The sequence below is a fragment of the Ciconia boyciana genome, chromosome 3, assembly GCF_034638445.1.
Source record: "Ciconia boyciana chromosome 3, ASM3463844v1, whole genome shotgun sequence".
Lineage (NCBI taxonomy): Eukaryota > Metazoa > Chordata > Aves > Ciconiiformes > Ciconiidae > Ciconia > Ciconia boyciana.
The window spans coordinates 81,852,173-81,992,864 of record NC_132936.1 but is presented as its reverse complement, the minus strand read 5'-3'; the positions used below and the strand labels follow the sequence as shown (position 1 = coordinate 81,992,864).

The window sequence follows — 140,692 nt, the reverse complement described above, 5'->3', positions numbered from 1 at the left end:
CAAATGGAGCTCTAGCTGGTTTCTCACTTCCCGGCTAAGTATCTTCTACTATAATTTTCTTTTCTGTATCAACGTATGTAGGCGTCTGACAAGGCTAGGTATGTCTAGCACAATACAGCATGCTACTTGAAGGCAGCAAAACTAAAGCAGAAGTGAGATAGGGACATACATTGTAGCCTGAAAATCTTCAGAATGTTTTCACGTGCTACTCAAGCATAGGCTTGAATTATAATTAAGCACCTAATATTTTGGTCCCCAAACTTCTAAAATAGTAGTTCCAGAGATAATTAAAGATTTGGAGCAACATTAAAAAAAAGTTACCTTGTAGCTTGCATCTTTATATCAGGTACAAAACCGGTACGTTGTACCACAAAGCAAAATAAAGCTAGTCATTTAACTCAAAGCAATTTCCCTCTCTAGCAACAAAATGGAGAGTTCATTTGATATTGTCACCTATCCAAGACAGAACAAATTAAATCTAGCTTTTGTCTTGCAGTAAATTAAAACCACTATCCAATTTAGCATTTTCAAGAAGCAGCCATTTCTGCCTTAATTTTCAAATAAGTGTTAAGCTGACAGGCTGCTCCTAGTGAGCCTCAGTTTCATCAAATAAGTTTTTGCTACAACTCATGTTCAGAGGAAAAAAAAATTTTTTTTGGCTTTACTACAGCCTTTACTACAGCCTGAACGCCAGGCTACATTTTACCCAGAATGAGAACTCTTACCTCAAAAATCTCTCCTTACATGCCTAAATTCTAAGGACAGATACACTCGGCACACAAGAAAACCACAAGAGGCTAGCATGAAGATCTTCCTTTGGATTGCTGAACTATCCTACCAGATCCTTTTTCTAAAGATGGAAGGAGGAAGGGGGGGGGGGGGGCGGGGGGGGAGGCATCACACACCACAATGCCATTCCAACTCAGAAAACTAGGATACAGTGTCTTTCAGGACCAACACAAATTACTTGGTGAGGTCACGAAGCCAAGCCATGATGTCCCGTACAGACCGAACATGAGGACTTTAGGACAAGACATGGAACAAGACACAGAATGCTGCTCTAGCAGCCGGGAGGTTACAGACAAGCCTTTCCACCACCTCGGGTCTGTGCTGCTTTTCTTACCCATCTATATTTTCCTCTACAAGGAACACGACAACTTCCTCTCCCCTTGTTGTTTAAGCATGCACTCCGCAAGAAACATATGCTACTCTGCCTTGCGCTCTACTCTGTAAGAGGAAACCAGCATTTGTGCAAATCTCCTTCTGCAAAAATTTGTAAACCAAAAACTCAAAACCCAACCAACCAAGCAAGACTGCAGGAGGGAAAATAAAAGAGAGGTATTTGTACCATATCCAGCCCTTCATCTAGCCCTGCTGAAGTAATTTCTTCAGACCTGTTAAGCTAATGACTGTTTACTTGCCCAAGAATAAAGTCTGAACATCAACCTGTGGAGGTGGCAGTCGACAAAAGTTTGGCTTGCCCCACCTAAACAAACTGCTCGCCTCAGGTAAGAAAGGATGCTGTGAAGCTGGACTTAACGCTATGACATATGAACATGAGACCCACCAGGCAGACTTACATCAGAGCTAAATGTCTGAAGGACAAGACTGTGGTGAAGAACTGTTCAAAGAGCGATTAGGAGTGAGTTGAGCCAGAAAACTCAACCTGGTGACAGACGACCGGTTCTTCATCTCTGGGGAAAGTGGGAGCATTTTCCCCAGCAGGTCTCCCATTTCAGCTCTGTAAAGCCCTTCAGCGCTTTCTGTGAAGATCAGTTCTACGCCAAGCGCAATCTCCAAGATAGAAATTGCTCAGCAGAATAAACTTAGCAGGCCTTAACACCTAATAGTTACATTTAGATTCTTATTTTTCTGTAGCTGCCACTAGTGTCAAACAATCACACAAGAACAGTAAGTCTATTGAGAAAAATGCAGCCTCTAGCTCTTCACGACTTTCAAGTATGATCCCCGAGGTAGCAAAAGCCTGAAGAAACGTCCAAGCCTGCTAGCACAAGCATAAAGTTTTTAATCCCAGCCAACCTGCATTTGACTCCAGAGTTTTATCATAGCACCTACAAGACAACTTCTAATGCACAGTCCCATGCAATCGACTTTTCCTCAAAATCACAGTTCTGAAGCGACCTCTCCTTTCATCCCTCCCCCTCCAAAGCATCTAAATCCATCACTTTCTCATCTTTAAAAACTTCTATTCATAGCACCTTGCTTGATCATGCAGGAAAAGATGCTGCTACGCATTTCTTCCCCGTTCACTACTGAAAATTTAAAGCAAGCTTGTTACTCAATAGAAATGCTATCTTTGACTGCTGGAAGAGAGTATGTTCAATATAAAGTGCTATTACCTACTTGATGAAAGGCAGCCTATTCGTACGCGAGTCTCTCTAATTTGTACAGGCCACAAAAAAGTACACCTGGAGTTGAGAAGACTGTTGCTTGAAAGTCTTGAATGCGTTCAGAAGTGAAGTATTCTTTTCTTCAGAAGTGTTTCATCAAATTATCATGAAGGGTAACAGAGTATCAAAGGGGAAGTCTAGTTGTCAAATGACTTTAACAAGTATCTAATTTGATTTTCCATTAGGAAAAATAGATTAGAGTTTTGTAACAAGTTATCTTTGCTTTTTTGGAAAGAATTAAGACGACTAAGATCATATCCCTGTTTCCCCTTAGAGCACTAGACATAAAAGTCCCAGCGGTCGATAGCCACTTGCGCTTCCTGTGCTTCAATGCAAACTGGCAACTCTAACACACAGTTTTAAGAGTATCTCAAACTGTATTTGAACTACTTGTTGAAACACTGGTGGCAGACTAAGATTTCAGCACGCTACGTTGTCCTTCTAAGTCCACAGAAAGGTCTTTCAGCGGAGTTTCTTGTGCTCAAACACCTTTTTTACCCCGAGAAAAGCGGCCTTAAAACAGGCAGATTCTCAGCAATATCAGATTTTATATGTTTCAGAATACTAAGTGCACAACACTCAGGTTATTATTAGTCATTACAACTGCAGCTGGCACCAGCAAAGCACCAACACCCAAATTAGTGTTGAAGCAAAAGGTGCGCCGGGTCGCCCGGAGGAATTTCCCTAATAACGCCGCGCTACAGAATGAAAACAAAAGTCCTGAAGAAAAATATGTTTAATTGCACTTCACTTGAACTGAATGAATCAGTGCTGATGCTTTTTTTTTTTTTAACGACAGCCTTTGAAAATGGGTGTCAGGTTCAAATGGATGCCACCGACCGAGGCCCTCGTCAAACGGCTCTCAGCCCGCAGATGGGGGAGCCCCACCGCTACAGACGCAGGCTGGTGGACTCGGGGGTCCTGACTCCCCCTCGATGCCGTTACCGGTGGGTTTCACGGTACCCGCACCCCGCAGCAGCCAGGCGGGTTACGTGGGGCTGCACCAGCCCGGGCCCGGGCCCGAGCCCGGGCCCGCACCCACCCGGGCCGCCCGCTCCGCCGCCGCCGCCGCCGCCGCCGGGACCCTGGCGCCCTTCCGGCCCCGGGGAGGCCGTTGGGCGGCGGCGGCAGCGCCCCCCGCCGCCCCTCGCCACGTCCGCCGCCCCCGCTGAGGCCCGGCCCGCCCCGCCCCGCTCACCATCTCCTTGCGGAGCAGGGCCAGCGCCGCGTCCAGGTTGGGAGGCTTGGGCGGCCGCGGCGAGCCCCGGCCGCCGCCGCTCAGCTCGTCCTGGATGCGGGACTTCTGCGCGTAGAGCCGCTCCAGGTCCCGCCAGCGCCCGCCCTGGCCGCCGCCGCCGGAGGAGGAGGAGTTCAGCAGCCCGCTCAGGCTCTTGGGCAGCGGCGGCAGCCCCGCGCCGCCACCGGGCCCCAGCAGCCCCGGCCCGCTCATGCTGCGGCGGCGGCGGCGACCGACGGAAAGAGCCGCCTCGGCCCCGCTGCGGGAGGCGCCGCCCGGAGCCCGCCCCGCCTACGGGCCGGGGCGGGGGGGAGAGGCCCGGCGGGCGGGCGGGCGGGGCGGGGGCGGAGGAGCCCGCGCGGGGGCTGGCGGAGGGAGGCAGGGCGGGGGCCCTCGGCGGCGGGGAGGCCGGGCCGCAGGTGCTCGGGGGTGCGGGACGTGCCGGGGGCGGGCCCGGCCGCCACTCCGCTCCGCTCCGCGCCGCGCCGCACCACGCCACGCCACGGCGGCTTTGTCTGAGGCGAGGCGAGGCGAGGTGCGGCGCGGTGGCCCGCGTCCCCTCGGGCGAGGTCCGGCTGCCTGCCGGCCTGCCTCCCGCCTCAGCCTGGGGGCTCGGGCCGGGGCCGGCAGGGCCGGCGGGCCTGGGCTCCGCAGAAACACCCCCGCCGCAGCCGCCTGCCCTGGGGCGGGGAGAGGCGGAAGGCCGCAGCGGGGACGGGGCTGAGCCTCCGGGCTCGGTCCGGGGGTGCCGGGACGAGGTTAGGGGGGATGAAATGCAGTGAAAGCCAGCGTGAAAGCGGATTAAATGCTATAGGCGTAGGGTAGCCGGTTCTTCTGTGGCGATGGTGTTATCTCAGTCACCTGATAACACGAAAGTGCTCTCCCCTTCCCATCGAGGTGTTGCCCTTCACATCCTCACAGCCAAGCTTTCTATCGGAAGTCTTTATCCCCAAGCATTGCAACTAAACAAACTTCGGTGTATCTGCTCTGTGAATCACATCTCTCAATCTGAGAGACAGCGTTTTTATTTTTATTACAAAAACCCCCCTGTTTTAATTCCAGGTTTATTCACAGAGCAGTTTATTGCTCTGGCTTACAGTAATACCCATGCGCTTTCGTGAGAGGCTGGTGGAAAGGGTGCCACGCTGCAGGACAGGGTGGTTTTGGGCAGGGGGATGCGGCACGGGAATCCCTGAAGCTGCCAGTGCAGCCACAGGAACACACACCTCATATGAGCATGTTCCTGCTCATATCACAGGAACGCAACCTCAGTGTGCCAACTCTTAAGTGCATTTCTGAGCCTTTTATTTGTTCCCCCTTTTTCCTTGACATGTTTGTGTCTCTGGAGTCTTTTGAATAAATTATGGCAATTTTTGATCATTCAAAATCCAAATCGAAGCAGGGTATAAAATTGGAGTTCTGGGAATGCGCTGCCATTGCAAAGCCAGGTTTGTTTAAAGGTGCAGTCCTATCGCCACAGCTCTGCTTTGCTTATGGGGTTTTCTCTTCAAGAAATAACCAGGTACAGTGATTTTGAGTTAAGCCTCTACGTTATTTTCAGTTTTGTTCCCAGACTCGCGTGGCTTTTTCATGGTTTAAATGTTATCAGACTCTGCGATAATTGTTTTAAAACCACTTACAGCAGAGGAAGCTTTTGCCAATCTTTATTCATGTTTACATGCCACTATAGGGATTGATTTTTCAGATGACCTGATGTGCTTTTTAGTGCTTTGTACATTGGAATCAAGAAGATATCTTTTTCCCCTGTTTGTCGTGATGCCACTTCTGCCCAGGTCGATTGTGAAAACTAAAATAGTGCTGATAGCTTTTATGAAACTAAAGGCATTTAAAACCATCCCTGTTGTAGATTAAAAGTGTCAACATGCCCCTTGTGCTTCCAGGCCAAGGGTGCCTGACAGCAAAAATACTGATTCGGTTTGCTAAGGATATAGGCACTGTATTAATCTTCCTGCTTATTAGTGAACACATTTATTTTTTCTCCTTCCATCCCATGCCCCTTTTTTTTTCCAGATGACAGCTATTTGGAAAAGCTTGTGAATATTCTTATTTTATCTAGACCAGCTTATCTTAATTATTTTTTTTCAGCTTGCCTGATCTCATTAGATTCTAAGTGCATTTTCTTCACACTTGGGTCCTTTAGGCACCTTGTTGCCATATCTTTACTATTGCAAAAATCTTTATGCTGGTTTACTGCTCAACTTTGTCATCTGAAAAATAAAAAAAATGATTTTTTGCGTTCTCAGTGAACCTTCTCTCAGTTGGCAACCTTATCTAGCCTTCATTCATATTAGATTCATAACTATCCTTTAAAATCTAAATCTACTGCTTTATTTAGTCTGACCTAGTTAAAACGTGGTGATACTGGAAGCTGGAGTCTTTTGCAGTTATGTCTTTTGGTTATGGAGTAAGCTTTTGTTAGCTGTATAAAACTCTCAGTCTTTCTTTGTTCCTAGAATTGAACTACAGAAACATGTTACTTGTCTAAACTGTCCTTTGCTGAGGTCGTTACCTAAAAAAACCCACAGTAAAAATACATGTTGTTTATGTCATAAAGAATTAGGAAGTGCCAGAAGAGAGGTGTCCCATACTATTTCCTTACACAAATGCATTATGGTATATTTTTAATTTACATATTCATATGGGATGTTTTTTCCTTTCCTCATTCATTAGGAGGATACACAATGCCTGTGTATAATTTGTACATCATTTACTAACATTCCTCTTTCCAAATGTGGTGATCTATATGCATTATAGTGTATCTCGAATTGACATATTAAGACTGTTTCCTACAGCCTTTTCTATGATGCTTTTCCCTCTAATAACTGACTTATCTACAAATGTTAATGATTCTTCTTTATGACAACTCTGTGATAGAAAGTGGTGTGTTATCCAAAACTGGAACCAGGACACAGGGAGCTAAAGGTAGGTCATGGTAAAAAACGTCTACTAATTTTGAGTGCCTGGTTTGTGATTCCTAGGGATGATTTTCCGCCCGACAGAACTGACAGAAGAACATGTGCCTCTGCTTCAAGCCACCCTGCGCAGAGCAGCACCTTCGCTTAAAGCTACCTTCATTAGAGATTTAAAGTAAGACGCCAGATTTTGCAGTGATGTGGCTAATGTCACATTTTGTTCACTGTGTAGCAGTGATACTTAAAACTTGCCAAACAAGATGCACCAGAGCTCATCTGTCAGTGCCATTGACCTTTTTAAAGTCCTTTTTGTGTTTGCAAGATGTCTCTCATTGGGTTAACTTGCAGTCAGGATTCCTTGTCAAGGATGGGTCAGGATCCAGATATCACAACTGGGCATATGCAAGACAAATTAATAATTAGTGACACATGCTTTACTCTTCCATTTGCTCCTGTAGTCAGAGTGCCTGAACATACTCTGTTTCTCATGGGGCCTATGGTTTTTATCACTGATGTGGAGGAACAGAGATCACACTGTTCCCTGGTTACCTTTTTTATAGATCTGCTACCACATAGATACCCAAGAAAGACACCTCAGCCTTTGTCTGTGGGGTTCAGAACTAACTGCTAGAAACACAGAAATATGGAGATTTGGGGATCCAGGCTCCAGTTTAAAGTTCTTGATGAAACGTATTCTTGTGGTTATAAACTCTTGTGTGTGCCACTTGCTCTCCCAGCCTGTTCCTCTTGCCCTTGTTGCTGGTTTTTCACCAGTTCCTGTCCTTGTCCTTGCACGGACCCTGTTCCAAAGCAATGACCCTTAGCTATGGTCTCTGACGCCTTAGTTCCTATCCCTGCCTTTTGCTTTTGTCCCTCTTGCTTCAGCTGCCATGCGTGCACTGTTGCTGCTGCCTTCCTCAGCTTCTCTTTGATACCTAAGGCTGCCCTGTAGCCCTCTGCAGTGAGTCAGACTGCTAATTCTTCCTTTTTCATGGAGAACCAGAAAAAGCAAAATTTTGATGACAGGGGAGAAAGAATGTGTCTAGGGCATGGGGGGTAGGTTCATACCTATCAGAAAGGTGATTAGGACTGGGCAGAGCAAGGGCAATAGATTCAGAAGGAAGCAGGAATTGGAGGTTACACAGATTGGTCTGTGGAGATCTGTGTGTGTGAGTAACAGTTTCACCACTGAAGGCATCTTCCAGCCAGCAATAATGTGCGTGTAGGGTTTTTTTTTTCCCCTTTTTGTTTGCAAGTGGCAGCTACTCCAAGCAGAGCTCTCTTTCCTCTCTCCTTTTCACAGTGAGGATGGTATGGATTTTTGAACTAATTTATGCCCAGCATAAAGCAGTGAGAAGCAGTATGGAAATCCGAAGAGCATGTGCATGTGGCAAATAGGCTGTTACATTTCTGCAATGACGAGAGGTCTAATTCCTCTCTCTCACTGTTTTTTTTACACTGCAATCAGTTACCAAGTGCTGAAGGGGAAAAAAAGAATCAAAGTCTGTATTTTCATATCAGAAATTCTGGTTCAGGGTTATAGGAAGGGTCATGCTCAGGACAAGTAAGGGCTTGATCTGATATAAAGTTGATGTGACTTAAGTTAAGGTAAACAACCATTTATTTTCCTGATGATGCCAAAATCTGTCTTGTTCACGTCTCTGTTTAACCTTAGATCAAACTATAAATCTTCTCCATAGTACATCACTCAGCGCGCCATTGGTTTTAAAATCTCCTCAGTCTGTACTCTCACTTTATTAAATTAGATGTAGCAGTATCAGTCTTTTTTTCCTACTGCTTCAGTCTCATAGATTCTTCTCCATTATGTGAACTCTAACAGAGAAAAGAATTGTTTTTTAGACCACACCGAATTAATATTCCTGCAATGTGTCCTTGTCTTTAGGATTTCTGTCGTAATTAAGAAAGCAAGCCATTTTAGTATTTCGTATCAGCTGGTAAAAGCAAGTCCTCCAAAATGAAACGAGAAACAATGGTAGGCTGTAGTAATTAATAATTTCAGTATTATGTGAAAATTCATAGCCATGGAAGAACCCAGCAGAGTTTTGTGAGATAATTAGGTAATAAACTAGTCTCATGCCGACAGCTCTTAATGGCTCTGAACATCTTCCCTTCATCTCCTTTTACTGTGTTAAAAATACAAAAGAAAAGGACTTCAAAGTGCCTTTTGATTTCCACCCCCCCCTTTCCTATGAGTTCAGTATGGTTCTGATAAGCATTTGCCTCTTCAAAAAGATGGCTTGAGGGGGCATTTATTACTGCTGCTCTGCCGTTAGTTCAGTTTGTTAGCCTCACAACACTGCGCTTCTTATTCTTAACAGCACCGACTTGACTTACAGTAACAGCTTTCCAGAATCTGATTACTGAAAGCAGATAGCCAGGGGATCAGAGCTACAGGCTTTAAGGGTATTTGTCTTATTATCCTAGTGACACTGAGCAGACCCTTTCCTTTAGTGAGATCTGCATCGGGGTCAAATCTGGAGGATGCTGTCTAAGCTGGGCCGAGGTCGTTTGAGGTAAAAATGATGGGAGTTCTAAATCTGCAGACAAAACTGCACAGCAGACAGAAAGCGCTGCTGAACAGGGATGGCTGCGGGTGTGCGGAAGAAGTAAGAAGCATTTGTGCTTGCAGAGTGCAGGATACTGCAGATCCTCCAGCAGGTTGATAGCTGCCTTGAAGCATTTTTGAGTGAGGAGTAGCAGTCAATCATTTTTTTAAAAGAATTGTTTATTTCTCTGCAAAATGGTCAGTTGTAAGCAAACATGGAAGTTTCTATATAGTATTATGTTCAGCTAATGTTAATAAAGAGATCATATTTCTTGCTTCTTTCTTCTGTGTTCTCCCTTAGTAAATGTATATACAAGATTTTTTTTCCAGGCTGAATACAAAAATCTGTTAGATAACATATCTCCATAAGATAGATGTAGATTACACTGCTCAGGAGATAAACACTTCTCTTCAGCTGTGAATGGCTATAATGTTTGCTGGGGAGGGGGGCATAATTTTATATTCAGATGTACCTGTGTTCTTGAAAAATGACCTTCCTCTCCCACAGTGCAAGTAGGCAGATTTGTGCCTGACCTGCGTTGCTGAATAATCAAATGCAAAACTGAGGCCATAAAAAACCCAATTCATACCCTTCGGTTCAGCTGGGCCAAATGCTGTTATCCCATGCTGCCGTCCGCCTGCGCTGGAGTACTACCTGGTGCTGCAAACAGGCTGTGCTCCTATGCAAGCTCTCAGAAGGGGAGAGTGATGAGCAGATTTCAGTAGGGCCTCTTCCTTCCAGCAGCTGGGGTTGCACAGGACGGATAAGGCTACGGCGATGCCCGAGAGCACAGCATCCGGAAGCCGAATTGAGGCTGGGCGACAGCTTGTGTGGAGCATCCGTGTATGGACCTGGCTCTCTTTGTCTTGTGCTGAAACTGAGCCACCCCTGAGGTGGGACAAGGGCAATCATTTAACAGTGCATAACATTATTTCTAAACAGTTTAGAGGAGAAAAGTACTCTCTGTAATTGAAAGTTCATTTAGGTAGAGAGAATGTAATTACCTGGCACAGTTAGAGGAGCAAAGCTATTGTGAGTCTCTGATGAAAGCTGTCATCAGTTATTTAATGGCCAACAAGTGATTAGAATTTTTGTTTCATATTTCATACAAGAACAGTACATTCAGCAGCCCAGTGACCCCTAAATTCAATGCAGGGGCACTCAGTAATTACGGACTCAGAGGCAGGTGTTCTACTAGCTGAACTATGATCATTGCTTCTTGCAGCGTTTTAGTATGTGGCACCCAAACAGCAACAAGATTGAGCCTTATTTAGGATGGGCAATCAACTTTTATAATGGTATAGGCAAAGGAATAACTTTAAAATACTGTCAGTATTTAAAAATAAAATATATTCCATGCAGCAAACATAATGCTTGAAAACAACTTCCTGGTGTCAGTACTTATGATATCAGATTTTTACCTGACGTGAACCTGTCAGAGAAATACTATCAAAGCAGTTCACATTTCAAATAATAGCGCAAAAACAATCCACCCCCCTTCTTTTCCCCGCTTTTCTATTAGAAACGCCCCTCTGAGGCCCTGCAAACTGCATGGTTGCTTCTCTGACTCCTACCCAAGAAGGCAGCTGTGCCTGCCAAGAGGGAGGATGCTCCCTCTCCTCACGTGCTGAGCTCTTGTGTGCTTCACAACACGATCACTCTTCTCGGTTTATTGCAGCCAGACATCACTGTCCCAGACAGACGCGTAGACTGAGAGAAACACATCCAGAGCACTGGGGGGTCCAAAGGTTCAGTTCCTCTTCCCTCCCTGAAGTCCCTCCAGCTTTTCAGAGTTGTCCTCCCTTGGCAGAGCCGTTGGGGAAGAGCTGGAATGCCAACAGCCATCGCTGCCGGGTGGGGATTGTGCTGGAGTGCAACGGTTCCTGCGCACACCTTAGCCACCTGTTGTATCGTCGGAGACAACTCACACACGTGGCAGGATCAAACCATACGATAATCCAGTCATTTCTTTGCTATTTTACAACTTGAGGCCGTCTGGAGCATGGCACAGGCAGAGCCTAAACCAAAAAGCAAGCTGCGATATCTGTTAAGGTTGCAAAAGGAAACAAAAAACTAAAATAAAACAAAACAAAAGACTAAAACTCCTGCAGGGGGAAATGCGACAACAAATATCCACAAAGAGGGGAAGCTGTGGAAACCAAACATCTGTGCTGGAAATGAGATCAGATCAAGCCGATCACTGCAGCCGTAATCAGTTGCTGACAGGAACAAACAGGTACACAGATGAGTTAGAAGGAAAGAACAGGGATTTCTGAAGTATTTTTGGCAAGTCTGGAAAAATAAGAGTCATTCTGCCTGGGCAAATGCAAACTAAAGGATTCTTTGTCTTTCTTTGCTGAATTGGCCAAGGAAGATGGACACCTACAGAGACTGCCTGAATAGGAGCCGTCAGAAATATGATTGCTAACAAGTCCAACACTTGCCGTGAAAACGAACTGTTGATAACATGACGTTGTAGAAGCTTATTGTTTCATAGACTCCTGTCTCTTTATTTCTTTATTTCTTATTATTATTTAGTGCATCAGCAACTAGCAACTTTGTACTGATATATAAATGCAGGTAATGGTAAAAAACACGTCCTAAAAGGCAGTTTTAAGGCCCATCAATAACTTGATTTCCACTTGCATACCTAAAGAGTGCTGATGAGACAAAAGCGGTGGAGCTCTTTTGCAGCTCTTGAGTTTACAGGTCTGCCAGGCAAAAGGAACTTGTTCCTTCTCACTCTCCTTACTCTCAGCTTCTTTTTTAGAAACTGTGACAGGGTAAACCAAATGTAATTTATACAAGGCCACAAACCCCTACAGTGTGAGAAATAAGATTTGGAGTGCAAGCTATACGTGCTTTGAGCTCAACTTACCATTTTTATATGGTCACTTTTTGGAGTGCAATTGCTTTTTAATTAATTAGCAGTTTGCAGAACTTTTTGGAATATCAGTGACCTGAAATAGCTTTAAGATACGTCACAATTCTTGTCAATTTTCAACTGTAAGCAAAAAATAACCAGAACCAGCTCTTTTATGTTTCAATGATTATGAAAATTTTTAGAACAGATTTGACATAATTCTGTCACTGCTCTAAGAACAGGTTACTTGCGTCCTGTGGCACTCGCTCTTTTGATGAAGCCATTTATATTTACCAACTTTATTCTTGTTGAGTCATTCTTTGGTCTGATAGTGCTTTGAGGCAGAGAGAGAGAGAGGTAAGATGATAATTTTATATCACTTTGGTGAACTGTCATAGATCAGAAGATAAACAAGTAATAACTTATAAATACCGTGATTTTTTAATCATTTCAGAACTTAAATACTTGGCTGTCTCTGCTCTAGATTTGATTCTGAAAATGAATTACTTTCAATTCTCATTCATTTAATGGAATATCAGCAAAGCCCTAGCTAGTTAAAACTGCAAGAAGCATTCAATTTAAGATAGTTTCCAAGATTTTCGTAGGAAGATGCTTCCAAATATGTTCTGGAGACCTCTGGCATTCCTAAGACAAGCCTCACGAAGCCTGATCCAAATCTCATGGAAGTCAATGATGGTCTGTCCACTGACTTCAGCTGTAGAGGGAACTGGGTTAGGTCCTAGGACTGAAATAAGCTCTGTATCAAAGGCCTGTGCATGTCCTGCTCATTGAGTAAGTGGTACTCAACCTCAAAGACGAGCTTATGTCAGTTTTTAGTGGAGGCAGCAGGCTGGTTGTCAAATGCATCCCAGGAGCAGCGATGACTCTTACAGCTGCTCATAATACATAAACGCAGCACAGCGTAGAGCCAAATCAATGCATATGGGGGATTTTTGAAGCCGGCACCAGATGCAACTGTATTGTCAAGGGAGTTATGGCCTCTTTAGCTTTTCATCCTGTATGTCCATACCTTCCTGAACTACAACCTGGACTGTTCTTGGGGAAAATGGGCTTTTTGGGACTAGTGCAAACCTGTGACATAGCAGCCTGAGATAGGTTCATATAGCCCTGCTGAATCAGTGCAGTGATGGTGTTTGGGGTTTCTTGTTCACCTCTGGAAGGAACAAGGGTAGATTGAGCTGGAAATGGTTGGTCACAGAGATCATTGTGACCAACCGCTTCTCCCTGCTCTTAAAAAGCAACTGGATGTCTGTGGTGTCTGAATGTTGAATGTTTCAGAGAAGAGCTGACTAACAAACTTGCCGTCACCCTTTTACCCAGGGGAGCTAGGTCCTTATAGCAATGCTGATTTACCAAATAGAGCTGGGACATGCCTAATAGTCACATAAACAAGGATCAAGAAAGACGGTGTCATTTGTAATACTAGCCTGCGTAAAAGACACCACCAGTTTTATAATGGAAAATGTAGGGAATCTGAAGAAGGACTTCATTAAACTAAATATTAATAGGAATGTTTTATCACGTTTCACAAATAGTCACTAAAATGTTTATTTTTTTTTAGCTGAGGGCAAGCACTTAACATGTGTGATTTACAAATCCTACTTCCCATACTGGCAGTGCTATGAGACGATCTGAAGGACTGCAGGTGACCGTGCCCTGCCTTGTTGGTGCACGACAACACCACTGTTGCGCTGCCAAACACCGAAGCTGTGCAGGTAATGTGTCCTTGGTCTTGTCCTGATTGGTTTTCATGCTATTACTCCTTCTTGCTGATATAATTGAGCATACTTCAGCCTTTCTCAGTTCTAATCGTCAGCTTTCCTCGGGTATTTTCTTTATTTTATTTTCTTCTTTTTCTCTCCCCCCGTTTTTTTTTTTGATAGCCATATAGCAATACCTTTACCATTGCAGACTGAAAAGCCTGGTTTGCTATAATCACTCCTTTTCCTCAAAACTTCTAGAAGTGCTAAGTGTGCTGCCACATCCATTTGAACGTCAACATAGCAGGACTACAGCAGAGCAGTTAGGTTGCATAATGCACTTCTCTAAATCAACTTGAGCAGATGGGAAGGAAAATAGCTTCAGCTAGCAAAGCGCAACTCCCCTTGGGCACTTCTCAGATGGCAGTGGAAGTGCAGCCTGGCAATGCTCTACTGTCTTAATTTTGTCCTCTCGGACGACAGAGGCAGCCTAGCCTGAACAAAGGATTATTCCCCTCTGGCTCTTCCTCTCCTCCCAGTTTACAGAACTGTTCAACTACATACCTTTAAACAATGCTTGTATGGTAATTTTTCCTCAATCATCACGCATTGCTTCATTTCTACTGGTATTTAGGCAAAAAATTAAATAATGCATAAATAAAAAAATAAACACTCAAGTGAAATATAAACAAGAACAACGTAGGTTAAAAGATGACTAAAAATAGTGGTATTAGTACGTCTTGTTTTATGCTTATCAGGTAGGGAGCCCACAGCTGTAAGAAGAAATTAGACCTTGTCAGTTTATTAAAAACCCATGATCACAACTGGTTAATTTATCAAAAACAGAAGGAAGGGAACACTACCAAGCGAGGCTAAACACATCACTTAATTCAACTCCACTGAAGTCATTAAAGTCATACTGGCATAAATTTGTGTTTAGCTGGCATCTGTTCTCTGGTGTAGAAGCAAATGGTTATATAAAAACAGTGGAAAAATCAAGTTAAAGCTGACTGTTGCAACGGACCTTTAGAGAAAACAAGCTACGTTTTGAGACAGTTGAAACAGACTCCATTGGTTTTGAGCAAAAGCTTCACCTGCAGATTTTGTTAATGCAAAATGAATTGCATACATGAATGTCAGTGGTGGTATCATGGGTTTAAAGTCCCGGGTCAGGTAGTCAGTGAAGGAGGGACACATCCATGATCTGGCTGGAGGTGCTGCTTGTTCGGGCTGCCTCGTGCTAAAAGGAGGAAGAGCTCAAGTCTGTTTAGCACCCTCGCCCCACAGCGAGCCATGGCTGTACCCAAGAACCTGCCCGAAGGGCTATGAGAGGATCACAGACTTTTCTTCTGTCCTTGCTCTGATAAGAGAGCAGCAGTGCCTGCCCTCTTTTTCTTCTCGTACTTCATCCAAAGATTCAGTTCATTTCCAACCCCCTTTCCTCATATAATTTATTGATGTCAGTGGTTGGGAAATTGCTAACTACTTTAAGCTTTTATGATTTTCAAAAAGATTACAGCCCTGTGTGCAAGGATATTCCCTTATGTGTGTCCTCTGCAACTTACATTGTGCTAGACCTAGTTTAGGATGATGGCAATATGGGCCAAAGAACTGATAAAGCTACAGAGGGTTTAGGGTGTCAAATACTTTATAGTCTAGGGACAAACATTGACTATTAGGGAGCCTGGGGCAGAAGATGCTGAGACAGATTTAAGCCTTTCTAAGCCAACTTGGTCCTGATTGCCTATATATGCAACAGTTGGGTTAATTTAACTTTGAATTTCCAGGCTCTAATTCCTCCCGATCTCCTTTTTTTCCTATGAAGTTTCACAAGTTTTATACCACTCTGCTCTGTGTATCTCCCTTGCATCTTAACCCAGTGCTGTGCATTTCCTTCACATTTCTGAAACTCCTTGAAATGAGTCATTCTGCAACATTTTGTTGCGCTTCCTTGTCTTGCAAAGGTTGAATATATTTATCCCTACCTTTTTGAAGCCTCAGTGTAATGCGAAGCACCAGGGGAGCCCTTCCAGCTTTTATTTTCTCTGCAGGAGTCCGTGCTTAGTTTATCGTCTTTGCAGGATACCATGTGAACAGCAGAGTTCATGATTGACATGGGAGGCTCAAAAGGGCTATCGCTGTCAGCGCAGGTAGAGCCGATGCATATTTCATCACTTTGGCAGGGGTTTCTATGGGTCTTGTGATCTTTGCAGGGATCCTTATGGGAAATTCAATGAGGAGAGTCTTGGGAGAGGTTGGAAGACGAGAAACATAGGGGCAGCTTTGAGGTGGTTGCGTTGGTGGTGGAAAAGAGATAATGACTTGAAAAAGCAGCAGTGAAATAAGAAAAAGGTAAAGAGAGAAGAAAAGCCTCTTCTGAGGTTAAGACCTTTGCAGGGAAGAAGGAGCTGATTTCAAAGATCATTGGGGCTTTGGCTGGAGCAAAGATAATGGGGAGGAATAAGCAAATTTGAAGTGCGTGTTCGGGGGATATTGCCCCAGCAGTAGGGTGAGGTGTGTAACCAGTGAGACAATAAATAAAGAAATAAAAAGAAAGATGTGGCAAAAGGAAAGAAAAGTTTGCTGGAAACAGCACTGAGAAAAATGGCACCCTTAAAACAGTTATTAAAATGGTCAGCAAGGCAGAAAGGAGAAGTCAAAAGGAGGGGGAAAAGAGAAAAACAAGAACAGCTACGCTGAAAGGCATGCAGGGAAGGGGGGCTCAGATTCCCCCATTTCTTCTCAAATTTCTATTAATGTATGTAGTGAAGAGCTCTTATTTTTCCCTTCACATCTCTCTGTTTGCACCTTTACATGTAGCTTTTCTTGTTTACCCATATCTGTGTGACTTACGGATGGGTTTACCCCATTTTGCATCACCCCTGAGAGTTTTCAGAGAAGTTACAGCCTTAGCAGAACACAGCTGTCAAAACCATCTGATGGTTTGCAGTGTGAGCAATCTGATGGGCAGTAACTGATGGACATTTCCAACGCCCTGATTCTCAACAGTTGGAGGGGTTTCTTGTTTACTGCTGAATATACCTCAGCATTTGATTTTTGACTGCTACAGAGTAAATCCTTTCATTAAGAGCCGTTGGGGGTTTACAAGCCATGTGCCTAGGTCTAATGTGCCACGGCTATGCAACATTCCCAGTGAAGACCTCCGCTGTGCCATGTCCTAGTCAGGCAAGGACTGTGAGTGGCTTTCAGGGAAAGGCTACAATTTCGTCTCTTTCCCCACATCTTTGTCTGCAGGAATATGGAAGGAATGGATAGATGGAGGATGTGTTTATTTCGGGAAATACTGTCTCCTGTCTCTGAGAGGGAATACATTTCGCAATGTGTTATTGTTAAACTATATACGTGCTCTCTGGAGAGTCTTGTACACAATGTGCCATATCTGTCTGTAAGAGGAATAAACAGGTACATGCTGGTACAAAGCCGGGATGTGTAACAAGAGCTCAGCTCTTCATTGACAAGGAAAGTGCAAGTGACATTTGCACAGGACTCTGCAGCAGGTTCTCACACAGTATTGCACAGACTGAGAAAAAACAGCCTCTGAAGAAACAGATGAAGACACATTCCTCAGGGATTACTGTGTGACGAGACTTCAGGAGCAGTGTGCAGCATCAGTAGCCAGCATCGCAAGAGCAGTAACAGTCCTCTTGCCCAAGGCGCTGCCATCACAAATGGGCAGCCTGCCTCTGGAAAACTGGGGGGAGAGAGAGAGTTAAAGGAAAGCCTTGACATTTGGAAATTAGTCAGCCACTCTGTCTCACTCCTGCTTGCCTGCCTGTTTGGCAGCGGAGCAGGGTGGTAAAATGTTCCTCTGATCACAGACGGTTTGGAAGCAAACTGGCAGATCTACAGCTGGAGCATGTGTCAGCATTACCTTCGATCAAAATGCTTCACTAAAGGATTCACGTTAGTAGCACAAAAAGTAAAGGCTTGGCTTAACGTTTTGCCCCTCTCGTCCTCGTCTCGCTCCTTCCCCCGGGGGAACCTCGCGCACACCCCAGTGGAGGGGAGGCCGTTTCAAACAAGCTTCTCACAAAAGAGCCACACACCCCTCCCAGGACTTGTACTTGCCTCCCCCCCAGGTCAGTCCCATCCCACAGTTCTCCACGGCACCCAACTGATGTTCAGGATAAACCAATTCCAATCCCAAAGTCTGCTTTATGTCCTTATATAGTCCAAACACGAACTCGAGGCTCTTTCTTCTCCAAGTTGTTGCCCATCTCTATGTCAAACGCTGCCTTTGCAGAAATTCTCATCCCAGTTAATCACCTTTCCCTTCTCCCTCCCTGTACCACTGCTTTCTCCCCGCAGTACCACGTGTGGCTCAGGCTCTAATTGTCGGCTCAGCCTCCTTCCCCGAGGAGGTCACAAGTCCTCAGGGTGGAGGAAGCTGCTGCTGAGAGATGAGGAGGAGCCAAGAAGCAGTGAACCCCTTGCAAATGTGAGCTGGAGAGGGCTCTTCTCAGCTCTCTGCTTGCTCTCAGATGTATTTCTTGTCAGTCTTGCAGATCTGGGGAGAAAGTGGCAGAAGGGCTTTTTTTGTCTCAATTTGGCAGGCAACCAGACAGTCAGGTAGGGCAGAGGGGTGCATAGCTACAGATTAAGAAATAAATAAATTTATTTAAGAAATAAATATCTGAAGTCACTGGAATAAAGTTGCACAAAGCCAGAGAGTGATTGTAAGAGATGGAGACTTCAGACAGCTTCGCTCTACGGTAACCTTCACCGTGTTGGAAAATAGGTTTTTGCCATTGTTGTAATAGAAGTGTTGGGCTTTGACAAACGTGTCTTTCAACTGCTTGTTTCTTCTTCCTCTGACAAAGCCCTCTTTCAATAATTCAAATAAATTCTCCTTGGGAGCTGCATTTCTGTACTGGAATAATTAAGATCTGAGATTATTCCCCTAAACTGTTAGACAGTGTGGCATCAATCATGTCTGTCAGCAAGACCTACCTCTGCCGTAGCAGCAAGAGTATTGGCTCAGCAGCGGTCTGCGAACGCAAGAGAAGCCACATAGGTAGGAGACACAACACTTTTTATTAGACCAAATGACAGACCTGAAGAAAGGCCTTTGTATCAGAAGTTGCCCATTTTCTCCAATAGCGTGTGCTGGTCTAACAAAAGAGAGGATTTCTTCCTACTGGCCTTGTGTTGCTTACATTACCTGTGCTTTGATCAGGGCCTGCAGTTCCCTTCAAACACTTCCCCAGGATGCTTGCTTGTTTTAATCACCGCTGGCTGTCTCTTTTGCTATCAAAGGAGCTCCTTTTGCTAGCTTTTGATATGGGGAATGCATCACCCTGTAATCAAAGTGATGTTTAACTCGTCCCTGGGCATCTGGAAAGAAACCTTGAACAGCAGTTACTGGCTAAATGCAAAATACATATTTATTAACAGCTGTGCAGGCTGGAGGGGGGGTGTTTGTGTATATATATATATATATATGTATCTAGTTTGTCATGCTGTATTTGTATTGCTGGAACGTGAAGGCAGCTGCTTTTGTATATTACAGATTCAAGGCATGCTATCTTTACTTTTTAAATAGAGATGTAAAATAAAAAAAATGCACAGGAAAAATAGTTGGAATTTCTTATTATATAATACCATTCAACTGAGTGTCTTAGAACATCACAAAAAACCACTTCAATGCTTACAGGGATCTTGTGATTATCATTGTAATTATTAGTAGTGGACTGACAAATGGCTCATTAAAAATATTTGAAATTTTAAATACGAAAGAGGAAGAAGCAAGTGGAAGGTAAGTGCCTCTCTAGTCTCACTGGGGTCACCTCAGCAGAATTCTTCCAGAATTTCTGCAGACCTCATTCACCCCCACCCCTCATTCATTCCCATCATTCACCCCTCATTCATTCCCATCCACCTTCTCTGGGTTGTGGTGGAGCTACAGAAAAGCAGGCTGAAATTACTCAGGGCTGATCAACAGGTATGTCTTATATATATACTCACATAGAACAGGTTTACATGCATGCAAAAAATTCTACTACTATTTTGAGATCTCTGTTGCCTCAAATAATGACTTTACTGATGATGTCACTATACGTGGGTAATAATATAGGCCAACCTGTGTATCACCCAAGTTTTAGCTTAGAATGTCCCGTCTTTTGCCTGAGTGGGAAATGTTTGTTGGTGGCAGTTGCACCTTAGATTGAAATATTGGTAATTATGGCTTCTGCTGAAGAAATGGTTGAACACATCGCCCTACCTAATAAGCCACGAAGTGAGCCAGCCGGGATTAGTAACAATTTCTGAGAAGACAAGGAAGACCAGGGGAATGTCCTTCAGCACACAAGAGGTAATAAAGGGGACCAGTGCCCTCAATGGGGCCGCGGCTGGACCATCTCTGTGGGCCGGAGGAAGGCTGCACAGCCATGCGGCTGCTTCTGGACGCGTGCCTGGGACAAGCACCACGGAGAACCTACAGTCTCATTGAACCCCCGGGCAAGACGATGACAGGAGAGATGAAGGGCTCTCCAGACAAGGATGTGTGGCCTATTTCAGTGTATTTATAGCGTAGCCTTTCTTTGTTCTGCTCTGTGTCCTTGAGGGATGAAGGTCAATTAAGTCTGAATGTCAGAGCTAGCATTGCTACCCACAGTCATCGTATGAACAGAAACGACTGTCAACAAGGCCAGAAATAACCTGATGCCCAGAAGCAGGCAGGACAGTGAGTAGAGTGGGGATCTGTCGTACAAACTGGTATTTTGCCAGAAGAATGATGCCCCCATCTCCTCCAACGTTCATGTCTGCAGTACCTCTCCAGCCCCTAGCCAGGGGTGCTGCTGTCACTTTAGCAGGCAAAGTCCCAGGAGACAGCATTTCCCTCATCCACCTTGACCCACCTGAAGGGTGGGTGTCAGGTCTAACCTCACCAGCTGCTTGGAGTGGCACAGGCGGGGCGGCGGGCAGCTGGTCCCCATGGCCAGAGGCACCTGTCCCGCAGTGGGATGAGCCATGCTCTCAGGGTGAAAGGAATCCCACCCTCCACCTTGGAGGACCTGCGCTGTGCGCAGATCACAAATGGAGACTCAGGTTTACCAAATCAGAAAAAAAACCCCAACCCAGGAGCGTTCAAATTGGAGACATTCCAATTATCAGCAGCAAATAGAAATCACCGCGCTCTCCTCGTGCAAAACATTTGCGGTGCTGCTAAATGAGCCGCTGCAAACGTAGTAATGCTCCACTGATTTCTGGTTACTCAGCAACTACTGTGGTGGTTCAGCAGCGAATAGGCTAAACTGCGTTTTCCTAGCAGAAAAATAATGAAAGAAAATGGGAAGATCGGAACGTAGAAAGGAACCGATGACGCCAGTGGCACAGCGGGAGGGAAATGAGGAGCAAATGGAAATTTGGCAGTCTGGAAAGGTTAGGGTGCAGGCAGAGCTCCTGGAAAGGGACCAGGGCGTCACCATCCTATTAGGAGATCAAGGGAAGGCAAGTTGTGAAGCCAAATGGAATAATTTAAAAGAAGGCTAGTGAGAGGGAGAGATGAGGACAGCACAGCATATTACCAGGGCAGAGATCTGCTTGGTTTGGGACAAAAGGGTTTGGTAGGACTGTTATAATCTTAATCTTCCCATTAACTGAACAATTACAGAAGATGCCAACACTTACTTTGAAGATACACGATTTCTGCTTGCAGTTAAAACTAGTTGACTCTTAGGGGCAGTATCTCAAGTTAGAAGAAAAAAACCTTAAAAATGAATGGCTGGCCAAATCCCCACTGCTCTGCCTCTGCAGGCAGGAGGGCTGATCTCCATTCGCGGCCGTCAGGTAAGGGAGCTCTCACGCACAGCCAAGAGCGCTGCTCCCTGGGAGCACCGCTTCTGCTTGGAGCGGCCTCTCTAGAAATCCATGTGCGCTCACCCATGGGAGTAAAGCCTCGCGTACACTGATAGGGTGCATATACAGCTGTCTACAAAACTAAGGGAATTATTTTAGTTCCTCCACCTGCCTTAACCTATTTTTCCTCTTCCTCAAATTCTCCTTAGCATTTTTTTCCCACCTGTTTTGTTGCACTCCTATTTTGTAGTCTTCCCTCAGTATCCATTACTGGCTGCTGTCAAAGACAAGGTGGACCAGGTTCATCGTTAGGCTGATGTGATATGGCCTTTTTCTATGTTCTTCCTTGGGTAACGGCTTGCTAAAAATTAAATCATTTAGTAAAAGAACAAATTAAATAATCAGCTGGGGTTCTTTTTTCCTCGGGTAACATAAGAGCATGTATGTTACATTTCGTTTGAATTAAGGCTATAATCATGTACGCATTGCTGAAACTGTTATGTTTCATAAAGTGGCCTTATTATTTTCTGCATATTTTTCTTTGTGTGTGGAGCTTTTCCTTTCTATTAAATTGCATATCCGTGGAGGATTTGGGGGCGCTCAGCCAGTCAATCCAATTTGGAGTTGGATGGTGCTTGTAGTGGGCTAAGTCCCTTATCTGTCCCCTTCAGCTGTTTTACTTCTCTGCTACTGACGGAAACATAAAATTAAAAGTAGAATCAACTCAGAGGCAAGAGCCCAGCAAGAGACTTAGGAGGGAAAAGTTGAGGGGGAGATTCTGACTAATCTCTCTGCAGCTGGGGTAATGTGCTGACTGATTTAGTTTTAAATATGCATGCAGTAGATTGGGTATTTCACAAATACTGCCATTTCATTTATCTTTGTGGGTATCAAAGCAAGTATAAGAAGAAAACTGAAATCAGATTGGTAATGGTTGGGGTTTTTGGACAAGTGGGATTTACGGAATTCTAGTTTCCCACATGGTGTGTACTGGGAAATGATGAAGCTCTAAGAATGAATTGGAGGCCTGGAAGTGGATTAGCCATTCCTACAGGACTATAGCAGAAGCATAAAGAGGAACTTGTCAGCGAATATACTTGATTCAGTGCATACTTCATGTTATGTACACACTACAGTGAAAAGCAGCTCATGTTACTGAAATCAGTGGTTATAACAGTGCAAAATTGATGTAAATAAGAATTTGAAGCTGATGGACCAGACTGTCTGGTGTGCATTGTAGGATTCATAGCTGTCTTTGTACCTTCTGACTCTGGACCAGAGAGGGCCTTGCATTTCTTCTAGGTTAGTACTTCCCAGTAGGCTAAATGGTGACAGCTTCCCCCGTCCCTCGATGACCTGATGGCTGGAGGTGCGCAGGAGTGCGGTGATGCTGCTTTCTTCATGCAAACCTCTCTGCTGTGCTTCTGTTCGGGGGCTGGCATTAGGCAATGCACACCGACGAGTAAAATCTCTTATGTGAGGGGTTCTCCCAGGGACGATCCTCTGCCTCTTGTACCACAGCGATGTGGAAAAGAAAACTTTGTGGTCAGCATTGTACCCCATCAGCTGGCTGGTCCTTCCCCTGCAGTGAGGGCAGGAAAGGGGCCATCTTTTAGTGCCTGAGGGACAGATAGGCAAATCTTCCTTCTCTTGAATGAGGGTTTCTTGCCACAGCCGGTACAGAGGACTGATGGGATAAACCCCACGTCTTTGTGTAGGAATCACGTTCTGCAGGTCACTTCCCTCTTGTCCATGGGGGAAACAAAGGTGCAGCTGGGGCTGGGCTCAGTGTGAGGTGGGAACAAGCAGAGTACTGGAAGGCGGAGGTGTCTGTCTATGAGACGAGCGGTGAGAGAAGGGCAGAAAGGCTGCGATAGGTGTCAGGAGGGGAGGGTGAAGGAGCAAGGGAGATTCTCTGCAGCAAGGAGAGAATGAAGTGAAGAGCAGCAAGGGAAAGCAGCATAAGGAAGAGGGAAGCAGAATCTCTGCACTTATTTAAGAATATTAAAAGATACTATCATAGATGAAAGGAAAACAGCAAAGGGGAAGAAAGGACAAAGGCAGAAACAAGTTGTTTTTCAAATCAGAAAATGTAATGCTAAATGAAGCAATAAAATACATTGCTGGTGTGAGTGCGATTGATTTGGCTGACTTCCATTTCCTCCCTCCTGGGCAGCTGCTGAAAGAGAGGGGCACATAAAACTTAGGTAAGTGAGGTGGTGTGTTGATGAAAAAAGGTATATAAAGCTTGGCATCTTGTGGACTTGCCTCCCCACTTGATTGATGCCAATGTCTCAGGCCACGGATATTGCTCTTGGGATCTGGTACGAATTCTCAGTGGTGCTGCAGGGGGCCACTCCTCCCCACTCCTGTCCTTGTGTGGGCACGGATGTCTCTGAATCAAGATGCTGATGCTGAAAAAGAACTGTTCTGGCCTGGATTAATCCTTGTGGCTGTGTGAAAGCTACCGTGAGCGCAGGAGAGGCGATGAGAATGGGCAGCTAGGTGTGGTGGCAGAAAGGACCTCCCTTTACAGCAGTGACACAGATTTATGCCGGATTACAGTGCTCACCTCATCACCAACTGGCAGGACACGAGTCCCCATGTGAGACCTTGATTCTCTGGTGCATAACAATGTAGGAGTTCTTGTTTACTTAACAGAAACCAAGCTGAAAAGAGAAGGGGAAGCCCAAGGCAGCCCCCGTTTCTGTAGCCCATCAATCTGGGCCTCACTCACAATTGTCATCTCCTATGTTTCTCTCCAGTGATCCTGCTTTCGCGGCTCCTACCCCTTGTTTCTCCATGCAGCTTCCAAGTCTCCTCCTGATTTTCAATGCTCCTGGATGACGTGGCAATAAATAGAGGCGGCTTTGATCAAACCCACTAGAACGCCATGTAAATTTTGTCCCAGTAGCTACAGCCAAGGCAGGTTTCACAGGTCTCCTGGTCTTTCAAATACACGTTCAGGGCACGGTTTCTGGAGACCTTGTGGGAGGTTCTGATCTTGAGCTACTTGCAGAATAGAAAAGCAAAGCCCATCTCTCAGGGTATTTATAGATCCTTTATGGCTTGGGGAAATTTCCTCACTAGTTGTCTTTTCCTAAGTAACAATAGCACTTTTTATCTTTCCTTATGTATAGTAAAGCTGTTCAAAAGCTACTTAGGCCTCCCTTCTAGATAAAAGACCTTTCTCAGTGAGTCAAAATGGATCAGCTCCCTAGCCCAGTTCACAGAATACTGCCTGCCCTTTCAGGGACAAAAATTCACTACCCCCCTTTATGTATGTATTTTCTTTACACGTGGAGAGATTGCCACATGGTGGCAATTTACCTCCCCTTTACAATTGTATATACAAACACCTAGCCCAGCCTAGCTTCTTTTCCAGCTGTCTGTTTTCTTTCAGCCCGTCCTGTGCTCTTAGGAAACGCTAGCACTTCAATGTTAAGATTACTCGCTCTTCCTTTGGTTTTGTTTGGGGTGTTTGTCCCTCTTCTCTCTTCCCTCCATCCCCTCAACACTTAGGATGACATTACTTTTCCCTACCTCCTTCCAGTCTTCCTGCCAAAAGAGAATACTGGGACAGGTTTGGATTTTATCTAATCCTTGGCTAGTTTCTTAAAAAGCAAAATAAGTTTCTTTCCCTTATAGGCATGAGTGGGATGACCATGAGGACAGCTGGGGAGAGCAGGAACCATGGCAGGATGGGTGCAGAGGGTTGAGACAGACTGCAAGTCCGTGCTCAGGACAGCTTCCTACAACCCTCTCCTCAAGTGGGCACGGGGAACAAAATGAGGAGCCATAACCCCATCTCTGCCAGAATACCACTGAAACCAAATCAGCTCTGTGAGAAATTTACACACTTACTTTAAAAAAAGGGCAGCAAACGCAACAAGAGCTCTATAAGAATCGTATTGCGAAGACGCTGACCATGATCCCATCGTCAATGGTGTTCTGAAACGGGTCCAAAGCAGGAAACAATTTCTGCTTTCCTTTACACGCAGCTGCTCAGGGTCCAGTGCTCCCGTCCTCTCGCCTCTCAAAAGAGCAAGCACCCTTCTGAGGATGCTGCCTGCAGGTTGAACTGTAGCAGGAAAGGAAAGGATCTCACTCCACTGCAGGAACAGCAACAAAGAGAGGGCTCCTCGCACAGCAGAAGAGCCAAGATGTCCCTGGAGTAATTCCAGAGGCTTGCAGGCCGAGATATTTTTACATCACAGAAACATGAGATCTTCTTTTTCAAGAGTCCTGATTGTAGGTTAGGGCCTTTTGTGCTTTCTTTGTGCTTTCTTTTCAATACAAATTTGTTAAGAAGTGTTGAAACAGACCTGTTACTGAAATTTGTCCGTGCCAACCTACCACTTTTTGTTGGCATGTATGCTTAAAGCAGTATTTTCCTCTGTATTGGATTTCATTCATAGATTGCTGAAATTGATTTAGAAGTGTGAGTATTTGTCAAGCAATGTTTAGGATCGAGCATCATTTTTTGCCATTTAACCATCAGAACAAGCATATACCTAGCAGACAGTCTGAATAAAATTCCATTGTGTAGAATTGTCCTCTGTTGTGAATTATATTTTTTATGGCAGATTTACTCCCCTGACAGAGAAAATTCAATATGTAGCTGCATTTCTATTACAGATACAGTCTTCTGCTAGCCAACAGATAAGCTTTTTATCAGCAGCCATGCTTCTGTGGCACTCTTCTGGGCTCCTGCCAAGCTCTGCCTTCATTCCTTTCATGAACAGATCAATGTGCAAACGTTTGAAAACCCTAAATAACATAATAGCTACTTGAATGCATGCTCAAAAAAACCCCCAGAACCAAACCGATTTCGAAACTGTTACACCTACATAATGTACCTAATGGAAATCTACAAAACCAAGGAAAGAAGGGAAAGGGGTACCACATAGCTACCATTTCCAAAGCTGGCCTGCCCCACAGACTGTATACATCAGCTTTTGCTCTAAGCCACGGTGGAAGCCTACGCTCCCATGTCTCTTTGCCACACCACCCCTCCAACAGAACATGTAACACGAGCATCAGCTGCAGCTAGTAATGTTGGGAAGAAGAGTCTGGATAAAGAACGTGATGAAGAACAAGCAGAGAGGGGAGATTACAGTGCGGCGTCTCGTTCATTACGTGTAAGAGCAATGCCAAGGTGTGATGTACGTGTGTGTATCAAAACACACAGCCAGGGGCTAGTACTCCAGCCTAAAAATCAGAGGTGACCAGCTGCTGCAGCTGCGTTGTCCGCAGCGGTTGCTGAGGGCATCCTCCGCTGATACTTGAGCACCATGCATTTATAAGGAGGCAGCGAGACTCTTCACCTTACGCTGCCACACAAGCTGCTGGCATTAGCCCAGGTGCATTTTGTCTTCTCTGCTCTTGTGAACTCTCTCTCTGTCCTTTTTGTAATGGAATAAGCTCTTGTGGAGATAAGATCCCTTTTTTCTCTGTTACCCTTCGAACCACAGGAAGTGTGCTTGGAGTGATGCCCATTAGCGGGAACAATGCTGGAATACTGGAATCAGAAAGTTCCCCATGGGGAAACAGGAGTGGTAAAAGAAGAAAACTGAAGAAAGTGAAGTGACCTTGGTGGACAGCTATTGAAGGAAAAAAAGGGAAAAAAAGAAGAGGGAAGACTAATTGGAAAGGGGTTAATGTGTGAGGGCAATATAAATTATAAAAAGTACAAGAAAAGAAATGGGAAAATGATAAAAAAAAGGAACAACAAACAGAAGGAGAAGGTGTAAGCAATAAAACGAGAGGCAAAAAGATGAATCAAATCTCTCTCCTTACTGAGGGGTTATACTGCAACCTCCCTTATCTTTTATTATATACATTTATAAATAAACTTCATTAGCTTTTTTCCTGTCAGGGGGATATAAAACATGCTAATAAGTTCTTACAGAGGGTAAATAGTTTAAGGGGATGATACTAGTGATACTGAAATATTAAAATAAAGATCAAAGCCGTGACTGCCAGAATAGGGTTTCTAGGTTATCCATGTACCATTACAGCTCTAACATTAAAGACTCATTTGAACATAAAAAGAGGAAAAATCATAGGGATCATCTCCATTATAAAGATGGCTTGATTACAAAACATAATAAAGGCCCGATTCTATCAGGCTCAGACTGAACAGTGCTTTATGAATAGCTCCATCAAAGTTAGTGGGATCGACTCAGTGTGACCTGTTCCTCAGCAAGAGTAAGGCTGTCCAAAGTCAGTCTACTCAAGCTCAGTGGCATTTTCCAATGCTTTGGCCAGTTTCTGTTCTGGCCTCTGGAGCGTAAGGATGACAGTGGTGTTTTGACTGTTCACCTCCATTAGCATCAGCGCACTTACAGTTATAGAGATAAATATTTGTCATAAGGAGGCAGATCTGTGCTCTGCAACCTAAACTCATCAGAGCATTTCATATCGTACTAGCAGGTGCTAGTTCCACCACCAGTCTCTGGTGCCATGGGGATGAAGGTTTCTGCATTCAAACTCTACAATTCCTTAGAAATAAGAGCTGTGCTGGGACCAGTAGGATAGGTAAATGGGGGCACCGGACCATGCACAGCTCTCCCTTCTCTCAAAGCCATAGCTGTCCTGGGCATAAACGTTTCAGACAAACTTCTAAAGTAGGTGGGAAAAGATCCTGAATGAAGTACAAGTCACACCGCAGTCCAGAGAAGACCAGATCACTTTTTCTTCATTTCAAATGTCATCTGTTATGGAAATATGCTCTGAGGCCAGATCAGGTTTGTGGAGAGGAGAAGTAAAGTTCAGTTTCAAAGAGAGTGGTTGTACTTCAGAGATGGTTTCTTTCTTGCCATTCCCTTCTGTAGTCAAGCACAAACAATGCTAGGATTTTACATAAACTCTAGAGTAATGGTCAAAATGGAAATGTAAAATTCAGCATATTAGAACTCTGGAACTTGTAAGCCCTGGCTAAAAAGCAGCTATAAAGGGGAGCTGGTCAGGTTTGGTGTTCCTACCTTTGCATTTCCACCACTTCCTGACCGATATGTCCCATTTTGCTTAGATGCCTCAGACCCGATGCTACTATTACATACGTTATGATCCCTGGCACCTTACACAAAAGACAGGTAAAGAAAGAAAGCAAAATTCCAGGAAAAAAAGCTACCGTGCCTTCCTAATTACCTTTAGGATGATGGCTTCCAACATAGACTTGAAATCTGTGACTTGGATTCACCTATAGGTCTGCAAGAAATCTTTAGCATACTTCCACTCCCGCTGCTGACAGATGGTAGAAGAGAGAACAGAGACTAGGAAGATAACAGCCTTTCACCCACAGCTTTTTCTTGCGATGTAGTAGCATAAGGTAGCTGTGAAATCAATGGTGTTTCATAACATTTCTTGCACTGCTGAGGTTTCTGGCTGGAGGTAGCCCAAACACACAGTCAGTCTATAAACTCTCAATCTTGGCACAGAAGTCACATAAAAGAAAAAGATACCTAGCCAGAAGACAGGCAGGTTTATGTGGGTCAGGGCTGTTTCTTTTATGTGCCAGAGGACAAACCTGCCCCTTTCCACCTTGAACTGAGGAACTACAAAGCTTTAAACCCCTCAGGACTTTTTTCCCTCTCAGCTTGTCATGAGAACAGCTAGGCAAGATACAAGAAGGAAAACTGCAGAGAGGAAAGATTGAAAAAAACCAGAAGCTTTAATATATTCCTACTCTCTGTCCCCATTCCTCCTTTTCTATACCTCAACAGCTTTAATAATCTGGCAAAAGCAAAACCTGAAACTCGAAAATCCTTTCCTACCCAATGTCACAAAATGCTCATCATGTACTAAGAAACATTATGATGAAAGCCGATGCATTTAATGTGCCTTCTCTTCTCTTTTTTTCATTTGACACCAGTTAGTTCTGCATTTTTTAAATAGCTGCTCTGAAACAGCCAGCTCGCATTTTAAAACAAAAAATTAGGATCTGCTTATGGAACTGAAGTTAATACAGAAGTGGCTTTTAAACAAGACAGAAAAAAAAAAAAAAGCAGTGAAATCACTCTTCTGTATAATCTCTTCATTATGAAAATAAACCACTGCTACATCCACGCTGAGAATATGTAGAGTAAACAAAACAGGCGGGGATTTCCCACTGCTGGTTTCTTTCTTCTAAGGATGGTTATTTTCAGTTCATAAACTCTCAGCTGTCATCCCTGATTTCTCTTGGCGGCACATGTCTCTTGGGGTGACACTGCTAGGGCTGGGGCGATGCGGCACGTCTCCCTGCTCGCCACACTCCTCCGCCCCTTCCAGCCACTGCGTTTGCACCCGGGGTTCGCGCTCCGCTTTTAACCCCTTTTTCATTCTTCCCTCTAACGGTGCCTGACATTTTGAGCATCTCGGTTGTGCTCCAGCACGGTGAGATCTGTATGAAGGAGAAGCGCGCTCTTAGTTTGTTGGAAAGCGTCCTCCTTCCTCCTTTGCTCGGGGAGGGGAGCCAGGGCTACTGGGGACACCCGAAACCCCGCCTGCGTTCAGCCCGCTGCCCAAACAATGGCTTTATTTAAACATATAAAGACATCGCTGTAGAGAGATCCTTTAAAAAATGTTTTCGCCGGCCCCAGCCGTAGAGAGCGCGATCACTTATTTGCTGGAAAGGGCTCCTCCCGCCCCTTCCTACTCCTGCCCTCCTCCTCCCCCCGCCTCCCTTCCCCATATATTATTACTCTATGCCACCAACGTTAAAACAGCCCCGCCGCGCTCCCTGCCCGAGCCACGGCCGTGAGTGAGCCCTTCCCTCGCCCCAAGCAGCCGCCAGCCGCCGGGCGGCTCCTCCGGCCCCGGCCCCGGCCCCGGCCCGGCCCCGGCTCCGGGCCCGGCCCCGGCCCCGGCCCCGGCCCCGGCCCGGCCCCGGCCCGACGCCGCCGCGCCGCGCGGAGCTGTCTGTCCCCGGCGGGTGCTGAAGCGCCCGGCGCGGGAGCGGCGGCCGGAGCCCTCCCGGCCTCGCCCCGGCGGCCGGAGGCCAGGTAGGCGGCGAAGGGCGCCGCGGGGGATGGGGGGAGCCGGCGGCGGCGGCGACCCCGCGCCGCCCGCCTGAGCCCGCCCGCGCCCCGCACACAAAGCGGCGCCGCGGCCATGGAAGAGGAGCTGAAGTGTCCGGTGTGCGGCTCGCTCTTCCGGGAGCCCATCATCCTGCCCTGCTCGCACAATGTCTGCCTGCCCTGCGCCCGCACCATCGCCGTGCAGACCCCGGAGAGCGAGCAGCACCTGCCGTCCCTGCTCCACCCGCGGGGCCCCGCGCCGCCCGCCGCCGCCGCCGCCGCCGCGCCAGGGCCGGCAGCGGCCGCGGGCTCCGCCGCCTACCTGGACTCGGAGTGCCCGGCGGGCGGCGGCGGGGACCACGCGGACAAGCTGAGCCTGCACAGCGAGACCGACAGCGGCTACGGCTCCTACACCCCCAGCCTGAAGTCCCCCAACGGCGTGCGGGTGCTGCCGCTGGTGCCGGCGCCCCCGGGAGCGGCGGCGGCGGCGGCTCCGCGGGGCGCGGGTGCCGCCAGCTCCGCCCTCACCTGCCCGCAGTGCCACCGGAGCGCCTCCCTGGACCAGCGCGGCCTCCGCGGCTTCCAGCGCAACCGGCTGCTGGAGGCCATCGTGCAGCGCTACCAGCAGGGCCGCGCCGCCGCCGCCGCCGCCGCCAAGTGCCAGCTCTGCGACCGCAGCCCGCCCGAGCCGGCCGCGGTGCAGTGCGAGCAGTGCGAGGTGCTGTACTGCGCCGCCTGCCAGCTCCGCTGCCACCCGGCCCGCGGGCCCTTCGCCAAGCACCGCCTGGCGCCGCCGCCCGCACATCCGGGCGCCCCCGGCGGCGGCGGCGGCGGCGACGGCGGCGGCGGCGGCGGGAAGGGGGCGGGCGGCGGCCGCAAGCTGCCGACGTGCGCCGAGCACGACCTGGAGAACTACAGCATGTACTGCGTGAGCTGCCGCAGCCCCGTCTGCTACCAGTGCCTGGAGGAGGGCAAGCACGGCAAGCACGACGTGAAGGCCCTGGGCGCCATGTGGAAGCAGCACAAGGTGAGTCCCGTCGGCCGGCCAGGAGGAGCTGGGGCGGTGCTCCGCCCTGGGATTTGTTCGTCCCGATGCCCTGACGTCGGGTTGGAGTTTGTGGGACATGAGGCTACTTCACGTCCGTCATCCTCCCAGACTTCTTTCCCCTTGGCACGTTGCTCTTAGGTCTCTGGTCCTTCCTGACTGCCCAGTGACCCCGCAGCGTCTGCTCAGGGTGAGAAAACCCACAGACTCCCTCCCATGTTGGCCTCACCTTGGCCAGCAAATCTCAGGCTCAACCAGGCCTCAGGCAGACACCTGGGATTAGTCCGGCTCACTAACTTGTTTGCCTTCCACAGGGTCCTTGGCCGTGCCGTCCTCTCGCGGGTGGCAGCAGCTGCCTGTGAGGAGATGGGATGGTCATTCCTTCCTTTCACCACCTCCCTTTCACCTGGGACTCAGTGCAAGCTGCCACAGCCATTTCCCACCACGTGTCAATGAGGGATGGCGGCCCAGAGCCACCCGCATGTTTTAGACAGGAAAGCGTGATAAGGAGGGTCATGGGACATCATGTTGTCTCCTAGGCCTCAAAGAGGTCTCCCCTCCCACTCGGTTCCCAAAGAGGCCAGGAGGAGCGGTGGAGGGACCTTCGTGACACAAAGATGAGTAAGGAATCATAGGATGGATGGGGTTTGCGGACAAGTAAAGCTTTTTCTGATTCACATAATGTCACGGTCTGATTCGTGCTTGCCTGCAAGCAGTGCTCCGTAGCCCTCCCTGGAGCCCCCTGGGGAGACATCAGAGCCAGCCGCTTTGCCGCACAGGGGGTTTGCCGAGGTCTGGTGGAGCTGCTGGGTCACTTGGCCACACTCTCCTTGTTAAAAATAAGACTTTGCAACCATTTGCATAAAGAGCAAGCCGTAACCTTAGAAGTTGAAGGAGTGTATGAAGTTAGCTCGCTCTTGCTAAGAACGGTGACCCTGGAAGAATGATTAGTTAATACATGTGAACGTACAGAGGGGACTTTAATACTGAGTGCTGAGAGCAGTCCTTTGGAGCTTCCCGCTGTACTGGGGGGAAAGGACTTCCCCCACAGCTGTGCAAAGAGCACATGGCCAGCTCTGCTGGCCGCAGGATTCCCTTCTTCACGCTCTCTCTGCAGTTAGCAGCAAAGGAAGCACAGAGAGATCCTTTCAGACACTGCAGGAGAGGACAAAATCAAGACTGGTCTCATCATCCCTCTGCCGCGGAGTGGTTGATCACAAGCTAGGCTAAGACGTTTGGCAAGGCAAAAAATTGACTTTCGATTTTAAGATTCAAAAAAGATGCCCCTTGGGGTGATCTGCATAGTTTGTCCATCTGAAAAAGACAAACTTCTTCAGTACGTGTTGCAGTTTGAATGCTCTGCCAGGGGCTCAGCCATCTCCTCCCTAACATGATGGGTATTTGTGCAGGGGAGAAGTTCTCTTGGCCCAGAAGGAGCAATTACAAATTCGCAGCTCTTGCTACTCGTGCTAATGGCAGGAACCCCTTCTGAGCAGAATTATTTTAATGAGCAGGGACTGAGTTCACTGTTCAAGTGTGATGTTTTGGAGGGTGTGAGAGACAGCTTGCGCTGTATTATGGTCTACCTTGAGTTAAAATAGTCTGATGCCTTTTTGAGCAGTGTGATAAACTCTGGTGTAATCAAAGTTCAGCATCAGTCATTTTCTCTCTTTCCTACTGTCAAATATTGTCAAAAGAATGAACAATACGCCGGGGGGTTGTATTTTTTCCTGCATTTTTCTGGGACTAAGGTATCACAGAATGTGATTTTTCTCTTGATTTACAGATTAAATCAATGCGAAAATTCTAGTGAAAGAAAAATACTCAAAATTAACTGATTTGGGGACTCTAAAATTGTGGTCTCGTGAATATTACTTTTCCCAGAACAATGCACTTGGCAGAAAATAAATATAATGGAACCATATAGCCAGACAGCCTAAATCATCAGCTCACATTCATTCAGATAAATTGTTTTGGAATTAGATCCTTCTGCTTAGAAATAGTTCTCAGATACAGCAATTTCTACAAGTTTATTACCTGTAGTTACTTTGGCCAAACCATAAATTACTTAACATTGAGTGGTATGCCAAATGTAATTCAAGTTTTGTGTGTTCTCTCCAGATGCTCCAGGCGTAGCTGGTAGAGGCAGCTGGAAGGGCTTGTCCGTAAGCGTTCTTAGCCCAGTAAATTTGACAGACTGACAGTTGTTCACCATCAGCTGATAAGCACCTCTTAGTTCCTTCTAAGGCCGGTGGCTGGTATTCTTCACCTAAGAAGGGCTGCCAGAGCTGTTTCCCCACCTCTCAGGACACAGTTTCATCCCACAACAGCAAACTTCAGACATTTTTTCTACTGACTGTAGAACTGCTTTTCCAGAGGCCCTGCCCACCTTCAGCTTCAGGATCCACTTCCATTCCACTTCTGTATTAGCCTTTTGTTCAAACTGTTTGACTTCTCCTTTGTCTGGGCCTTATATAGGGATCTAGTGGCAAATTACAGAGTGTATAACCTTATCCATACAGTGCTGCAGACCATGCACTGAAATGTGTGTTTACCGTCAGCTGTACTGCAGGCATGAAAGCTGTACTAGACTGGTTGGCCCCTGTTAATGGTGCAGGTTCCCCATTACGCTGCTGTATGTAACTTCTACAGAAAGATTAAAAACGGTGTGAAATAACAACAGGGCCCCAATAGCATAAATCTGTGAAAACCCGCTGACTTAGCTGGACTTTATTATATTCACTTGCATGAAAAGTGCATCTGGACCAGCAGTTTAAGGTGATTAAGTAAAACTGTGTAAGTCTTCTGCCAAAGTTAAGTCCTTTTATGTCTTCATAGCAAGAACAGTGACACTCGTCAGATTTAAGTTGGTAGGCCTTTTGACTTACCAATATGAGGAATGGTGGTGGACACATTTCAGCTCTGCCCATTCTAAATAGTTATATACATATATATATATATATATATACACCAAAATGCTGAAAAAAGCCACAGCTGTATAGGTCTGTGAAGGGCAGGCAGGCAGGCGGTTGAAGGCAAGTGCTGGAGTCCAAATGCCTGCTTGTATTTGCTGGCCTAAAGAGTTGTGTTCCCAAAAACGTGGGCTGTTTCAGAAATCAGTGCCAGGGCAAGCTTATCTAATCAATAGTTAATCTGCTGCTAAAGAGAGATGGAGGGAAAACAAGTTAAATGAGCATGAACTGTTCGGTTGAAAAAGGACGTGGGCATTATCTGGTTCATTTTCTAAAATCAAAGGAAGCATCCGTCTTCCATGCCCATCTGGGTTTAATTACTCACCTTCGTTATCTCTCTGTTCCTGTATTTGATAGAAGTAGAAACTTGGTATCTACCTCCAGCATCCACATTACTGGTTGCAGGACCAGGTATTAAAGTAAAGATAACGCCAGGTAGAATACCGTTTGTCAGGAGTTATTAATTGTTGCAGTCAATGGAGCTTGTAACATTTCAGTTTAGCTTCCAGTAAATATTTCTGCAGCACGAAAGATTGCTCTGAGTGTACAGGGCATTTTTTTATGGCTTGGTTGGTTTACTGAGGGCTTAGTCATGTAGCTCCATTTGATTTTAATGGGAAGCGCATGACTAAATTCCACTGCTTTGTAAGGTGTCTTTTACAAATGCTTGGAAAAACAAGGCTATTATCTCTAAGTACGTTTCACAAATGGAGGTCTGGTCTTCTCCTTGGTTTCATGCTGCAGTTGCGTTAATGCAACCACAGGTTTTAATGAACACAGCAATTCGCTTATGAGCCCTTTGAACAATGACATTGTTGAGTTTCTATTGCAGCTCTTTGCAATGGGAGCGTGCCAGGAGCCAGGAGTGACTGTGCTAATTGCCATCATACATATGCTGCTTAGAATTCGTCTGCAGTGATTCAGTTTTCTATGGCTGCTGTGATGCCCACATATAGCTTTTGGCTCTTTTTATCTGGTGAAATGCACTTTGAGATGATTTGAGAGCTAGGGCAGATGTTGGAAAACTGGAAGTTTTAATTTTGTTGGGACCAACCATTGGTTTTGATTTGAAAGAAAGGAGCCCTTGCCTCCCTGGGACAATTTGGTTGGGCCAGTCAATGGCAGAGCATACCATGCTTTTGCCACCTATTTCTTTCTCGCTTCCTCCCCAGCCGCTTGGTCATATGCTGCTTCCACCTTGTCCTGAGTCAGCTTGACAAACCAAAGGCTCAAATGTGCCTTGTGGGTGGAGCGCAAAGTGCAATCAAAAAGGGTGGGCTTCAAACTCTGGCAACCACGATCAGCCCGTGGAGAGCTGATCTGAAATCCTGATTGTCTGATCTGGCAGAAAATAGGGACCCTTTCAAGGACTTAGAGTTTGGTTCTGTGACCTCAAGTACCGTTCATATGAAACATCATCACTTTAAATTTTTGTGAAGTGACAGGAGTTTGTGTAAGAGGATATTAAATATTCAAATATTGAGAAACATACACAGTAATGTGTCCTCCCATTACATTTGCTACAAATGAGTTGTGGTAAAGCATATTTTATTTTCAAATTTAGCACTAATGTAATACCTACAACTGGGCTAAAAGGAAAAAGTTTGTGTGATTATGAGGGGAAAAAACTAGGATGGCTTCTTCCTCTATAATTGAGTCCCAGCTCCCAGTCAGGGTTTGTAGCCACTTCCCGCAGAGCCGTGTGGGGTGAGGCTGTGCCTCTGCCTGCACAAGGCTGCCTGCCCCAGAGCCGGACTGCGAAGTGCCCGGAAGGAGCTGCCAGGGTCTCCTCTTTCCTCTCCCACGCGAATGAGCGAGCACAAGGGGAGGGTGAGTAGGAGACATTTGGGCAGGAGGTAAGCTCAAAACTTTGGCAGCCTGAAGAAGTGAGTTGTGCCCTTTTCAGGGATGGAGTAATTTTCTTCCCTCCAGGAGCAAGAGGGAAGCAGAGAATGAGTGGTGACTTACTGAATTTTAATTAGCTCTCCTCTTAGAGGCTCATAACCCTTATACCTTCCTACATACAAGGCTCTGTCTCAAGGCACACTCTAGTCCTAAGGAATCAAGAAGAGGAATTAACCTTCTGAAAGCCTGACGTTAGCAAAGGTGCTTCATTTTCCATTTCCTGATGTCAGTTGTCATATCTGTTTGGCGAGGATAATTAACTGGGCATTGGCAACCTGGTAGTTGCCAAGTCCTCCTGAGGGGTAGACCCATGAAGAGAGTGTCTAACCTGCAGGACACTCCGATGGGACCTCTCTGGTCACTCTGCATTATGTCTGCACAGAGAAGGAGTGCTGGATCTGGGCTTGCCGTGGGCCGACAAGCAGAGCAATACCGTTTCTGTAATCCCAGCTGTGCTTCCAGAAAAGCTGCGCCGGGGCTGCTCCGCTCAGACCGTGGCAGTTCTGGGTCTGCCCGGGGCAGACCCGCCATTTCCTTCCCATCTTGGAAGTCCATCAAGAAGCTGCTTGCTCATGTTAGAGATCTTAGGTACCAGCTGAGCAAAGAGGATGTTGGGTCTTCAGTGTGGACTTAAAATAGATATAGTCCTTATCTCTCACCAGTCAAAAGTTAGAGGAAGGGTTTTTTTCCCAACTTTTCCAGAAATATTCACCCTTTTGTTGGGTTGGAGCATGGGAAACTGGAGCCCCAAAGGGACATTAAAGTCTGAAAATGCAGATTTGTCTTTGAAGTCCTAGTGTATCTCAGGTTTGGTAGAATCGACCACATTTATAAAAAATTCAGGCTTTGATGAAAAAAAGTGCCATTTTGGAAAGCACTTGGGGATTTTTCAGCACGACAGATGCTACTGTGTAAGTGTAAGACTATTATTTCCTTATATATGTGGGTAGCTGTCTTATAAAAAGGTATTTTGACTTACCAAGTCACTGCAATAAAGTGGAATGTGCAGACACAATGCTTGACTGCCCCCACATGCATATTTCACCTTTATTAAATCTTATTACAATTAAAATCTTAACTATTCTTTTCTAGCACAAACACTTTGTGCGTGTAAGAATACATGTGACAGCAAGTAAGCCTTTTACCACATTATTAATCATCAAAACCAAGGATTAGTAAGAAACACATTTGCATTTTATCTCTAATTTTTCCTTTTTTCCCTCCTTTTTTTTTTCTTGCAGGCACAGCTGTCTCAGGCTTTAAATGGTGTTTCAGATAAAGCAAAGGAAGCTAAAGAATTTCTGGTTCAGCTAAAAAATTTATTGCAGCAGATCCAGGTAACTGTAGAATATTAGCTGTTTTGATAATACAGTAATCAATAGAACTGAGTGAATAATTTATTTGATGACTTTGTCTCCTGTGCTGTTCTCATCTTTCCTGCAATCATCTAACCTTTCTTGAATGGATTTGCTAGGCAAAATTATTCATCAAATAATGCCTTCAAGCCCCTCTTAGCTTCTAGATTGTTTGCTGTTTATTGCAAGAAGCTGATACTCAATACTGGACATCTGAGCTGTGCTGATTAGTATTTGATTGAATCCATCGGTTGTGCTTCTGGGCTCCTTCCTGACTGCAGTTGCTTCAGTTGGGCATTTAGGATAAGTTCTCATTTTAACACATTCACAATTTACTACTTGTTTTTCATCTTACGTTTTCTAAAAATGTACTTGTTTCTGGACAAAATCCAATCAACCTGTTTGTTAGAGTATTTGCAGGAAGTAAAAAAAAAGAAGAAACAAACGCTGCTAAATCAATGTGGTCATTTATTGAAGCAGAAGATATTTTCATGCCTGTGATTACCCAGCTTTAATAGTCAGAAGAGGGCTCGTGGTGAGCGCAGTAATTGAGGGCACAAACCCAAAATGAAACAAGTCCCGTTTTCAACCAAATTTAGACTCCTCAGTGCTGGAGGTCAGATGATCCTCAAGGTCCTTCTCACCCTGCAGAGTGTGGCTGGAAATGTGCTGCCGTAGTTTGAGCTGCACAGCGCCCAGGAGGGGACACTTGTTACCTGCAGCGGCAGTGCTCTGTGGCGGCGGGTTTGCTGTGGGATATATCTGCTCTGCGACATGCCCGCTCTGCCGCTTGCTCATCTTTCATCGACATCAAGTCCTGTGCCTGTTACTAACAGAAAGCCAAAGCAGAAGTTCAAAAATCTGTATTTAGTTTAGAATTTAATCATTAAAATATTCCACTTAACACTCCAGATGATGAATTCATACCACAAATGCTGCCCAAGCTCTCAAGTTGCCAGAGGGCACTGTAGCTACCCATCCTCACAGTCTTCTGCAGCCACGTGGGGAAGGGAAGAAACCAAAACTGGGAAACTGGTAAAAAAAAGCACATCTGACTGAAAGAAACCAGTGCGAAGCCACCGACTGGCACCTGTCACATGCCATGTTTTGGTCACCGTGTGAGGTTTCTCTCAGCTGACTTCACCTATCTAAAAGTTAAGTAGCTCGTCTAACTTAGTCATTAGGGCTTCTTTCGTTGTCCAAGGAGAAGGACAGGCACCTCTAGAGAGCAGTTCTTCTTATAGGTATGAACAGCTATTTTAGGATGGGATAACTCATCTAAAACAGTAGTCTGACAACAATCTTTTCTTGATTCACCTAGCTCCATTAAAAATGTATTTTTCCGTCCTGAAACCTAAAGGTGGCCTATTACGACTATTTATGACTATGCTGTAAAATCCTTTAATGTGTTTCAATAAAATCACTGCCAAATTGCTCTGCATAAGGACCTGCTACAATTAGATCAAAAGACCAAGCCATTTCTTTGATGCTGCTCGTTGCTTAAAATGCTAGAGGGGAACTAAGAAGAGGAAATTGTATCCAGCAATCACCCTCTAACATTTAGGCATGTCTGGGCACAAAGCTGGATCTGAACCTCACGTGTTGAGCCAGTCTCCAGCCTGAGTCTGAGTGATGACTTCAAATCTCAGCACATCAAAACAGCAGGACTAATCAGCTGCATATGTATTTGTAAGTAAAACAAGGCTAGGGCATAACTCTGAGTGCTAAAGCATGATCACCCACAGAGTTTAACCCTTAATGAGCTCCTGGCATGGTTTTGTCCTGTGACAAATTGCTCTCTTCCCAGGTGATGCCTGAGTGGCATTTGATGATAGCACATGCCAGGGCATAGTCCTGGTAGGCAGGTTTGGTACAACCACGCTGGTTTAGGGGAAAGGGTTTAGATGTGTCGTGAGCTGATCTGTGCCTTTCGGCATCTGGACCAAAAAACCAGTTCTTGGACTGTTTTGCCAAATGGGGGGCAATAGATGTAGCCTTTGTGCGTAGATTTATACCCAGAACCATGTATCTCAAAGCAGGTTATTTCTAATAGAAGTCTGATGGTGATTGCCACACACACACACATACAGCCATTTACCCCTCAGCAAAAATGTCTTTAAAATGTATGTTTACGCAAAGGAGGGAGCAATATGTACATTTTATTATCCTGTCTCAATGCACAGCAGACCAGACAGCCATCTGCACTCCTTATCTCCTCTCTGAGTTTGCCAGAGCTACCAGGAGCTGTGCTTTTGTCTTGCCTGGGGCAGTTTGCAAATTCATAATCTACTTTTCTTTTCCCTGCTTTGCAGATCTCGTTTCCCCCTCTTTTTTCCTTCCTTTCTCCTTTCCGAGGTAATTTTTAAATCTCTTGGTCTCTTCTTTTCAGAAACTGCCTGTTCCTCATTGCCCCTGTTGCTTCCTTGCTCCTCCTTGTTGCTGTCATTATCCGATTTTCACATTTTCCTATATCTGCTGTAACAATTTCATCCTTTCTCACTTGAAAGAGGCATAGCGCCAAACACCCCATTTGATGTGTGAACAGAACATGAGGAGAGAAATGATGCACTACAGCCATCGGCTGATTCAGGCTCTGTACACAAACCAGCGCTTTGAGAGTAGCTGGATGGAAATGGGCTTAAGAGGGAGTCGGGTGTGATATAAGCCGCGGAGGGAGAGATGCAAACAGGAAGAGTCAAACCTGTGAACAGTAACGGAGACGTGTGGTGTCTTTCCCCGAACCCGTCTTGCTGGCAGGTCTAGGACTGTGGTGGGGGCCTCTCAGGGAGGAGAGGACCCTGCATCCTGCAGCTGGAGGATGGGATGCATGGATCGCAGTGCAGGAAGGGAATACAGCCCTGAAAATTTTGCTCTCAAAAGAATGAAGACAAAGCAATGAACAGAAAAGAAGAGAAAAAAACCAAGAGAGCTAAGAGATAGTAGTGAGTTAGGGGTGTGCGATGGCTTTCCATGGAGATGCTTCTCCTTCAGCACATGTTTAAAATCTTTTCACATTTAATGCTTCCTTTTTTTTTTTTTTTTTGTAACTTGGGGGATCGGGAGGAAAGCTGATAGGACAACTGAACATGTCCTGGAAAGAGGAGCTTGAAAGCTTTCTCTTTCTAGTCTGACGGGCAGGAGAAGCAAGGGAGAGCCTCCCTTTGGGTGCTACAGCATCAGTTCCATGGCCAGAGAAAGCATCCCCAGGAGGAGGGGGAGCTCAGGACCTTGTGGTACCATCTACTCAGATTTCTACAGCTGCAGTGGGATTCTGTGGTAGCAGGGTTTGTTCCCCATTGATAGGACAGGGGTTTATGTAAGGCTGCGATACACAAAATCTCAGGGATTTGTACCTGATTAATTTCCTTGTCATAAGCCTGTAGACCAGATTCTGGTCCATAATTCTCTTCTAATTGCCACAGTGTAGAGCCAGTGATTTAAAAGTTGCTACAGTGGGATAATGAAAACAGAATGGGGCAGAACCCTCTTATGTATATGTATGCACTGTGTATGTTAGGTTTAGATTTTACGTTATGTTGTACTACGTCTGTTGTCCGGAAAGTGCCAGTAAATCAGGGTTCTAAATAAGCCCATTTTGTGGCATAGCATCTTACTGTTTTGTTTTATAGCATGCAGCTATTACTGGTACAGCTATAATGAAATCAGAAAGGCAACAGAAATGCTGAAGGCTTGAAAGGAAATCTTTTCTGAATGGAAAACCAGGTAAGAATGAACAACAGCTTAAGGTGTAAACTGTGCTTTCTTTGATGAGTATGACTCTCGCCTTCTTCTAGGAGAACGGGTTGGATTATGAAGCCTGTCTTGTTGCTCAGTGTGATGCCTTGGTTGATGCGTTGACGCGACAGAAGGCAAAGCTGCTCACAAAGGTGACCAAAGAACGTGAGCACAAGCTGAAGGTGAGCACAACTCTCGTCAGCTGAGCACGGCTGTTGATACCTGGCATTACTGTGCATTTTGTTAAGGCCCCAGCCCTTTACACCATGAAAACTCCTAACAGCCACATCTTAAAGTCCTGCAGCAGGTTCCAGTTCAGCAGTTTGGTGGAACTGTGCTTATACACTTAAAATGAGGCATATACTTCAGCAGTTTGTTGAATCAGGCCATCAGTCTTTATTTATCTGATGGTTTGGGGCTGTCTTTTGAGAGGTGCTTGTCAGTGAAACCTGTATGGTTTGGATTCTGGGACCTTCCAAATGCAAGAAAGCCCTTCTGCACAAGTAAAATGGTGGGATTTTGGTGTCTCTTCAAACCTTTGAAATTCAGGCAAGCCACCCCCAGAAATCCATGTGCTTACTCAAAAGATATTAAAGAAATGCCTTAAAGGGGGGGTGGGAGAAGAAAGTGATAAATGGTTGAACAAAGTGGCAGTCGAGAAATGTTTAAATAGACACATTTCTTGAAACGTCGAACTGCATATGTGATTCTGAGGTATTATAGTGCCAGTAACATTAATAGTATCTAAGACAGAAGGAAAAATTGAAGTGAAAAATCTAACATGATAAACAATGAATAAAATCTACTTCAGATCAGCTTTTTAAAAATCCCCATGCTTAACAAGAACCAACGCTTAGGACATACTGCTAACAGCACAGCTAATCCTGTAGTTTATTCCTGTTAGGCTGTTGTACCTCAGGAGTTGTGCTATTAGGCCTAGTCTGCAGCCATGTGGCAGCAGAATCAAGTGCGAAATCTGGAAAAAATGAGATGCAGCTTTTTTATTTCTTAATCCCAGCAATGTGTTCTTAAGCAGAGCAGGATCAATGGTGAATTGTGAAGAGAATGGTGGAGTATAATCTGCAGGAAACCACTCCTGCAGTTATTCTCCATAATATTTGCCTTTTAAGTGAAGGATTTTTAAAAGCTCAGATTTTAGTGAAAGTGTGATTGTAAATGTGAATACTGCAAATGCAGAAACATGTTCTGTGCTCTTTCTGCCCCGAGCAAGCCTGATCTTTGAGCAATTAATCTGCTCTGAAAATTGAGATTCCCTGTGCGCAACATTTTGCCAAGCTAATTATCAGTATTTACAATACAGAGCAAGTGAGTGTAGCTGATGGAGATATGGCAATGGCCATATGGCAGCTAAATTAAGCATAGCTTTAACACACTCTTCCATTCGTTGTCTCTTCTGAAATAATCTTACACAATTCACTGTAAGCTGAGGCAGTCCTCAGAACTGTGCTGATGCTTGTTTTCCAGGTTGTTTGGGACCAGATAAATCACTGTACACTGAAGCTACGCCAGTCAACAGGGCTTATGGAGTACTGCCTAGAAGTTATCAAAGAAAATGATCCCTCTGGGTTTTTACAGGTATTTTTCTTTCCGATGTTCTGGGGAAAAAAAAGAAGAGACGTTAACGTTAAATCTGAACATGGACGGCTTTGCTAATTAGCCTCTTCCACCTCCGAGGCAGGTTCACCTTAACTCCTGTTAGTACTGTCTAAAAGCTCAGATAGCCTGGTGACTGCATGAATGTCCCGGCAAAGGGATGGCTTTGAGCAGCCGCGCTCTGACCAAGGTGTGGAGTTAGTGGTCACACCACTTCCCTGACTGCCGACGTCTTTCCTCTTGCCAGCCCTTCCTTCTGGGCCGAAAGAGAGATGCTATGCAGTTAATGGTAACTTTCTGCAGAATATTATTTTATTCTCATCTGAGAAACTCAACGCAGGGCCTCACAGAGCTCGCTGATCAATTTGGGAAGGTCTATGACTCAGCAGAGCAGTACTTCTCCCCTTTTTGCTTCTCCCCTTTGCATTACTCTTTCCCATGTGAAAGAGTCCTTTCAACATCTCCCCTGTGAGGAAATCCAGCCTTAAGGGCTTGCGTGTAGCTTTGCTTCCCTGGGGTAGTTGCACCTTACAGGGCTACAAGACCTGTCTTGTAGCTGGAGGATCCAGGTACACCCTCTTTGCAAAATATGGCCTAGCCAACAATTGCTTTAATTTGCAGGATACTGTTTCTTAGGTGCAAGTAGTGAAAGTGTCTACTGATGAGCTAAAACATAAGAGTTTTGTTATCCAATTAATTATTTTGCCTAATTAATGCTATTATTTTTATTAATTATTTTATTTTGCCCTATTGGTTTTGTTGCCTTATTAATTGTCTAAGAAGAAAGGCACATCAAACAAAATGATCTGCACGTGGCTGTCAGCTGCAGAGGGCACGCTGCACACATGAATGCATGAGTGTCAGGGGGCTGTCACAGCAGCCCTAAAAAACAGGATGAGAATTAGCCAACTTAAACCTATTAGCACCAGATTGATTGTTACTGTCACGTCTGGTCGCAAGCAAGAGTGGGGAATGTGTGGTGTATATTAATCTCAAGACCACAGATTTTAGCAGGCTGTTGGTTGGATACCGCAGGATAAATGAGACCTTTAGGCCTTATCTACGTGCTAGCTAGATACATGCTTTTTTTTCATTTCAGCTTACTTTTCCTGTAGCCTTTGTGGCTTCATTCTTTGCAGTCACCTTTTATAAAAAAGTACTTCTGTTTTTACCTTTTCCTGGTTTATCTAATGATGCTTTCAAGGCAACCAGCAAACACTGAGACACCGCGTTACTTAGAGCAACTACCTCTGCAGCCAGGACATTGAAACACAGCCAAGGGCTCCAGCGTCCCAGTAAGTGACTCCAAGGTTGAAAGAAGGCTATAAGATGCTTCTCCACTTACTGCACAGACTGAGTAGGAGCTGTTGATGCAGGGGCTCAGACAGGAGTGTCTTCCAGTAACAGTAATGAGGAAAGGTATCTAAACCCCTGCAATAAAGAAAAACTCTGGCCTATCCAGAAGAAAATTCTGCTCCCTGGGATTCACAGGAAGCTCACTGGGAGGGACTCCAGATATCCAAATGGCAGCTTCACTGAACTCAAGGACAGCTGAGTTCATTGATTTCCGCAGAGCCAGGATTTCACTTCCAGACGAGTCCATTGCGATCACCTTAGCCTGACTTTTGGCCTAATTGTCTGTGGGCTGAGCTAAAGCAAAGTTTTATAAATGAAATTCAGTTTTGATGTAATGATAGAAAATCCACCATATTCTTCGGAAATCTATCTGACAACTTATCACCCTCACTGTGAGAAATATACACCTTCCTTCCCATTTGATTTTTTTATTCCTTTCAGCTCTCATCTGCTGAATCATCTCTGCTGAATGGAGAGACCCTCTAGCATTTAAGCCTGTCTTTGTGCAACTGCTTTTTAAACAGGAGAGCAAAACTAGGCTGTGCATATCAGAGAACAGAGTGCAGAAGTATATGTGGCATTCGGCGGCATGATACGTAACATAATCTTAACAGGCTTTATAAATGAGATTTTTACTTTCCTACCCTAATATGAGAATTGTTTTGAAAAGACAAGATGAAAGGAAGCGACATAAATGGAACTCACCCCAAAATGACCAGATCCCGTCTCAGCTGTCGTGCTGTCGTATTCCCGGTTTCATTGCGCTGTATCTATCTCACAGGCGTGCTGTCACTTTTAATGTGTGCATCTGACGTTTCATTATAAGCCTGATACTCTCTTTCAGATTTCGGATGCTTTAATCAAGCGTGTTCAGGTATCTCAGGAACAGTGGGTCAAAGGAGCCTTGGAGCCAAAAGTGTCTGCTGAGTTTGACTTGACTCTGGATAGCGAACCTTTACTGCAGTCGATTCACCAGCTGGATTTTATTCAGATGAAATGTAGGGGTGAGCTTTTATGTTTTCCTTTTTTCTGTTTTTCATGCATGTGTTGAAACAGTGCTGGGAAGAAGGGGGACATGGAGGGAGGAAAGAGGAATGACTTGAAATTGCTGGATAGTTTTAAAAGGTTTTCAAGCAAATTCACATTACTGGGTGTTTCCTAAAAAGGTGTACTTACCTCACATGAAGTGACCTGAACAAGCTAAGACGGAGACACCAGGTGCAGTTAAAGATTTGAAGACATAAATTCTTCAAAGTAGGGCTATCTATCAGCTTTGAAGATTAAAAAGATATTATCTGCATGAACCTTTATGCAATTTTACAGCATTTCTAGATTTAACATGTTTAATTCAAAATACTGATTACCCCTATCTTGTCAGGAACAGCTGACGTAGTAAATAAATATTCACACACACACACATACACACACATATGCTTGAATAGGGAAAAAAGAACCTTTGACTTATGTCTGGACCATGCTGCTAATGGTGCCCAGCTTAAAAAAAAATCGTGAGGCAGAGATTCACAAGGGGAAAGTAGCTCCATGGCTATACCCTTCCTTGATTCCAGGTATCTGAATGATCCCGAGGGACACAGTAAAGGGAAAGGAGGTTAAAAAACCTATTTAAAAGCAGAAGCTGATGAACAGTAGATGCCAAAAAAAATATTAACATCATGTGCCTGTAATGTGCTTGGTTTATATAGAGCGGGATGAGAACTGCATCAGAGTTAGATAGATCCATAGACTGGCTAGATTTGAAGGCCATTGTGGTCCCTGGGAATGATGCCATTAGCTTCCCTCAGCAGTGACTGAAGCCTTAACCATACACGTGGCTGCCAGACATCAATGAATGAGTTAAGGATAATTGTGCCGTGATGCCAGATGTGCTTTTTTTTTACTCCAAGCAAGCATAAAGATTTCTGTTCAGTTTATCTGTCCTCTCTGAGCCTAATTCTGAACCTAAGACACCCGAGATGAAGTAATTAGGGTGGATAATTTGGCAGATAAATATGTGGAGAAACAAGGATAAACAGTTAAAGGCCAAAGTCTGCTCACCAAGAATGGTTTGCATCTTGGCATAAAGGGGCTGCATTAAAGTTACTCAAAAAACACCTGTGAACTGCTCCTTTGAAATGTTAACAGCCATGAAAGCGGAGTCAAGGGAAAAAGAGTATCACTGATAAAACTTCTCTGAATACTGTCTGCACTTGTCTGTTTAAATCAGTTTATATTTAATGTTGGCCATACTTATGGTTAAATATATTTAATACTAATCTTCCGCCACTCTTCTTCCCAAACATACAAAGAATTCAGTTAAACTATCCACTTAGATTGCTAATTAACCACAGGTCACTTGAGGTGAGAGCAGTTTAGGTATTTGGCTTTTGGACATTCGTCTGGCTTTAAGCTTGAAGACTTAGAGACTTTAATTGAGCCAGATTCACTGGAGCTTTATAAAAGATAGTGCTGTATGCTGATGCTCTCATTTATCATACGGTCGCAGCGAAGCTCTGGTACTGAGCTAGACACAGTCTGAGGAGCAGAGAAGAGGACAGGACTGCTTCTGCCCAAACCTGCGCAGAGCTTATGAACACCCTTGGGCTTTGCTCCCCAGGTGCATCTTAACAGTTAGACCTCAGGAAGGGCTTTTCCTTGAGCTGTCTTGGCCTTGACCAGGGAGTACCTGCTGCATGTCCCATCAGGTTGGCCAGCACAACTGGCATGACCGTGTACATGCCGTGCAAAGAATGGTGGAAATGCCATTTATCCTGGCCACCATTCCCTCATAAGGGACTGCATTATTCCTCCTCACACCTCTGTGTGCCCAAGCAGTATAAGCCATCAACTGGTCCCAAGCTAACATTCAGAGGTATTGAGGATTGTTTAGTATATAGAGGTGTATTTATATTTTTCAGTTTATGACTGCAAATCTATTTGCATTTGAACTGCTTGGTCTGACACTTTGGCATTTTTTTCCTGAAATTTACCTTCATCACCTCCACCAGCTCTGCATTATCTTCTCATGCACAGTGGTCTTGCATCTAGAAATAGAGGTACCACAGAGTAAGCAACTCAGCATTTCAGCAGCGAGCACCCAGACTTACTGGGAACATCACTTTGCTGACTGTGAGGAGAAGCTGGTGTTGCAGGGTGATGTTTTGCTATTTATCACCATCAGGACTGTATATTTCTGAGCCTCCAATTTCACAAAGAAAAATCTATGTGTTTCTTCACATCTGCTCCTCTTTCTCCAATCCTAGCTACCCCAGTGCACCAACAAGTCATCAATCTTTGCCAAATGTTGGTGTTGAGGAGAGTGTTATTAAGTCACTATACTGGTTGACCTGACAACAGTAGATGCATTAAAGACATCAGAGACAATCTTTAAAGGGAGTTTTGGGGAAATCTAGGAGAACAGGGCCAGTGTGCCTTTTCCAATTGCAAGTTGTTTTGTTCCAAAAGCTTTGCAATGTAAGATCTGTGCTGTTGTTATCGATGCTTAGTGCATGACTGAATTTCTATATTTTTTTTCAAACTCTGGCCTCATTCAACCTCAGTGAGCTTGCAAGGGTCATTTAGAGTGAAAGCATGCTTGTAAGTAAACATTGATTCACTGTGTTAGACAAAGAAGAATGAAAACGAGAACAAATCACATTACATTTGCTTTGATGACTTGTTCATGTACCTTACTGGTGGACTCTGTATAAGCCCATATCTAAAGCTAATCTAAATAAATAAAGATCAGGGGGTGTTTTTTCTTTTTACAGAAAAAAAAAGCAATTTGGTAACAATTAAATGTGCAGAAATGTGATAGGTACAGAAGTAATGCTTAAGCAGTCATGTTGACCAAAGGGTCTCACTGATAGCCCTTTGGCAAGAGTCCCACGCTCCCCAGGCTAGCTGACCTGCTGAGACACACACAGAGCTCTAGTAATTGCTGGCGTTTTGAGCTTTCCCAGATCCCTTTCCTCTCTCTATGTTTTCTTCTCTCTATTGCTTTTTCTGAATGCCTCGGCACAAACTTCCTGTCCTCTTTGATGACTGGCTCAATGTGTACATCACATTTCCTCAGTTCAAGCTATGGGCACAGGCAAATATGTGTTCCAGGTTTGTTTTGTTCAAACAGCTGGAACTGTCATGCAATCTTGGTTTGTTGTAAAATGGAGACTAGGTACAAAATAGGAAAAAATATAGCTACTCTCTACTTTTCTGTACCACCTCTGAATACTCACTCATACGCCCCTTCTCCTTGTCAGGAGTGACTCCTTCCCTCTTCTGCAAACCAGTCCATGAAGATTCCCCAGACACACCTCCTGCCGCAACTCTTCTCTGCTGCCACAGCCCTGAGCTGCACAGCCCCGACAATGAAAGACTTTATCCCCACTTGTTTCATCGTAGGCTTTATCCCTGGTTCTGTCTGCTCTGCGTCACGGACCCAGGTCTTTGCCTGTGGTCTTTCCGTGTCTTGCGATGGCACTGTTTGTAGGGCACTTGCTACAGCAGTGATTCAAGCTATTTGAGTGACAGGGCTATACTGCAGTTCTGGAGGAGGTCAAAGTTTTCATGTTTCTGAGGGTCCCGTTCTTTCACTGCATTTAGTCCTTTAAAAATTAATCTGGGAAGGTGGAGAGCATCATTGCACAACTTGCTTGTTAAGAGGACAAATAACGGACAACGTCTTAGAGCAGCCCTACTCTACCCTGAGAGGACATCAGCTGTGAGATACATTGAGCAATGAGTTTTCGAAACTGATGAGTTGACATGAGACATCAGTATCACATTTTTTAGCTAAGTGTGACCTGCATGAAGCACTTTTAAAATAGCAGGACATCATTCAGGCTCATTAATAGGTCTTGCTGTGCCAATGCGGTATCATTTATCCCTTTATATTTTTAATCTTTTCCTTCAAAAACTCTCTAGAGGACTTTAAGTTGAACAGGAAGTGGGGCAGCACTGTAATTTAACATCTGAGTCTTCTTTTTTTTCTGACGCTTAGCCTATATTTTTCTTTTCTTAGTCCTGTCCCATTGCTCTTCGCTATGAAGTATAGCCCAGTGTCCCAATTATCCACCTTGCTTCGCACTTTCCTATGACTTTTACAACAAGTGTTCACCTTTTCTCCTCCCAGAGGGAATCTGAGATCAAGGCAGATCTCTGCCCATCCACATCCGGGGGAGGAGACAGGAGGGCAGGCGCAGCGAGCGTCATCCAGCAAAGCTGCACAGCTGCTTGGTGGGAGCTTCTCACCGCTCCTTCAGCTACTGTAGGTTGTGCGGTTCAGGCCACAGGCTGGCCCAAAGGGAGTAGGAGGCTGATAAGAATTACTCACAAAAACTTAAATGTCGTGACACAGCAAAGAAGCCCAGGCACTTCTCCATAGTATGTGTGACTCTCACACGTAGGGCCAAAATTCACACTGCCCCTGGGAAGTGGGAACAACAGCACTTTACCGTATGCAAACATATCCTAATCCTAGATGGCATTTCTGTTTCCATAATTGAAAGGGACTTGTAAAACACTTACCCTCCCCCCAAAATTCTGCTCTTTTTTTTCAGCGTTGTGCATTACGTGAACAGTCCCTGAAGGCCTCCCGTCAGTGTTCCGAGGGGATTTTTGCAGAGGGTTGGAGAGGTTAGTGGTTTATTCAGAGGTGAGGGGGTGTTGTCTATTTTGCACTTTATAAAATTCAGGAATTAGGCTTTCATCCAGTTTTGCCAGGCAGAGTCTCAGAAGTGGGGAGGACCCAGTGAATACCTCCTGAGAGGGTTAACCAGTTAGCTAAAGTGGCAGGAGTGTGGACGGCTGATTGATACAGCCCTATCTTCTCCCAGGCTCATCAATCACTGGAAATACGCAGGCTAACAAACACAGACAAAACCCTAAACTTAAAACGGTTCACTTAAAAAATCCCATTACCTCTGAATTCCTCATTTTCAGGTTTTTGACTCTTGTAATGTCACATTTCTGTTACTTCTCCAGACACAGTGTCTCCTAGAGAAAAGTCTGAACTTCCCATGTGAAAAAACAAGCAGGTTTTTATTTATGACACCCTCTGAATCATCCTTAAATATCAAGGAATAGGGACAAGGCTTTTTTTTCTCTTTTCACAGAAAAACCTTCAAGAGCTAATTTATAAAGCTCTTTTGTTTCAGACCACAGTCATTCTTCTGGGCTACCAACCATCCGCGTTCACTGCGGTGATGGATAATGCCAGCGGAAAGCCACGGTAGCTTCTGCCCTGTTTATCACAAGTGTGATGTTGAGTTTCGTGTTGCTTCCAAAGTGGGGGTGAAGCATTAGCCCCGTCACACAGTAGTGTCCATTTTCCCACAGGCTGCTTGGTACGCAAAATGCAAACAGTGCTCTTTTATCCAGAGAGGTAAAATAGGATGAAAGGAACAGCTCAAGGGCTTAGCTCTCACGCAGACAGAGGGAGGAAAATAAACTAGAGGCTCAAAGCAGAGTAGATAAAAGAAGAGCAAACTGACGTTGTTAAGAGCTAAGTCAATGAATGCTCAGAGCACTCAGCTCCTTGTAAGACACAGTCGAGCTCTGCAGAAATGATCCTGAACGGTGAAATTCAGCCTTGGGCAGAAGACCAGGCAGGGTCTATGCATCACTTACATCCCACTTAACCTATGTGATTTCAACAGTGCGTAAGATACATGCCAGGTCTCTCCAGAAGACCGAATTTTCACTATAATTTCTGGCAAAGAGTGAACGGTGAGAGTTTAGTTGTGTTTAACAGAGGGGTGGTGGAGGCCTCTTTGCCACAGAGGCATGGCTGAATGTTTTACTCTGTTTATTTTCATTTTTAAGAGGCTGGTCTGGTCAACAGTCTCTTGGTGTTTCTCCTGAGCGAGTCACTAAAAAGGCATGTTGGTAGATAACTTCGCACCTGTAATTTCTGAGAGGAGAGAGCCACAAGCAGTCTCCTTTTACTACCTGAACCAAGGGATTTAGATAAAATTTGCAAATGGAACGATTTTCTTCAACAGTTTCTTTTAAGTATGGCTGCCATAGAGATAACATATCCAAGGTGGTTTTGATGGAAAACTGGGGGTGGGGTGGTGGTATGTTAGATTAGATTTAAAAAAAAAAAAACAAAACCCCTATTGTGACGAATTGTTTTCCTGCTGTCGGTGGAGTTCAGGCTCTATCTCGCCGCCATGCTGGGAGGAGTGGCTGCTCTGCTGGTTAATAACCCAGTTCTTCATTAATGAGCTGGGCTTCCTGGCAGCACTCCGTCTCCCATGCTGCCCCATGGCCTGACACACTCTCCTTTTGGGGCCAGAGGGGGCAAAGTGCTCTAGCGTGAGAAAAAACTCTTCCAGCCAGTGACCCCTGGGAAGGAAACCAGACGTGAGGTCCCCAGACTGAGGCACCAGAAGCATGTCCAGATATGTTTCTGTGTACGTATTTCAGCCAAATGATTTGTCTAACCGAGTAACGACATTTTGTTGTATCATTTTTACTTCCTTTTGTTTCAAGGAAGGGAACGGACCCTCTTCCTAATGAATATCGACTCTCCTGCGAGGGGAGGGAGGCGAGCGGTCGCCGTACTGCTCGCGGCACAGACTAACGGGGTAGGGCAGAGCTACACTAATCTGTACCCAGTTCCTGTTACAGTGCCACCCGTCCCATTACTGCAGCTGGAGAAGTGCTGCACCAGAAACAACAGTGTGACACTGGCCTGGAGGATGCCACCTTTGAGCCACAACCCGGTGGAGGGTTATATCTTGGAACTTGATGATGGAGATGGTGGCCAATTCCGAGTGAGAATTTCATTCAGCATTTTTTTGTGTTTCTTTGTATGTGAGCTTCCTCAGGATATGGATTTGTGTCTGTCCGAGGGTGGGGAGAGGGGGTAAGGAAGATAGGGGTTGTGAAAACATCCCTTCTTCTGTCGCGTGGATGTAGAAGGCAGTGCAGATGCTGCTTATTAGAAGGACCCCCAGCTTGGGTAGGAAGTTTGGTTGAGGTTATTCTCAGGCCTCTGGCAAAGAGGGCCTTGAGGTCCTCCTGGAGTGTACCAGAGCAGAAAATCCCATACTAGCCTACAGGAGCTGAAAGTCGTTCATTCCACAAAAGAGATTTCTTTGAAGCCCCTACTCTCGTCTGTCCATAGCACCCTGTTTCAACAGCTGAGATTCTTGGTCCAGAAATGCAACTCAGTTTTTCCTGGTTTTCTGAATAAAAATGGCATCCTGCCTAAAAATACGGGATTTCTAAATCTGTTCTCTGGGAGTGGATGAGACCAGGCTGGTGGAAGCTTTCCACAGACACGGGGGTTGGTAAGTATGGGAAGGCATCCCAAGTGCTGTCCTTCCAGACCCTCAGGGTCATGCCACAACTGCTTGCTCCTGGCTGCAGGTGCAGGGTACTTACAGGCTCCCATCCCTTCTCGCCACATCCCAATAAACAAACTACAGAAATAATTCAATCAGCTGTCTGCCAGCCATGTCCTGCTGGAAGCTGTGGCCCTTCCTCCTCAGGCAGGCTTCATGCTCCTGTTGCTCCAGGACCAGGCTGGCCCAGTGCATTCCCTAGAGGCTAGTGCCTTGAAAGCATCTGGAGATCATTGTGGAGTACAGCTGCTCTCTTCACAAATGGGAAGTTTTGCCGAAAACATGTGATGGCATTTCTTCGGGGGCTGCAAACTGACTTCTCACTGGAAACCTAAAGGTTTCTCAAGGTGAAAATGGCCTGGCAGGGGTCCACCTAAGGAACCGCCTCCCTCTGCCAAACCACTACACCCATAGCCAGCAAAGGCACCTGATTTGGATGCCCCTCATTAGAAGAGACAGTGATATTGGCAGGGCATTTTGAAGAAAGCACTGTGTTTCTGGAAGGTCTCCTCAGTTCCTTGGTCCAAGTATCATTTGACATGGGTTTGAAGAGACTGGTCTCCACTACTGAAAGTGTGAAAAAGCACCCTTGTGAACAGCTGCTGGGAAGTGCCGATATAGTTAATATTGGTAGGTAGGAGTGTTATCAGTGAGTGATGAATGAAGAGTTAGGAACAAGGCGTTACGAATTCCACTGTCTTGGATAAACCTTTTCAAGTGCTATTCACATCTAAAAAAATACTTGTGAATAAACAAGATTTCAGGCTGGTGCATATCCAAGCCCATTTGTGTGTGGAGTTTTGTAACTGGCAAAGGTTTTAGGACTGCCAGCGCTGCCATGTCAAGATTTTGGATTGAAAAAGATACAAAACCATCTCAATCCTTAAAAAATCTAAGGTGACCACTCCTTGGGGGAATGCTTTGCTTGCTGTGGTAGAAACAACCTCAGTTTTACCCATTGAAAGATAAACTGGAGGCTTCTCAGCAATGCCATTTCAATGAGTTTGCTGACCCTTTTCATGAAGGATTATATATCTGAAAGCAATGACACTGACTGCACTTTATCAGTATTCAATGGGTGGATTTAAAGAACAGTTTTTGTCTCCCGTCGTAGCAGAGAGCATCAATCTGAATAAACAGAAGCAGTGAACAGTGGTAAAAATATGAAATGGATTAGAAAATGTGAGAGTTGTCCTACAAATACATCTTTTTGCACAGACAGCATATGTTACAACATGGAGATAAATTAAGCTATTCTATTAAAAATCTTCTTTCTCTACACGAAAGATCATCAGCTAACTCAGGACCCAAGAGATTTTGTTATTTGTAGCAGCCGCCATGGCAGCAAAGTGGACAAACACATGGCCCGCTGTAAACTTAAGTAATCCCTTTCTTATTCATCACATACTTAATTCACTTTAGGTTCATATCAAAGAGCTTTAATCAACAGGACTACTCTTAGGCATATACTTAAGTGTCTTAACTGAACTGGGGCCTGAATGGTCTGCTTAGTCACAGCCTTAAGCTCTTTAGGGCCTTTGCTACCATAAATCTATGGATTTCACAGAATCGGAGAAATCGGAGGTGGAAAGGAATTGTGGCTTTCAACCCCCTGCCAAGACAGGATTTTCTCCTTTTTTGTCATTTTCTGTTCAGTTTTCCAACAAACATGAGGTTTCTAGGCTTCTTCCAGTTCATCATAGACTGTATAATCTGACTGATCCTCTTCATTAGTCTGCCGAGATGTTCCTCCTCCTGAAATATTTCACATTACACAAGTGCTTGCTGTTTAATAAACCTTTGCAGACTTTTGTGATGTCTCTTGTCTAGTTGCTGTTTCATCCTGTGATGCATGTGATCCTAATCTTTAGGAGATCAGTTTCTTCTGGCTCTCTGTTTGCAGGTTTCAAAATTCTATTTTAACAGAGGCATGAGACAACCTTTCCAACAGAATAAAACTGTGCTTACTTTTTTTTATTCTTCTACGCCCCTGCTTTTTTGGTCCTATATAAATATGAGAATGGCCATGGTGGGTCAGACACTGGGACTACTATCCAAAATAGTGTTTTGGATTGGATGTTTAGGAAAAGAGAATAATAATTAAGATCTTTCTGTGTTGCCCTTTATTGCTGTACCCTTCCAGCTCCATCTTCACCTTAGTGTCTCCACTGCTGACCATCCTTGATGTCACCACTGCTGTGGCTGTCCGTGTTATAACAGCATAACTTCTACATCCTGGGAAGCAATGAGAAAGCTGTTCACTAGTGGCTTGTATTTAGAAGTCTTAAGATGCGATCACAAGGCACAGAGAAACAGTGCCTCTTTCTCTCTCTCCTTTTTTTTTGAATGTTCAGGAAGTATATGTTGGCAAGGAGACTCTCTGCACCATCGACGGCCTTCATTTCAACAGTACCTATAATGCAAGAGTCAAAGCTTTCAACTCATCGGGAGTTGGTCCTTACAGCAAGACAGTTATTTTACAGACGTCGGATGGTGAGTTGGGTTTTCACCAGTTTCTAAGTGAAAAGCTGCAGGTCTCAGTGGCAGGACACTTGCATCCCTTTATACCCACTGATATCTTTGGCACTTACTGGCATGGAGATTTCGGATCATCTGAGTGGAGAGGCCAGGAGCTGAGTGTGCACAGGGACTGAGCTCTCCTCCTAGCACTTTTGGGGATTTTCCATTACCAGTAGCACTTCAGGTTTCAAATCATGCAGTTTTATTTGGCTGTAGTAGTCTGGGGTCTAACTAAGATTCTTATTTGCTTTAGCATACAGAAGCAGTTAGCAACACACGGGATGTTTTTGTGCCACTCTGCCTCCACTTCTCCATATATCTGTGGAATTTGCCTTTTTCTTCACTACTGCTTCAATTTCACAGCAAGGTTTGATAATACAGAGATGGGAATTCATGCTTGTTCCTCTGTAATTATACTTGACATCCATATGGGCATTACAAGAAGTTCATCTTCATTAATGATATTGTAATTAATCGAGAAGTGCATGCTATCGTCACGTCCACTTTTATGCTGAGTTGCCAAAATAGGCCAGTATAAAATATTTATACTTTAGGAGATTTTTCTGTTTTTTTCTTGTTTTTTTTCTTTTTTTTTTCCCCTTTGGTAAACCAGTGAAGTCAGTCCTAACCAGCATGGACACAGTGGAACTCCATTTCCATTAAAGGCGATCCTGAACCAATTCACCTATGTGAGCGGTTTCCATATCATGGAGAAGCCTTTGTCTCCTCAATGACTTTCTTCTTACTGTGTGAGAACAGAAAGTCACTGCCCTTAGCAGCTTATGTTCAGAGGCACAAGCACAGATAATCTAAGGCACTTCTGAGCTGAAAAACAGCAGGGTACTGGCTCAAAGCAATCTTGTGTAGCTGCCTACAGTAACGAGGAAAGATTGTCTTTATTACCTGAAAGTGCAGTGGGGTCTTTAGGAAGGCAGAATCTCATTCTAATTGAAATAAAGCAGACGACACCTGAACACAGCCCGTTCTGCCATAATCCTGCCTTTCCTTTTCCCCTTCCACAGTGGCATGGTTCACCTTCGACCCTTCCTCAGCTCACAGAGACATAGTGCTGTCGAATGACAACCAGACTGCCACCTGCAACAGCTACGATGACCGGGTTGTTCTTGGCACAGCAGCCTTCTCCAAGGGTGTGCATTACTGGGAACTGCATGTGGACCGGTATGACAACCATCCAGATCCAGCCTTTGGTATTGCCAGGATTAACGTTGTCAAGGACATGATGCTAGGCAAGGACGACAAGGCATGGGCCATGTACGTTGATAACAACCGCAGCTGGTTCATGCATTGCAATTCTCACACCAATCGGTAAGTGCCACCTGCATGCTTTTCTCATTACTGATCTTTTTTTCTGCTTTGCATCGGAGGAAGGGCTCTCAGCAAGCCATCTAGTCCATCTCCCTGCTAAATGTAGTTATTTTATTCCTTCTTAAAAATCACTAGTGACAGCGATTGCACCTTAGCAATCTGTGTTGGTGTTTCTTATCCTCACTGTTAGCATTTTTTCCCTGAGATCTAGCCTAACCCCCCCCCTGCTGTGATTTAAGCCTGTTATTGCACATCCGACCCGCAGCGTCAGCAGGCAGGAGCGCAGCACACTGGGACGCAGGATTTCTCTCTCATTGCTGGAGGAGTGCAGGGGGAAAGGTGGTTGATTCTCTTCCTTAGGAGGAATCTTGGCTGCAGGGTTGCACAATAATTAGGCAAAGCACGGGTGATTGCCTGTCCAAAATGCAGGTGTTTATTGCCAGTCCTGAAAGCTGATTAAGGGTAGTGCTGTAGGTCACACCTAGGGTGATGTGGACACAAGGGACTGTTTGGCAGTCCTGCAGGGCTAAGTGACAGCTTCCACCGACTGAGCCGTTGTACTGAAGAGCTTTGAAAAGTGTCTCAACTTGTACAACAAGCTTACACGAAGGAGGATTTCAGAATGCCCCTGAGCCATCGTTACCAAACCCATCTTTCTCCCACCACTCAGAGGCTCTGTGTGCTCTATGCAACAGAGGGATGGGGAGACATGTTCTAACTGAAGCTACCTCCCGGATGGATCACACAGAGACAACATGTATCGGCATAGATCCAGTGTCGTGCTGATACGGTTGCATGGCTTTCAGCACTCATGATAGTTACTTCTGCCTAGTGCTGGCTGTGTTTCCTTGACGTGATGCTGCGCTGTGTAGGGGAGACACGGTCAACTTCGCTTGAAGCTCCCTGGGGTATCACCAGAGCAGAGCTGCACTGCTCTCTCTCCGTGTCCCATGAGAGGGTCAGCCCTAGCTGAAGGTCAGCTGGCTACTACGGGAACTGAGACCCTTGAGAAGATCTCCACTGAAGAGTGTGATTCAGGATCCTAAGTCCCTTGCTTATTTTGGAAAACGGTGTATTTGTATACCTACTCTATCACAATGGGAGATTGGTGTATGAATAAAGTGACTAAAAGATATGATACGTAGCAGGCCTGTGGCAGAGCAGGAATCAATTTCGATTTAGTTTTCTGCTGACTGTCCCAGCAGGTCTTCCACACTCACTAGCTCAGGTGTTGTTTCTGTTATACCAAATGATTAAAAGCAAGGCTTGCAGTGATTTTTAAAATGCTCAAATGCAGGTATTATCTCCTTAAAGAGATAAGTTCATGCCAACATGCACTGTATCCTAAAGCTGGTTGTAATGTCTCCTGTCAAATAGTCATTTATACTCCAAAGCATACTTGTATTTTAAATAAGTATACTGCAATTGCTGGGAATTTTTGTTTGAAGCATAGTTTGATTTTGTAGTTTATTACAGACAGGTGGAAGAACCTTGCAGCTGGATCAAAAGCTATCTGAAGTCAATTGGAATATTTTCTATCGCTCCAAAGACCTTAGATCATGTCCTAAGACAATATAGAGTAAAATAACATCAGTATAATAAATATATCAAAAGGTTCTCTGTCCCTTTAACATCTTGATTTGATTTAGGGCGGAAGTAATATTAAGCTGTATTAATTTTAATGCTCTGTGAAACAGCTTATGTTTTCTGGAAAAAAGCTGGCAACCATTCTGCGTCCTACTGTCCCAGAAACCTATTTTATGGATTTGGTCCTTGGCATGCTCCTCCTGGCAAGCAACACACGAGCTAAGCAAAAGCTTTTTCTCTTGGAAGCACAAACAATGGAAACACTTTTGATTTCCAGTCATCCTGCTTAAACAGGAAAACAAAGTGCTTTCTGTTGATGGTAGTTTCCCAGTTTTTACTAGATAAAACACAAAGGCTTTTGCAGGCACATCCAAGGCATGGATAGACCCATGGAATATCTGTTCAAGTGAAGTACACTCATAAAGGGCATGTAATCTTATGAAATCACATGCGCTTCAATGAAATTAGGTCTAGGCATTATATTTTTAACTGTGACAGTCAAGTAGGTCAGTTTTTTAACTCATTAGCTGTAATAGTCTTGTGGAAACAGTTATTGCTGCCTAGTTGTTTTTCCCCACTGGAGGCAAGTGCATGACAGCACAGTATCACAGTCCGAAGGAAATTTATTGTCAGTTTTTAGCCTCTCAGATGTTATTGTGATGGAGGTTACATCTTAGCAATCATTTCATGCTTCCTAATCTTCATGGCAATAAATTAGGGCAATAAATAAATGACTAGCTTCAAGGATAAGCTGAGGTGGAGCTTGAAAGACCTATTCATGGGACCCGTCACATTTAGAGTACTTTCCTGTTCCTTTCACTCACAGCATGCAAAATTGGACCTGTCTACATCCTTAAAAACTAGCATGACTTCTGTAATGCTAGAAGAAGAGGCATGAACAGAAGACTCTAATGCTCTCAAAAACAGAGGGAACCTTTGAGAGTAGGTTGAGCAAACTGGTTAAGAAAACACTTTAGGGCAGGGATATAGCTTTGTGAGGTACCTTTCAGCCTCGTTGTTCCTGGAAATAATCAGTTCACACCAGAGATGGTGTATGCCCGTTGCTAAGAGGCACTGGCATTCATTGCAATAGATCCGTTCCTTGGCAAAGTTCCCAAGAGCAGGAGTACCTGGTGCTGTAGGCGATACTCTAGTCACTACATGGTTATGTAAAGAAAGAGACGGAAATTGCCCTGAAATGTTTTATACTGAAAGCCAGTGGGAAGTCAAAATCTAGAGAATTTGGAGTGTAGTCTTAAAGCCCCTGTGATCAGGAGAGTCTCTTCACTGACTTCAGAGTTCTCAAGACCAGGTTTTCATCACACAAAAATGTTGCCATTGACTGAAAAATACTGTCCTTGACAATGGGCATGGTAAAGTTGTTAAGTTACTGTAAAGCTCATGATTAAAATACTGTTCACAGAGAGTTAAACTAATTCTTCAGTTTTCTTATTCAAGTGTTCATAAATTGTTAAGCTTTTTTTTCAATAATAGTGAAACTTATTACTATTCTTAATTCCTCAAGCCAATCCATGCAGTCCTATTCTGCACATTGCCCAAGCGGCTGCTGAAAGCATCTTAGAATAACAGCCTCCACTGCTGCAGGCAATGACATTTTTCATGGTAGCCAAATTCCCCTATCTGTATTCCAACCTTCCAGGCTTCCGCACAGCACCTCCGCACTCAGGCCTTGTTGTTGCGCACAGAAATAAAAATGTGCAGGACTGTGAGAAAAGAGGTGTGAGAAGTAGGATTTACTTGAAATAATGAAAAAGTGGTGCTTATCTTCAAAACTGGACTACATTTAATGAATGCTAAGTATTTATTTAAGAAGTATTGTAAGAAACAGTTGTATTTTCCTTTTACATGGCTTGCAGATTACTAGGGACCTATGGTGTAACTGTCATTAAGTAGTTTCAAAAATGCATTACAGTAAAGCAGCAGCTTTTTTGCGTGCTGCCACAGAAGTGTACCAGAGGAGAGCAACATCAGTTTGAGTCTCTTGAGCTAGCTGGCTTCTTTTATTGCAACTAAGGCATTTATTAGAAAAACTATCCTGCAGTACTGTCTAAATGATGTACAGAAGAGTGAGGAAATGCCTCACTTATTTTGCTCACTTATTTTGTGAGCAAAATAAGTTTGCTCACAAAACTTTGACTCTCCCACGTCTTCTCCTAAAGGAAGTGACCATGACAGTAGTCCAACAAGCACTGGAGTCCTCAAAGTACTGTTCCCAAGGAAATCATGGGATGCTCGGGAAGAGCGGCTGTTCAGCCTCCAAAAAAGTCCAGCCTCCCTGGCAGCAGCACGGCCAAGTGCCGCTGCTTGCCTTTGCCCTGGCTTCGTCCTGCCAGAGCTGGTTGCTCGCTGTGGGGAGGTGGCGGCCGAGGAATGGGGCAATCTACCTGCTGAAGCCCTGCAAGACTTGTGGCAGCAAGGAAGGGAGAGAGCTGGGTCCCCATCCCTCCGCTCTGCCCCTGGGCCCCGTGGCTCCTGGGGGGGCCTCAGCTGGGTCCCCCGCTCGCCTGGGCTGGGCTCCGCAGGCAGCAACTACCTCCCCTTCAGCGGGACTGGCCCCGGGGGCTGCGGAGAAGTCACTCAATGTCACTGTGCAGCACACAGCTAATTAGCCCACAAGAAGCAAATTAGCTTCTCATATAGGAAAGAGCATAATAATCTCAAAAAGGCAAAGTTGCTGTTCCTGTTTCCCTAAGAGGATCAATGTCGTTTAAAAGGATGTCGTAAAATCTGTTTTAAAACACTGCAGGATATAAAACGAGGTGCCCTACAATCAAAGCTCTTCCTAAAGAGAGAAAAAAATAACGTAATCTATTTGTAAATAGCTCTAGATCATAGTACTGTTGCTTCCCACAATCTCATCATGAGTTTTATGATTGAATGCTTTTAATAAAAATAGTCTAGGTACTGAGATACCGAGGATAGGTAAGCATCTTAACTCTTGTTGGAAAATAATTTTCTTTATGGTTTTGGAGAAGAGCTCAAATAGAAACCTATTAACGCTTATAGGACCAGAAAGCAAATAAAAGGAACCTAAGAACGGTAAAGTTTGAAATCTAACACATCTCAGAGCCAATTCGTGATTCTCAGCTATACTTTTATTGTTTGAAGAGCTTTAAATGGAGAAGTAAAAACAGTATTCTATCCTATTATGCCACAGATAAAACTACCTTCAGAGGAAATGCCGTGCCACGTTTAGTCTAAAGGAAAGCAGTTTGTGACACCTAGTGGACAAGATGAAAATTTCTTACCCTGCACTATATTCTTCCTAATATTTTGATCCCCCCCTTTTTTTTTATCTTTTGCCTGCCTGTTGTGATACATTTTATGTTAAAATTGCATTAATCTTGTGAATGTTGTGTGCCTGAGGGGAGTGCGTGGGACAAAAGACAGCTGCTTCCTTTCGTACTGCAAATTATTTGAAATCTGATTTACCCTGAACAAATTGTGTCAGGCTGTAAATCCATTGCAGAGCCCCCATGATATTAGCAGAGTAGCAGTGCCTGCGGCCAATCTGCATATCTAGTAGATTTTTTTGCTCAGTGCTTTTTAAAGTAATACTGAGTTTGACTAACCCCCAAATCGAAGTGCATTAATGTCAAATTGCTCAAGCGTGTAATGGCTAGCTCAGTCTGTCCTGGCAAGCTCTGATACCGTGGTAGCTCTCAGCAGCTGCTCCTGACACAACCAATTATCGCTGGTATTAATAACCGTGCCTGCACACTTGAAACAGCTCCCAGTCCTATAGCTGAGCACCTTGTCAGTCAGGGAGCTACGCTTATCCCTAGCCAGCCCCGCCTTCCCTTCCTCCCCAAAACCACCATCTGTTGTACCTGTGCTGGCTCCCTGGTCTCTGGAAAGCTGGGTCCCCCTTAAGGCATGCCAAGGTGAGTACTTGAACTGGAAGTCTGAGTCTCGAGCTGTTAGCAGGCGTAATGATTAGAAATGAACACCTAGGAAACCAGCTTTCTGCTTTTTCATTCCCTGCTGTGCATCACTTCACTATAGCCGGGGTGCTCTGAGGAGCCGTGTCTCCAGGACTCCTTGTCCTGCATGCTCAGTACTGACCTGACCTGCTCACCTCCCCGTCTCTCATCAGCCGAGGGGACCTGTTAGCTCTGGACCCCCTTATCAGCTCTTAGATTGCAGTTGGAGGAGAGATGGACCTAATTTCTCTTTAGGGTCCCCCCATTAAGCTCCCATGAATGTGGTACATATGTTTCAGATAAAGGTGTGGGTCAGTCATTGCCAAATGCCGCGGGGATAATAATTTCACTGTGCTGCTCCACTCTCCCTTTGCGTAGTAAGATTGCCTTGTCCTAGAGAGAGCAGCGGCGGTGTGGCACTCTGCCTTCACCGACAGTGTGGTCCCTTTGTACCTTAGGACTGAAGGAGGAGTTTCCAAAGGTGCCACTGTTGGCGTGCTCCTGGATCTGAACAAGCACAACCTGACTTTTTACATAAATGGGCAGCAGCAAGGGCCTCCAGCGTTTGAAAACATCGAGGGTGTCTTCATGCCTGCGTTGAGCCTCAATCGAAACGTCCAGGTAAGTCTTCTGCAGTTCAGTCCCACTTACCCTTCTCATCTAAAGGAGAATGTATGCTACCGGCCATTGCTGCTGGGGCTGATAACATCACCTGTAGGTCATCAGTATGGCCCTTTCCTTCTCAGACTGACACCTAGGCTACTAATGCTTTTTGGAAAACTGCATTTGACCTTCTGCCATGCCTCACAGATGTGAGGAGTAATGCTGTAAAAACAAGTAAAAGTACCTGCACATGCTAATTCCTACAGTTATTTTGCTGCAACACTCCACTTGGAAAGCAGTGGTGCTAAGGCTTCCTCTGCCAGTTTGACTAAAATCATGAGTATCCTAATTCCTCTTAGATCTTATGTTTGGAGATTATTTACATTGGCAAGAGGCAGAAATGTGAGCAGCACAGTGGTAAGGAGAGCAAAGACAACGTAGGTCAGAGAATTAGTGCCACAGAGAAGACCCGGTCAGTACATCATTCCCGCTCTTTCTGAATTTTGGAGGTTGCGCTCTGTTCTCAGGAGGATCCCCTCTTGGAGGAATCCTCTTTAAATGGAATGCATTTTTACTTCAAGACCACTGCATATGGCTAGAAACAGGACGTAGTGTAAGGGAGAACCTATGGTAACACCCAGGAGCCTGAGGACTGAAGGAGGTCAGCTTAGGTCGGGCAGGACCAGTGCAGTAGTGCAGATGAGTGCACCTCTCATCATTTAAAACTCCCAAACTGAAACCAGAAACCCCACATGGCCTTATTAGTACATGAACATTTAGCATTCGTTACTGGTGGCATCCAAATCTTTCAAGGTTTCATAGCTTTATTGTATTTGATGCACCAAAGTGGAAGACACGGGCACTTCTCTGGGCACCTCACTGCTATATTCAACACAGATTTTTACTCACAACCTACCTTCAGTTTTAGCTACCTACAGCCTTTAAGTACCTGGCTTACATTTCTTACCACAACTGAGTTAAGGCAGAGTGTGGCCGACAAGGGGAAACTCAGAGACTAAGCTTGTGTTTGCTGTTGACTGGTGCTCTGGTAGGTCTGTGTGGGAACCCTGACCTCGTAGAGATGTCAGGTTATAGAAGGAGCACTAAAATGTCCTGTGCTCTGTCTTGCCAGGACAGCAAAGATGAAAGGATTTTCTTGTATTTAGTACATGGGCTCCACTGTGTGATCCCTGTCCTGAAGTACTCGGGGTCCCTCACGCAAAGACTCCATCCACCTTGTGTCTAGCAAGCAGCGCTGCTGGAAACCTACAGCTGGTGGCTGGATTTGGGAAGACATACGGACACTTTGTGAAGAAGATAGGGGCTTCTAGACCCCAAGGTGTTCAGGAGGGAAGGGGGAAGGAGACTTGTTTATTGCAGGGGCTCAGTATAATCTCCATTAATATTCTTGGTGACTTAAACATGGACCTGAAGTCCCACAACCCTTCCCCTGTCATTTACTTGCTCTTGGCCTTCACGAATGCTCTCTGCTGAGGATGTCCCAGTTTTGAATCTACGTGTTGTTTCTTCTTTGTGCAGGTGACCCTGCATACAGGACTGGAGGTGCCACAATGTGTAAAACAGCCCAAGTTGCCCAACAACTAATGAAGCCCCTGCCTGACCCTGTGCTGGATTCTGTAAGCTTTCTCAGTGTGATTTGGCACTTTTCAGTAAGTCAGTAAAAAAGCATTCTCTTCCCTGACTTAAAACATTGTACAGCATGTTGCTCACCGAATAATCCACTGGTTACAGCTAGCCCACTCCATTCTTAATTTAACAGCCAGAGCAAGCATACCCACTGAACAGGCACTCAATTGCAGATGGATACTTGAACGTATCTACACTTCATTGCATACATATGTACACACATGTGCACACACACACACACACACATGCACACACATGTACATTTATAAAGCAAAGGCTTAAAGGAGTGTATTTTCTCTCTCATGGCTGGATTTGTGCTTAAAAGATATTAGGGATGCTGGAAAAAATGGGTAAGACTAAGACTGAGGGACAAGGGCTGTTGGAGCAATTTACCAGTAGGTGAACTGGATTCCCTTGCCACCTGAAGTCCTTAAATCGAGAAAGCATATGTTTTGACAGCTGAAGTGGAGGCTGTGTGCTCAAGAATTCCTGGTTGTCCATTACATTCAGGGGCTCAAATGACCATTAATTATTCCTTCTGGCTCTAGACTACAGTAAGCTATGGGATAACGTTCCCCTGGAATTCAGGGGCAGAACTTATCTCGTTATCTTCAATGAGAATAAGATTGGTTTCCAAACACTGCCATGTAATAGTTGCCGCTCATTTTAGCTAACACGGTGATATGTGCAGAATTCAGATACAAAAAATAGAGAGAAAAATATCCTTGATACATTTTAATGTTTGTTATTTAGGTGTGATTGTGGAGACTATCGCATACAGAAGATCTGATAGTGGTTACCAGCACAACTCTTGAAAAACAGTGCAGGGGAGATCCCTTTGAATTGAATTGATAAGAGATTTATTTAAACACAGCACATGCGAAGCATCCCATCTAGAGAAATGCTACTTTCCAGCCTTGATCCTGATAAGCCCTGGGCAGCTGTAGTTCCAATGTAGCTTTGAGATCAGAAGCCTTAATTTTCTATTAGATTACTGTGAGCTAATTAATGTCTTGATCCTAATGAAGCACTTGAGCGAGAGAGATTCATAGCATTAACGTGAAATCTGTCCCTAAGAATTTTTTCTGGATTGAGACATAAATCTTTTGCAAGACTTACCTGTGTCTGGCATCTCCCATGAAAACAAGCAGCCGTTTCAGGTGCTGCCCATGACAACTGGAGTCTGACTGACAGGGAACTTTTCCCACAGCCGTGGCACTGTCACCTGCGTGCTGTTGTCAGAAAACACATTGATTTGTGTGTGTGCTTCTTTTCCTCGGAACCCAGTTAACGTATGCAAGTGTGTGTGTGTATAGCAGCAATGCGTAAGGATGAGATGCAGCAGACTGTGTGAGCCCATGACATCTCGGACTCTGTCACTCTAATCCTACGTAAGTGTGGTGCTATCAAAGACGAAAAGCATAAACTCTTAAGTCCCATCGATGTATTATTTCCTTTTTTTAAATCCTGCTGCTTATACAAATTTTCCTCTCCAAGCATACGTATATGCACACGCATATTGTTATCAGACATGTAATTATTAAACCCGAAAACAAATATTCTAACCAAAATCCAGCTTACTGCCTTGCATTAAACCACAGCCACAGGACAAACAGCCCAGGCCTGCCTTCAGGCAGCCTGCCAGCCCCCAAGCATCCTGCGGCAAGTCCACTTCTGGTCTCTGGCCAGAGCACATCACTCAGGCAGCGCTGGGCGATGGCAAGGCTTCCCTGTGGCAGAGCGGCCAGGATCCTCCCTGGGGTCGTCCCCCCTCGCAGGAGTTGTGGGGAGGGGGAGGCAGCCCAGAGCGAAACAGTCCCGGGCTATTGCACAGACAAAAAGCAGTCTGCCATCATGCTGCCTGTAACCAACCAAGCATCCCGTAGCCCACCTCTCCTGCAGAACAGCAGTGCACTTTCAGTGATACCAAGACTGAAATAGAAAATAAAACCAACTCCGGGAAAAAATAACGTAAGCTTTTAAGTGGGAAAGCAACGGTACGTTCTTCAAAGCCTGGAATGGATTGTGTTAGTAAACTTGTAGACATTGAAATAACTGTGCTACGCTCATCTTGGTTTCTTAAAGAACAGCAGAGACCAACTGTGTTACAATTTTCGGTTTCGTTTAATACCATATGAACTCGTGCAGGATTTTCTAATTAGCGGGTCTGGTTTAACCTACCTCAGCTAGAATGCTACCAGATCCTGAATTTCCTCCTGAGTGTGCTCTTCTACAAACCTAACAGTTGTAATCAGAGCATTGGCTTTTGAGTATTGCCAGTCAGAGCAGCGTATGGGAATACTGTACATAAGTTGCACATAGTTTTTTTATACTGGAAAACATCCCGTGATAATTTTAATACAGAAGGCACTCCACTTTCACTTGTTGTATTAAAAACAAAAGGGCGTTGTTTGTTTTGGGACTGAACCTTTGTTTTTACTCCCAACATCTGTGAAGGAAACTCCAATGAATTTATATCTTTCCAATCTTCAACCATTGCCAGATGTTTAAAAATAATTCTGAATGGGTTTTAGAAGTGTTTGCAGTACTAGGTTTTGGTTTTCGTAGTCGCTTTGGTATCGGTTCCTGGTGTGTAATACCTTGGGGAGAACACAGTGAGTGATACAGGTTACTAGTTTTTAATGGAAATATGGACAATAGGTAGGGACATGCTTCAGAGCTGTAGAGAAGTTCGTTTGTTATCCTCTACACATTCTAACGTTCATAAAAGTAGGGTACAGACTAGCTACCATTACAGTCTCCTTTTAACCTAGCAGAAATGCAAATAAAATAAAAGGAATACAGTTAGAAGTAGGTAACCTGCATTACTAAGACTAATTTAGCCTAGGTTAAAAACTAAACAAGGTGGTTGTATGTGTTGGTTGTGTACACATTCAAGGACTTGGGTTTGGCATGGCCCATAGCAATAAACCAGTTACCCAGCACAGTGTAGTCTCGTGACTTCAGCTGGATACATTTAGGCAGTTTGATTAACACAAATAATGCTTAAGTAGTTAGAATTACGCTAGAAACTAACTACTCCACACGTGAATATTTATGCAGAGCATCCAGATGGCAGTGGACATCTGAACATAGGCAGAGCAGAATTTTCCCTTTGCAGAACAGCATCAGGTGAGGAGAAGTGGGGCACTTCCACCTCTCTGCTCAGGCTGGAGGTAGTTTGCTTCTCTGCAAGTAAGTCCCCTCGAGGTCCATCTCGTTATAAACCCAGCAGTTCACATGTTCTTCATCTACAGCATCTCTTATGCCAGTTTTTGTTTCCTCCAAGTCCCTCCTTTAGGAGGGAGGCAGCCTTTAGTACTATGGCCCTTGCAGAAACTGTGTTGCTGACTGTCCAGGGAGAACCCAGGGAGCTGATGAGTTCCATAGATACCCAAGGGGACCACTTTGGATGCTCTCGCTTCCTTTGGATTCCTTGGGGTATTTGTGCAGCTCTCTGGGACTCCAAGCTCCTCCAGCACCTGGACCCGCACAGAGCTGCCTTTCGTGGGACTCTTCTGCTCCTAGAGGCCAGCCTGCTCCTTGTAAGCAGGAGAGCAGAGCCTTTTGCACTGGGATGAATCCCACCCACTATTGTACAGAGCCAAGGTAGCTATAAATTGACTTAATGTTTAAAAAAGAAAACAATCCACAAACAAACAAGCCCTCCTCTAATAAACATAACAAAGCTTGACTTCTGCATGCACCCGTTTGGAACCTCTGCACAGCTGCTAAATAAATACAGCAGGCAAACTTTCTGTCCTGCAGAGCAACAAGGGACTCTCCGTTTTCATCTGCCCCTGTGAACCCCAACCTTAGCCTTTCTGAACCTTCTTCCTGGCTCTTTCCTCTGCAAATTTCCCTGTTAAGTTTAGTGGGAACAAACAGAAGTGTGCTATCAGGAGCGTTGTCAGACTTCTCAAGGCGTGCAATGCTACACGATTTCCACTCCCTTCTTTTCCCTCATCAACTCAAAAAGAGCTCACAAGATCTCTCACTAAGACTTAATGTCAAATGAGCACAGGCCTAGTTGACAATCCCTTACTACTTCTGCTGTGGAAAGGTATGCGCTATAAAATAAACGTCAGTGAGGACAGTAGCATACTGTGATATATCATGCAATCTGGCTTCTAAAAACAGAAAAGGTAGGCAAACAGCATTGTCACCTCTTATGCTTGCCTATTCATTTAAGATACATAGAGGAAAATATATTGGACTGAACAAAATAACTTACATATATCAGAGTTTAAGAGGAAAAGTATTAAATGTAATTTATTATATGCATAATGTCCCATCGTGTTGTAAATAATGCCACGATAGTGTATTGCTGTAGTTTATTCTTGGCTGGTGATAGAGTTCTGTCATAGTGCTGTGTAAGCTTTTATTTTTATTTTGTTTTTTTTTTTTTCCCAAAGTGTAGTGAGTAGAGATGGCAGAGAGCACCCAATACTCTGGTTTCCAAGTTGTTCTAGAGCAAGAAGAAATGTGAGATGCAGCTTCTTTTTTTCTTTCTTTCTTACATAATATTTCTTAAACAAGGTAAGAGAGAGATGAGATCAAGGCTAAGCTGCCACTACCACTGTATGAAAAACAGTGTGTTTGCAACTACCAACAAGAGGTGGTGCATTTTTGGACCACAATTCAGACTACCTGTTCCTGTGAGAAGGGATGCAAAGTACCAGCAACCTGGTAACAGCAGCTTTCTGGTGCCATCTAGTACATCCTTTGCTCACAAACAGAAAGATGAGGAGAGAGAGTTGTTAGACCTAATCTCAGGCCTTACCAGCTTTGCAGCATTCTGCTTAAATAGCAAAGTCAAGAATTCAACTTTGAACCAGGCAAGATACTATGAAAACCCCAAGCATCTTGGCTAGATCAACTTTGGAAGGGAGATTACAGTTTCAAGTCCTTCAACAGGTTATGGTGACAAATCAACCACATTGCAAATGTAAAGGGCGCTTGTCACTGAAAATTATGAAACAAAGATGGAGAGGGTTTTTTTTAGTCGTTTGGGGTTTTTTTTGTAAGAAGTAAGCTGCTTCTAGTTTTTACTGACAACATTTCTGGCGATTCCTCTGCCCAACACTACTGAACGCTGCATGCACACAAGCGGCTGGAGTGGCAGCCTGAAGCACAAATCCATCATAAATAAGACGCGCTTGGTCTTCTTACGTGCAGAAGCCCATATGCAAGCCACAGAGACTAGATGTGCGGGGCTCCTGCATCTTTGCACAATACAGGAGATAGACGTGCGTTTTACTGACAGAGGCACTCAGCAGCATTTTCCCCTTCCCAGGTTAAGCGACCTTTTTGTTACATTTGTTACTGCAAACAGATCCAAGCAGAATTAATTACAATTTTTTTTAAAATGCTAATTGGAGGATTTCTAACATTTTCTTGTGAAGCAGTAGATAGAAATACTCCTGGATCCCAAATGCATTCCTTCATCCTCCTCCTCCCTTAAATGTTGTCAATAAAAACACTAACCTTTCTGGGTAGCATGGTGAGAAGACATTATGTGATGAGTATTAAAAATAAATGCATGAGGTAAACCTGCTGTTATTTCTGATTGTTATATGAAGCATGAATAACACTAATTTAAATGTTGGCAACCAAAAAAGTGCAAAGGAATAAGAAAACGGTGTTCACTTCTGGTTAAATGAAAGACGAGAAGTTCTTTTTCTGTGTTTTCTTCTAAACCACGACATTTTTTTCTTTATTGTCATTTCCCATAGCTTATATGATTTTGGAGCTGGTGAAATATACATCTCTGCTGTATGTGTCTGTCACCAGATCGAGCGGAAAATACAGACTTTTTATAATTTTGTACCTGTAGCAAACGTTTGTATTTTTTGAATTGGAAACAAACTGCTTTTTGTCTTTTGTCCCGACTAGAACTTTGTGTATTACTATTATTATCCTTTTGGAAAACCTGACATATGAGTTTATGCTGTTCTACAGTTTCTAAATAAATTCTTAAAACATTGCCAACAAATTCAGCATCAGTACCCTATTTATTATTGCAAATTATTTTAAAAATATAATGTCATAATGTAGATAAGGCACTTGCGCAAGGATGCACGCGTAACTCTAACTGTTGATACCTGCTTTGTTACCACAGTCAAGCTGGAGAAAGTAGCTGGAGAAGCTGGAGAAAGCCAAGAGTCCTCCCTCAGAGCAACCCTCTGTGCCTCAACTTCAGACATACCCTGGATTCAGTGGCACGAAACACCTCTCTTTCTCAGCACCACTCCCTTAGCTCCGGCTCACGTTGGTTGTAGAGTACCTGGGGATGTGTTATTTAGCTCCAAGCCATCTTAGACACTGTGGGTGATTTCCCAGTCTCCAGAAATTTCTGACACTGGAGTAAGCAGAGCCTGGAAGTAACTGTGAGTCCAGTAGGATCGATTAGAAAGGCCTTTGGGTAAGTGTAAAAGTCAGACTGGGCAGAAAGCTTGCCAGGGCAGGAAAGACAAAACTTTGTCAGATGGTTTAAAATTATATATCATCTTGGAGCTGCACACCTCTATCAAGCAGGTGCCTTGTGAGGGACTGAGCAATGCTACAGAGGCAGCACACTCAGCCCCTGCAAAAAGGCATTCATCGAAGCTATGCGACCTTATAAACATCTGTTAATAAAGCAGAATAAAGCATGCCGACACAGTAACAGCAGCACCAGGGTAAGAAACAGAAACCCGGCCAAAACAATCAGGAGTAAGTACAGACAAGAGTGTGGAGACACCATCCATCATGGCCTTTTTTTTTTTTCCTGCAAGAGACAACAACTTGGCGTCAACTCCTTCATGGCAAAGGGTTTGACTGGGAGGAAGGATAATCACAACGGTTTGAGCATATGGGGAAATGGGAATGAAGCTGTCACAGGAAAAGGCATGTGAAAGAGAGCAGATAAGGAGAAATCCTTGCGTTCTTCCTTTATCCCTCATTCCTCTATTCAACTGCAGGTAGAGGGCAAAATAAGATGGTCCCTGCTCTCCCTTGCCCATAAGTGATCAGTTATTCAGTCAACGCTGGCTTTTGTGTATCAGTACATGCTCCAAAAGCAACACAGCTTGCTGCCTGAACGTACACTTACATACTCGTGTTAATTAATAACACATGCCAGTCTGGAGAAACACTAGGTGCGTAACAGGTTCCCAACAGTTTTGTTTGCCAAATGTCAGTCGTTACCATTTTTGTTAATGCATCTAGTAACAAAACAGAACTGAAGGTACCATGTTTACCCGAGAACAGCATCCTATAAGGATGTAGCATGGCCAGCTCAAATCGCCTTGGGGATTTCATATAAAAAAGCAACCTATCACCATATAACGGAAACCTTCCATAACACATACACACCAATGTTAAATGTGTGAGAAAATGCAAAATTTTTAATAAGCTTTTATTTTTGTTTTTTTTCCCCAAGCTTTCATGTTCCACTGTCAGCTTGGCATTTCAGTTTCAACTTTTTATTTTAAGAACTGAATTTTTTTCAGCTCTTCTTTAACCGAGCTTACAAGCTTGAGACCAGGACTGCAAAAATTAGACACTCCATTCTGACCAAGTTTCACTCCTAAATAGCTTTTGGGAGTTGTGGAGGTGGAAAGTAAACCCTTCAAATTACCAAAGCAGATTGAGGACAAACTCCCACAACACATTATACCCAAAGCCAGTTGAACAAAACTTTACCTGGAAGTGAGCAGTGAAAGACTGAGCTCAAGGATTAAACAGGAATTAAAAAATACAGGTTATCCCACAACATCCAAAGTCCATCTGTTGCCTCAACGAGTCTTGATGCTCCGTACTCAATTCTGCTTAGTGATTCCACCCTTCACACACAATTGTGATTTGACATTTCTCTAAGTCTGTAACCAGATAGGATTGTTAATTCCCGTTTGAATCTGCAACCAATGCTGAGTAAGAAGAAATCGAATGATGCAATTATGAAATGTGGTAACAGTATTTAGCAACCCAACTCTGCACACCTCTCCTCTGCCCACACGGCTCCAGAAACACTCCCTTCCACTTTTTACCCAGCTCTCATTCCCTCTGGGTCCTCTCCCTCCTCTCAGTTCTCTCTGTGCTGGCAGGGCACTTCTCCAGGACCTGAAAGTAAGGTGGAAGGTGTGGGGGAAGGAGCGCACCAGAAAGCATCCCTTTCTGTGGTGTGGCTCTCCCCACCCCAGGATACTTTCCTATCGTGTGAAGGGGGCAGCTGTTTGGGGAGATGCTGCTGTTTGGGGAGAGGACTATACTGCTGTTCTCGTTGCTAGCTGCAAGCTGACGCAGACCTCGCTGCTCGCTCAGGGTTAGAGATCACCTTACTCAGGGTCCCAGGCGGCAGCCAGGAAGCGTGCTTCGCTTCCCCAGCCCGCAGGCGTACGCTGAATTTCACCAATACACCTAGAAGTTTCTCCAGTAAGGGCTGTTCTCCTTCTTGTATCACCTGCTTCACTGCCAGAGCTGTTCAAACAAGCTCCAGATAACCTTACATATAAACAACACAGCATGAACTTTTTCCTCTGTCATTTAACAGTTAACCTTATTTTTGCCTCCCCCTAAAATATTCCCATTTCTTTAGCTTGAGGTAGAACGAAGAGGACATTTTGGAATGTTACTAACCATTGCCATTTCTATTGGAAACACAAACTTAAAAACAAAAAAATGTTTAGCCACAAAGGACAAAACTGTTCTTTCAGAAACACCAAATTGCTGAAACCCAAATAGCACTAGAACTTCAGTTTTGACAAAGATTTCATAGAAAAGCCTTATGAGGCATGGGAACACTGATCAAAACAAACACCAGTTAACCATGAACAACCAGTAGCTACTGAGTGTCTATGCCTCATTTGGCTCACTTACATGGTTTTGTTTTTAAAAAGAAACCAACCAAGACACCAAATGACCATTTGAAACAGTGCTTACTTGGAGGTCTCTGCAGAGATATACAAGTTGAGCCTGTAACTCTTACCTGGGACAAAACTTCAGAAAAATCTCATTTTCATTCCAAAGCAGGTGATTTTGAAACCTTAAGAGGTTTTGGTGGACAGGAAAACTGTTGTGCAGTTCCGCTATCCACTAACAATTCATAAAGATACAGACACAGATGTATGCCCGATAAATGACTGAGAATACCTACTTCGGGTTCAGACCAAGTAAGGTATTGCTTTTTCCATATTCCTTCCAGATGAAAGCAAAGAGCTATATATTTTAATCCATTAATTATGTTACTTATAGCAAATAAGCTGATTCTAGAAAGTGAAAAGCTTTCTTTAGCATGCATTGACTAATAAAAATAGCCTGTGTAACATTCTTAATAAAAAGGCTTATTTTTATTTATAAAATGGTAAATTCTCACATTCTTCCCAAGGCAGAAGGGAATATAGAAAATCCTGCAACAACAAATAAGGTAAAAAAAATTAGGATATGGTGGGAATGCAAGAGGCTCCAGAAGTCTGTGTTGGTAGCAACGTGAATTCTATCTTATGCGTATTGTCCACTTCACTCTGTATCACAAGTTCATTTGATAACTTTAGATGATTTAATTTTCTTTATGTCATAGCTTTGCAGAATCAAGGTCCCATCTCTGAATTTTCCAACTTGTCCTGCAGGCCAAATGCTAGGCACTGATTTCTTCCTTTTGGCCTTCCTGAAATAGGAAGAGGGAAAAAAAGAATTAAGAGAAATATCAGAAACTCATGAAAATGCTTAATATGGTGAAAAATGTCACCTATTTATGCAATCAGTGTTCGGTATTATAGAATATCAAATCATAGCAGGAAATGACCCCAGAACATTTATTACCTGCATAGCCATTCAAAATTTGCAGCACATTACAGAATGATTTACATTTTTAAAAGTCTAGAAACACACAGACTTTTGGATAGAGAAAGAAGATAAAGAGTACATTTCAGTGAACCTGCTACACTATGATTAAGAATGCCACTTCACCTTTCAAGTCTCTGTATACTGTAGCTTGTGTTTTGCAGAAATTATTTCTCAGGGCACATGCTCTGAGTAAGTGGCATATCCTGGGTCCGCACACAGGGATTTCCATCCATCTCACCTCCAGCTGCAGTCTTAGGCATGTCAGGGCAGAACTGAAGTGTTCAATTAAGCTGTGTAACTAAAGCCTCTGAAACTGCTAGACACAGAGCAATGTCACCATTTTGTGACCGAGTTCTTCTGCAGTTAAAGAAGCTCCTTCCACTGTGATCTGGTGTATAACTTCTGGTGTAAGACTGTGCGTAGTTACATAGGGGAAACACAGAGGGGAGGCTATACAAAAGCAAGTTAATTTTAACCATGTTAAAAACGGCTCACCTCTCCTTCTGTTCTTTCTTCTTCTTCTTAAGAGAATCACCTTTATGTTCCTGTTTTTAAAGATACATATTTTAATGGAAAAGGAACAGAGCATCTTGGATAAACAACCATCTGCACACAAAACATGTGGTAGCATGTCCTTCATGGAGCAGCAGGCATTTAAAGCAGGGTGGGAGACCTTTTGACAGGCCAAGTGATGCAACGTGTTACGGAGGCACTGCTAGGAGTGCCCAGAGCCCTTCCTGTCACCTTACGGAAAGTACAGCCCTCTCATGACCAACATGCTGCCCCTGCCATGTGAGGAGGCACAAATCCAGCCACAAGAGGAGAGAGGCTTGCTTCTTGGGCATGTGATAGAACCTTGAGTCAAAAGACGGACTTGCTATCAGGCAGGTGTGCCTAGTCGCCTGACTGAGTGTACCTGTCAAATAACAGGGTTCAACTGTGTCTGGTCATGTACTGGATGCACTTTGAGCCACATGACAGAGGAGGAGAAGTAGGTCTCCTGGGAAAGAGGGTGGCAGGAAACAGGCTGATAGAGCAATTACCCACCCCGCATCCTGCTCCCACCTACATGAGAAGACTCCATGGGGAGGCAGGGAGTAGGCTCGGAGCCAGATGGGCCACGTTAGAGGACGGATGCGACAGAAACCTCACCCTCGCTTTAAATAATGAGCGAGATCCTAGATGGAATTGTGCTGATAAAAAACCAGCTGAAGATCTGGCTCTCTGTGGTTAGACAACATGCAACAAACTTTAATTGAAGGCCATTTTTCCCTTAAGAAGCAAGGAAAAAAAAAACCAAACCTTGCTGATTTTGTGTCATCAGTCTATCAGCCTCAAAGGATGAGGCAGTGAGGCACCACAACACAAGCCTAACTCTGTGCCCTTCATACTGCACACAACCAGCTTTTACTGATGAGATTAGTCCTGCTGGAGCTAGGAACCCACTCCATGGAAAGCAGCAGGTGTCAAGCTCGGGCACTCCTCCTGCGCCTGAGGCATTATCTGTCAGGCTCTTGGGCTTGCTCTTACATGCTGTTTTTATATAGAGAAAATTTCACACAAACCTTCCCCTTATCATCATCCTTTGCTGTTTTTCTCTCTTTCATTTTCTCTTGGTAAGTCTTGTAGTTCACATGTTCCTTTTTGGGGGGCTGCAATAAAGATTGGGAGGGATACCACTGATGAAATTTTCAAATAGGTTCAAAAAATATTCACACACTTGCATGGACAATATTTTTCAGGTGGTGGTGGGGAAACATTAGAAATGGTTTATTTCCTTTCAGATGAGAGGAAAGGACTTAAGGGATGTAAGGTAGAGACACAGAGACCATATCTTTCTTGGTGGAGACAGTAGAGAGGGATGTTTACGCTTCATATCAGTCCTACAAGGAACACACTCAGTGAACACATTGAGCTGGAAAGAAAATCCATACCCCTCCCCACCTCCCAAAAAAGACCTACAAAATTATTTTTTTTCTTTTACACTACCAATGATAAATAAAACTGAAAAGTTTTCTCCATCTTTAACTCACTGGGAGAGTGAAGCTTTAAAAAGCAAGCCCCTCCCTCCAACAATTTAGTTTTGAATGGCCTGATTAAAAATTCATAAATGTTATTTTCCATGACTGTTTTCCAGTTGTATTTCATCTATACAACATCTCTGGTAACACAACCACACTAATTGTCCAAATGTCTACAGAAAATAGAGAAGACAGAATAGAAAATGTAAAAGTAAGGATGAAGTGGGAGAAGGGTCAGAGCAGGGGATCTTGTGTTTTAAAAAAGTACTGCCAAACCCCCCCAGTGTTTTTTACCACTTTCCTGCACTGTAACAGCTGGGGACCGCCCAGCACAAACCAAGCGACAATTACCTTGGCTCCCAGCATGATAGCACGTTCTTGTTCCCATATGCGTTGTTCCTGCTTCTTGTAGCCAGTGATTCCAAACTTGTGCACTTCCAGACGAGCCTAGAACATTACAGAAAATTGCCAGAATTTTGTAATTTGTCCAACCCGTTGTAAATAACACTTAACAGAGCCCAACAAAGTCATACTCCCAAAGAACCCCGGGCTAATACCTGAAATCAGGGTGCTACAAAACAAAACTAACTGAGTTTGGAGCTATACTGCAGAACAGTTAACCACTGTCCATCTAGTCTCTGGACAGTGAGGACTGCCAGGGGGACAATTTTCGATTCTCCCCATTTCACAGAAAAAACCACATGGAACGGATCTCCTCTGTATAAAAATGAAACGTGCTGTTCTGCACAAAGAACAATGAAACGTGCTACCCACAGCACCCAACGTTTACAGAGCTTCTTCGTTCCTTGGCTGCAGAGCACGTAACCAGTGAGAAACATGGATGTACACATGGTGAAGTGGAGTGACTACACACATACGTACAGGTGACACTATACAAGAATACACTAGCAAAACCAGTGGTGAATTTATGAACTTTTTAAAGGCAGTGGTTAAATCCCCACTGTTCTCAGCAGTACAGAGCTCCACACAGAATCTCCAGTGAGAGACTTCACTGGGTCACAGCACGTCCCTGAGCAGAGACCAGGCATATAAAACAACTTGCGCAGATCTGTAAACAAATCAGTATCTAAGAAGGCCAATGCTACTTATGCTCATATATAAGAATAGGTGAGAACAAAAAGACAAATGGAAAAAAGTAATCTGCTGTTTCCAAAATAGATGCCAATATGCTTTTTCTTCCCCTCCCACATGAGATCACAAATCCAAGATTACCACCATGGGCCTGAAAGAGCTATGCTATACATTACGGGTACTCACATAGTTTTACACATCTAACATACAGTGACCCTCCTCAAATTCTCACCAAAAGACCAGAAAGGCCAGAGTTGTAACACACCTTTCTTCACACAGAGCAGCTGACAACAGCCAGCACGCTCCTCCTTTGGCATGACATGCAGCCAAAATTACCTATTAGGAAATCCTCACCTACAAAAGATAACCTTTTCTGGAAGTGTTTCCCAATGGTCCCACCGTAGCTTTCCCAAGGATATAAATACACACGCTAAAATTGTGAGATTAGACAGTTCCTGCTGACTTACTTTTTCAAAGTTAAATTCTTGTTCATTTGCATTTTTCTCTTCATCCACTATTTTGGTCTACAAACAAAACAAAATATTTCAAATTACTATTACAAGTAACATCAGTTTAAATGCTGATTGCGATATTTTTTTGGAAAGCATTGAAATGTAAAATGAGTTGTAGGGAAGAGTATATAGCTTTCCAGCAGTGTATTTTTCTAGCTTTATTGCCTGGATTTATTAAAAGAGACAGTCTCAATGGCATTTTTAATATGTAGGTATTATAGGGTCTTACTGAAACAAGCTTGCACAATTTATAGGGTACCATTATAGCACAGTGCATACAGCTTCGTCCTGCATTTTCTTGCCTGGATCATCTGCTAACACTTACAAAGAGTTTCATAATTCAGAAATATATTAAAAGCTGCAATTATTTTTTATATCTTTAAGTATAAATTACATTTTCTAAGAGAAAAACTGCCACATGAGCTACGTGTCACACATTTCCATTTCCAAATCTGTACCAAACTGCTAATGCAGGATAGGACATGAACTTTAAGTCATTTTGTTTGAGACGGAGAGCGCAGTGATAACAGCGCATGTACCGATAGCCATTGGCACCATGCAGAACAAGCTTAATTCGTAACTGCATGGACATCTATTAGTGCACATATCCAGCTTAACTAATGCAAGAGAAACAAACTCCAAAGGAATCACTGTCAGCAAACGGCAGACCCCACTTAACGCTGTTTAAAGAAACTACTTGCTCAAAACGAGATCAGCGAAAACTGCATATTTTCTACTCCGCGATTTACACTGAGACCTTCCATCAGCAGTTCTCAGTTTGGAGGGGAACTCTCCAGGGGGGACAGATGGTATCCTAGGAAGAAAAAGAAGTGCAAAATCCCCAGGGAGAGCTCCACGTCTGCTCCCTACGGGAGTGTCCCACATGGCACACTTCAAAGCAGTAACAAATCTCTCAGGGTTATTTCAGTTTGTGTCTGACTCCTGATTTTGGGGAGGACATGCTGAACCACCTATCTGAGCAGATGCTCTGCCCGCTCCCAAGTGTGCTGATGCAGGCAGGCAGCACGGGCAGGGAAACTGTGGTCTGTTCAAGAGTAGCATCCGCTCGTCTTTCCCTGTTTGCTCTCAAGGCCACCATCCCCTCTGAGGAAGCAGGAGTACTACATATGTATTAAAACTGAACCTGAATGCTTTTAATGCATTTCCTTTTCACTCTCCAGGACGTTAAGTCACATTGAGTCACGGGTTCGGGTCCCAGGGTTACGTCAGGGCTTCCCTCTGCATCCACCAGAGCCAAACCCAAACTTGTCTCAACTCTGCAAAAGCTTCTATATAAAATTGTCCATTTCAACGACAAATAAACTTGGTTATTTTCAGAGCATTTTACTAACAAGTTTAACACCAGTCTTTTCAGGCAGACAAATTTAAGTTGAAAAAAGCCCAAGAAAATAAATATCTAGGACAATTTTTAGAGGAAGACATACTGGAAAAAGCACAAAAGTTTATGGATGCAACCAACTGTTGGTCAGTCTCTGGAAATTCCCAATTCCAAGCTGTCAACCCCCAGATACCAGTAAGTCTCCCTGAATTCAAGACAGACATGCGTTGGCCCATCAGAGCTTATTTTAGAATTGGGCTTCTGATGTTATGGCCATAAACACAACTCAAAGAAAACAACCAGAGAACCTGTAAGATCTGGAGGCCAACCAGCGAGCAAGGGACCCTCTGCTCGGCGTGGAAGGCAGCTCTGCTTCCAGCCAAGCCTAATCTGGGCCTCTGGTGAAGCAACCCTGCTACAGCTTTTCATAGCACAGGGGAATTCAGCACCCACAAACCAAACCAGAGGACTGAGATCCAATGCTGTCATGCCTTCCCCCATTGACCACTCAACACTGGTCCTCTGAGACGGATATTGTTTGTGAACAGCCAAGTGCTGCTGTGATGCCAGAGAAGAGACGGAAGCTTTGGCACCTCACATCCACACCTATGCACAAGAACAGAGCAGCGTGCAAAACGCTGAGGCAGAGAAGTAGCCAAGAGGCTTTGCTTTCCGTTTCATTCACTTCTTGCCGTATTGCCAGTCCTATCTGCAGATCAACTTATTTTGTTGGGATACACCTATTTCAAATACAGGATATTTATCCAGACATCTTCTGAAATTGGAAAAATAGTCTTCAAGTCCTGCCCTGACCCCTGCCAGCAGCGCTGTCGGGAATCAGCAGGACTAGATGCCATCAAGCTGAGCATGCACATCGCCGAAGGATCCCGGATTTACAGGCAGCTGTATTAGCAAGAGGGAAGAAACTAGGCACGGGAAGGGGGAAATTTCAGAAGGTATCTCACAATTTATGGGAAGAGACTGGGGAGACAGAAAAAAACCCCCAAACATGCAGAGGCTTTTGTTTGGTTTTAACTGTCACCAGAAAGGGGCATTCCAGTCTCAGGGGGGATCATCGCCTGCTCAGCGTAAAGTCTCTGGTGTAGCTTTAAAAAAAAAAAAACCTGTGCTCTTAAGACCAGATCTTCTATGCTCACCGTCACTGCTGCCGTGCCCCGCGGGCGCGCCCCGTTACCAGAAGGCCCCTGCCACGGGCCAGCAGCACCCACGCCTGCCGGAGAGGGGACCAGACGCACCCGGGAGCCCACCCGCCCGGCCCTACCTGGGCGCTGCCGGCGGGCGCTACCGGAGGGCTGGGCCGCCCCTTCTTCTTCCTCCCGCGGAACACGACGACCTCCACGGCCGGCGGCGCGGCGGGGGACGGCGGGGCGGCGGCAGCGCCCAACTCAGCCCGCAGCTCCCCGAAGAAGTCGCGGGCCCCGCGCCGCCCGCCCGCCGCCCCGCCGGCACTGCCCGCCGCCGGCGGCGGTCCCCGGGTCTCCGCCGCCGCCCTTGCGCTCGCTTCGCTGTCCTCCGCGGCGCCCCGAGCGCCGGGCTCCTCACCTGCGTGCCGGAACATATGCCCCGGTCAGCTGTGCGCGGCCGCCATCGCTCCGCTTCAGAGTGAACGCCCGGCCCCCTCCCTTCCCCGGCCCCCACGGAAGGCCGCGGTGCCGCCGGCCTCGGCGCAGCGCCCGGCCCGGCCGCACTCCCCACCGCCGGTAGCTCGCGGCACGGCCCCGCTCACCCACCCAGGTCGTAGAGGGCGCCGAGCACCGCCTCCAGCCGGCGGCACGGCTCCCGCGACCCCATGGCGGCCGCGGGGCGGCGGGAGGAAGGGCGTTTGATCCCGAGCGGCTCCCGTCGCCCCCAAGATGGCGCCGCCCATCGCGCGGTCCCCCCGCCCTCCCCCGCGCCCGCGGCAGCGCGCCGGGCAGCCGAGCTGGGGCGGCGCGGGGCCATGGGCGCCGCGGGAGGCGGCAGCGGGCGTGAGGCCACCGCGGCGGGGTAGGGCGGGCGAGCGGGGCGCGGGGCGGCGCGGCGGAGCTCGCAGGACCATGGCGGCAGCGGCGGCGGCGGCAGCCGCGCCCGGGCGGGCGCGGCGAGGGGCGCCCATGTACTCGGTAGGTGGCGGGGGGAACGGGGCTCGGTGCTGCGGGGGAATGGGGCGGTCCGCCTTACTCCTGCGCCGCGTCGGTGCCGTTCACTCTGAAGCGGAGCGACGGCGCTCGGCGCAACCCCCCGTCCCCCCGGTTTGGGCCCCGGGGGAAGCGGGGGCCGCGCTCCGGAGGGACGTTTCTGGGGCCCCGCTGGGCGCGGCACACCGGCGCCCAACTTCCCCGGCCCTACCCCCTTCGCGGGGCGGGGGCAGGCGGCGGCGCGGCCCTGGCGCGGGGACTGCGCTCTGCGGGGCCCGGGAGGGGACGAGGCCTCTCCCGGGCCCCAGCGGGGGCAGGTCGCGGCCAAGCGGGAACCGGACAAGTTTGCCTTCCCCAGCCGCTGCGGGCCCCAAGCCCGCTTCTCCTACCCGCCTGCTTCCCCAGTACCTGTCTTGTCAGTCGCGACAGGCAAAGCTCCCGATCCTGAGCGCCGCTTCTCCCCTCAGATGTGATGTGCCAGACGCAACCAGGCCTGGCACAGAGGCTGGCTGCGGCTGCAGGCGTCCGAGCACGGGGCACTTCGCAAGGCAGCCCCGCGGCTGTCGTGTGTGACAGAAACCTGCTAGCGATGGCAAATTCGGCGCTAGAAAATTATCGTGGAAATTGTTGCCGTGAAAAGCCAAAATCAGGACCCAATAGTCGGGATGACTATTAAGCGGGTATTCTTTATTGCAGCGCTGGGCAACACTGGGGATCGCTCCGCCAGGTTAGCACAACACTTCAGTTCATATCCAGAAAAATCATACCTAGTCATCAGATTTCCTGAAAAGGGCAGTTTTATGGTGATGAGTTCCCAGAATTCATTTACATAGTCCAAGCATGCACAGTAAAATTAGGGTTAGGGTCTTTTCACCCTCCCGGTGGTCTTCCATAGTCTTCCTCACGTTGTCCGCTAGTTGAACTTTGGGCTTCCTTTGTCCATATATAGTCATCGAGTTAGCTCATCAGTCCGTCGGCCTCGGAATGTTACAAGGGGGTCGATTTAAACTAGTTCTTTGGTGCTTATCGTCAGCACAAACCTCCTGAGATCCTGTTATCAGTGGTTTAATTAGGAAGCCTAATGAGCTTGCTCAAGGCCTGTTTAGTCTTATCAGGTAAGAAGTCACAGGAAATGTCCTATCATCAACTCTGCTCAGCAGGTAACTAAAACTATCTTTGCAAGGGAAGAGAACAAAAGAGAACAAGGATGCAAGTGAAACAAAAAAAGTGCAAGTCTGTGTATCACAGTAAGGTTTTAGTCAGGGATTGTCAGGGATTTAATCCTTTCAAGAGGGAGTGGCTGAAGCAGGTTTTCCCATGTTACGTGGTGAAAATGACTTCATTGACATTGTTTTTTCCTTGCAGCTCCTGTGCCAGCCTCAGGCAAGGAGATTTGGGTGTGGGGTGCTAAATGCGTCTCCCTACTTGGATTTAGAGGAGGGGGCTGGGGAGAGAGGGAAACAGCTCCTGATTTCTGCAGAGATTCCCAAACCTTTCTTCTCTGTCTCTTTGGCTGTATGCTGGTATCCCAAGCGCATTGGGAGCGCTCCCGTTCTGTTGATTTTAGAGGTTATATGGAAGCAGAGAAGTTCTAGGCTCCTGCTGTTTCGCTTTTGGACTTCACCAATATCACAGTAACTGTGCGCATAACTGAATTGTCTGATGTCAAGGTTTCCAACAGCATATTTTCTAAATGCATTCTCTGCCAGTCGGCAACTGAAGCTGGAACAACAGCTTGGTTGTAATGCGTAAAAGCAGCGTTTCTTTTCTTTAGTCGTTGGTGAAGTGTGTGTGTTTTGGCTCCCCCAACGCTACTTTGGAACAGGGCGTGAAAATACCTATTGCCATGGAGAGAAATCAGTTGCACTTCAAATCTAGAAATGTGAAGTGAGGAGCAGTGGCAGAGAGGTGACTTTTCAATTGGCCGTGGCCTTTGCAAAACTCCGCTCACCAGAGCCATGTTGGGGAATGGCTGTAGCAGCACGGTGACTGCTGATGTGGCTGATGATACCTGAGCTGAGTGCTGGGTTTCTTTGTCTGGGTTTTGTGTAGTTGCACATTGCAGGATTTAAACTTTGGTAATTGAAATAAAAGTTGCTTAGATTTTCTGAGCAATGGCTTGTCACATACTGCTCTAAGTAGGTGTATACTCAGAGATAACTAATATTTCCTGATGCTATTCTGAGCTATCTTTTTTGCTTTTACAGGGTATAAGTTTTTTCTTTTTTTCTGTTTTATTTTTAATCAAAGGGGTTAATATAAGGTGTCAATGGCAACAAATGGCTAATACAAACTATTTCCAGTCTTCTTAACAGTTCTTAGCTTACTTGGCTCTTGCAAAATGCCAACTAGTTGAAAGCTGTGGAAGAAGAAAGATTGAAAACTGTAATGCTAAACCATACAGGCAAAAAACCCCTGGAAGTTTTAAATTAATATGGGCCTGGGTTTAATACCTTGTATAGAATTGTTTTAAAAGTCCCTGGAGAGTCAGTTCTGCAGTTCCTGTGGGACAATTCTCTAAACTACAGTAGTGGAGAGAGAAGTTAGATGATCTACCAAATGCTACTGTAGTAGAAGGATCATATCCAAATTTTACTATACTGTGTGGGGAAAAGAATGAGAAGGTCAAACATTATAGTAGGATTTGCGTTCTCTGAAATGAAAGTGGCGTTCAATACAGTTGTGGCTTTGAAGGATTTTTTGTGGTTCTTAAGTGGAGGTATTCCTGATTTTGGGTTTTTTGTTTTGCCAAATTATCTTGTATTGATGAATGGACAGGAACTAAATGTTTGCTCTCTACTCACTTGAAATGTCGACTGGTTTTGGTAGTGTTTCTGATGTGGCTGTGGTCAGCTGGCAGTGAAACCTGATTCCCTCTCCCAAGGTTGAAAACCCTGCCCTGCTGCTGGGCATTTTGCTTATCTGTTCCTGGTGTTCTCCCATGTGTTTGCTGGCTAGGCTTTCCTGTCAACACCAGAAAAGGTCACTGTAAGAGCCTGTGAAAGAACATGTTTTATCTTTCATTGTCAGACTGGTTCTGCACAGGTTGTATATAGGGAAAGGAAGCAGAATGAATGAAAGGGATGCCTGTGCTACCCTTCAAGTGGTGCTGTAAAGGAAGACATAAGCATTTTTATTTTAGCATCTTCTTCTAATAAATGTGCTTGATCATAACCAATACTTTCATATTTGTGTTTCACAGAGGCTTGCTCCAATTGCCTTGCTTGTTTCGTGGCTATTGCTGCTGTTTCGAAGTTTAGAGAAATACAGTTTCAGTTTTGGAAAGACTGAGGGGTCATTCATATGGACTGTGGTGTTATAGGAGATAATAGGAGTCATCTCTCTCCAGCACAGGGGATGCCTAGTGACTCAAGGGGAAGAGTTTTGTCACTGAGGTTTCTGCAGTGGGACAGATCCACAATTAATTCTTGATGTACCATTTGTTTTCCTGCTTAGCAGTGGTGTTGGTTACTCAGAGGCTGTGCGGTCTTTTTACCTACGTGTGCACCATACTGCATTTTGATCTGCACGTGACTGATAATGGTTTTTTTTGTTTGTTTGTGCCTGGCTGTGTTTTATGTACCCTGTGTCCAAGCTTGATGAAAGCCAGCACAAATCACCAAGGTCCCAGATGCAAGTTAAAGTGGCAGGGATCATTTTTTTGTGTTGATGATTGTGTTTTTATAATGTAATTCATGGGATTGTCTTCATGCAGCTGTGAGAGATGGAATCAAAGGTGTTTTAGTTAATACCTATTAATCATGGAGAGGCCGGAGGCAAGGCACTTTAGCTTTCAAAGCCCAGGTGTTCTCTCAGCTTCTTCCTGTTGGGCAAAATTAAGTAATGTGGCATAGGGTGATTTGGGGATCTTTGCAGTCAGAAAGGATTGAGTTTTTTTTGTTGGGGTTTGTTGTTTTTTTTTTTCTTTTTAGTTTCTATTTGCAGCATTGTTCCAAGCAGGTAACATTTGTTCATGCACTCAGAATGTGGAATGCAGATGCTATAGAAAGCTAGAAAACCCCCCAAACATTGCAAAAGTATTGCACGCCGTTATTTTGGTACTGTAGCCAAGCAGACCACTGAATGGCTCAAGACAGTGTCTCATTATTTGTATGTTCCCAGCAGAAAGAGCTCACGTCAAAGAAAAGAGATGAGTTTGAAGATATCTTGGAGGAAAGACGATTGTCCAGCGACTTGAGATACGCGATGAAATGTTATACTCCCGTGATCTACAAGGGACTTTCACCTTGCAAGCCAAACGCTATTAAAAGTGCTGTTCTCCAGTCAGAGCAAGTTCAATATGTTATCAAGCAGGTGAGGCTGGGCACTGAGCTGTAAGATGAGGTAGACTGAACTCAGCCAAACTTTGTGTAGCAGCAGGGAAAAAAAGATTATTGCTGACCCTGTCAAACATGATAGCTGTAGTTTGAAATATGGTCCAATAAAGGAGTAACTTGAGAGCCGTACTCTTTTGGCAGGAAAAACAAATACTGATTTACCACGGAGTTGCCACTAAAGCTGTTAGATAGCCCGTTCATGAAATATTGTTTTGATTTTGCATATATGACACTTCACCATCTAACTTATCCAATGTGCTTGACGACGACTTTTTTTTTTTCCCCTCCTCCACTGTCCTCACCACAGAGCAGCATTGTGAAAGACATAAGCACTCTCCTTACTAGACGTTTTTGTCCTTTGTGGATGTCTTGTAGGAATTTTATAGGCTAGTGAAGTATTTATGAACCAGTCATAAATGCTACATTCCCTAAAATGAGAGTTATATTTCACATAGAATTCTTTGAATTAGAAACACTGGCTAAGATGTAACCATATTTTTGTTTTCAGATGAAGGGCAGCTACTACTTTGTAATGAATTAAATATTTTATATTCACACTGGCTCATATTTTACATTGTGTTGAAATGGCTGAAATGAGAGTGTGTGTTAGTTAGCAGAGTAACTATTTTCAGTATTCATGAAGAGTAATTCCAGGCCAATAGAAGTATATAAGATGTTTTGGTTAATCCCGAGTGAGTGGCTACCATAAAATTTTTCTATTTATTTCTTTTTAATGGTCAATGTTACCTATGATATATCAAAACTTGTTATGATGTGATAAACTAAACCACGTCCTACAAAGTAGTCCTGTTGCCATCATGAATTGCGAAGTAGTATGAAATAAAAAAAAAATTGGATCTTTCAACTTCAGAAACACTAAAACATTTACTGAAATAAAATATTTTACAGAGGATTTGACAGAAAGACATTTCTGTGATGTTTTCTTCTGAACTGCTGCTTTTTTTGATGGAAAATCACTGATTTTCATGGATGTTTTCCTAGCTAGCATCAAGTGGTTGAAGTGGGTTAGCAGTCCTGCCATTGCAACCTAGTTATCAGCTTTGCACTAGAGATTACTGAAAGTATCTAACTGGGACTATCTTGGGCAATATGCCCGATGGTCTTTGGTTAGTTTGCCTCCTGTCTGGGCAGAGTTTACACAGCTTTACACAGGCATACTAGAATTTGTTCTTGTGACAAATTGCTGAGGTTACTAATGTTCAGTGTGTGAAATTAAGTGCATTTGTTTGTTTTAGCTTGCTATATGCAACTAGTCTGGTTTTTTGATTCCTGATTTTGGGGAGTAAGTGCTTAGCTCTGTGGTGGACGTGCATGTAATTCACACAGGATCGGCTGTGTGGTAAGCCTTTTACTGGTGCATGATAGCAGTATCTCTTCCCCTAGTGAATAATGAGAATAATTTTTTGGCTTCCTAAGAGACAGTGATTTTTCTCAGGCTCAAGTGGAAGCAGTTTTTGGCTTCTTTAAGTGGTTAAAATAATCAGTTATAGCTACATGTGGAAATATGCAGGATGAAGGATAACACATTTATTAAAACGCAATTGAACCAGTAGATATGATAATAAGGTGGTATATGGAGGTAGATTGGAGGAGGTGGATTTTCTCATATGTCACAAAATAGAAATAATAGGTAAGCAGTGCTGGCCTCTAAACAGAGCCATGCTTTTTTGGAGGCTTTTTCTTCTGCCATTCCCCCTCTTTTCTCCTCTGTGTTCAGTAAAAGGCATGTTCCTCATTCCATAACAATAAAAGACTAAGTTTTCAATTAAATATTTCTAGATTCAGGGTACCAAATCGGACGGATGACCATTATTTAAGTCTGTTTTAAGAAACTTCAAAAGGGAACATGCATAGCAACAGAAAAAAGATCATTGATATGCAAAGTTGGTGGAGACAGTGCTTTGTATGCATTTCAGCTAGCCATTGCCAAAGTAATACATTACAAAGAAATTCAAGCATGATAGGGCTGAGGTTCTTCTGCCAAGTCTTAAAATCTAACCCAAATGCACTTCAGAGATCTACATTGTGAATATCTCTGCAAACATAGGTTTCATTTTACGAGTCAAAGAAAATCGTACATAGCCTTCTTCAGACCAATAATATAGGAAATGTGCTTCGAACTTAAATCTCCTCTGAGGATGATACAGGTTAAAACATTCAGATGGTGTGTTGGGGGGGGGGAAGTTGTTGCACCCCTCCCCCCCACCATTGACATCTAAGGTCATTCTTGATTTTGAACAGCTTTAACTTGGCTTTCTCTTGTTGGCTGACACCGAACAGATTCTGTATGATTAGATGCATGCCTATCGCATAAAATAAAATCTTGCTGACTATTGCAGTAGTTCTGCTGTAATTGTTGTGGCACATAGAATGATGTGCATGGGCAAGGAGAAGGGAACAACATCTGACTGCTATTTTGCTTGTTTTGTTTCTCCTTAGTTAGCGAAAGAGATGGGAGAATCACCTGATATTATTCAAGAAGAAGCCACGGAAATCCTGGATGAGATGGGCCACAGTATGCAATTAGGAGCTGTGAGATTTTTTGCCTTTGCTCTGAGCAAAATATTTAAACGGCTTTTCCAAAGAGTTTGTGTGAATGAAGAAGGAATGCAGAGAGTAAGTACTGGGGGGGCGGAAGTTATACTATTTTCATACCAGTCACTTGGACAAAGACTCTAACCTTCGCTCCAAGTAACAAATATGAAAAATAACCTTTGGAAAAAAAAGGCTGCATTTGTGTTTATTACTGCATTTCTTAAGTGAGGGGGGAAAGACAGATGATGTATAAGTATTTTAGAGGCAAACTGTCAGCAGGACTTTTTGTACATCTTCCAAATGCTTCCTATGGTAAGGAATACTTGCAGTCATGTGTCAGTGATTCTGTTAGATCAGCCACTGAGAGAGTTTTTCTATCTGATATTATAAATTTAATAATGCATTTAGCTGAATTGGGGGTGAAAACCTAATGTTATGTGGCTGAGTGGGTTGGCTGTTCTGCAAAAGCTTCATACAGCTAAAAGTGGTGAAACATTGTGCAGCTCTGAGGCAGGAGATGCTTTAAGCTTGCCCCAGTTCCCTGGGGAGCTGTTGTACCCGTTTCATTGCAGGATGCCGCTGTTCTGGAGGGTGCAGTGCATTCCCTAGAAGACAGCAATGTCAGCCCTTAGAGCCCCTATTGGGTTTCCTGTCCCCATCAAAAGGGATTTGAATTAGACTATCACATAATGAGATGGCCCTGGCTTTTGAGTCCTGTGATGCTTATGAACCACAGGTTGCTAGCCTGGAAACTGCTGCTCCAAATTTCCTATGGTTCCATGCTGAAAAAGGTATAGAGTATGTGGACAGAGAAACCACGCTCAAACAAATCAGCTTCTATGTGTCTTAAGCCCTGTGAAGGTCTGTATTTGCAAATTTCAACAGTCAGTTTGTAAATACTGGAACAATATTGTTTGTGCTGTTTCGTTGTTGTTTTTTTTTTAGTTGCATGTTGTTTTTTTTTTTTTAGTTGCAACACGCCATTCAGGAGCATCCAGTTGTACTGCTGCCCAGTCACCGAAGCTATGTAGACTTTTTGATGCTGTCTTATTTGCTATATACATATGACTTGGCTTTGCCTGTCATTGCTGCAGGAATAGGCAAGTATGTTCTTTTAACAATGTTTTCAGGATTCAGAGAATCGGTAGCAAAGGGTCTTGTAGCTGCTACTATAAGTAGTTGTGTTTAACTTCTGTTCCAAATATGTCTTGCTAAAACCTCCTTGGGTGAGGTGCTTACAGTATCTGAAAGCTTCTTATCAGTGCTGAGTCCAATCAAAGGTGAATTTTTTCATAGCAAGTTCACCCAGAAGTACCCCATCTGTAGACCCAAGGCTGAGGCAAAGATAGGTGTTGTGAAGAAGACTTCTATATTGTTTGGTTTTTTGTCTGGGAACAGGTGAAAACTTGCTAAAGAGCTACTGTGTATGCAGAACCTTTTGTGATACTTTATACAGTTTTAAGTGCAGTCATAGTAGCCAGATATGAAGTGCCAGCCACCTCGTGCTTGTTGCTGATGCAACTGATTCCCTTGAAGCGTTGGCAGAACTCTGTTATGTGAAGTGCTGAGAACAGAGCTGGCTGGGAAATGAAATTTCACATCAGAGTTCATACTTAATTCTAAAGCAGATGAAGCCAGTATACTTGCGGGAAACAATTACTGAAGACTTGAACACTAAATATCTTCTGAGTTAGTGTGCTTTTTGAAAATCCGGACTCTGGCAGCATTTAACTGAGAAACCTGATCTTGGAAGTCTTGGATATCAACCAGGTCTTCTAAGCAGGCAGACAACAGCCTCAGGTCTGGTGCAGTGCTGTAATGTGCACAGGCAAGCTAGCAAAGATCTGGGAACCTACTACTCTACTGTAGTCTACTTTTCTAGTCAAGAGGTTAGGAAGACAGTAGAAAATCAGCAGAAGCTGGGAGAATATGCTTGCTAGGGAAGATGAGATTCTGCTGGTCTTTGAGTTAGTGGGATCTTGCCTCTGGGTGATGCAGGTTAGATTCTGGTGAATTCAGAAGTTGATGTCTCATAGCTGCCTTGATCAAGGTGTTGCAGCTGCTTCCCTGTCATGTATTGTTCACAATCTGCTCCCATGCTGTCACAGGTATCGGTGTAATCCTTTGCTGACTTTTGGATTAGAGCCTTTTTGTGTTTTGGACCTCAAAACAGTATTTTAAGATACTATTCATTTAGGTTAGAGGGATTTTTTTAATTAATTAACATTTTTAAGTGTTTTGGAGTCAAAGTTCTTCAGAATTATGGGCTTGCAGCTTGATTATACTGCTGCATGTGTGTATTATTTTAAATTCCTCTGGAGAAAACACAGTTCTCTATGGTTGTAGTTGTATTTACTGCATATTGTGTTAGAGGTTCACAAGATGCGGTTTACAAACTCACTCTCAAAGTGGTACTTGTGCTGAGGGGAGAGATGCTGTCCTGTTATAGGTGGTAAGTGCCTCTGCTTTTTTAGTTATCGCTTGGCTTCAAGTAGCATACGGATAGATCTACGGGGATTAGCTACAGGAAGGTAAACAGTTGCCAGTAACACCAGAGTACATGCTCATACAGGAATCTCCCTGGTGCTGGGATCGTGTTTCTGTTTCAGGTCTTGGGAGCAAGTCAGATTAGAGGCACAGAGCTGGTGAGGTGGTGTGGGCTTGAGGTACGTGAAAGGGTGTGTTTCAGTCCCAGTTTGTGGGGTGGCAGTGTGTGGTGGGGAGAGGCGTTGGGCATGCAGACAGCATCCTGGTCAGGAGGTTGAGTATGCGGCAGGAGGGTGGAAGTAAGGGAGGGGATAGAGTCTGTGTTGTGGTGAGAGAGGGAGGGTAGTAGGAGAGTAAGGGAAAAAGATGGACCTCTGCACATGGGACTCCCTGACAGCTGCTATTGCTTCCCAGGGTCCTGTAGCCAATTTCCTTTTATCTGTTTTTTCTTAGATATATATCTGTCTATATATCTATCTCTTATATATATGTGTGTGACATATGACATCTTCAAGGCAGTCATTGTCAGTGTTGCAGCTGGAAATACGAATTTATTTTACTGAGTGAATATCTGTTCTCAAGTGTTTCATGGATTGAGGTGGCAAAGAGGTTGAAGCGGTGCATGGCCAGCTGCTGTGTAGACTCATTTTAAATGCTTCCCTAAGAAATTTGTTAACATTAAGTATTTCCTGGTTTTGACAAGTTAAGCGTTGACCGTCATTGCTTAAAACTAGAAAACTATAAAAAATTTTAGTTGGTTTGGTGTACACCTCCCAAAGCTATAAGTCAGCATCATAAATGGTATAATATAATGTAATTGGTCAGTTAATTTCTGTGTCTTCTAGGATACGTTCAGTGGTAACTGATCTTTCTGAAGATGAGTGAGACAATGTACCTCAAAAATTTAGTCTTTATTATGGTTGAAATCTGGCCATCTAAATTACGAAAATAAATTGGTCTAAGTGAATGCTGCTTACAAAAAAAAAAATTGAAAGCATATTATAATATGCCATTCATGTCTACGTAAGTCTTGCTGGACAATCTGAAAGCAAATAAAGGTATTTGCAACAACAGGTTCCTTGAAAGAGATCTTCTTTATTCTGGTGATTGAATCAGTGTATTAGAGAAAGTCGTTGATTCTGCTGGCTGATATTAATCAGTAAGTTTTGTGTGTGTGGTTTTGGTTTTTGTTTGACTGTTTTTCAGATTTCTTAGGAATGAAAATAGTTGGTGAGCTGCTACGAAGGGCAGGTGCCTTTTTTATGCGACGTTCCTTCGGTGGGAACAGACTCTACTGGGCAGTGTTTGCTGAATATGTAAAAACAATGTTAAGGGTAAATAAATTACTGAACTCTCAAAACGTATGCTTAAGAAATACTCTGTTGGAATGATTCATGTGAAATATGCATGATGTTATAACTACAGGATTGAAAGTCTTCACTGTGATCTGATTAAATGCGTTTTACCTCAGAATTGCTGTAGGTGAAGAGCATGCATGCACTCTGTTATTATAGTTCAGCAGTAGCTGGTAAACAAATTGCTGCTCATCAGTTGCTTTGGATCATGTGCCCATATCTCATGACAGACACAATATTTTTATTAATTTAACTACATGGTGTGGCAAGTACAATGGATGAATATAGGCTGAGATGACTGAAGTTAGATGTGCATGGCTTCTGTTAAAAAACCCTTACATTTTAAGTACTTAAAACTATTTGTGGGCAGTAAAGTAGAAATGTTTTTTATTTTTCTGACCAGCTTTTTTTTGTTTTACTTTTGAAGAGTGGCTATGCCCCAATTGAATTTTTTCTTGAAGGGACTAGAAGCCGCACCGCCAAGACTCTGACTCCAAAATTTGGTAGGTTTGTTGAAAACTTGGAACTTTTTATGATTATTGGCATTTTCATTAGTGGCTATGTGCTTTGTTAAGTTCTTCAGACAGGAAAGGATGTTAAAGTGGTGGGAAATTGGTGAGGTCTGTCAGAGTAGTGGAAAACACTATGGTTAGAGTTCCAAGGCCATACAAAGAATGGCAATACATGTCTCTTGCATTGTACTGCTGTCTCTCCCTGTGCCCCGTTGTATACTTAATTGCATGACTCTTACCCATTTTCTTTCTAGAAAATAGGCGTGCCCTTATCAGCAGGGAAATATTGTAAGCTAACTGTAAAAGTAATGGGGAATTTTTTAGAAGGAAGATGCTGTGTGAATGCAGAGCAGTGCTGCTGAAAAGAGCACAAATAGTTGTCCAAATGCATTGCTTACATTTACCTTCTGTTTTAAAGCCTGGGCAATGTCTTGTGCTTCTGCTTGCTTGAAGAGAGAACAAGCACAGTGCACATGTATTAGTAGTTTCTAAAATTTGAAGATACTTTTTTCAAAGTTAAAATGCAGTTGCTTTACCCACCTCAAAAAAGCCAGCTGATTCACTTTTTTCTTTTTTTTCAATTTGCAGGTCTTCTCAGCATTGTGATGGAACCATTTTTGAAACGTGAAGTCTTTGACACGTACCTTGTTCCCATCAGCATCAGCTATGAGAGGATATTAGAAGAATCTCTCTATGCATATGAACTCCTAGGAGTCCCAAAGCCCAAAGAATCTACGTCTGTATGTAATTTCCTTAAGAACAGAACGTAGGTGGATGTATACACACCCTGTATACGCACCCAAAATTCGAGTTTTGCTCTTCCCATTTTCTTAGGGGTTGTTAAAAGCCAGAAGAATCCTCAGTGACAGTTTTGGTACCATACACATCTACGTTGGCCAGCCGGTATCACTTAGAACCTTGGCATCTGGGAGAATCAATCGGTGCCCATACAATTTGGTTCCCAGGTACCACATCTTTCCATGGTGTATGCACAGGAAAAGCATTTGTTTAGTCCTTACCTATGTAAAATAATTAAGTTGTTCTCTTGTACTTCGTTTTCAACTTCTCTCATCTCCCCTCCATCTGACTATTTAGACCGCTGAACCTGTTTTGTCTGAGCGGAGGCTTATCGTGCTTGTGATTGGGTGTTCCTGAAACAGGTTGTTACTTGCATAGCTTTGTACTGTGTCGGGAAGATGCCATGTTAAAAATTAATGATGGTGCATGAGGCAGGCAAAGCTCTGTTTTCTGAGAATTTGATTGTTTTGCCACTTTAAAATTCTGCCTTTCTCTCCCTTTCTTGCTTTATTACTGCAAACTGTTACGTGATCATGTGCCAGGGAGCTGTAGCTCTGGATTGGGTGGCTTTTGCAATTTGTTATGTAAAACATAATGCTTTTGATTTTTTTTTTTGAAGATAGCAAGTGTACAGCATCAATAGAGATCTGTGTTTCAAACACTATCGTGAAGCTACTGATGTTTTGCTCTATACTTCTGTTCTACATAGCACATAGATAGAATCACCCTCCACACATTAGGTGCTATAAAGTAGTTATGGATCTGGGAGTAATACAGAAGAAATAAGGAAGGGTGTGATATATATTCCAGTTTCTGGAGCTCTTTACCTTGAACTGCATTGTTCTTTTCAGGCATCTTCCCCAAAAGCCATCTGAGGATATCCAAGAATTTGTCAGTGACGTAGCTTATAAAATGGAGCTCCTGCAAATAGAAAACATGGTTTTGAGCCCATGGGTGCTAGTTGCTGCTGTCTTGCTCCAGAACTTGCCAGCCATGGATTTTGAACTTCTAATAGAAAAGACCCTGTGGCTTAAAGGCTTAACACAGACTTTTGGAGGATTCATTGAATGGCCTGGTATGCAGAGCAAGTGTTATTTCTGTTCCTTTTGTTGCTTATGAAAGATAAATTATATTTCTGTGGAAGCAGTGTATGGTGACAATTTTACAGAATGTTTTCCTCCAAGTTGTAAATGGATTTTAGGATATGCTAAAAATTATGCTAAAACCTGATAGGTTTTGACTTAGCCTGTAGAAGATAATTCTTTTAAAAACAGTTAGGTGGAAGCAGAACAGATACTTTACTGGTATATCCTGAAGTGTGGAATGAGGGGGAAATTATAAGGTACTTGTATTAGAGCCTAGTGTCTATCTTTCTGAACCTTATGTAAGTCACAGGCAATTGCCTGATCTGCAGCAGTTAACATGGTGTAATGCTGTGTTTATTGCTTGATACTGACTATAGTATAAGTTGTTACTGTGGCAAAGAACTAGCGGAAACAAATGGGTGAGAGAAAATAAAAACTATAAGTTGTCTATTTATTTTTAAATTTCACTTTACCCCCAGAAACAGTGATGACTTTTGGGGAGAAGACTCCTTTGGTGGTTTTATTTATATATTTATACACACACACACACGCTCTTTTTTTTAAATATATATATATATATATATATAATGCATATGTATATATTGGCTGCTGAAAGGTTGATTCTCCTTCCAAACTTTCTGAACAATTGTTTTAAACTCCTCTCTGTGAGTCAAGGTGATACAGGTAATTAATTTTAAAGCCTCAGGACATAAGTGGTAAAGCTAGAAAAGAAAAATAATGTACCATGGATCTTTGCTTTTGTAGTCGTGTATAATAAAGGATCCCTCTCAGTACTGCAATAAAGAAATAGGAGCAGGCTACAGTTATAACAGAACTCTGTCATTTCTGAAGAAAACCACTTCTCCTTTCACAGATCTGCACTGCAGTAAATGCAGACAAGGTCTGCTCCTGCCAGACTGGTAAAAGGAAGAATTTCATGGCAATATTTAAACATCATGTCGAATCTTACTGCACAGTAAACTGAAAAACAGACACATTTGGGTTTGCTTATTTATTTTGTTTTTTTTCTTAGCAACAATGAATAAGCTTTTGCTTTAGTAGAGTTGCGATGTAGTCAGGGAATAGCAAATAGGCATGGTAATGAAACAGAGGAATTACAACAGCTGAGCAGCTTTTGTTGGAGTGTGCTGGCCCTGCTCTAGGCATCAGTTGCATAGAAATAAGGTTTGTTGTTTTGTTTTGGATTGTCAATAATTTGAAACAATAAATATATTTTGAAGGCTAGTTTGGTGACATCACAAAGTCAGCAACTACATGTACCCTGTCCATTCTTCTGTCTCCAAACAGCTAGTTGTTTCTGTCTTTGTCATGCTGGTTGATTGTTACAGGCAGAATTTGCTTGGCTGTTAGAAATTTTATATTAAAAACAGGAACTGCAAAATGACTTGCTCAGACTTCTGCTTCTTATTGCATTGAGAAACTTGGGAGCTTTAGCAAAACTGGAACAAAGTAGGCTGAAGGAGCAAATAAGATGCAAAGAGATTCTATATGAAATCTATGTTAAGGGAAAAGAACGTGATTTTTTTTTTTTTCTGTCAGGGGCTATATTGATTTGATATGCTTGTGGTGCTCTGAACATGTAAAGTGTATTTTAGTGTTCAGTAAGAAGTTTTTATTGCTTCTTTCCTTGCTTGCCAAAGAGCTCACATTTGATGCACGGAATGTTTTGGTAGTGTTTCAAGTGTAAGGTATTCTAAAAAGGTGAGTGTATTTTCAAGACTTGACATGCTGCTCTTTATCTGAATAAAGTTCATGGTGTGTCACACTGACAAAAAAGCTTGACCAAAGCCCACAGGTTTGTGAAATTCATGCCTGCCTTCGAAGAACGTCGTTGTTTTAAAAAAAAAAAAAAACAAAAACAAAACAAAGCCACTCACTTCCCTGCTTTAGGCATTTTAAAAGGATTATCTTACAAAACAAGAAGAGATTTGGATTTGAGTACAGTCTAGTTTCTCTTTGAGCAAGTATATTATGTAACGATACTTACGTTAGGATTTCTTTAAACTTAATTTGGGATGAGGCCTTCCTTGTATATGAGAGTTGAGGAAAAACATTATAAAGACTGATACCTCTGATTCAGAACTTGTAGTGTCAGAAATGCCTAAGCAAAAGTGTGGTCTCTATTTCCTTACTGATGAATGTATCCATCAAACAGATCTATCCTCTTTTATTTGGAGGCTCAGAATACTTGTTCCAGAGACAAAGGAAGTATTTGTCACTGTTAGCAAGTGGAAGAATTTAAAGTGCTTTAATTACAGAAATGTCTGAAATTTGTTGCTCTCCATCTCACGCTACGTCTAGGCTGCCAATTCCTGGTATGGATTATTTCAGAACATCTCTCTAACTGAATGTTTGGTGTAATAACTGGTCTTCGGTGATAAAACTTAATGAAATACTGGTGCATTTTAGGCTGTTTCAATAGAGTTATATTCCCTTTTGCACCTTCCTGAGTGTTGCATTTTCCTGCTAGATAACCTGTGTGCCAAAAAAGCAGTCATGTCTGGCCTCGCCCTGCACTCCAACATTGCTCGCCTTGTGGATGGCCACGTGATCCTGAATGACAAAGGAGTGGAAGATGGAGCCGTAGGGGAAATCGTCTTTAAGCATGCTCTGGCCATCCTCATGTGTGCCACCTACAGAAACCAGCTGCTGAACGTGTTTGTGCGTCCGTCTCTGGTGGCAGTTGCCTTGCAGATGACACGCAGCTTCAGAAAAGGTATGTTTGGGTAGCTCTGAGAGCCCACCGGCTTTGCTCCTTGCGCTTTCAGCTGTGAGAGGAGCACGAGGTTCCCGTGACTGCTAGTGGGTGCTATCTGAGACCGTTATACTCTGGATAAGGTCGCGTGGCATAAGGTGGATGTGTTGGGAGGGGACAAGGGTATTTTGCTTGCCTTTTTTGTTTGTTTACCCTTTGATGCTTTTGAAAGTAGGTATATTCTGCTGAGAGGGCAGGGTTAAGATGAGCTGATCCTCGTTCCTAAGTGTCTTATTTTGTTGGCGTTCAGCAGACCAGCTTTTTAGGTTACAAATTACACACAGCTCACACTTACATACAGTGCAGCCCGTTCTCAGTCTGTCTTCTCTTCCCACTACTGTTTCTGAAGTATTTCAGTGTTTTCCAATACTTGGCTCTTAAAGAAACGTTTCAGAATACATGCTTCAGTTTTGTGCAGCATCTGATTATGTGGTACTTAGTGCACGTTCTCAGAAGCTACAACCCCCTGCTGGTTCCTTTTGGTAACGATTGAATCAAATGCTTTGAGTACTTGCTGTTCTGTTGCGGTGGTTTCTACTGTATATGTATGTATGCTTTTAATGTCAAGTCCAAATTTTATTTGAAGTAGGAGCTCTCTAAAATAAGGAGTAAATGGCTTTTCACTTGCATGTTTTAAATTACATTTTTAAACAACAGTACTTTACAATATTTTTTTCAGAGGAGGTCTATAGCTGCTTCAGCTTCTTGAGAGATGTTTTTTCTGATGAGTTCATCTTCTTTCCAGGCATTTCACTGAAGGTAAAAACATCCTTTGTACAAAAATACTGATAGTCAGTAACGCAGCTAACTAAAATAGCATCTGATTTCAGGGCTCTGCCGAACAAGTGCTTTGTGATAAACATCTACAGTGATATCAACTTGATCTGTAAGTGGGAGGGAGAACTTAAAAGGGGATCATTTGGTTAGTTGGAAAACATTGTCTGAATCCACAAGGTTGCATATGCAATCTTTTTTTCGCCCCTTCCAGTAAAAAACTAAAAATCCTGAAATTGCCTAATTCTGAACTATTAAAATGAACTGTAGCAGACGTTTGGCTTTTTTGCATAAAGCTACCAGTCTTCCAGCACAGATATAAAAATATATGTAAAGCAGTCTTTTAAATGAAGTGTAAATACTGTCCTCTTGCTCTGCAGTTATGAAAGAGACCTTAGGCTCTGAAGAAAAAAGTGTTAATGTAGATTTAATTGAATTCTGTCACACAGTGGGTATGTTCTGTCAGCACAGAAACAAAACAGGAATTCTCATTGAGCGTACATCAGGATAATTCTTCCTAAAAGCTCTTGCAGACTGTGTAGCAGAGGGGCAGTGCTGCTCTTTCAGAAGGTTAAACTACAGGTATTATACCAATTAATGATCAACCATTGTATGCCCTTGTTATCTTTGACAAATAGAGTATGCAATTCTAAATTTAAGTACCTATTGTCCTCTGGTTGATTATACTCCTTCTAGTGCAGCTATGATCAGTTGTTTTGTGTAGCTCCATGTGTGTGGTCTGTGACGGCAGGGCTACCAGAGGACTGTGCCAACACCCAGTGCCTCATCTGTTAAAGTACGCCTCTGTACTCACCTCTCCTTGACTGCACAGCATGGCGGTATCTACTCTGTAGTGTTTATACAATGGCTAATGTTCCTCTTATGCCTTGAACTCTGAAGGTTTCGATGTTCCTGTGCATTAGTAAACTTATTTTAATATTTTGATGGTTCATGGTCGAGCCCTTTTAGCTTTTTATTACTGGCATTTATCTCATGTAGATTCAGGTAGTACATTGCGAGCACTATGAGGGATGTGCTTATAGTAAAGCCTGATTTAAATTTCTGCAGCCAAAGTCTTCTACAGAGTTGAAGTGATGCAGCCCGTGAAGGTTTTTGAAGTGAGAACTTTCCTAATGGCATAACAGTGTCCCTCGTAGAGTCTTATGGGAGCTTTAGTTGCATCCTATTTGCTTGAAAAGAGTTTCCCCTCGTTTCACCCCCTCACCCATACAACCATTACTCAGACAAAGCCAGTATTGTTCCTGCATACTGCCTTATTACAGGGCTCGGTATGTCTGTGTGCTCTCCTAACACAGCTGGACACAGGCAAGCTGTGAAAACTGCAGGCAGCATTTTGCTCTCTGCAGGACTTGCTGTGTCAGTTTGTACACATCCTGCTGGGTCGGAGCTGGCTCTAGTCCAGCCGGCTTGAAATGCAGGTGAGCACAAGTTTATTAGTAAAAAAATGGTTCAGTGTCATACCCGATATAAACTGGTAAGTCCACGTCTAGTTTTTATTTGGATTTAAAACTGATTAAATGTGCTTGTTATCAGTGCTAAGGCCAAATATCTGAAGGTGATATTTCTGATCTTCCCTGCATTAAAAAAAGAGGTAAGTATAATTTTCATAAGAATATTCAAGACTTGCGACTATATTAAAATCTCCTAGATTTTTATATAGAGGAGAATTGGGCCTTTCTTTTAAGTACCAAAACCAAGCAGGGAACAGGAAGGTGACTGGCTATAACTGACTTTAGTGGATTCAAATGAAAGAGTTGCTATAATGTTAAGGGATCTCTTAGCACCCCACCCCTCCAGTCATCCATGTGTCTGTTATGTCTGTGTCCCATCCCCTCGTGTTCTGTGTGTGTCCTGTGTCCCCTCACCCTTACCGCCGGTATTGGCAGTAGAATGGTTTTGTCATTGACATTTCCGTAATTTGTAACTTTTGGCCATTGTGTTGTCTCTTTTGTAGAGGGCAGTGAACTATGTTAGCATTTATCGCAAACAGTGGACATGAGATAAAGGCAAACCCTGACTTTAAAAATAAATAAATAAATCAAAAACACCCACAGAAAAAACCCTAAACCAGACAACCTGACCCTATTCTGACAAAATGCTGAGGGAGCTCAGGCTGGCTGTTACAATAGCAGCCACAGTTGCTTTCTTTGCTCCTAGGCCTCTTGTGCATCGAGATACTGCTGTGTTTAAGAACACGTTCCCACTGCCTTTTTATAAGGGTGTTTCTAGTATATAGGAAAATTTTGGTTCAGGTCTCTTGAGAACTGAGTTCAGAAATGGAAGTGGTGTCCTGTTGTGTGGCTTTTGTTGTTGTTTGTGTGGGGGAAGGTAGCTGCACTTACTGTAGGTGTTAAAATTTCAATTATGCTTCTGTCTCCCAGGATTTTGAGGAAGGATGTTTTCTACTCACAAAATGCGATGCCATTCAAACAAGTCAACAGGAAATCTACCCTACCGACAAAGGAAGTGTTATAGTGTCTTTCTTGTCAGCTATGTTCAGACCTTTTGTGGAAGGTTATCAGGTATGTTGTTCTTCAGAAAATTATCTTTTTTCTCCTGTGTTTTATAGGGAAACTAGGAGAGCTATGATACTTCTGCAGTATAGTGACTGTTTTCATGGCTGGGGAGTGCCAGAGTTGAGAAACAGGAGTAATAAATATCTTTAAACATCACCCACAGACCCTCCCCAGGATCCTGATTTCAGCTTTTGGCTCAGACTTTTCCAATTGACTAAAGCAGTAACTACCTTGTAATGTGATGGTCCGTTGTGGGTTTATAAGCTTCACGGGGAGCGTGCTGCTACCAGGTTCATTGCTCTTTCTTACGAAGAGCTCTTGCTTAACTCATTTTATGAGGGCTGTCGTGCCAGGTGCAGAAATGAGTTTGCATCTTGTATCTGGTAGCTTTTTGGGGGAGTCATTAATTCCATCCCTATGTCTTTAAATTCTTTTGGTTTTCCAAGGTTTTAATAAGACTAAACACATTCCTGTAATAAGCAATGTATACAAAACCAGGAGGCTAAAATCTCAGGTATGTCAGCATAAGATTGGTGGGACTGTAGATGTTTGAACCTAGTGGAATCCGTTAATGAGCTGGTATATGACTTGGGCTGAACTGTACTGATTTGCCCAGTTTTTGTCCATTTGTAAAACAGATATTGCTTTACAAAACTTATACCGTTTTTGATTGTGAGAACAGGAATGTTAAATTAATGTCTAAGGTAACTATTATAGTAATACTGAATCTTATCTTAATATTAGGATTCTCATGCTTGTTAAACAGTAATAAAAATTTCAGATGCTCTATGTAATGATACCTTTTGAGTTCCTCTCCTACACTTTTCAAAGTGTAACAGTATTACTTACTTATGAGGACACGTCTGTTTGTAATTTATAACAAGCTGACAATCAAAAGGAAAGAAGTGCTAATTTTTTTTTTAAATGTTAGTTAATTTTCAGATACCTCTCAAAGGAAACAAAAGAAGCCTTTACCGAGAAGCAGTTTATACCTGGAGTCCGCAACTTTGTTTTTCAGCTTCTTGAGAAGGGTGTGTACAGCTGTTATCCAATATGATTTTACAAGTGTAACCTGTTAATGGACAGTGATAAAACTTTTTTCATTGTATTTCTGCTTTCTCTGTAGGGAATACGCAGTGTTATGAAGCGCTGTCTTCTGACATGCAGAAAAATGCCTTAGCAGCTCTTGTGCAACTAGGTGCAGTGAAGAAGAAGAAAACGTAAGTAACTGGCTTTTTGGTGTATAGAAGTCAGTGTGTGGTCTCACTGGCAATTCTAATGACTGAGCTATTAGTATGAAGCAGAACAGCGGAACCCTGACTGCCTGAGCACCAGTCAGCTGAAGGTTTATTGGATTTACCTGCGTCATGGTGAAGACCCAGGTAGTTCCTTTCTGTACACGTTGTAGAAGCAGAATGGCACCCCCTCATAGTGAAAACACTCCTGTGGGACCCAGCAACAAAATTCATTAACTCACTAGTGGGCTTCTTCTGACTCCCTTAACCTTTTAGTTTTCAAAGTTTCTCCCAAGGCTTTGATAAGTAAAGAGAACAGTCCTGCTTATTTTTAATAGAAGAGTTACTCTGTGTGTTACAGTAAGCCTCATCAGGCAATGTAAGCAATAATCAGGAATACTACTAATTTTGGGGGGGTTTCAGCACTGACATCTCAAAGCTTTAGTTTGAGATGTCATTTTAGTTTAACTGAAAGCTTAGTCATTAAAGTGTTTTAACACAGCTCATAGTTTATAGGCCTAAGATTAAAAAACAGCTATTGTTATACAAAAATACGGTGACATGCATTTCCTGTTATCAAATTAAGTTGTGTTGTGGTGCTTCTTACTGTATTTAAAAGTATAACCATGGAAGTCCCTGATACAACAAGTCCCCACATTGTCTTGAGTGTTTCAGAGGCCGTAGTTGGCAGCTGATGGCCCTGAGCTATTTTATGCCTTTGTTCAGGAAATGAATTGGTTAAGGTTTGTAGTGCTCTTGGAAAGTGCACAAAGTACTGTTGTTGTTACGTCCCCTGCCATGTCACTGTGCTAAACAGATGTCTATAGATAAATTCCCCTTTTAAGTAAAAGGAATAAATCAATTGAGTGCAACAGAATTTGACATCAGCTGAAGATTTGCTTCAGTTTCAGAGATGGTCTTGAAAATGATATGACTGAAAACAAACAAATGTTCTCTTCCTGCAGTTGTCCCTAATAAAGATCAAGGGAAGAGAGAGACATGGGGACTGTGAACAAGAGGAAGGATAAAGAAACCATAACTATCCTTGAGTACAATCTGCTTAGAAGTCTGCCATGTCCTTAAAATTAATATGTATGCTGGTAGGATGAAAAATATGCTGTAATGATGAAAATGTTTAGCCCAGATTATTTGTATAGAAATGACTGGAATTAAGAAATATTCACTGAAGAAACAGGTTTTTTTCTTTTAACTGTAGGTCAAATGGATTCACTTACAATGTAAATCAAGAGGCTGTTAATAAAATCCTGGACATGTTTGGTAAGTGTTATCTAATTAGTTTGAAGAGAGCTTCTCAAGTTCTAAATTACTTTGGACAATGCACATACATTAGATGTAGTGGTTTTTCCCTAGTAGTTCCTTAGATTTATCTGCATAAAAATCCTAATTATATATTTTTTACAATACTTTTTCTAGTGTCATTGACTGCAGCTTTGAATCTCCCTTCTTTATTTGAAATACCGTGCAACCCAATGACCAAGGAAAATAAAGCAACAAGTAGTTTAATGGAGTGGTATTTACACCATTTGGATGACAAGTGTTTACTTTTTTTTTTTTTTCGTTAGACGCTAGGATACCTGTACAGAAACCTGTGGCTGCACGACTCTGAGCGGTTCCTGATGCTGTGCTGGACGTAAGCGCCTGCTGAGAACACCGGCCACCACCCAGCCGGAGCAGGGAGCAGGGACGGGCGCAGGCGAGGTTCCCCTCTTGCCTGGCCAGCCTGCGAGCCTGGGAGGGGGAGAGGTGTTCTTCAGCCGGGCAGCTCTCCATTACCACTTGGAAACTGTTGCCGCCGAGGATTAGAGTTGTATTTGTATCCTCACTGTGTTTTGGTTTTTTTTTAAAAACAGATTAAACATTGTCTTTTTTTTTTTTGATAAATATTTAAAGAGACGTGCACAGTAATGGCTACTTAAATACATTTTTCTAGACTTGTAACAGGGAATGTGATTGCTTTCAAATATTTCATGGATGTAAAAATGTAACAGGGAATTAAAAGACTTGCTATTAAAATTAATATTTAGAGAAATACGTTGCTGGCTGTCTAAATGTGAGATGAGGCCCTTATGAATGAAGAGCACAAACCAAATCTTGGGCAATAACCAGAAATGCTAATTGTGTTGGGTTTTGTTTTGTTGTGGTTTTTTTAGGCGACTTGGCATTATTTTAATTACTTCGTGAATGTTATATTTAAAAATGGAATTAAAGCAGCGTCGTTAACGTGTCTGTTATCTCTTCCCCCCCGCCCCCGATGGCTGCGGTGTCCGTTCAGGGGCCAGAGCTCAGCCCTCGCCTTTCAGGGCCGCCTTCGCCCTTCCCGCCTCCGCTCCCTCAGCAACCCAGAGCAGCCACACACGGCGCCAGGGCGCGGGCCGGCCCGCCCACCGCGGCCGTTGGGGGCGGCGCGAGGCGGCCGTTGGGGGCGGGCGTTTCCGGCGCGCGGGGAGGCCGGGCCCGCCGCCTTTCCGGCGGCAGCATGGCGGCTGGCGTGGAGCTGGGCTTCGCGGCGGCGGCGGGGCCGGAGGGCGCCTGGCGGCTGCGCAGCGCCTACTTCCCCAGCAAGGTCGGGGGGCGGCCGGCGTGGCTGGGCGAGGCCGGGCTGCCGGGCCTCGCCGCCCTGCGCTGCGGCCGCTGCCAGCAGCCCTGCGCCTTCCTGCTCCAGCTGTACGCGCCGCTGCCCGACCGCCCCGACGCCTTCCACCGCACCCTCTTCGTCTTCGCCTGCCGCGGCGCCGCCTGCTACCGCCTGCCAGGCCCGCGGGGGCCCCTCTGCGGTGAGGCGGCGGGCGGTGAGCGAGGAGGGGGCGAGGGCCGCCGGCCGCCGCTCCGCTGACCGCCGCCTCTCGCCCGCAGTGTTCCGGAACCAGCTGCCGCGGCGGAACGACACCTACCCCGAGGAGCCGCCCCCCGAGGAGCCGCCGCCGGGCCCTGCCGCCGCCGCGCCCCCCCGCCGGCTCCGCGGCGGCGCCGCTCTCTGCCGCGTCTGCGGCTGCCTGGGGCCCCGCGTCTGCGGGCGCTGCCGCCGCGCCGCCTACTGCGGCCCCGAGCACCAGGCGCTGGACTGGCGGCGGGGGCACCGGCGGTCCTGCGGGCAGCACGCCGCCGGAGGTGGGTCTCGGGCGCGGTGGGGGCCGGGGCCGGGGCCGGGGCCGCGGCCGCTGCCAGCCTGCCGGCGGCTCCGTCGCTGCTGCGCTGCGGCGGCCCGCGCGCTGATGGCGCGGTGCTCGCCGAGAAACGTTGCCGTCGCAAAGCCGGCGGTCCCGCCGCTGCGCGCCGGACCTGCGCTAGCAATAGTGGGGTGAGGGCCTGCAGAGGAGACAGGACAGACGGTCGTGTCTTTCGCGTTGGTTTGTGGGGAAACCATCGGTAGTTCTTTCAGCTGCTTTTCTTTCTCTTAGATGTGTACCTAATGTGACGTAAGAATGTGGGATCTGCGTTGTTCCTGGAAGGCTAACACATTTAAGGCGTGCCTTTGGTCTTCAAAGACCTCTTTCTGTCTGCCTTGCGTCATAAAAAGCTGAAAGGGTGTAGGCCAATTTTTTCCCTTTGCAGGCTGCTTTTAGATGGCTTATTCATAAATTGCAAAGGACCATACAAAGGCGATGCCTTCGCAGGATACTGTGAAGGTCAGCAGATGAAAAGAGTACTTTCCACGAGTGTGCTACTTTAGAGACCCTTTTCTTAAACCATCTCCTCTCCTGCTCTCTTGTCTCGTTCGTACGCTTGTTTGTTTGCTGGTTGTTAAAGGGACAAGTACAGAGTATTTAAAGTATTTATTTAGTCTTCAGAAGTATCACATTAATAATGGTGTGATGAAACGTGGTGTCTGTGGTGTATCTCCCCTCGTACAGTGTGGGATGCTAGTCCCAAAAACATTGATTGTAGGCAGTGAAAATAAGGCGGAATGTTAAAAGTTGATTTGTGCAAATCAAGTTATGAGTCAGATGTTTGAAACATTCAGTTGAAACAGTGAAAACCTGAAACGTACTAGTATGTAGTTAATACTGTCATTAGAGAAGGAATACTTGATGCGTTTGTGGAAACTTTGCCTACTGACAACATGCAAAGGAAAAAATAAGAAAAAATGGTATGGCCTCAGGGCACCTGATGCACACTTGACTTGCGTGCCTACGCTAGTCAGAATGAGATACGCACAGAGCTGTCAAACTGCAGGTTTGGCGTTTTAAAATGCAGCTGCTAACACTGCTTAGTCTGCCTTCCGTGTCTCATGGATTTACAAGGATTCAAAGCAATACATCACCTATTGTAGTTTTCTACTGTCCTTAATATAAAATCTTCCTTCTCTTCAAATCAGGTCTAGCAGTGAGGTAAATCGCTCTTGTTCATGCAATGTTTGTGCTGTATTTTTGCTATGTAGTTTGCTGTGCAGCTCTTGGGGAGAAGGACGCGTAATACGGGATGACGTTGTGAAGTGATATCTGTTTTCTGTTTTGTAGATAACTCGGTGGATGCGATTCCAGAGCATAACGAATTCCTTTTTCCAGAATATGAAATTTTGATAGAACCTGAGGAACCAGAGTTCCCTGCTGACAGCAGTGTAGATCCCGATGATGAACAAGGAGCTGCAGATACATCAAAGGACCCAAAAGAACAAGAGGAACTCGGAGCTACAGGCAGTGCAGGTAAGAAGTAAGATGCTGTCTGTAATTCTTCCTAATGAAGCCTGTATTACACCTTTAAAATATAAAATACTGTGATTTTTAAGTGTTCATTATTAACTACTGGTGACAAAAGGCTAAATCTACAGTCCTTTGTGATGCAAGTTTTTTGTATACATCTTGTAATACAAGTTGCTTTTAGGGGAGAGACTTACTAAGCCCCAACCCTGGGAGCTGTTGAAGCGGCTGTTGCTGTGGGTAGCTGGGAGTTATACTGTGTCCCTCTGTGCTTCCTGCAGGTAAGGAAAGACTCCAGTGAGAAAAACAGGGCCCTGAGCATCTGCTGCTGGACACTGTTGGAATCAGGAGATTGAGTTAGATGGTCTCGGCTTGACTTGGTTGAATCCGTTTTAATTTATGGAAAATAACGAAATCTCATTGTCTGTGCTAGAAGAAAACTGTTCTGAGACTATTTTAATTAACCTTGAATTGAGCAATTGAAGCGCAGCCCCCTTCCTCAAAAAGTGCACCATGTGTTTGCAGCTCTCCACAGCGGCTTCGCACACGCCTAGGGTGGAGAGCTTGTGGTGGTACAGGGGAAGGCTGCTGGGTTCCCAGCTGTCCCTTACTGTGGTCTAAAGCTGTCTCGAGACTGCTCGGTGCCCCACGTTGATGTGAACGTGGGAGTGTAACAGATACACTCTTCAGTGCTAGAATCTGAAGTCTGGCACATGCACGGTACGGGTGGCCTTTTCCAGATGTCACATTCTGAAGGTTCAGCAGTCTCAGCGATACCCGCTGGGAGCCATAAATGTTGGTAGATTAACTCCTTCCCTTTCCAGCATTCTGCTACCAACATCTGTGTTTAAAATGCAGCTAAAACTAGTAAATGGATCTGTGTGTGACTGAATCTTAGTATGTCACAAAAAGGAAAAAAAAAAGTCTTAGTGATTTACTCTGGGAATGATTCTTGAGAGCAAAATGCACTTGCAGGTACAGTATTGTTTTTAATTTTTGGCTGCATTAGCCAAATTACCTTCATAACTATGTTTTGTCTTTGCATGACATTAGCCTGTAACCTTTGGGGGTTTTTTTCTTGCTTAGGTGAAGCATTTCAATCCTTAGATGAAGAGACATTGGAAGCAATGGCAAAACATGAGACTGAAGAAGACAAGATCTTCCAGATGTTTAAAGAGCGAGTAGCTGCCGAACCAGAGCAGGTCAGAAGCTGGGGCAGCTTTAGAACTTACAGGTTCTGGCACACCATCCTGCTGCACCTGCAGTGTTTCACTGCCTTTCATACCTACAGTTAGAAATGGTGATGGGGATGCCTCCTCATCCTCCACACACCTTAACCAACGTACCCTAATCTTCCTTACGTGCAGAACTTGATTCATGCTGAAGTAAGAATTTCACACCTGCTCATCTATCTCAAACAGAAATTGGTCAGGATGAGAAGGTGCAGGGGCGCTGAAGCTAGCATGGTGGGGGGAGGACCTGCCATCCTGTGAAGTGGTTCTAGCCAAAGGAGGTGGTGAACCATCGCTCTCTTCCCCAGCCTTTGGCCTTGTTGGCTTTCCTTCTCAGCAGAACCAAAACTTCAGAGAGGAGCTCTGTCACAGTCAACAACTGCATGGGGGGGTTGATTTGGCTTTTTTTAAGGTTGAAGAAATTAGTGATGGCTTTAAAATTTCAACTATTTAAAACAGAAATTTCCCCCCATGCTGTTTCTTGCTAACACAAGAGGCTGAAAAAAGCCACATTGTCAAACAAAAACATGGTTCCTGGTTCCATTCAGAGGAAACACAGGCCTAAATCCGTGAAAGTGGTGCAGGAAAAAGACGTACTCTCCATGTTTTACCTCGTAGCTGAGTGGTGAGGGTGCACATCCAGAAAGTAGGAGACTTTGAGTCTGTTCCCTCCTCTGTTTGGAGTAGGTGCATCACCTCCCTCTCTGACCATCCCCGTACTGACTGATCTGCATAGGAGTCCTCTTGTTGATAATGCCTGATTTGCTATTTAGATAGTAACAGAACAAAAAAGGATATGAATGACTGAAAATACCTCCTTCTTGGACATTAGGACAGTCCCCTTGCATTTAGACGCAGACTGCAAACAGAAAGAGCTGGGTTGCATTCCTGACTTTTCTGTACACTTCTACCCGCTGATCTATCAATCTGCTGTCCCTCCATCTCAAGGCTATAAAATACCTGACCTAGCATTTCTGGGTCTCATAATTATAGAGAAATCAAAGCATTGCAGTTTATCCACACATCACTGAAAAAATGCTGTATGAATACTTGCATGATTCACATAGTTAAGAAAACTTACATAAAGAACCCGTCTTATTTAGAATACCGCATTTGCAACTGATAGACTTCGCCATGGGTATTACTTAAAGGAACTGACCTTTTTCTGGACCATCTTAACCACTTTGTCTATATCAGTAAATACCAATTTTATACCAAGATGAAAAGACAGTCTTGAGAACTTAAACTTCTGCTCTATTTCAGATTATTAGATACTGCAGAGGAGGAGAAGGCCCAGTCTGGGTATCAGGTGAAAATATTCCTGAAGAAAAAGATATCCCAAATTGTTTATGTGGTGCCAAAAGGATTTTTGAATTCCAGGTATGTAAATTCATTTAAAGATAATATAGGTAATGCAGTTCAGGCTTAACAGGCTCAAATTGTATAGGTGTTGGCTTGTACTTAGACCAAGGTGGTTGAAGTTGCTACAAAGTAACTACGCTAAATTGTACAGAGCCCGTATTTACTATTGTAACTGCTTTTTCCTATAAGACTTTCACATACAGAAGGTAGGTTCCCATCTGATAATTTGCACCATCCATAAAATGGTGCACTTGTGAATATGGAACCATCTCTTAAGTAACAGGAGTCTGGTATTGTATATTAAAAAAAAAAAGCCTTTATGATGTGAATTGGAAATATGTCTGGCTGGAAGTATTCAGCTGTAGAACTGTGAATGCTAGAAGCGTATGTATGGTGAATACACTTAATGTCATGCAAAGACAAAACATAGTTATGAAGGTAATTTCAAATGCAAGGAGACTTACAAATCAGGCAATGCTTAGTCAAATAAAACTTCTCTAGATAAAATAAGTAGGGCCATGCCTTTCATTCCCTGTGCATCTACTACACTGTTTTGGGAATTCCTAATTTATTTTATTTGAGCTGCTGTATTACTTAGTAGCTTTGATTGGGATTTTGGTGTAACAGAACATAAATGAAGGCAGGACCCTTCTTTGGGAAGAGATGCAGGGAGAGGGTAGAGAGCTGTGGCCTGCCTCTAAATCTTTGTTTTTCCTTGAAGATTATGCCACAGCTCCTGAACCACCTTCAGGTTGACAGCCTTGGAGAGAGCATTGACTGGGGAACGCTGGTGGTGTACACTTGTGCTGACAACTGCGGTGAGGGAAATGAATACCTGGAAGAGTTCATATGGAAACAAGACTTCTCTGCAGGCTCTATTTAACTTCCATCAAGTTACTAAGTTGAGTCATCTAAATAGAATACTTGCCTTTGCAAACAGGTAATTGAACTAAAGTCACTGATAAGTGTGTATCTTGTAACAGTGATAGAACTACTCAAAGTAGACCTTGGCAGCCTCTCTCTTGTGCTCCACAGGAGCTTTTACTTCAACCTGGTAATGAAGCCAGATGCATTTGTTCAGTGAATTTCACTTCAAATCTCAATTCTGAATGTTTAAATAAAGATGAAATATTTTCGGATTGGTGAAAGTATCTTTTGTTGGTGACTGAACTTCAAGAACTTAGATTGTCGTCCGTCAGGATTTTCTTTGTGCTACTCAAAAATTAACATTAATTCACAGAGAAAAGCAGGCTGCTTTTCTGTAATCAAGATCTGCAGTCAGACCAAGTAAGATCACTTGAGTGCTTATGCTCAGGAGGTGTACAGAAGTCATAGCTAAGACAAAGCTGCATAGGCTTTCACTGTGGAACTTAAATCTGCTTCTCTTTCTCAAAAGGTACACTGAATCTAACTTGGCAGTTGTTACATGTTCTGATTGAGTGCTTATTCAAGATAAAACGCACAAAATTTGTTTTATCTGTCTTAAAACTATTAACTGAGTTAAACCATTTCTGCATGGGACTATCTGGTGCAGAACCAGTTTTAACAGAGCCAACCATACCAGAACATGTTTGTCTTGTTACTTACTGCCTGTAGCAGCAAGTTTTCAAGCTGAGTTGTACCTTAAGTCTGCCATCTTTGGTGAAGTTTAAAAGTAAGTGCCCTCTGCAAGGATTCTTCTGCTATTTGACTGCCATATAGCTGAGGCAAGAGAAAAGTGAAACCATAATGCTGAATTTACTGTGGTAGTTGCCTAACTACTCCTGTGGCTATAGCTACATTTGCAGAAAAGATAAGGCTGCTTTTTTCTTTTGTGTGTGTCTCAGTGTAGAATTTACTTCAGTTACGTATTCCCTTATCCTGCTCAACCCATTCATGTCTGCTTACCAGTGATTCTGAAGGTGATTTTACGAAAGCTCTAGGCCCCCTGTTGGGTTTTTTTGTATTAATTTAGATGTTGGAAATACTCAGATGAGCAGGCAGGGAATTACTTTATGTATAAGCTGTTTGGTCATCACAGAACTTAATTTCTAAAAGGGTAGTTTTAAGCCTTGCTACATGTCATGGAACAGCAAACAGTATCTTAAGTCACTATAGTTCAGCTTGACTGATTTTATTGAAAACCATCCCATAGTTACTTAAGGCTCCAAGTTTTCCTGCAGAGTTAAGAGCTTTGCAGATAAGTTGGTAATAGCTCAGAGTTCTGCAAAAGCACGGACAGTCATACAGTTATGTTCAAGAGCTCTCAGGAATGTTCATTAGCTCACAGCGTACAGTGGTGTGGCACTGAAGGCAATGCAGTGTTTGGGTATCTTGAACTTACCCTGGCAAAGCTACATTATTGAACAGCAGCTTTCTGATTTCTAACCCATTATTAAAACACCTGGAGAAACACTGGTGTACACCACTATGTGGGGAGTAGAGAAGACTAAGGATTAAGGTCGCTCAGGATTTGCAAACGGAGCAGTAGCAAAGCCAGACAAAACTTCATTTTGTCTGGAATGAAACACCAACTTAGTAAATAAAGAGACCATGGTTACTCTGGGGTTAGTTTTAGATAAAAGCTGTTTGAAAGAACGTGCAAGTCATAGAAAGGAGGTTACTATTACTGGAAATTTACTGGAGAAAAAAAGTTTATTTTTAGTTCTCAGCCCATTAAGCTTCAAGCACAGTTCAGAGGGAAGGTTATGTACATACTGACTCTAGTCGGAAGGGCTTTGACATTTCACAGGAACACTAATATAGTGAGACTGTCATAATTGGTAAAATACAAAAGTAGTAATTTAAAGAAATTCTAGAAGCTAAGCAGGGATCTCTTGTTCCAATTCAGTCAAGTGTAGCTATTTAAGGCTTGCATAAATCCCATCTGTTGAACATGAGGCAACACATACTTGAACACAAACTTCTTTAACCAGTCATCTCTTTTGCTTTAACATGCTAGAAATATTCAAGCTAGATGTTGCCAAGGATATGACTGCTGGTAAGCAAGCCAGAGCATTGTTAAGATTCTCTCAAAACAACAAGTCGCTTACAGTAGTGCATGTGCTATTGAAAAATCCAGATTAAATTTTTAAAAAGTTTTCAATGTATTTCACTCTACCAGCTGGGTAATTTTAAAATTCATTAAGACAGTTTCCATAATTGTATAAACAGGGTTTATTGTACATATAGAGCTGAAGGAGGAAAGAGAAGGAAGGTATATATTATATATATATGTACAGTGAGCCATTTTCATTAATAAATTTATTGTCTTGTTTAATACTGGAAAGAGGGAATGTGTCTGGCACCAAAGAAATTTAAAATTGAAAAAATTTAAAAGCTTAAGTTCTGAAAATTATAAAAACTGTGGTCTTATGGAAGGAAGTTAAAACATATATACATGGCAATTTAAGTGGTTTATACACTGAGTGACACAGTTGCATTTGTCTTTTAAACCAACTTATGGATTTTCTATTAAGAGAACTGGCATTAAAACTACTTAAAAGCTAGAATATAAATAAAACTGGGAGGGACTGCTCCAGGAACCACCCAGTAAAGCAACTCACAGTAACTCAGTAGACATAATCAATAATACAGTTCCCCTTGAGCATCAGGGAAGTAGGCACTAACTGGGAAATAGTCCAAGTCCTGGTGTTGCAGTTTCACTGGAAGTCCATCTCTTGTTACTGCTGTGCCATACGCAATACCTTTTAACATACAGCCCCGATTTCTCTGAAAGATGTAGAAACTGTTACGTTGTCTTTCTGAATCCCTTTAAAATAGGATAGATGTTTTCAAACGCTTCATAGATTTCTGCTCGTACTTTAGCACCTAGAAAAAGAGAGGGAATTAAGTTAGTTTGTACCTTTCGCCAAATACTTAATTTTAGCTTTTAGAATGTTTATTTGAATGTGACTTTGTAAAACCTATGCGTGTCCATAAATCCCTATTGTTATTGTAAAACTTCCACTAGCATCTTCGTGCTTATGCTATACTTGCAAATGGGATTTTTCTATACATAATTTCTGCAGGAGACCCAACTACGAAGCACAGCCCTACAGGATGTTTCTGCAGAACGGCCTAACTGGTGGAGCTTTTTTTGAGAACGTGAACATCTGGGGAGGAAGGTCTGGCAATGGAGACCGCTGCAGAGGCCCACCACTTGCCATATTGCAGGGACATGCTCCTTCTTTTGTCTGCAAGTCTTGCGGTTTTTTTCTCTCTGTAGTAAGACTCAGCATGAGGGGAAAAGGAAGGGTGCAGGTGGACTGCCTGAGGTTGAGGAGGTCCTAGAGCTCGGGTATCTCCCCTTCTTTGGCTGCTGCATCAACGGAGAATGGCAGCAGTCTCCAGCCAAGCTGTCAAAGAACAGTTAGCTCAGTCACACACACCCAGCACACAGAAACAGATGTTCAGGTTTTGCCAGAAACATTACCTGTGCTCTTACAGCTTTTTGGGCACCTGCATACTTGATCAGGATTCATGATCATTGCTTGTATGGATTTAGCCAAACGCGTGGTTTGCCTTGTGCATTCTCATCCACAGAATACTGTACTATCTGTTCTTTCTCAGTACTGTCTTCTCTAAAAGAAAGCACCTAGCAAATTACATACCTCTGGTATCATGGTGTATTCTCTGTAACACAGTCTAAATCTAATCTACTGGAGTAAGATACTGTCTTCACTTACCAGTTAAAACCACTTTTCCAGAAACAAAAATAAGGAGAACAATTCTTGGCTTGATCATTCTGTAGATTAAGCCAGGAAACAATTCCGGCTCATAGCTGTAAGAGAAGAGAGTGACAGTGTCTAAACATGCTTGCAGACACATGTTCCAGTCTTTCACCTGCAGGACTGCAGGAATGGGCAGGGCAGATGTAGACCTCACTGAAATTTGGAGAGTAGCAGGGAAGATCACTTTGATGGGTTCATATTGGGCAACCTCAGCTACACCCGAGGCAGAGCAGCGATGGGAACAAAGATGCAGGTTTCCCTCTAGTTCAAGGGAATAACCTAAACAGATCCCACTCTCTAAGCTAGTCAACATGCAGCAAGAATGAAACATAAGCAAGCCTTTTTTTACCTGCTGAACTGCTGGTGTGTGAGTACCAGTCCTTCTAATCTGATGGGAAATTTCACATCACAGCTGCCCACCATGTTCTGAATTTTAAAATCCAAAAATTTTGCAGGAAAACCCAGTTTCTGAACAACTCTTGCATACTTCCTTGCTGCCAGTCTGGATTGTTCCTCACTGAAGTGAGAAAAGGGTATCCATATTATTTCCTCAGTTAAGTATTACTTGAAGCAAATAGCATTAAACCACAAATATTTAACTGGGAAAAAAATGTCTGTGTTGAGGGGGAGGGGAAGGTTACATGCAAAATTTGATAACCAACATTAATAACTAGCACTGGTTTGCATGCTAATTTTGGTACGAGGATCCTGAACGCCATTAATGTTGTACTTGCTGTTCATGAGGCAGAAAACAGTAAATTATAAATCCACATATTACGCACTGTTAAAATTCGACTTGAGTCCCTCTACTGAGACATGAAAACTGTTATGTAAGTTTTGAGTGTAGAACAACTTTGAACTACTACTGCTAGAAAATGCATATTTCTATAAAAATCTGTAAACTGCCAAAATCCTCTGCGCGATTCAGCCCAGGCATTCAAACCTGGGTTTAATGCAACTACACGGCCTTACATGCTGCTGCAGAACTCCATTAGCTTCAGTTTTGTAAACAGCTGAGGGTCTGGTTGCTCCTAACACAGAGCAAGACAACTTGAACTTCAAGTGTCACCAGGCAAAGAAAGTGTTTCCTGTACAGCTCTATTCATTCATCTCTGCTTATTCCTTCTGGATTCCTAACAGACTTCTTCAGAGCAGAATTTCTCTCCTGCCCACTGGAGTTAAGCTTATGTTTAGTTTTCAATTCTTATGCTTCAATGATCATGTTAAGAACAGATCAGACTACAGGGACCAGAGACTTGCAGCTCTTGGCCTGTGATGAATGAAACTATTCAAAAATCATTCTTCCTCTGCCGCTGCCCGTACAGTTTAAGGAGTTCCAGTGCACAGTCACTGAAAATTTTAATTATTAGGGAAAAAAAAGATAAATGCAAAGCCAAGAAAGTGAATATAATAACCTCTGCAGACCACGTTATCAGACTGTACGGAAGAGCTTCAGAAACAGAACTGCCATTTCCCCTTTTGTAGGGAAGTCCTTTCAGTCATGAAAAGGCATTTTGTGAAGAAACGTGTATTAGTCTATTTGAAATAATTGGGAAGTAAGCTTAGTTGTACCTGTACAACTTTGTTGTATATATACAAATACTGTATAGAAATAATAGTACTTCTAAAGCATCACTGCGCAAGAGAAAAGACAGCCTGAATTAGTTGCTTGTAATGCCTAAAGATACCTTTTCGCTCCTGTGCACACCATTTTTCCAGAGCTGAATATAAGTGCAGTAGTACGTGGTTCTCTTATTCTCATAATAACAGCAGCAAAACGCTGAAATGTGAGCGTTGAGACTATTAGTGATATATTTCTGTAATCATTACGTTAAAACCAAATTTGCATAATTAAGTAGCAAGTTACACTGTATTGCAAAGAAATACTAAGTTCAAACATACTTATGGATCAGTCAAAATGTACTTGAAATGCTTAAACCGTAAGTAGCTTCAAACACACACAATGAAGTAGAGTCAGACAGGAAGGATATTTACCATTGCATTCCTATTTTACTAAGCTCATCTCTCATTACTGTATATGCAAGCATATTATTAATGCTACATTTGCAACAGAGCAAGAGAGACAATCTTAATAAATAAATAAATAAAAAATTTTCCTCTGTGTCTTGAAATTTGATCTGTTATAAGCAGGATGGAAGACCATCTATCTGCAAATATTTTATATTCTGTTTTGTTTCTGTGTCTTAAAAAATTGGATGGTGTTAGAATACCAGCAAACAGAACAGCTGGAGATCAAAGTTCTATGCAAACAGAAGCCACCTCAACTACCACAGCAGAACACAGCAGCCGGTTAGCTCTAGCTTTTTATTCTAAGTACTGTAACATCTCTGCCTGCATTTCCAAATGTTCTTAAACTCTTTGAAGCAAGAGATACTGGAAACTGATGTGGGCGCACGCACACACAAACAAACCCCTGTTTGCCTGTTATATTTAATTTGGACCCGCTCACCATGCAGTCCCATAAACTGTTCTGCTGACATAACCAAGGCGGTAGCGTGGGTTACCTAACAGCACGTTTGTCAAACTATGGCTTAAATAATACAGCCAAGCAATATCTTTCGTTGATAGATGAATGTACTGACTAAAAGTCAGGAGTGTGTTACATAACCCTTCTTTCTCTCCGCTGTGGAAAACAGCATTTCGTATTGATTTTTCTAGCCTACAAGTTTTACACAGCCACCTACCCCTAGCTTAAGAGTTACCATGGCATGCTCAAATTTTTGCTGCACTAATATCTTACATGCAATTACGTAACAGCATCACTGATATAAACTTACAGTAACAGTTATTTATCACATATGCCTGCATGTGTGCTTTAATCTTTGAGAGCAGAGTTCAGGTAAACTGTAGGAAAATCCCAAATACTAAAAAAAAACCAAAAAAACAAACCCCACACCCCAGGAAAACTGAAGCCTTCCCAAGGCAAGTCAATTCAACTACACAACATCTAAACTTTTATCAGAAATAGTGCACAGCTACTGCGGTTGCAAAGATAACATTTCCAAGAGGAGCCACCTGAAAGAAAAATGAAGCGACATGATTTTCTTGATTCAATGCTCCAGGTCCTCTGCTGTTGTTCAAAGTTTCCCAAGCTAAAAAAGTACCACAGTTTGACAGACTGCTATTTAGAAGCAGCGGGCAACTTAGAAGTTGACATGCAAAAAAATCAATTTCATTTTGCTGTTCCACCAAACCTAGCCATCGGGAGCAAGGAGATAGTAGGAGTACTGGGGGCAACATGAAGGAACAGAGCTCAGAGGGGAAGCAAAACTGTAAACAACAAGTGACTGCGCTGCAACTGCAAGAATTCCAGGGGAGCAGCCAGGTGGAGGAAGGCATGGCATATACACAACCACTGTGGCTCTGGCAGGAGCCCAGGAGTTGAATTCTTCCTTCCTTTCTCCTTGTTGGGAGACAGGGAACAAGACTTGATCATCAGATATTTCACAGTAATATGAAAAAGGAACTTTCTGAGCACTACGAACAAACATGCCCACATGAATGGTGTGGGCAGCAGAGGCCAGCTCTACAACAAACAACTTTGCCAGTGTATCACACTGTTGGTTAGGTTCTTCCTAAATCTGCTGTGTTCTTTCTAAATCTACCAAATTATAACCTGGTGTAAAACACAGCTACATCAGTATAAAAATCCCTTTTACTAGTTTGACTGAGTGTTCTAAGTTTATTAAAGATTTCTTTAACTATAGTATAAAACTGCATCTATAATAGGAAGGTTTTTCAATCTATTTCAGCAAACTATAGCCACAACCTGTGCCTTTGACATACCTGTTACAGGAAGAACTCCAATACATTTCTCTTACCTTGGGATTATATTCAGCATTTCGGGCACGAAGCGCGATAGTTTTTAGGTCAAGTTTGCAACCAAGATTCACCGTGGACACAATATTCCTGAAGATAGTTCAGAGAAATACATTAAAAAGACAATAAAGAATTCATGAGTCTTCCTCATTTTTAACCATGCTTGATTAATTTTGTTGGGGTTTTTTTGTGTTTTTCTTTTAAATTTGTTTCTCCAAGTGAGTTTGAATGACATCTTTCCTACTGACAGGAGCACTGAGCAGTGTTTTGGCTCAGGAACCTCCTTTTGTAGGGCAGTAGCTCCTAAGGCATGATTGCTGATTCCTCCTTATCTGCCAGCTATTATGAAAAGTGTCTCATGAGAAGAATCTCTATTTCAGTTTGGCAGGAAAAATTCTTGATGCTGAGAGCCCCCAGCGCAACCAGGGAAGCTGCTGGAAACAGGAGAAAATGAGGTAGCAATAGTACCATCTGAAATTTTCCTTGGTATGCCCTTCAAGGAGGAAGAAGAGGTGCAGGAGGTAAACCCATTGCCAGGTGATAGGAAAGCAGGTCTCTAGAAAGCTTAAGAGAAGTTCCTAGATGCAAAATTTCCTTGGAAACTTGTTTTCTGGGAAAACCCTGAAATCTAAAGGTCCTCAATGGGGAGAAAAAAAAAGAAATATGAGGAACTACTCTTTCAGTGCAAAATTCACGTTATCAACCATTTCTCTTTGGGCCTTCCGTAAATTGCAGTACAAGTCTCTTAAAACTAAAGTTTGGTGAAAATACTTTCATACCTAAACCTAGAACTAGTTCTAGGGTTTTTTTTCTCTTATCACAAAGGCAGCTGTAGCCATGAACTAGAAAAGGGAACATGGAATATTAAGTACAACTCAGCTCTAGCTCCTAGACTAGCAACTAGTTTCTTCCCCTTTACCCTTCTAATTCCCTTTCAGCTGTGATAGTTCCTGTATTCTGCTTTAATACCTCACTAACAAAATTCTACGCACAGTGAAGTGGAGCTGCTTGCAAAGTAGAGCTATTTGCTTTTCTGTGAACAGGTCACAAGTATCCAGCAAATTACAAATGAGAATATGTTTCCAGGTATACATATTTTGAAATACCAGATTATCAACCCAGACTACTTTGTAGCTAAAGCATGATGAACTCCTAAAGTGCCTGGAGTTAAAAGTTGCAATGGTGCTAAATGAAGACGTATATAACATGCTCCAGTGGTATGCTCAAAAGATGTATGGTTGACAAATCACTAAGAAACTGTTTATATTACTAAGTGATTTAGTAATGGAGCTAAGCTAAAAATAAAAGCAAAAATTACTCATATCACTAGAGGAGACCCATAAATTCTCAGGACCTCCCTTCCCACCAAAATGCAGTACCCAATTCCTGATGTGGCTTTGGTCCTAAGTCTTTAAAGGGATATCTGAGAAAGGACGTGCTGCACTAACACACAGGACACTCACTGTAGCTGCGGCACTATCCCAGAGCTCTCAGACGCCGGTGTTGCTGGAGTTATTGGAGTCATCGGAGTCATTGGAGAGGGGTACAGAGGTGTAGTTCCCGGTAAAGGGGCTGTGGTAAGAGTCTGTGAGTGGAAGAGCTGGGGAGTTTGACCAGATGTTCCCTGCGTCGCTTGCTGCGATGTAGACTGCTGTGCTGCTTGCTGCTGCTGCTGCTGCCGCTGCTGTTCTTCTAGGATGGACAGACTGTTGGTGCTCTGGACCGGCTGTGGTGTCAGTCCTGTGCCATATGGCATCATCGGGCTAAAAATTGGAATTCCTGGAGTCATTGCGCCCTACAAAAGAAAGCATGAAACAGAAACCACGGATCCTGTTGACACCATTTTGTTTCTAAGAGAAAAAGTTTTCAGGAGGAGTCTAAAAATAAATCGGCATACCTGCAAACCTAAGGCATATACTAGTAACTCACTAAAAACAGAAAGCCCTTGGAAATGCAGTTCTTCTATAGAATAAAATATTACCTCTAGGGATCTGCCAGTTCTAGCATTGCTCATCTCCAGCCAGTGATGCTGATACGCTTCTCAAACTACCTTGCAAGCATGTTTCAACTTTGACCCACAATTTAACTTGCAATTGTTTAAACAAAGACTGTGCCCATGGTACCAAATGCATTCATAGCACAGCGACAGTCCATTATGTACAAGTTAGTTTAAAGGGCAACCACCAAAATTAAATTAATATTTCCAACTTCTCGGTTATGTTTCAACTTAACAGAATCCCATGTATCTGCACGTTTCTTATACCTCTGGATAGACAAATTGATGGTTTTAAGATTCTGCTTTATACTAGTATTATTCTATACCTAGCAGGATTTTTCAGATCTGCAAGCAAAAAACCTGAAGTTACATGCAAGAAACTGAAAACACTTTCACAAAGAAATTCAGATCACAGTTGCATATTAAATCATTTAAATAAATCATTAAATGATTTGTTTTTACCTGAGGGGAGGCTAAGCCTTGAGCGTAGGGTGGCAAGCTGTTGTTCTGATCCATGATTCCAGTTATTTCTTTGGTGAGGCCAGAAGTATTTCCTTCAATTAATTGAAATTAACTTCAAACCCTAGAGGGTTTTTAAGCCTTTAAAACATTCCAGCACAGTAGCTTTTTAAGCCAAGCTGAAAGCGTTAGGAAAACATCAGCTCCAGAGAAATGTGTGTTATGAGTCTAAAATACTAACCAAAGCCTGAAAAGAGAAAAAGTAGTATCTTGAGAATAATATTTAAACACAAAACCAAAAGCAAACCTATCAGCTGCTGAGTTAGATAAGAGACACCCACGTACAAATATATAAAAAAACATTCACACACACGCGCGCGCACACACAGGCGCAATCCATAAAAATAACCTTTTTCAGGCACACTCTATAGAACCTTTGCAGCATGCTTCTGTTGGAATCCCTGGCAGGTAACCTGACTCACACGAGCAGGTCTCTGTCTAACCGAACCCCCCTGCACAAACAACTCAGGCTGTTAATGCTCATTCTACTCCAAGCTTTGCTTTAGCTGGAAAAGCACTGATTTTTTGAGAACTGAATTCCACTGACTACTAACCAACAAGCTTACTAACACATTGCTTGTAAGTCTCTTCCTGGCCATTTTAAGGCTTGGGCTTCCAAAAATATTTCTTCTTCTATGGGAAAAGTATCGCTGGTCAAATCAGAACCAGGTAACCCTCTTCCATAAAATAAAGCACTAACACATTTCAAACAACAATGACATGCGCTTTATGAGAAAAAAAAGAAATATGTGAAAGCAAATTTCAGGTACACAAGTGAAATGTATGCATGATTTTTTATTATTTTTTTTAACTATACCTCTGTTGCTGTGTTCTGGAAATAAACAACACAAGTGGAGAATTTAAATATTGCACCTTGATATCAAATATTTTTCCATTAAATTATAGCTTTCTTAACTCGATACCTATTGCCCAGAAATACTCAAGGTCATTTTTAGGCCAGAGGTAGACCACCTCAGAATCTGAAGAAAGCCTATTCAGCCTTTTTTTAAGGCATGAGAACTCAGAATTACATTAATATTTATACTGCAGCTGAAAAGGCATGCTTTTTTCCCCCATGACCATAAGATAATATTATCTTTACCGTCACCGAAGGCATCAAACAGAGCATCCAGGTTTTACAACCTGGAGACGGGGGTAAATTAGAAGCCTAAATATTACCCCAGAAGAAACAAAGTCAACTCCTCGACAGCCCAGCTGTTTAGTAAGAAGCCTAGATACCAGGCATGCCAGGACCCGCAGTGAGGACACCACCTACGCAGAGGTCCATCCTGTAACCGCCTAACCGTGGCTTGCTCGCAGCTCCACTACAAACGCTGGGGAACGTTTCCGTCGAGGCAACAGAGCCCAGAGGCCGCCCGGAGAAGGCCCCGGCCCACCCCCCGAGCCCCCTTTCGGGCTCTCTCCCCTAGCACACGGCAGCGCTCGCAAAGAGCCAGTTTCGGCACGGGCCCACCCCTCCTGCTTCTCCGCGCCGCCCAGGCCCCCCACCCGCCCGAAGACCGGCCCCAGCAGCGCGCAGCCGCCCCGGCCGGCAGGGCCGCGACACCGCCGCGCCCCCCCTCCCGCCCGCCCTCGCACGGGGACGGCGGCGACCGCCGCAGCCACGCCGCTGCCCGCCGCCACCCCGCCCCCGGCGCCAACGGCCGCCGCTCGCCCCCGAGACGCGCCGGAGCCCCGCAAGGCGGGGGGGGGCGGACGACGGCCGCCACCTCCTCGCCGCGGGAGCCCCTCCCCGCTTCCCCCGCCGCTCAGGCCGGCCCGGAGGGCCCCGGCCCTGCAGCGGCGCCGGCGGGGAGGTGCGGAGCGGGTGCGGAGCGAGCCCGGCCCCGCGCACCGCCCCCGCCCTCCAGGCCCGGCCCGGCCCGCGCCATCGCGGCCCCGCTGGCGCTGGCACCCGCCATCCCCTCCCCGGGCAGCGGGGCGTGCGGCGGCCGCGGGGAGGAGCGGGGGGAAAGGCGGGCGCGGCGCGGACGGTACCTGCCGCTGCCGGCGCCACCCCGCCGCCGCCGCACAGCGCCCGCGGGAGCCAAGCTGCGCCCCGCGCCCGCGCCGCTGGCGCGTCCCGAGCGCGTCACTTCCGCCGCGCGTCCGCACCGCCTTCCCCGCCGCCATCTTCAGTGAGGGCGTGGGGAGGCCGGCGCTGGCGCCGGGGCGCGCTGCGCTGCTGAGGCGGCCGCCGGCCTGCCGGCCCAAGGAGCGGGGTCGGCCGGCGCCTTGCCGAGGCGGGCAGCGGCCGTTGCTCCCCAGCAGCGCCCAGCGTTGGCTCGCGTGGCTCCTGCGCCAGGCCTGGCCGCAGGCTCGTGTGCCGGAAGGCTGTTCCCCATTTTCTAGCCGTACCCATCGCCGCCCCTTGCTCGTTGCTGCGGAGTCGCGCACCCCGCAGCGCCCCCGCCTCGCGGCTGTCGCCGCTATCTGTGCACAGCTCCCAGGGAGGCTTCAGCGCCAGCAGCGCTTCTTCCCAAGCAGAGGGACGCGCTTCTCCGGAGGGCTACACGCGTCCCCTGCAGCTCCCTGCTCCCCCGTCCTTCTCCCCGGGCACCTATTCGTGCCCCTAACCCAGCCCTTCCCGCGTGTGGCTACTTGTGCCGTGGTGCCTGGTACCGCACCGTGACCGGTGTGCTGCCTCGTGTGCTGCCTGACCTCCTCAAGGACCTCGTGTGCTGCCTGACCCTTACTCTTCGCAACGTTTCTCAGGGTGCTCCCCCCTTTTCCAGAGCGGGAGCCACCCCGCTCCCCGTCTGCTCAAACACAAGGTGGTCTTTGATCACCTCACCGCGGCTGCTATCAACCTGCTCGCTCCCATGGCCAGGCACTCAGAAGACCGGGCCTGACAGCGCTCGGACCGGGCAAGAACCGGTGCCGGTGCTGCGCGCCGCGCCCGGGGGACCCCGGCTAGGCCGGGCTGGGAAAGGCCCTGCGGGGCCGGGCACGCAGGGGGCCCGCAGCCTGCCCGCTGGCGGGGAGCGGTGGAAGGGCCGGGGGCAGCAGGGCTCCCGCAGCGCCCTCTCAACGGCCGCTGACGCCCCGCGCCGCCGCCCCACCGCCCGCCCGCGCGGGGCTGGGCGTCCTCCAGAGCAGACGAGACGAGCTCTTGCTCGCCTAGAGCGGTGGATCGCCGCTTCCGGCTCTGCTGCCGCCATTTTGCCGTGAGACAGCAGCGAGCTGGGGTGCCGGGATGTTGTCCACCGCTGGTTACCCGGACTCCGGGCCCGAGATGAGCGACGAGCTCGGCGCGCCCGTGCAGTACCGCTTCTCGCCCTACACCTTTAACGGAGGGTGAGGAGTCGCAGGCAGGGGGTGGGGCGGGCTGAGGCACCCTCTTCCCGGGGGAGGGGGGCTCTGAGGAGAGAGAGTGGCGGTAGGGCTGGGTCTTCCTCGTCTTACTCTTGCCTCCCCCTGGTGCTCTGTAAGGGTTTGTCTCCCCGTGCGAGCCCCTCTTTGTAGAGAAAAGGGGGCGGCTCGGCCTTGTCCTGGGCTCGGCCTTGCCCAGGGCTGACCGTCCCGCGGATCCTTGCAGCTCTTCGGGGTGTTCTTGCATGTCCGTGTGGCTTTTGGCACGCTCGGGCTCCCTGAACTTTTACGGGTCGAGATAAGTACCTTCCATTCCCCGCAGGGTTGTTTCTTTATAGTAATTCAGGAAACGCATGTAATGGTCATATTACCAGCTTTTAAACCTGTAACTGGGTTGAAAGCTACCTTGTCATAACTGTTAAAGGTAGGTGATGTTTTACAGACACTTGCTCTGAGTTGGTGATGGGATCTGGCCAGGATAGTGTTATTTAGGGTTTTTTTAATGATGCCTAACTGCTTTTTAAAGGACACCTGTTTGTTACTTAATGGTAGCACATGTGCGGCAATCACAAAACTAGCTATTTGGAAGTAAATAACATAGGATAACATCAGATTTAAAAAGTGATGATAATTTAAATATAATGATACTGATGGTTAGTACTTGGCTGAAGTGTTTTTGCTTGGAGAGCAAAACTGAAGGGTGAATCTTTCATTAGCAGGCACCTAAAATTGCTAGTCCAGTCTATACCATGCTGGTTCTTGCATTGTATAGAAACTCTGTCTTACCAAGTTTCCGTACAGTTTTTAGTCAAAGTAGAGAATCACATACATATATTTTCTTCAGCATGTCTAGTATCTTCTTCCTTGAGTCACATGTAGGGATGTGCATAGTGGGAAACATAGCAAGGAATATAAGATACTTGACAAAATGTGAGTCTGGATATAGAACTGCTATCTAGTCTGTTCTTCTGTTGCCTACGTAAATATTTGTGCTAAAAGTCATGATTACATGAATACTCTTCTTTAAGGACCGTGTTGGCCATTGCTGGAGAGGACTTTTCTATCGTTGCCTCTGACACACGACTGAGTGAAGGTTATGCAGTTCACTGCCGGGACAGTCCAAAATGCTACAAACTGTAAGTTCAGATCTTGTAAGAATTGATACAGATGAAAGATCTTTTATACCGATGAGCATGTTACCTGCCTGGAAAGAACTATCACTTTCTTTAAGCAGAATTCTCAGAAAAAAAGGATAGTAACAAAATTGATTTTGGAGTCATGATGACTCTTGCTGTAATGCAAGATGTGATGTGATGTTGTAAATGCAGCCAGATTTCTTGTTGCATGCTCTTGAAGTTAGCTGATAACAGAACATTTTTAGCATGATATAAGGGTTAATGTAAGCTAGGTGGTTTTTTGGCTGGATAATCGGAAGAACTTTTGTCTTAACTGTAGCAAAACTTAATCCTGTGGTAACTTGTTCTGCTTTGTCAGGACACCTGGTGTTGGTAAGCAAGCGTGCCCACTGCTGCCAGTTGTGGCTGTGTCTCTCTAGTCAACCATCTGGCACTTCGAAGAGGTGTTTGTTTTAGGAGAGGTAAACCTGTCGGTGGTTCCATTATTGCACTTTTTATGCTCACTGTATGCTTATCTTGACTCACCTCGATAGCATCCCCTTGGTTTAAAAATAAATGTTGTTTACGTTCTTTTGACTGTAGCAGGTGCTTACCTAGTAGGCTGCCATGAGCTATGTAAACAATTTTTTTTTATTTATTTATTTTTTAAATAGATGACACAAGAGCATATGAACTTTGTTTCTCCTGGCTAACTCCTTACTATATCTTTGGCTCTCTGATACTGTCCAAATGGAAATTACTGTGGTACAATCTGCATACTGCACATGATGGCTTTCTGTAATTCTAGTGACAGGCTGAGAAAAGATTAAATTTAAATTGTTTTCTGAATGACTGCTTTGTGTTAGTTTATAAGTATGTGTGAATGGTTGTAGACTCTAACTAATTCACTAGAATTTAAATTTCAGACGTGCGTTCCTGTAGTTAGCGTTCACGAAAGTTTTGAAACTGAGCAAAGAGCTAACCTCCTACGATGCGTCTGCAGCCAGATAACTTCTGTTGTGCTGATACAGAAAACCACCTACAGCATAAATGTTACATAACCATCCTGCAATCTTAACGAAGCCCTCTGCCCAGATGAAGTAAAACTGGGCTGAGTGATACGATGTAACAGGCTCCCCATCTCAACACAGATCCTCTAGCAAGGCTGAATGGTAATCACTAGAGTTAGGGGTGCGTGAATAAATTAAGAATTTATTTTTGTCAGTCTTGCTGTGGAAGTCAGTGGTTGAAGAAGGACATCTGCATGGTCCTGCACCTAATGAGTCCTCCCTAAGATGTAGGTTGCAGTTACCTTTTGTACACAAAATATCTGTTGCTACATTCTAGACAGCTGTTTTTGATAGCGTTAGAGAAACTGAAAATACATTTGGTGTTTTCATAATGATCTACTGTGTAAGGAAGTGGTATAGTTCATACTAAATCTAAAATCACAACAAAACTTTGTTTTACAGAACAGAACAAACGGTCATTGGATGCAGTGGTTTCCATGGTGACTGCCTTACCCTTACTAAAATTATTGAAGCACGATTAAAGGTAGCTAACTATCTTATTGTATTTAGAAAGTTACATTCTTAGTATCACATTTGAGATCAATAATATAATGTTTTAAACATAATTTTTGCTGGTTTTCTTCAAGTGTTTGTATCATAACTATGGCTGTATTGCTAGCAAAAGGTCAGGCAGGGGAAATTGATGCTGTGTTCTTACTAAGTATAACATCACAAATTTAAAGAATGGAAGAGCTGGAGAGGATAATGTTAATGCAGCAACATCTAGTCTTTGCAAAACTTTCGAGAAATGTTAGGTTTTGGCTTGTAAGAAGGCTTTACATTTAGACCAGTGTGTTTTCAGTAACCACGCTAGTTAATAATCTTGCTTAGCGTCAGATTCTTCTGTAGTGAGGTTACAGAAAATGTAATTCTGATTGAGTGTAAGGTTTAGTGTTTGACTTTCTTCTTGGACATGTGGTACCATTTGCAGATGTACAAGCATTCCAATAACAAGACCATGACTACTGGGGCTATTGCAGCAATGCTGTCTACAATTCTGTATTCTCGACGTTTCTTTCCTTACTATGTTTACAACATAATTGGTGGACTTGATGAAGAAGGTAAGACTTCAAACAAAAAGAAGAAAAGAAGGGCTAAATTGCTGTAGGTGAATAGCTATCCTTTTACATCTCAGGTGTACTGATGGAATAACAAAGTTTGTGTTCTTATTCTTAACACCTACCTTTAGGTACACAGGTCAAATGCATATTACGGATCTGACTTGTTTCCTAGTTTCTGCTACTAACTTGATCTTCCATTTCTGAAGGTCTGAAAGTCTAAAAACTATGTTATAATTATTTGATTACAAATGAAATCTGCCAGTGTTGCTTACCTCTCGTACTTTAGACTGGAACACTTTATAACAGCTTTGCTGGAATTCTTAATTTTCTCTTTAAAGGAGATGTTAGCAGTAAAATTGCATATATTTTACTCCAGCCTGTCAGTGTGGTAGAGGTTATTAAATATGAAGGTTTACTCCAGAGACAGGTTTCTACAAAGATATTTAAAAATGTTAACTAATCTCTAATGAAAATCATGACTTCTACATGGAAGCTGACTTCTACATGGAAGCTGTAGTTTAATGTATAGCCCTTCCAGGACTTACTGGGCTCTTGTCCAATGATTTGGTTGGGTTGCTAAAATACTGTGTTCTCTGGCTTTGAGCAGGAGCTCAGAGGTGGTCTTATTTGCATAATTTCAACCACTCCCCACAGTTTGTTGTTACCATAAAGTTATACTGCTTTCCTAGTCTTGCTAAGATATGTCTACGATACGTGGAGTCTGGAAAGGGATTAATCTGCCCTGCGTAATGGTAAATCTCAGATTATAAGGGTGCTGTAGCAGTTGATAAGAATAAGAGTGCAGGTTTGCATGCATGGGCTTAATTTGGGTGCAGCAAGATTGATTCATTCTGATTTAGTGTTACTTTCTGGATCTTTTCTAGCTTTCTCAGGGTTGCTCAGCTACCTGTGCTGTGCTGCCAAGTGCACTGGCCAGTTTATTAAGCCAGGCGCAGCCTGTCTGAACAGAAAGGATGAGCTTGGCCAGGTGCTGCGTTTTGACTAGTATGTCCTCATGAAATGCTGATGCTTCAGAGGTACAGTGTCTCTGCATCTCTGATGCTGGCGCAAGCTTTGCACACCCTGGCCTGACTCCAGAGGGAAGTGCGTAAAAGACCAGAGCATCATCCCTCTTTCTGGGAAGGCGATGCAGAGGCATCCAAGCATGCTCTCTGGAGGTAGTTCAAGAACTGTATTGTTCAAGAACGATGGCTAAACTGCCTCTTTATGCTAGCTTTAGAACCAGCAGAGCTCTTTGTGCAGCACTGCGCTCTAGCACATACTCCTGCTTTGATTATCCTGCATCAGCACTTTTTCTGTGATAAGTACTGTAGAAAACATCTGTTAGAGCAAGGTTATAGCTTAAATATTGAAAATAACCTTGCATATAGTACCAGGTCACAACCATAGTGAGCCTACTGTACAAAGCATTGTCTGAATGTACTGCAGTATTATTTGGTAAAGGTTTGCTGGATTCTCTGGTACTCCAGAGACTACTTATGGAGAGAGCTAGTTTTTGATGTAAATGCTTATCTGTATTGAGAATCTTTCTGGATTGTGATTACATACTTTTTTTTTTCAGGGAAGGGAGCAGTATATAGCTTTGATCCAGTGGGCTCGTACCAGAGAGATTCTTTCAAAGCAGGTGGATCAGCAAGAGCCATGCTGCAGCCCTTGCTTGATAACCAGGTATAATAGTTCTCTCTCTCTCTCTCTCTCTCTCTCTCATGATCTCAGTAAACATTTGTGACATTCAAATTAATGTAGCTTGACTTCTGGGGAGTACTACTTTTGAGAGAAGTTTTAAATGTATGACAGGTAGGACTGTTAACCCATATATTTATAAATTGCGTGGCTCTACCTTCTCAGGAGAGATCAAAGTTTTGCTTTAGAATCTGTTCAGGTTTTTAATATGCTACAAACAGTGGACTATCTGTTTATAATACAGGTAAGTGTTTTAATTGGGGAATTGTGTTTCCCATAGAAGCTGTTTGGGTTTTTTTTTCTGTTTTTTTTCCCTAGCTGAACAATACTAAATTATATAATACTAAATTAAGAAGATAGAATTAGTAGGTGTATATAATACACTTTATCACTTAACATACACTTGTTTAAAAGCCTTAAGTTTTGTACAACTCGGACACCATTTTCTAGGAATGTTCTTACATAAAACTGCTGGTAACTTATTCAATTAAATCTGTCTAAAAATACTTGAAGAATATTTTCATATTTAATTGAAGCTGTTAATTGGTGAATGAGAGAAATACCAAAGCATATGTTTTACTCATTTTATTCTCTGATATTGGCATTGGTATTGTTTAGTCAGTTGAGCCTGATGTCAACACAACTTCTGTGCTTAAAAAAGCCACAAGCACTCTTACTTCTTATCAGCTGAGAAAGGAATAGAATCTTTCCTTTTTTTTGTTTTCGTTTTATTTTTAAACAGCTCCAGGTTCTCAGCTTTGACTTAGTTTTGAACTCTATTAACTGAAGAAAAGAAAATACCTTTTGCAGAAACAAAGTTGTCATAAGTTGCTTTTTATCGCTTTGAGTTTGAGGCGTAGTGACTCTTCCCCCTCCTTTTCCAGTTCTGATGTTTAAGTGGACACTTAAGTTTATCAGCTAAAATACACTTTTTAATAGGACTGGTTATGCTCCAACATAGACTGTTATTTTTTAATTCTAGGTACGTTTAGGAATATTTGCTTTTAAGAAATGTTCCTAACTACAACATGACTAGAGAAGAGGCTTGCGTGCAGTTCTGATACTGCTAACCCAGTGAGAAGTTTCTGAAGAATTAGATCAGTTCAGATCTGAATGTTCATTGCGATCTTGTATATGCTGAATGGGTGGGAGGAGCTATGCTGGCTGTGTACTGGATCTGCTTCTAGTTACTTTTGTAAGAGGATCAGTGTTGGCAAAGTTCTGATCATGCAGCTGTAAACTGTGTGGGGGAGTACTTTTGCCAGCTTTGGGTTTCTAAAACAGACCAACCATTTCTTCTTTTTAAGTTGTCTAAATCTGCTCATTCTAGTGCAGAGCCTGAAACAGCTTTCATGCTAGATGGATCATACTTCCTTTAAAATGCATTTTCGTCTTTTCTTAGATTGGCTTCAAGAACATGCAAAATGTGGAACACGTACCTCTGACCCTGGAGAAGGCTTTGCAGCTGGTTAAAGATGTCTTTATTTCTGCTGCTGAGAGAGATGTGTACACTGGGGATGCACTTAAGATTTGCATTGTCACAAAAGATGGAATTAAAGAGGAAACTGTCCAGTTACGAAAAGACTAATTCAGTTCACTTATAAACATGTAATCTATGATGTACAATTTACCTGTATTATGAAGACATTGGTCTTATTAAATGTTTTCAAGAAGTTTGACTACTGTAATGCTGAGTATTTTCTGCCTTTGTTAGAAGTGATCGTGTGTTTTAGAAACCAGAGCGGTTCAGGGTAAGGAAGCAGCTAAGAGTTACAAGTCAGTTTCGTCCATCTCATCTTAATCTATTGATCAGTCTAATTCCAATGTCAGTTTAATCCCCTTCTCGTGATCCCTTATGCTACAATGTGGAGGAGTTTAAACTTACTAAAATTTAGGTTCACAGACTTTCCTGATAATGCTTTCAGTTTGGCCTTGGCTTAGTGAGAAAAGCATTTGTCGTGTTCGTGCTGCCTTCTCTGCACTTCATAGCTTGCTTTTCCTATCTTCTTTATCTCTCTGACATGCCGTCCTGGCATTTGACCTCTCTGTACTTATTTACAGAGACTATAAATATAAGTCACCTGAAACCAATTTCTCTGTGTAAGAGGGAAGAATGTTAGATAGAATCTTCCAGAGTTTAGTCATGGACTCTGCATCTGGGCTCACCTCCATGTGTTTCTATTCGGTTAATGCCCAAAAGCTGAAGCATCCTTTTCTGCCTACTGATGGAAAATAACTTAGTATGGAGATTCCTGAATGCCTGTTAATGTCTGGGGGCTTTGTTAGCTCTACTACTGCTTATGATTCTTGGGAAATTGCATCAAGACTGTTTGTCTGATGTGCTGTATAGCACTCCTGGAAATTGGCTTGAGTACTAGGACCTTTAGAAAAGCAGAGCTGCATCATCCAGGGCAAAACAGTCTTCTCTTGCCCAGGAATCCTTTCACAGTCTGTATCTATTTAGAAAAGGACATATGAAATATCTCGTTGCTTGAGGTGGCATACTAGTTTTTTAAAAGAATGATTTTGCTGATGTGTTTGACTGTACAGTAACCTCGTCTCCTGTTTGGAGGTGGCTGACTGCCTTCTGTGCAGCATTTCAGGTGCTGTGCATTTTTCCTAGCTCTGGCTAGTCCTCACCAGCGATGGTAGCCTCAGGCTTTCTAGGCAGTTTAAATAGCGGGTAGCATTTTGAACCTCAATAGTCAAACGGCTAGTGCATTTAAACTGACTCTAGCTGTGTTTAGGAAATCCAGCGAGTGGGAACTTGGAACAGTAGCCGTTTCCCAAAGTGTTCATGAAAACACTTGACCACTGGGTGCCAGTCTTGGGCAGAGTAAGGAGGGAACACCGCATCCCTCGGTAGCTGGGCAGCAAGGAAGGAGCGCAGCATCCCAGTCTGAGTAACACTGGGGCTGAAGTCAGTTGGTCACACAAATCAGAACTTCCAGAGAGGTTCAGGTAACTTGATGGGATGTTTAACAGTATTTGCAAAAGTCATCGTAAGAGGGCAAGATTAGTTGTATGAATGTGTAGCTATCTGCTGTTCTGTACTGGGCAAACTGCACACGGTGCAATAATTCTAAGAACAGAAAGCTCGTGTATATTTAAAGTACAAATCCAATAGTACAAAGCAATACCAAATGAAATACATGCTCTGTTACTTCTATAAAATTCAATTAAAGCACTTGAAGCTCAGCTGTCTTTGATACCATATTTATGTTGAATTGCTCAAATATTTCTCAAGATTGTTACAGCTTTATGCAGAGTTGGTGAAGTCTGGTGAAACTGAGTAGTATTTTAAGTTGCAAAGAAAAGCAGCTGAGGGTCACAAGTTGACATGCCTGCCTTTGGGACAGGTCTGTTTGCAGTATGCAAGATCTAAACAGTGAAGGGAAGGGCAACAAACAAGGGGAACTATCTAATTTGTACCTGAATTAATTTGATGTTCCCGTAAGAGCAAATGTATGCCAAATGTGCAGGAGAGTTGCACTGATTCAGTTTTTAAAATTTTTTTATAAAGTTGGATGCTTTTATATTTAAGGATAAATTTTTACATCCAAAATAAATGCACGTCCAACAGATTTTAGGAATGGCTTGTTTTAGTTTGAGGCATCTAGGCCTGTCTCTGTACGTTGTTTTAGGAGACGTAATAGGTGATTAGAGTCTTCGGGTCTCATTTGCAATCTCAGAAGAGATACAACAGCAGGTATCGGGGATGCAAGTTTTCCTGCCACTGTGTGTCAGTGCTATCCTGTTGGAGCGCTTGTGCAGATGGGATGGCCATTTTGTTTCCTTTTCAGTTTTCCATTTCCCTGCAGAGTACATCTGGCTGAAGAACCAGCAGGGGATGGAAGCTTTTTCACAGGCCCATTGGGCTGAAAATACCAAATTTCTTTTACAGAAGGTAGCACTGCATTCACTCCCTCTGTGGATGGGTTTGGAATCAGTGACATGGGAAGGTTTGTGTCCCAATTTGTTTTTAACTTCCCAGTTACGCCCTTGCCTGATGTCATCACCACTCGTGCTCAGAGTCGGGAGTTGCAGGAGTGACAGAAGATGTGTGAGTACAAAACTATTCACGGGCTGCTCAGCTAGAAGTTACTTGCTTGCTCATTAGTATTAAAACACATTCAAAAATTACAGATGTCGTGTCTTACAGATAAAAGACACCAAGAGGGTTGTTTTTTTTTTTGTTTTTTTGTTTTTTTTTTTTAATCCACCAAGTTGCTTAGCTTTGTTTGCAAAGACTCATCACCTAGGGCTGGAAGGTAGGAATGCCCTGAGCGTCTGCAGCTCTCCTTAGTTCCGTGCCTGTACTTCCTATGTATAAATCAGGTCAGTAGTCGTCTCACACCATGTCTACAATGTAAATTAATAGTTTATGAAGCACTTTGAGCACTATCTAGTTACAGAACTGTCTAGGCAGGTAGGCTATAGAGGTACAGCTAGGCAACACAAATGCAACAATACCACCTAGGGTTGCTACAAGCAGAGGTCTGCGTTTGGCAGATTACTTGGCCAGGGATTAGATGTCTTTTAATACAATTTTATGTAAGAGAAAGGAGGGAGAGGGAAAACGTTTATCTTGCAATACTTTTTCTTGATATTAAACACGTTACATGTATATTTCAAAAGAGAGCTGTACTGCAGGATTTGACTAATCTTGGAGGGAGCGCTTCTAACCACCTTGTTCAAGAACTTGCAAGTGATGGGGTATATAACAGGAACAGTGCACAGGAGCAGCAACAGCTAGCTCGACTTCATCTGCAGCAATACTGAGGGCCACCTTAAGATGGCAATAGTTAGTTGCTATCACAGGCTTCAACACAATTACACACGGTGTGGGTAAAGAGATTCATATGTACTTTACCAGTTTCCTGCTATAATGTGCTTTGCGGTACTGTTTATTGAGATGGGAGGCTTTATTTTGATCTCAGCCAAATGGCAGCATACTGCTGCTTATATAAGGGACCGTACAAGGTCAGAATCGGCCTTAAAAGCTAGTTTTGTAATAAAGTAGACCTTGCTTTATTTTTGGACATGGTTTTCAGCAATATTGTTTATGCGTCAAATCCATTTTGCGTACAGGGAGGGGGCTTGTTACTATGGAAAGTGAAAGTGCTCGACAGGACATAAATATTGCATATATGCTTCTGAAAGTTTAGTTCACTGTATCATTCACTATGTCAGTCAAGGATAAGTTTAATTTTCCTTTAACTAAAACCAAGACTTTCTTAAGGCTGAATCATAGAATGTTGTTTGATAAACCAAATACTGAGCTTTCTTACTCTAGGATGATATTTTTCCTTTTACAGTGAGATATGCCTGTAACACTACATATGCCTCAGTGTGCTGGGAGTCAGGAGTGGGCTGCTTCTATTTTATTGCCATTTCCTAGAGAAAACCATTTAAATGGAAATTATAAAACACTATTTGAAGTGGTCCTACTGCAACTTACTCCTTTACATTATTTGTTTACTTAGGGGACAAAGTTGTAATTTCCTGCACTTGAAAAACTTTCTTTTGATACCCCAGAATCATCTACCCTGGAAAGCAAGAGAAAGCTGCCTTGGCAAGTGATCTCAATATAGCGATTCCAGATTTTGCAAACCTAAGCTTGGGGAGAAGTGGCAGGAGCAAGTGGGGAATGATTAAGGCAGCATCCATGTGAATCGGAACAAAATAAAGTCGTCCTGTTTCTCCCGAGTCTAGTGGAAGATAGTTTTAGGAGCATAAAGTAATTGCTGTCTTGTTCAGGGTTTCTGATCCAGAGTCAGGAACCAGCTTTTGAGTAGAAGGGATTTGGAAATGACAGCTTTCCAATTCCTCCTTCTCTTTCTTTCAGCCATTGCTTTTGTTTAGTGTGAATGTCCTTTGCTTTTAGGCCATTTGGGACAGTCGTAAACCAGACAATATGGCACATGGGCCTAAAGTTAACTAAGATTTGTCTCCAGATCTGCCTTCTCAAGCCAAAGTCCTTTTGAGGAGGGGTTTTGTCTGTGTGAGTGCAACAGTGAGACCAGCCTTATATTCTTTCAACTCTAATATGTAGTTAGTTTAATTGTATGGACCATTTTATGTGCACTTCCTTTTCTAAGCAATTTCAACAAAGTATTCATAATTACAAAAACATGGTTTAGCAGAAAAACAAACAAAAATTCCTCAGTATCTTTCCTGTTAGGCTGTTCTTGGCCCTTTTCCTAACAGTTGCTGGCAAAGTTCAACTTCACTGTTCGTTTCAGAGGCTCAAGTGGGGGTAGGGATGGACTTCACTGTAGCCTACAATAATTAATATTCTTTGGCACAAGACACACATCAGAGGGGTACTGGCAAGAGAGTCGTCATGGTACCAAAAGTTCAACCAGTCCTCTGCACTTAAGATCAAAGAACCATAAGAGGAAACTTAAAAAATAGGATTCCCATTTTTGCTGAGGAAGAGGAACAAGATGTGGAAGATTGCAAGTTGTACTGCAGTGTTATAGATACTTCGTGGTTGGGGTAAAGTGCTGTTGGCTTACCTGAGACCCGACTTCTCTGAAATTTAGATATTTCCGTTACATGGCTTTCTCCAGCCACACAAGTTTGGTGATCTCCTTGGTGGTTCTGCAAGAAGTCACTGATGTGCTGATTTACCTAGGTGCCCACCCAGGTGTGGGTACATTGCATCTGCAGTGCCTGGCCCACTAAGGTGGCTTAGCTGAACAGGATTACAACCCCAGGGAACCAATGCTCTGTCTAACCAGACTTTGTGAAAACCAGCTGTAATCAGCTTGGCAGTCGGGTCTGGTGGATGATCAAGCTGTTTATTGGTCTCTCAATGCTATGCTCTCATTCTGGAGACCTTGGGTGGCTCAGCTGAGAGCCTCTTCTCTTCTTCTCCACAACCTAAAATTATGAGATTTTACTTCACTGGAAGGGTTATCAAGCATTGGAACAGGCTGCCCAGTGAAGTGGTTGAGTCGCCATCCCTGGAGGTATTTAAAAGATGATTGGATGAGGTGCTTAGGGACATGGTGTAGTGGTGGTCTTGGTAGTGTTAGGTTTACGGTTGGACTCAATGATCTTAAAGGTGTTTTCCAACCTATACAATTCTGTGATTCTGTAACCAGCCTGGGCTGCTGATGGAGCCATACCCAGCTGGGGGTGCCTGGGAGGTGAGACATGCTGTAGAGTGCCTCAGGAGTCTGTCCCCTACCAGGAGCCCATCCTCAAACATACCAGTAGAAAATGTATTTCCGTTTGTAGCTTGCTTATGCAGCCTTTGCAAAGAAGCTCATGCACTGAGATAGCAGAAAGTTAAGAGGCCTGATGGGGGGGCGGGTGGAGGAGAAAAAAGAGAAGGGGGAGGCTTTTTCTCTGGTTTTATATAAGTGACCATTTTGGAGAAAGCTGCATTCCAGTGTCACTGCCTTATGCTTGATCTGAACTTTTCTTGACATGTACCCTTGAATGCAGAACCGTTAACACAATCTCCATTAAGTCCCACGGCAAACAAACATTTTGGTGCGGCTGGTATTTGTTTGCTAGTTGCAGACAAGTCAATCTCATTAGAACTGCATTTACAACTTTTGCCAAGCGTTTTGAAACTGGTTGACACGCGCAACAGCTGCCTGAGCCGGAATGGCATTCCATTCCCCGCGTCAATCTTATTAGCTCACTGGATGGCTTGATTAATGACAATTAGATGGGATTTTTAAAAATGAAAGAAAATTTGTCTTTGGAAGAGTCGTGCAGTGTGTTTTCATTCTCTGATTTAAAATAAGCCACAAAGTCTGGGTTTTTATGGCTTTTCACAAAAGCCAAGAGAAGTGCTCACCCAGAGCTAACCCACAAAATTTGAAGTAAAAACATTTTAAAGGGTGATGCAAAGTGTTTTCAGCTGGTACTTAGTGAGGCTTTTACATTAAACTACTCTTTAAAAAACACAACCAAATAAGAAGATTTCAGTGGTGACACTTAGATTTTTCTCCTATGATTCCAACATGGGGATCACCGTGTGAGGTAGGTGAAGGAAAACTTTGCTGTCCACACCCTATTGCACGTTAAGTGATGCTGAACAGAATTCACACAAGCTTATGTGAAGACCAGTATGATATGTGGCTCAGCCTGGGATACGTGTTTGTTAGACTGATGCATAACAAAGTTTATCAACACTGCTTAACTCTCTAAGGATGTCACCTGGGTGGCCAGTATCTCCTGGCCAGCCGTCCTGTTTCAGCCAGAGCATGCACTTGGTCACAGCCAAAAGCATTTCTGCAGGAACATGATTCCCCCTCATTTCTCCAGGCCCTCAGTGCAGAGCTGTTGAGCTTACAGGCTCGAACAGGCAGGCTCTTGATTCAGTGCAGGCTATTACATCTAAACCATCAAATGTATTTTGTTTGGCTCTACAGCTTTTAAAGTCAGGGGCTGTGGTGCCCTTCACCTCTGTTAAGATGCTTCTCTGTCAGAGGGACACTCTGCATCAAACTCAATGAAGCACCAAACAGCCAAGATGCTCTTCTCTGAGTATCTGGGAGTCACAGTGGCCAAAGCAGCATCTATATGCAGGCGTTCACATGCCTAATTTAACCCTTAAAGCTCCTGCACAAACATTAAGAGTGGTTTCTGGCCGTTTAGTTTAAAGCCCATGTTCAGTTTAAGCCTGGTGTTGGCAGGAAAGCTGCCCTCATTTTCATTCTCTGCCCAGACCTGGAGCTCTGAGCTCCAATTCATGCTCCCAGTTAAATTCAACTATGGTGCTAGAAGAAGTCATCATGGCAGTTAAAATAAAAAAAAGGACAGTGAATCAGGCTCCTGAAATAAATAGGGTCCTTTGGCCTAGTTGGCTCAGATTTTTTTTTTTTAAAAAAAAGGACATCTCATAAGAGAATGCAGATGCAGTGGTTTAACTAATATTTTGACCTGCACAGGTAGAGGGGTTTTTTCATAAACTGTTTCCATTTAAAGCCAAAATGCATTTTGGAGCTACTCAAAGAATTTAGTTTCTATTAGAGACCACACAAATCTGCCCTTTTCTTGCACCATTTCCTCCTCACACTCTCGCTAACAAAAAGAAACATCAAGGCCAAGCTATCCAGCAGAGGCTTGTGGATGGTCCTTGAGTGTCCAGTTTGAGATCCCAGAAGTAGTCTTGTCTCTGAACTGGAGACTAAAAGCCCCCTGTTTGTTGACTTTAACTGAATTGCTCCAGTTAGTCTCATTGCAGAGAAGGTGAAGTCGGAGGTGGTCTGATACATTCAAGCTTCATCTCAGAAGATGTGGGATGAGTTCACAGAAACGCAGGTTCCCGTTGACATCTGCATCCACATCCCAACCCCTGTGCAGGCGCTTGGTCAGCCAGTATGGCTCTGGCTACAGTGTTGGACTACAGGATTGCTGCCTTGTAAGTGCTGATTGTAAGTTTTAATGAGACAACCCAATTAGATGGCTTGACAGACCATCACAACAGTGACGCAACTGCACTCAAACCCCATTACAGAAGCAGCAGAATTTCAAAGAACTGCTTTAAAAGAAAAGTCACAGAATAGCTCGCACACAGCCTTGCAAACAACAACATCACCCACAGGCTGTGCGGAGCAAGGGGAAGGGCTGTGAGAGTAAAAGCAGAAACAAGACAAGTCAAAAGAATTAAGCCCAACACTGATTTTTCCCTTTCTAACACTCAGCATGGGCGCAGCTTGGGTTTCAGGTACCACCTCTGGAATATAACTGCTTTACATAACTCCCACCATATTGGTTTAATGGTGCCTACAGAGAGTTATGGCATGGCCTTTGCAAAAATATGCATGTACCAAATCACTTGTGCCAGGTGGTGTGTTGCATTGTCCTGCAGGTACTGACTGATGCACAGGGCTGTATTCACTGATCCTCCCACACCCACAAGGCATTTCCTGCCTGAAAGCCAGAGAAAGTTTTTATCACACCCACCCCCTGACTTTGGCAGATCAGTCAATGTGGATTTTGGAATTTTTTTCTCCCCTTCATCCTCCGGTCAGGAATCATTCATGCATCATCCCCAGTCCTTGCTGGCTTGAACTGGGAGGCTGGGCATGCCCACAACATGCTACAGGCAAGCTCTGTGAACACCTAGCCCCAAACCACTTTAGCAGGTTGAGCTTGACATCTTAAATGTCACTGAACCACAAGCCAACTAACAGAGTGTTTGGGTGACACTCCCAGGACAAAATTCCCTTTGCACTGAGTGATTCTCAGCAATTACAATCCTCTTCTGTTGACCAAGAGAGACGAAGTACAAGGTCCAGCAGGCTCAGCAAGGCCCCACTTGTCAAACCAGAGAGCATTTTACAAAGCTGTTCTCCTTTCCAAATGAGCCCCTTTTCCTCATTTTTACATATGTGTCAAGGAAGATCAAGGCCTAACAAAGAGGGTAGTTGAAAGTTGCTGGCTACTGATACTGCTGTGGCTTGTCAATATTATTTTCCCTAAATTAAAGACCCGTACACACACCCCTGCTTGAACCGCATGACGCTCACATCAGAGAAGGAAATCGCAAGACCTGAGCTGATGCTGAGAGGATCAGTTATTTGTCTTATCCATGAGAGCGAAGGCGACCCTTACGGTGCTGCCATAGTATGGTGAGAGAGATGCAGGCAGCGGCTGCGTGGAATATCTGCTCTGCCCTACAGATGCTGTCCAAGTTTCTCCTCCCAGCCTACTGCTAGACGCTATTCAAAGAAGTATGACACAGAGACATGTCCTTTGCCATCAGTTCTGACTGAACCCTGTCCCAGTAAGCTGTCAATGGGAAGCATCCACTGAGGACTGGGAGGCACCACGCTGTGGTTTCCGTCTCAGATCCAGTAACCATAACGCAGCTGGAGCTGCAACGCAGGCCACCACAGGCTGCAAACTCAGTTTCCCCCCCGCCTGCTTTTCACGTGAGTATCAATCACTTGACACCATGTGAAGTATCGCTGCCAGCTCTGACAGCTTCTCGGGAAGGTCCAACAGACTACTACATGTCAGCGGGAGTTTTGCCTTAACAAGTCCAAACCGAGCTACTCCAACCCTTGCAAGCAAAGAACAACACTTCAGGAGGAGAACAGATGAACTCTGTAGCACTACAAATGTGTCCGTATTTGTTTCTGCGGGGTAAAATATCCTGTCGAGCAACAGGTCATTAACACATAGCTAGATAAGTTTTCAATAAGCTGGTGCCCAACTACTGTGGTATTAAATGACAACCCGGTGCCTAATAGCATCAGTGAAATCAAAGGACGTCCCTCTCCTAGCCACTGTGCAGTCATAGCTCTGGAGGCTCTGACATGCATGACGATACGTGATACACTTTAGGGAGAGGGGAGATAAGGCAGGGCAACATGATACAGAGCAGAAAAGCTGGTCTGCAGACAGCCAGCTCACTGTAGGCACAAGGCATGTAACAGGTTGGCATGGTGGGAGATAACGCACCCCGGAGCTGCCCTTACAGCCCTTATCCCAGCCCCAGAGAAAGGGATGCGCCTGGGGCGTGCGTCCGCTCCGCGCGTGCGGTACAGGCACCAGCGAAGAGCTGCCGTCACGGGGATGTGGTGGCTTTCTAGGGGAATGGGCTGATGGAGGGGAGACAGCTGAGTGTGGCTAAAGAACCGCCTCGTTTTCCACACTCCATCCAGAGCACTAGAGCCAGTGGTGGGTCAGAGCTCTGCAGACATATGTCAGGGGACAAATAAAAGCCAAGCCAGCAAAGTGAGCCTACATCTGTATGCCGAAGCGTGGATGCAGGTCTGCAGCGTGCCTCCTCGCAGAGCACCCTGACACCATTCTGCCGGCAGAGTCCTCGGGCCGCTGCTCAGGAGGCAGAAAATCAAGCCAAAACAAAAAAAAGCAAGATGGAAGAAAAGCATTACCAGTGGCTTACAAGGCCGTTAATTGCAAGATGGAAGTCTCGGAGGCAGTGACTGCGTGGCTAGGCCAGTCAGTGAAACTCGGAGCAGCGGGCAGCAATGCCATGGAGGAAGAGCAGGGCAATAGCAAGTACTGCGGTTTACAAGACTTTCCCTGGCAACAGCTTTGATCCCTACGTCCATCAATCAAGTGACTGAAATGTGAACTTGAGATAACACACAGGCACAGTGCAAGGCTCCCAGGCCCTTCTGCCCACGGCCTCTTCCTTCCCATTTACTCGGGCACCTGTGTGATAGCGCGTCACGACATGGTCAAAACCACGGCTCGGTGCTTGAGGTGCCCCAAAATCTCC

The 140,692-nt window shown here is 44.1% G+C and overlaps 7 protein-coding genes across 14 annotated transcripts in view; 4 read left to right on the top strand and 3 right to left on the bottom strand.

Annotated features, from left to right (window-relative positions):
• Positions 1-3,991, bottom strand: part of FAM89A (family with sequence similarity 89 member A) — a 6,464-nt gene extending 2,473 nt beyond the window's left edge. Inside the window, exon 1 of the mRNA XM_072856310.1 lies at positions 3,610-3,991. Within this exon, the coding sequence (XP_072712411.1) occupies positions 3,610-3,861 (252 nt within the window). The 5' untranslated portion in view covers positions 3,862-3,991. The remainder of the gene's footprint in view (positions 1-3,609) is intronic.
• Positions 3,992-30,646: 26,655 nt separating this feature from the next.
• Positions 30,647-64,467, top strand: TRIM67 (tripartite motif containing 67). Of its 3 annotated transcripts, XM_072857977.1 has the most exons (11): positions 30,647-30,767; positions 30,843-31,579; positions 37,716-37,811; positions 41,624-41,746; positions 43,050-43,160; positions 45,379-45,538; positions 52,164-52,309; positions 55,237-55,375; positions 56,425-56,728; positions 62,718-62,880; positions 64,402-64,467. In XM_072857977.1, exons 1-11 carry the CDS (start codon positions 30,647-30,649, stop codon positions 64,465-64,467), a joined length of 2,166 nt encoding a protein of 721 aa, XP_072714078.1. The 3 variants fall into 3 exon arrangements, with proteins under 3 accessions (XP_072714078.1, XP_072714076.1, XP_072714077.1); XM_072857975.1 differs by having other exon boundaries at positions 30,647-31,579; positions 45,379-45,532; XM_072857976.1 differs by having other exon boundaries at positions 30,647-31,579.
• Positions 64,468-73,816: 9,349 nt separating this feature from the next.
• Positions 73,817-81,175, bottom strand: FSAF1 (40S small subunit processome assembly factor 1). 2 transcript variants are annotated; one of them, XM_072856308.1, is made up of 7 exons: positions 81,050-81,175; positions 80,581-80,861; positions 77,915-77,971; positions 76,707-76,802; positions 75,900-75,986; positions 74,830-74,879; positions 73,817-74,155 (listed from the first exon to the last, which is right to left on the bottom strand). In XM_072856308.1, exons 1-7 carry the CDS (start codon positions 81,108-81,110, stop codon positions 74,026-74,028), a joined length of 762 nt encoding a protein of 253 aa, XP_072712409.1. In that variant the 5' UTR covers positions 81,111-81,175; the 3' UTR covers positions 73,817-74,025. The 2 variants fall into 2 exon arrangements, with proteins under 2 accessions (XP_072712409.1, XP_072712408.1); XM_072856307.1 differs by lacking the exon at positions 73,817-74,155 and adding an exon at positions 74,414-74,606.
• Positions 81,150-104,125, top strand: GNPAT (glyceronephosphate O-acyltransferase). 3 transcript variants are annotated; one of them, XM_072856302.1, is made up of 16 exons: positions 81,150-81,421; positions 85,559-85,750; positions 88,234-88,410; positions 89,300-89,429; positions 92,032-92,150; positions 92,599-92,674; positions 93,272-93,423; positions 93,518-93,648; positions 94,333-94,556; positions 97,058-97,303; positions 98,022-98,101; positions 100,519-100,659; positions 101,585-101,684; positions 101,780-101,873; positions 103,105-103,166; positions 103,472-104,125. In XM_072856302.1, exons 1-16 carry the CDS (start codon positions 81,173-81,175, stop codon positions 103,513-103,515), a joined length of 2,217 nt encoding a protein of 738 aa, XP_072712403.1. In that variant the 5' UTR covers positions 81,150-81,172; the 3' UTR covers positions 103,516-104,125. The 3 variants fall into 3 exon arrangements, with proteins under 3 accessions (XP_072712403.1, XP_072712401.1, XP_072712402.1); XM_072856300.1 differs by having other exon boundaries at positions 92,023-92,150; XM_072856301.1 differs by having other exon boundaries at positions 85,562-85,750; positions 92,023-92,150; positions 103,472-104,124.
• Positions 104,126-104,385: 260 nt separating this feature from the next.
• PDCD2 (programmed cell death 2) lies at positions 104,386-114,204 on the top strand. Of its 2 annotated transcripts, XR_012041565.1 has the most exons (7): positions 104,386-104,683; positions 104,763-105,017; positions 106,367-106,552; positions 107,633-107,748; positions 109,042-109,158; positions 109,862-110,080; positions 113,151-114,204. XR_012041565.1 is itself a non-coding variant. In XM_072856303.1 (6 exons), exons 1-6 carry the CDS (start codon positions 104,386-104,388, stop codon positions 110,021-110,023), a joined length of 1,134 nt encoding a protein of 377 aa, XP_072712404.1. In that variant the 3' UTR covers positions 110,024-110,279. The 2 variants fall into 2 exon arrangements, 1 of the variants encoding a protein (XP_072712404.1); XM_072856303.1 differs by lacking the exon at positions 113,151-114,204 and having other exon boundaries at positions 109,862-110,279.
• TBP (TATA-box binding protein) lies at positions 112,367-122,298 on the bottom strand. 2 transcript variants are annotated; one of them, XM_072856305.1, is made up of 8 exons: positions 122,206-122,298; positions 120,151-120,394; positions 119,156-119,487; positions 117,695-117,782; positions 115,541-115,632; positions 114,202-114,369; positions 113,808-113,902; positions 112,367-112,950 (listed from the first exon to the last, which is right to left on the bottom strand). In XM_072856305.1, the coding sequence occupies exons 2-8, from the start codon at positions 120,202-120,204 to the stop codon at positions 112,871-112,873; spliced, it is 909 nt and encodes a 302-aa protein (XP_072712406.1). In that variant the 5' UTR covers positions 120,205-120,394; positions 122,206-122,298; the 3' UTR covers positions 112,367-112,870. The 2 variants fall into 2 exon arrangements, with proteins under 2 accessions (XP_072712406.1, XP_072712407.1); XM_072856306.1 differs by lacking the exon at positions 122,206-122,298 and adding an exon at positions 120,762-120,895.
• Positions 122,299-122,371: 73 nt separating this feature from the next.
• On the top strand, positions 122,372-130,148 carry PSMB1 (proteasome 20S subunit beta 1). Its single transcript, XM_072856309.1, has 6 exons — positions 122,372-123,504; positions 124,548-124,655; positions 126,107-126,188; positions 126,636-126,765; positions 128,348-128,454; positions 129,872-130,148. The coding sequence occupies exons 1-6, from the start codon at positions 123,404-123,406 to the stop codon at positions 130,055-130,057; spliced, it is 714 nt and encodes a 237-aa protein (XP_072712410.1). The 5' UTR covers positions 122,372-123,403; the 3' UTR covers positions 130,058-130,148.
• The last annotated feature ends 10,544 nt before the right edge of the window (positions 130,149-140,692 follow it).

Coding starts and splice junctions, on each gene's coding strand:
- TRIM67 (XM_072857976.1), top strand. CDS start 30,647: ATGGAAGAGGAGCTGAAGTGTCCGGTGTGCGGCTCGCTCTTCCGGGAG. Junction 37,812..41,623: donor ATTTATTGCAGCAGATCCAG/GTAACTGTAGAA, acceptor GCCTTCTTCTAG/GAGAACGGGTTGGATTATGA. Junction 62,881..64,401: donor GCCTCAATCGAAACGTCCAG/GTAAGTCTTCTG, acceptor TTCTTTGTGCAG/GTGACCCTGCATACAGGACT.
- PDCD2 (XM_072856303.1), top strand. CDS start 104,386: ATGGCGGCTGGCGTGGAGCTGGGCTTCGCGGCGGCGGCGGGGCCGGAG. Junction 104,684..104,762: donor CCCGCGGGGGCCCCTCTGCG/GTGAGGCGGCGG, acceptor TCTCGCCCGCAG/TGTTCCGGAACCAGCTGCCG. Junction 105,018..106,366: donor CGGGCAGCACGCCGCCGGAG/GTGGGTCTCGGG, acceptor TCTGTTTTGTAG/ATAACTCGGTGGATGCGATT.
- GNPAT (XM_072856300.1), top strand. CDS start 81,173: ATGGCGCCGCCCATCGCGCGGTCCCCCCGCCCTCCCCCGCGCCCGCGG. Junction 97,304..98,021: donor GACACGCAGCTTCAGAAAAG/GTATGTTTGGGT, acceptor TATTTTTTTCAG/AGGAGGTCTATAGCTGCTTC. Junction 101,685..101,779: donor TTTTCAGCTTCTTGAGAAGG/GTGTGTACAGCT, acceptor CTTTCTCTGTAG/GGAATACGCAGTGTTATGAA.
- PSMB1 (XM_072856309.1), top strand. CDS start 123,404: ATGTTGTCCACCGCTGGTTACCCGGACTCCGGGCCCGAGATGAGCGAC. Junction 126,766..128,347: donor TGGTGGACTTGATGAAGAAG/GTAAGACTTCAA, acceptor TTTTTTTTTCAG/GGAAGGGAGCAGTATATAGC. Junction 128,455..129,871: donor AGCCCTTGCTTGATAACCAG/GTATAATAGTTC, acceptor GTCTTTTCTTAG/ATTGGCTTCAAGAACATGCA.
- FSAF1 (XM_072856307.1), bottom strand. CDS start 81,110: ATGGGGTCGCGGGAGCCGTGCCGCCGGCTGGAGGCGGTGCTCGGCGCC. Junction 75,987..76,706: donor CTATCATGCTGGGAGCCAAG/GTAATTGTCGCT, acceptor TCTTTATTGCAG/CCCCCCAAAAAGGAACATGT. Junction 74,880..75,899: donor AGGATGATGATAAGGGGAAG/GTTTGTGTGAAA, acceptor CTTTAAAAACAG/GAACATAAAGGTGATTCTCT.
- TBP (XM_072856305.1), bottom strand. CDS start 120,204: ATGGATCAGAACAACAGCTTGCCACCCTACGCTCAAGGCTTAGCCTCC. Junction 115,633..117,694: donor ATGCTGAATATAATCCCAAG/GTAAGAGAAATG, acceptor CTCACATTTCAG/CGTTTTGCTGCTGTTATTAT. Junction 113,903..114,201: donor ACACACCAGCAGTTCAGCAG/GTAAAAAAAGGC, acceptor CTTCTCTTACAG/CTATGAGCCGGAATTGTTTC.